Here is a 144,179-nt window from a genome sequence, read left to right on the forward strand (position 1 = left end):
TATAGTGCATTATATTTAGTCATTGACATATCTGCCATGCATGATTTACTGCTGTACTAATTAGATTTTATTTATATAGAACCTCCTGAGCACTACAATGAAAATATGTTCCAAGTCTGTTGACAAAAAGCATTGTATGGTCTAAGCATACTCAGAATGATTGCCAGAAGTGTTCTGCTGGGGCAAGGAAATCTGCATTGGAAGATGCAGACCCTCAGTGGCGTCACAAGGGGGGTGCAGGTCACACCCGGGTGTCACCCACTGAAGGGTGACACCAAAGTGCCGACTCCTCAGTGACAGGAGCCAGGTGCTGCACTATAGAATTACATGCAGCACTCAGGTCCTGACACAGTGAAGGAGCAGGCACTACACACAGACTGGCCTCGGGGGCGGAGTCCGCATCTCTGGGACCTCCAGAGTGACTAAAATGGGAGATAAGGCAACATGTCCCTATTTTTGTAAAATGGTCACCATAACCACCCCTGCCCCCAAATTGCTGCATCATGTCAATCATGCTGCAGCTTAAGAGGCAAAGCGAGAAAACACTGATCGGCACATGTGCAGTACAGATCCTGCCCATGTGCTGATCGGACACAATTGGAGTTGTACACACACCATTGGGCCCTGAATAAGACCCTTTGTGCATTCAGGAACTGATCGCTGTCTATACCACAAGACTTTACAGCAAAAATTGTTCATTATAGTTGTATACATGGATGATCTGTTGCTAGCAGGTCAGGAGAAACACATAGCTAGTGTCAAGCATCTGTTAGAACAAAAATTTGAGTTAAGTGACCTAGGACTGCATGGTAGGCTTGAGTATCTTGTCACAATTGATCAGCAGGGATATATAAAGGCAATACTTATCATGTACAGTATGCAATGACTGACTCTAAATCAGTCAATACTCCCATTGACAAAGGTACAAAAATAACAAAAGCTGTCACCAACAATCGAGATAGTGGATATTAGAAAAGTTCCTTATCAAAGCGCAACTGGAAGTTTAATGTATGCAAGTATTGGGACTTGTCCAGACATCACACCTGCTGATAAATAATACTGGACTGCAGTTAAGAAAAACCCTGGGGTACTTAAGGGGCTCAGAATCCTTGAATTTAGAGTATTCAAAGTCTGAAAATTCTATATTGAAGAGTTTCTTTGATGCTGACTGGGTATCAGATGAGGATGATTATCATTCATATGTGTACCTGTTTGTACTAGCAGGCCGTCAGCTAGGCAAGCAGAAAGAAACCAACTGTTGTCCTATCCACCACTGAGGTGGAGTACATGGCACTTACAGAAACTGCAAAGGAAGCCTTATAGTTAAAAGAGTGTGAGTTAAGTCTTCTTAGCAGAAATTAGACTACTAACATTGTGTGTGACAATAAGTATAAATTGACTTGTTCTATACCACCAAACACCCTATGTCATGGCTGCTGACACTTGAGACTCCTTGAAGGAGTCAGGCTTACTGAGCACTATAAACTGAGGTGGTTTTAGGAATGACCTGTTTATGGAATCTCAGTAACACAGAATAAAAGTAAATAGAATTTATTCACAGGCAAAATATATAGCAACGTTTCACATAAAGTCTCAACAACACAGAAGTTCAGATATGCAGTAGTCAATATAGGAGTAAACCCCCATATGTAAATAAAGTCTCTGATACTAATGTGGTGGGGAGCCCCGAGTCCAATATGAGGCTAAGACCTCAGGATGGTATAAAGGTCGTTACTAGGGTTGAGCCCTGTAGTGTGATGAAAATCCGGAACAGGGTTGAGCCCTGCAAAGTAGTGAAGATCCGGAACAGGGTTGAGCCCTGAGACGTGGTGAAAATCTGAGACAGGGTTGAGCCCTGTGATGTGAAGTAGGGTTGAGCCCTGTGATGTAGTGAAGATCCAGGACAGGGTTGAACCCTGTGATGTAGTGAAGATCCAGGACAGGGTTGAGCCCTGCGATGCGGTGAAGGTCCGGAGCAGGGTTGAGCCCTGCAGCATGATGAGGATCCAAAGCGGGGTTGAGCCCCATGATGTAGTGAAGGTCCGGAGCAGGGTTGAGCCCTGTGGCGTGACGGAGATCCGGAGCAGGGTTGAGCCCCGCGATGCATGAAGGGTCCGGCGACGATAACTGTAAGGTGCAGTTGACAACTATAGTAGAGGTGAGTTCAATGTCCACGGAAGTAGAAGACAACAGGCAGAGTAAATAATCCAGCAGGGGATGCAACCACAGTGATGGAGCAGGATAACAATACTTAGGCAATGGCAATGCTGAGCTCTGTAGTGCGGCTGGTAACCAGTATCAAAAGTTTAACCGGAACACGGGCAGAGATATAGCAAAGTCCACAGCAAACCACAGGCTCAGCAGGGATCTGGCAGGAGTCCAAGAAAGACCTGAAAGTAACGCTGCACAGACACTGAGACACAGTTAGTAACAGGCTTTATACTATGGGTCTGTGATCCATAGGAAGTTCAGAACATGTGACCCAAATGGAATCAGGTTTGAAATAATAATCAATCAGAAATCCCAGAACCTGACAACACCTTTGAGACAGATGATCATTTTAATTCTCTATCCCCTGTATGTGGGGAACGCCAGCAACCAGGATAGCTCCTCCAACGATCACAATGGAACTTTGGCAAATGTAGTTTATCTTTACGTACTGAGATAGTCACAGTCCTGACACCCTAGACATCACTTAATTTGTGAATTAGTGGAGAAAAAGTCTATCTTCACAATCTATGTAGCCAGCAAAGATAATGGCGATGATATGCTAACGAAGGGACTGATGTCACCATTGCTAAATGTGTTCCTGAAAGAGTGGCCTGCAATATATATTTGAAGTGTTAATATGTTTCACTATTTATTGTTTGTTGCATAACCCAAATATATATGGTTACAGGTGGACTTTGCTGACAATTGCACAAGTAAAGTGTAATATTTTTATGTGACCTGAGATAGCCCTGCTTGAGGGGAGTGTTAGAGAGGAGTGCGCTCCTGTGCTCTCTCTCCCCTTTTGTACAGTGATGCACCAGTGGGATGGCGTCACTACTGTGCTAGTGAGCATGCACACACTCTGTTTGTGTTACTGTGTAAACAGTAAATAGTGTACTCCTGTCCAATATACTGTGCTTATCTGTGATTGATAGAAACATTGACCAATCCCTAATATGCAGTACTTAGCTACCCACAGCCATTACCTGCATTAAACCTATTAACTCTGTGCCCACTGCTGTTACTCTGTACAATGCTGTTAACTTTTTGTATACCACTGTTACCAAAATAAACTCCCCATCCTAGTTAGGTACATCTGTGTGGACTAGCCTTTATTTTATACTCTGCTAACACCTCTTGTGACCATAAAGAAAATGGGGAGAGAAGAGATCTCTAAATCTGGCGCACACTCTATTTAGTTTCTGCATATCAGTTAAAGCATACCTTTTATTAAATTCAGGAAAAATAAATAACAACACCTATTGAATTATATTGTATGGAACACAAATTAATCTCAGATTAAACGCCCAGGATTTTTCAATTACAGACCCTTTTTCCCGCGTGGTAAATTAACTGCTAATGTTAATCTGTAAGATTTGCGTTAAGTTCCCCACATTTGTGGCACCCATGATCAGGCCATTTAACAAGGAAATCTGATCCACCCTTCTCAGGCTCGAATGGAAATCCATGTAAACTGCAGATCATGGGCTCCCACGGACTATATAATTGAATAGCTATGGCAGATCAATTAGCCCAGAGCTATTATAATTGAATAGCTCTTGCAGATCAATTAGCCCGCGGTAATTAACCATGGCTAATTGAATCCAGCCCTAACAGTTTAAAGAAATACAATTCCTTAACAAGGCACATGTACAGCTGCCATTGCCGGGGAGGGTTCCATAGGCTACAGTGGCTAACGCCAAATTCAGATGTCACTAGCTGTGGGAGCCAATATATGGAATTCATTGCATTTCGGATGTTGGTAAATTTGGCAGCATTGCATCCCCCATAGAAACCTATAGGGGATGCAGCTGCCTGCAGAAATGGAGGGATAACAGCAGGTATCGGAGATACCTGCTGCGGTCCCTCCTTCATACATCTGGGGGATGCTAAATATTAGTGGTTAACTCCTAAAAACAGGTGTTTTCAGGCATTATACCTCAAAAATACATTGATAAAAGGGCCCCTAGGTGAAAATACCCTTGTGCAATCAGCGGCATAAGGGTCTCTCTAATGACTGAGAGTGCTGGGAGAAGAATCGCAAAAGGAGGGAGAAAGATAACTTAACAGCAAACAGCCATAGATGTTGCTGTGCGGTACAGTGTGGGGTCCCTTGTGTGCACAGGGGAACCGCAGGAAGGTACAGGGGCTTATCCACAGAGGCTCAGTGTTTCCTTTCGAAGTCAGGAAGTAAATGGTCGTTCTTGTCCAATATACAGTGCCTATTCGTGATTGACCAATCCCTAATGTGCAGTACTTAGTGCTTAGCTACCTATTAACTCTGTGTATACCGCTGTTCCAAATAAACTCACTACCCTTGTTAAGGACATCTCTGTGGACTAACTTCCATTCCACATTCTGCTGACACATGTTGTGACCAAACAGGCTCTACCAATAGGTTTTAGCAATAAAAACCTTTAAAAATATAAAGCCTGTTAGTATAATGCAATATTATACTTCTGGGACTAATCATTTCTGATAAGTACATCCAATATTCATTAAAATTGGAAAAAGAGATTCTGGTAATACTCAGGGAAATAAGGGCCTGATTCAGAGCCGAATGCTCTGACCAGAGCGCTCGCTCTGAATCAGGGCCCTCCTCCATGAAAATGGAGCGTCCTCCTGGACGCTCGCATAGCTGTGGGTGACCACCCACAGCTTATGCGAGCGTCCATGATGATGGTCGCGATGGTCAAGACCATCACGACCATCGGGCTTGCGACGGAGACCCTGCGGTAGGGTCTCGCTGCCGCAAGCCCTGGAGTGATTTTGGCTCTATCAGAGCCAAAATCACTCCCACTGACATCACTACTAATGTCAGTGGGGCTGGCTTCAGACGGTAGGCATTCTCATGGGAACGCCTCCGTCTGGCAGCCACGCCCCCGGCACGCCCACCAAAGGGGGCGTGCTGTCAATCAACATCGACAGCACGCCCCCTTTGGTGCGAGACCCGGAGCGACGGAGAGCCCGTCACTATCCGGGTCTTGCGCATTCGCACGATGGAGCTCCCTCCATCGTGCGCATGCGCAGTGGGGCAACATCGGGTCTGAATTACCCCCTATGTTCAGAGGATATTGAGACTGTAAGCTTATGTCAATATTTTTCTCACATAGGCCCGTATTCAGATTGAGGCGAAAAGTCGAAGCAGGCAAAAAGCCTGCTGGACTTTTTGCCTACTTTGCCTGTTTTCCAGGCGGAAAAGTATCGCACGCGTGCACGCTAATCCCCGCATTCAATTTCAAAGGACGCGAAAACAGGACCCGGCAAAACTGGGAGCGGCGAAAAAAATGGGAATTTTGGGGAAAACATCCTATCACCATCCTAAAGATGTCCAGACATGGGGGTATCCCCATTTTTGGCTGCTGAAGGGAAGTCTGGTTTTTAAATAGACGCGGCAGGTGCAGAAATGTGGCTTTGAAGAAGCTGATGCAGAAGAGCATTCAGCAATTTTTTGGGGGAAAAATAACAATGCCCATCAAATTTGGGGTACATGAAAATGGGTGCAAGCATATTTTAAGTTCCTTAAAATGATTTTTAAAAGTTCTTAAAAAATGCACCTGCCGCTACTACCCGCAATGAAGAAAACATCTGCCGCATACTTTGGAACCCCTCTGGAATCTATTTCTGTACTTTAGGATTTGTTCCCACATTTTTTTTTTTAACCTCAAAATTCAAATAAATTTTTTGGGGTGTCCTGATTTTTATTTTTTTTTACTTTTTTTGACACATTTTTTTTAGAGAGCAGTCATAGGGGTGTAGGCTATTTTTTTTAAGCCTGCATCCCTAAACCCTAAGTCTGCACTTTTTTTCGCCAGCTAAACACTGGAGAAAAATTATCCCGTTTTTTACATTGACTTTTCGCATCGGCGACAAGTCTTTGTAATTGAATACGGGGATAATGACAATAGGCGAAAATGACATCATGGGTTTTCGCCTGGAATTGAATACGGGCCATAGGGTCAAATGTAATAGCCTGTGATTTGTGGCAAGTGCCGAGATTTGTCGAAAGAAAACACGCAGGGCCTGATTCACTATGACTCACTATTCTGCTTATATGCACGCAACGCATTTGCTAATATCAGCAATGACATGTAAATGTTTGCATTTGCATTGCGATCGCGGCTTGACATAAAGACGCCAACTTCCCCTTACTCACATCCGTATACTTTGACAACTTAGAGCAACATCGGACAGTTAGGGAAGCCCAGACCTTACTCAGGAATTGCTTACTTTTGCGCATGCTCTGACGCCTCAGGCGGCATCTGGTATTGCAGTGGATAATTTATGCACGCCCCTGCAACGCCATTGAAACGCAAAGGCATGTTTGCATTCGCCCGACCACCCCCTCATCACCACCCACAAATGGCACTTCCTGTCAATCACTCTGCCATGGGTCAGCGTGCGATCGCAGTACCGAATGCAGCATCTAGTTAACTGTTAACCTAAAGTACTTGCCAAGTCTTGCACTTTCAGTAGTCAATTAAAGGTCTTAATATCCAGGGGTATATTTACCAAAGTGTGGGTTTTTAGAAGGGAAGATGTTGCCCATAGCAACCAATCAGATTCTACTTAACATTTACCTAACACCTTCTAGAAGATAATAGAATCTACTTGGTTGCTATGGGCAACATCTCCACTTCTAAAAACGCTCACTTTAGTAAATATACAGCCACAATCTTCATCAGACATAATACACCAACATACTTGCCATTGTCAGCTCCGACACAAGCCTTAAAGTTTTGCAAATGAAAATCTTTTTTATTATTATTATCCTTTATTTATATAGTGCCATATATGTTCAATAGCGCCTAACAAAATACATAAACAAATGAGCAGAACAAGAAAACAGTGACTTACGGTACAATACAATGCAGGACAAGTACATGGTTTATAAAAATTGCTGCATCAGTGGTCACAACACTCAAATAACCAGCAGGGTGGAAAAAAAAATCAAGGGTTAGGTGCCATTGTAGGGAGTATGCAGTAGCTGATAGTATAAGTAAGGGAAGGAAATGCACATTGGGGAAAAGGGCCCTGCTCGTGAGAGCTTACATTCTAAAGGGGAGGGTCAGACATACAGGGGTGACACAGATGGGGGAGACAGTGAGCATGGGACAGATGGTTAGGATGAGAGATGGATGGCTTTGATGAAGAGGAATCAGTATCCCCACAGCGGCAGCCCGGCAAGGGTGAAAATCCTGATTGTCCAAAGGTAAGTATTTACTAACCCTATTCTACCCCCTAACCCTAACGCTCCCTTAGGGGTGCCTAACTCTAACCTCCCCCCAAGTGCCTAACCCTAATCCCCCCTCTAAGTGCCTAACCCTAATCCCCCCTTCCCCACCGCCTAAACCTAAGTCCCCTGGGGAGGTGCCTAACCCTATCCTCCCCCCTGGGGGTGCCTAACCTTAACCCCCTATCCCCTAGCCTAACCCTAACCTCCAGGGGAGGTGCCTAACCCTAATTCCCCCCTGGGAGCTCCTAACCTAACACCCCCCCGTGCAGCTGTCCGTGCCCGGCACCCGGCTTACCTTCGATTGGTTAAGCCGGGCGTCGGGTTCCCGGCGTAGGTCTAATGACAGGCGTTGGGATTTTGATGCCTGTCATTAGACCCCTGCTGGGATTAGACAGTTGGGAAGCCGGCAGTCGGGATTAAGTCCGTCTGCTTCCCGACTGCTACCTGATGAAGAAGTCGGTCCTGTGTAAAGTTTTGTAGAAAGGTGGAGAATCTGATAGGGAGAGGCATATTATGGATATTATTGGTTGATCATCATAACAGATTATTTATAAGGCACCCCAAGTTCCACAATGCTGGACAAGCAAGGAAAAAATTCAACAGAATAAAACAAAACAAATGCAACATGAACGTCCAAGTCATGTGAGAATTGTGTGTAAGAACATGGGTAAATTCTCATTTTGGGCCTGATTCTGAATCAGGCGTAAGCGGTCTTGCAGATGGATCTCATGGATATCTGCATACAGTGCTTGTGCCAAAGAAAGAAATAGCTGTCCACGCATGTGCCAGATCAGGAATGGAGGTTGTTAGTGTGGAAATGTTAGGGTTTGTGGGCGCTGACCATGAGAATGCATGGAACTGTTCCGTCTTGTGGGCGTGCCATGTGCGTATAAACCATCTTGTATGCTTGATAATAGTGTGTGGATGGAAATTGGACACTTGTCTTGACAGATCATTTTCACCCAGCATTGAGTCAGGGCAAGTTCAGATACTAAGGATGATGGTTATGACTGTGGGCAGGATAGGCTTCCACAAGCAGACACACAAGTTTATAGTATACACGGGCGGATTCTTGCATTAGCATAAGAAGGTAAGCAGGCTACCAGAGCCGAATAGCACAACATCCGAAGATGTGTCCAACTCAGAATGGTCCCTTTTGTGTAGTTACGTATTGAGCACAAGGACCCTAGAGAAGGGACATAGTTGTAACCCCTTAAAGGTCCCATTTTTCCCAAGCCATCACTGCATCAGTGTGACTAGAAAGATCCCCTGTATACCTAAAATCAGCCAGCCCAATGTTGAAAAGCCCATGGCTGGCCACTCTGATTGGGGTATGAACACCAGGTTGTCAGTCATGTAGATTGGCCCCAGTCTACTGAAAGCATTCAGCGCTTAATAGTGCAAGGTCTGGAAACTTTAAGGGACACTTTTTGTAGGTTGCTTCAAAATCTTAGGAAAAGATAAAAAGATGAGAGTGCAGGAAGATTACAATAAATTAGATTTAATTGCGCAAATACAATAAGTACACAATAAATAATAAAAATAATAATAATAACAACAATTATTTATTAATAAAAATACAAGGAATTTAAAGTACCAAATAGTGAAAAAACTAAATAAATGCCTCCTACTTCACAAGATATAATGTTGGATTAGCTGATACAGTTTCTCATTATGGAATTCCGAATAATAGTGTTTGTAAGAAGTGTAATAAAACAATTTGCAACATGCACACTGAATTTTCTAACCACCTCAGTGAGACAAATGAACAGTGTTCAGAGTGTATAAAAAGTGAGGGCGCATGCCGTCTAATCGTACTCACATATAGCAATTTCTCCAAATGACTCAGCACTGGGCCTGATTCAGAGATGGACGGTAATGCGATCACAGCTGCGATTTTGTACTGAACGCAGCTGCAAAAATATTCTAATGGTTGCAAAGATCACCCAAGCATAGGGACACCCAGTGCTGCCTTCTCATCTGCGTACGATGTTGCTTACCTGTGTAAATATCGGTAACATCGACACACATCGAGCAGCCATCTTGTACCTCGGCAGCTTTCTGACCCGCAGAGGGCTTTCATGTTGCATATGCAATCGAAGTGGATAATTTATGCACGCCCATGTAATAGTGTTTAAAGGGTCAGACTCACCTGCGTTTTTCTGACCACCCCCCCTTCACCTCCCCCAAACGCTGGCAGCCTGTCACTTACTTTGCAATGCATTCCTTTATGTATTTATGTATGTATGTATGTGTATGTAGGTCACCAAAAACATTGCTTAAAAAATGCAAATTAATATGTCAAGTTCCTGTTTGTGCTTATTACAAATATAAAACAACAAGCTGAAATCTAGAAGCTGCCCGAATGGAATAATTGAAAATCTGTTCTGCTGTGTATATGGTGACCTAGCTAAGGGTTCTTGTTTGTGGCTGACGTGTATCTGACCTCATCATGTCTCATGGGAAGAGGAAGGTTACAGAGCATCCTTGCATGAAGGAGAAAGGGTCAGGGATGAGAGCTGTGGGAGGGTTTTGCATTTTACACATGTAGTTTTATGTGTGTTGGGGGCTGGTAAGCAAAGGCTAGATTCTCCTGTCTTTCAGCAACAGACAAGGGGGAGTAGTTGGCTGCTGTGGGTTTCTGATAGCTGTTCTGGCTTGTTCATAGGATCTCCTACCACAAGGGGGTAGACAGCACTCACACAAGCATTAAAAACTCAAGCAATTCGAAGGCAGGCGGTTGTATATTGTACAGCTGATAGAGTAGTATCCCATGGCTCTGTTGCACTGACACTGCCTGCTGAGGGACCCCCTGAGAGAGCAGCCACATCTGATCCCTCCTCTTCCTCGTCGTCAGATAGAGAAAGGACTGAGACCACTTTACCTCTGAACCCCAGGTAAGGGAGGGTGAGGGGCTGGCAGAACTGCATTTGTAAAGAGCCATCACAGCTGCTCCATCTGTCTGACGTTTTCCTTTGCATTTTTTTTTTTTACACTTACCAGGCAGACTATTTCAGGAAGAAGGCAGCAACTGCAGTAAGATTGGGACGGAGAAGGTTAGTGTATTCATTTTGATAATTTTATGTCTTATGCATTTGGTTAATTATCTTGTTGTTTAATCACATCTATTTGCAGGCCTCCTTAGATACTAGAGCATTCCAGTAGTTGCATCTGCTACAGGAGCAAAGCATTAGCTCTTCTCATCTGCATCAAGGCTGGGGAGACAATTCCGTGTCTTTTCACTATTGCATACTGTAGCTTGCTGCCTGCTGATATGGGGCGTCACACACTATAATACATTGTAATCACCCATGATGTGTATGTCTGTAGCACAGCTGAAGTCTTCTGTACAGCTAGGGTGTAACTAGGGTATCCTCAGGGCACAATCTATTCTGTCATCATCGTGTTGTCTCCTAATAACAAGATGGCCAAGCTGTAGTTGTATTCTCTTCCCCCCTGCCTCTCACACTATCTTCAGTGGTTTATTTCTTTATATCACATCTCCATCTTTAGCTTGTAGAAACTGCAATGCCCGTGTAGGGGGTGATGCTGGGATTGCTGCACCTCCCCCTTGTACCCTTCCTCCTTTATTTCGCAGAGGAAAAAAATCCCAGGTTTCAAGGACATGGGGCCAAGCTTACATATTTATATGGCTTACATTTATACATACACACTAGAACAAACAAAACTGAAAAGACTGAAATATGACTCCTGTACATACCTTAGTAATATGTAAAATGTGTTTTTGTGGAACACATTTAATTGTCAAATGTGCATTGTATTTACAATAAACACATAATATCAGTAATTGCATCAACATACTCAAACTAATTCTCCCCAAAAAATATTTTTAGAATGTATTTAAATTGGAAGAGCAAACCATTCTGATCTCTTGCCTCCTATGTCAATTTGAAACGTGCACTTTCCTGTCTAAAATGAGATGTGTAATGTAGATTTTGCTCACTTATTGTTCCTCCCTGTTCTATCAGAGAAAGGGATGTACTAATCTGTTGTGAGTAGAGGTAGCTTCCTATTTGAAAAGCAGGTCAGAGGGAGCTGCAGGGGCTTCTGCTATCACTGTGCTTCCTGTGCTTTTCCTACTAATCTGCTACCCCCTCTCTCTGCAGACTGCAACAGATCAGAATGGATGTGTTTATGAAAGGCTTGTCCAAAGCAAAGGAAGGGGTGGTGGCTGCTGCTGAGAAAACCAAGCAAGGGGTAGCAGAGGCAGCAGAGAAGACCAAAGAAGGTGTTCTATATGTGGGTAGGTATCGTATACCTTTCTATGACTAGGCCTAGAGTCTTTTGGGTAGTCATTCTACCAGAGAGTGGACATGTGTACATTTGTTTTAAGTACTTGCTTAATCCTAATTTACTGTAGTCCAGAGACATTACAGTAAGTGGCCACAAATGAAGACCTTGCTTTTATCAAGGAGTGTGCAACCCTATAGTGGCTGTACAGAACCACAAGGAGCTGTCCAGTGCTGAACCTACCACAGACTATCCTTAATGTGGGCTTTTTGGGCATCCTATTGTGGCTTTACAGAACCACGAGGAGCTGTCCAGTGCTGAAACCTTCCACAGACTGTCCTTAATGTGGGCTCTTTGTTACATTAGTAAATGAGAACATTTTGTGGTTAAATGAATAAACATGATGATGAAATTATGTTATTGTAAAAAGACAAATCTATCTATTAATTTCCCATGTCACTAGTATTTCTGACACCGTTAGTGTGAACTACTTAACCAATATAGCTCAATTTTTCTGTAGTATATAATATTTTTTGTAATGCACATTTTGATGAAAAAAATGCAATTACAAATAAATCTAGTACTGACTTGCTGTAACAAACTAAACCAATGGTATTGTTATTTCTGTGAAGTATTTAATTTCATGTATTTGCTTTGTAAATGTAAGCTTTCTACCTGTTAGCTATTTGTATTCTGTGCACAGTATGGGTGTTATTTCACTTTACACTAGCAGAGCAAGCAGTATGACACCTATCTATGAATACATAGCAGAAATATAAGATTCTGTCTTTGTAATAAAGTATGCAGATACTATGTACTATGTATGCCTGTCTGAAGCCTTCATGCCATCAATTTTCAGTTCTTTTTCGAAGGTTTGAATTTGTGTATCCCAAGATAAATGGCTGCTAAAGATACACCATACAAGATAAATTAAATTAACCTTTTGGGTGATTAATTCCACTTATCATAGTAATTCTATCACCCGGCACATACATAAGAACATTGTACCACTCAGAATTGGTCATCTTACCATTTAAGTATTATATATTACTGCATAAATACAATTAATATTTATTTTTGATTATGTTAACTTGACACAGGATGTATGATCTAGTAAATCAAACAAGGTTTTGACAGGTAATTATTTCCAAATAAGTGCTGTTCCACAAAATGTGGTCACGAGGACTGGATATATCAATGAATAGCCATTGAAAGTACACACCATTCAATATTTTAAACTCCTTCCTAAAGAAAGGTGAAAATTAAACCTTTATAGGTTGACACCATTATTGTCTGGAGATAGTTTACAACCTTAATATTCTGCAATGGTGTGAATGCCTGAGTGGCACTTCTAAGTTTATATGTAAAGATTTCTTGGTGTCCTCAGCTGTCCTTTCTAGGAGAAGATTGGTAATTATTGCTAATGTTGGTATTTATTTGTGTATAGCTGACTTTATGTCCCCCTGGACCACTTGGATGAAATGCTGAGCAAATGAAATGGTTTCTATCAACAGCTATTACATGAGCCATACATTATGCAGACCAGCAGAGTTTTCTTTCTAAAGTTGTTGGCGCTCAGTGATGTCTTGCTTTACATCACATCATGGCCTTCATTACTCTCTTAATGCGATGTATAAAAATCATTCTAAAACATTGGATACCTGGTATGAATATAGCATGAATTATGGTTTTATTTGTAGTGTAGTGTTAATCATAACATGAAGAGCATATCAATATATAATTATAGTGTTTGTTTAGTTTTAGCAATGCGTGATATGAAATAAATACAAATATGCATTTGAAGTAAGTGGCCAATACCCTTAGAATCCTTGCAGAAGTTACTCAAATCAGTCTTTAGAATCCTCTATCAATAGTAAACATAATCTGGGCACTGTATACTTAATACTGATCTGACATGCTTGTAGGTATATTGCTGTAATACACTGGCTTGCTTTTATACTATATATATTGATACTCATATGTAGATGTTTTTTACCGTCATTGATCTATCTCAGACCTGGAGCACTTTCCAAATGAGTCATAACATAAATGGGTAATGCTTGTTTTTTTTGTTTTTTTTAAGCCTGTCAGCCTAAAAAAATTTATCATGTAACCTTCACAAATATATGTACATGTTCATTTACATTGACAAATTTGATATATTTGGCACTTAATATTGCTGTGTCACAGCTCTGAGTCTAAGGGTTGGATTACACCCCGAGGGTACACTCCCACATATATACACAATTCGGAGTGTCTTGATCATCTATTTCTATAAGGCCTAGCTTATATTAACAAACTATTATTATTTAGAAACATATATGTGTACCAGCAGATGACCAAAAGAATATCACATTTGAGTTGTTACTCCATAAAGGGGCACTTCCTTCAGTGTAACTAACCTGGTAGTGGTAACTCATGGCCCCCAAGCTGCTGGCTCCATGTAACTGCAATCCATGCTGATCCAGGCTCAGCCTTCTCTGCTATCTCAGAATGGCGCGGTTTTTGTGATCAGCAAGGAGCTTAACAAGCTGCCTACTGTGTGGCTGATGGTGCTATGTGACATTCGAATCCCCGATAAGTGCCCTGTTTACCCCACCAAGATCGCGAAATCAGATAGGTCCATGGACTTATCACAGACTCTATGTGGTGTCAGACGAAAATTGGAAATTTTTCGGTTGAGAAAAACGTGAGCTAATTGGATAGCCTGAATAAAACATCGGGTGAAATAGTGAAAAACTCCCATTTATCACACCCGAAAAATTTTCGGGGCTAATTGGACACCGCCCATCTGAGACTAATATATCCATTTCTTATTGACACAGATGTTTTCTGAAATAATTAATATGTATGTATTGGTTTGCAGTTTAAACTAAACCACCATCAAGATATTTGTTTTAGTTTGTTATATTAAATATCATTTGCTTTTCCAACGAATTTCATAACATGTACTGTTAAAATGGAGGTACATTAGTACAGGTACTATATTTCATCAGGGGCAGAACTATGGGAGACATAGAGGCGCCTGCTGCTGGGCACCAATACTGAAGTGGCACCTCTTCTATCTCCCACAATATATTCACCCCACTTTGGGCTGTAAATATGTACCCGGAGTATGGCCACTCAATACATGGCACCTCTTCCCAGTACCTGGGAAGCTACCATAACCATATACTAGTGTATGGCTCTGTGTCAGACCATCAGCCGCTGCCACCATCTATCAATAGCAGTGGTCGGGGAACGGGTAAATTACCCCACATGGGGTAAAAATTTAATTCTTGGGGGTAACGGACGGACGGACAGCCAGCCATGCATATGAATCATTCTATAATATAGAATGATTAATTTGCATGCCCGGCTGTGCCGCAGGGAGGCTCTAAGCTGGACGCCCGCTGAGATGTTATTACCAGTGGGTGCGCGGCTCCTTCTCTGCAGCGCCACATTAGCCGGAGGCTGGAGTTCTCTTCTGAACTCCAGCTTCCAGCTCTCTCCATGCGCACTATAGGAGAGACGTCATGACGTCTCTGCCATAGTTCCGAGGAGCATCCGGGTGGACAGGACGGCGGCGGATGCAGGAGCGGGGATTAAGGTAAGTGGTTTTTTTTGTTTGTTTTTTGTACAAGTGTCACTACAGGGGCATTATATGGGGGCACTACTACAGGGGCATTATATGGGGACACTACTACAGGGGCACTATATGGGGCACTAATACAGGGGCATAACTATGGGGGCACTACTACAGGGGCATTATATAGGGGCACTACTATAGGGGCATTATATGGGGGCATTACTACAGGGGCATAACTATGGGGGCACTACTACAGGGGCATTATATGGGGCACTACTACAGGGGCATTATATGACGGCACTACTACAGAGGCATTATATGGGAGCACTACTACAGGGGCATAACTATGGGGGCACTTCTACAGGGGCATAACTATGGGGGCACTACTACAGGGGCATTATATGGGGGCACTACTACAGGGGCATTATATGGGGGCACTACTACAGGGGTATAACTATGGGGGCACTACTACAGGGGCAATATATGGGGGCACTACTATATGATTTCCTTCCTTTCAAATAAGGGGGTAACGTCGGCGTATCTAAATATATTTTGGGGTAAAAGGTAAAAAAGTTCCCTGACCCCTGATCTGTAGCCTGTCCCTGCTTATTGGTGTCACTGCTCCTCAGCAACTTCTTATGCCAGTGAGACACGTCCGGTGCCCCCCCCCCTCACCCACAACTCCCCATCCCATTCCTCCCTGGCAGCAGTCTTAGTCACATATTAGGAGGGGGGGGGGGCACTGAATGATAACTTGCCTCCGGGTGTCTGGGATGAACTTACGCCACTGTATTTCATTGACATATTTTCTTAAAATCTTTAATAACGGGTTTTTAAAACTGGCCTAGGTGGGGAAAATAATGGTAATGGCTCCAGGCTTGAGCATCCCCTGTCCATTCTGCTTCACATCCCCCTGCAGTAGTAAGGTTGTAACAATATCAATAACATCATTATCTCCCCAGCTTTTGGTGGAAGCTGTATAAATCTGAGTCTGTGGAAGTGTTTTGCTCCCTGAGGAGTATACAAGAGCTCATGTAAATGAGATCAGTATTGAATTCTTTATTAATAACTGCTTATGTTTGACTACACAACACCTAGAATATTGCAGCCATGAAGCATTCTGTAGGTCCATGGAAAATAGAATACACGATTGGGACCATCTCAGCAACTTTTAATTGTACATAATTGATGGGTCTCATTAAGGGTAATTTAAGAACTGGAACAGTGGGAAGTTGCAGTGAGATTTTCTCTGCTTTTGTGATGTAATGTACCTATTTTTCTGCTTTTGCTCTGGTTTGTATGTTTGCGCACATTGGTTATGTTATGACAGCAGCAGTAGCAGCAAAGGAGCAAAGTGTATTTTATAATGGCAGGAGTTAGGAAGACCTGTCATTCCTTGCTGAATCCAGAGTAGCTGCTGTAATGTGACAAAGTCTTACCACTAATACAAGAGCAAGATTTCATTTAGAAGGACAATTTATTGTAACTTAAAAATGTAGTATATGACATATAGAAGTCAATTCAATTAGGTGCGAGTTGGGACCTGCAAGCTGTTTTCACAGCAATTTCGCAATTCAATTCTAAACTCACATTCATTTTTCAGAGGAAATTTGTGTTTCTTTGTGTGCAGCCCCCTGAGCAAGTGAAAAACTAGGGAAAATATTTAAAGGTGAAAATGTCAGGACAGTGCAGAACCTCTAGCATACCCCTCCCAATAAATCAGCATGCACTTTGTGGTGTTTAATTAAATAGCATAATTTGCCCAATAAAGACATCTGTTTTCTGGTGAATTTCTCTAAAAAGCTAAATGATGGTTTAAATGATGTGACACAGGTATGTGGAGGTGTAAATGATGTGGGACAGGTATGTGGAGGTGTAAATGATGTGGGACAGGTATGTGGAGGTATAAATGATGTGGGACAAGTATGTGGAGGTGTAAATGATGTGGCACAGGTATGTGGAGGTGTAAATAATGTGGGACAAGTATGTGGAGGTGTAAATGATGTGGCACAGGTATGTGGAGGTGTAAATGATGTGGCACAGGTATGTGGAGGTGTAAATGATGTGGGACAGGTATATGGAGGTGTAAATTATGTGGGACAAGTATGTGGAGGTGTGAATGATGTGGGACAGGTATGTGGAGGTGTAATTATGTGAGACAGGTATGTGGAGGTATAAATGATGAGGGACAGGTATGTGGAGGTGTAAATGATGGGGGGACAGGTATATGGAGGTGTAAATGATGGGGAGACAGGTGTGTGGAGGTGTAAATGATGGGGGGATAGGTATGTGGAGGTGTAAATGATGTGGGACAGGTTCGTGGAGGTGTAAATGATGAGAGACAGGTATGTAGAGGTGTAAATGATGGGGACAGGTATGTGGAGGTGTAAGTGATGGGGGACAGGTATGTGGAGGTGTAAATGATGTGGGACAGCTATGTGGAGGTGTAAAGAATGTGGGACAGCTATGTGGAGGTGTAAACGATGTGGGACAAGTATGTGAAGGTGTAAATGATGTGGGACAAGTATGTGAAGGTGTAAATGATGTGAGACAGGTATGTGGAGGTGTAAATGATGTGGGGCAGGTATGTGGAGGTGTAAATGATGGGGGACAGGTATGTGGAGGTGTAAATGATGGGGGACAGGTACGTGGAGGTGTAAATGATGGGGGGCAGGTATGTGGTGGTGTAAGTGATGTGGGACAAGTATGTGGAGGTGTAAATTATGTGGGACAGCTATGTGGAGGTATAAAGGATGTGGGACAGCGATGTGGAGGTGTAAACGATGTGGGACCGGTATGTGGAGGTGTAAATTATGTGGGACAAGTATGTGAAGGTGTAAATTATGTGGGACAAGTATGTGAAGGTATAAATGATGTGAGACAGGTGTGTGGAGGTGTAAATGATGTGGGACAGGTATGTGGAGGTGTAAGTTATGTGGGACAAGTATGTGAAGGTGTAAATGATGTGGGACAGGTAAGTGGAGGTGTAAATGATGTGGGACAGCCATGTGGAGGAGTAAAGGATGTGGGACAGCTATGTGGAGGTGTAAACAATGTGGGACAGGTATGGGGAGGTGTAAATGATGTGGGACAGGTATGTGGAGGTGAAAATTATGTGGGACAAGTATGTGAAGGTGTAAATTATGTGGGACAAGTATGTGAAGGTGTAAATGATGTGAGCCAGGTGTGTGGAGGTGTAAATGATGTGGGACAGGTATGTGGAGGTGTAAATTATGGGGGAAAGGTATGTGGAGGTGTAAATGATGTGGGACAGCTATGTGGAGGTGTAAATTATGTGGGACAGCTATGTGGAGTTGTAAATGATGTGGGACAGGTATGTGGAGGTGTAAACAATGTGGGACAGGTATGGGGTAGAGATGTGCGCCGACCCCCGTGTTTTGGTTTTGGTTTTGGATCTACCCTGGTTTTGGATCTGGATTGGTTTTGCCAAAACCTCACCTCCGTGTTTTGTTTTCGTGTTTTGGTTTTGGATCTGGATATTTTCTTAAAAAATCATAAATACAGTTAAAATCACATAAAATGGGCCTGTTTTTGTTCCTACAGTATAATTAACATCAATAACATTTATTTCCAGTAATTTCCAATCAATTTTGAACACCTCACAATATTATTTGCTTCATCTAATTAAGGCCAAAAGGTTGCATCCAGCTAGCTGGCTGACTAAGCTAAGTGATACAGTGGGCGGCACTAACATGTGGCAGGTCAGTTTCTAATTTCCAACGCGGATACAGTGTGTTATACAGTGTGGGTTGGATACACCAATAGTGCACTTACTGTGACAACAGTGTCGGCAGAGCGGGATTTGCTGACGGTGTCCTCAGTACATGGAATGGCAGTGCTGCGGTGCTAGCAGTGTCCTTAGTGAAGGGTACCGGTGATGTTGGCAGTACAGGGGTGCCAGTGGTGTCTTTAGTGCAGGTTTGCTGGCTGTGTCGGCAGTGCGGGGGTGCCAACGTTGTCTTAGTGCAGGTTTGCTGGCTGTGTCGGCAGTGCGGGGGTGCCAGCGGTGTCTTTAGTGCAGGTTTGCTGGCTGTGTCGGCAGTGCGGGGATGCCAGCAGTGTCTTTAGGTCAGGTTTGCTGGCTGTGTCAGCAGTGCGGGGGTGCCAGCGGTGTCTTAGTGCAGGTTTGCTGGCTGTGTCGGCAGTGCGGGGGTGCCAGCGGTGTCTTTAGTGCAGGTTTGCTGGCTGTGTCGGCAGTGTGGGGGTGCCAGCAGTGTCTTTAGTGCAGGTTTGCTGGCTGTGTCAGCAGTGCAGGGGTGTTCTCAATGCAGGGTGCCGGCGGTGTCGGCAAAGCGGGTGGTGCCAGCGGTATCCTCAGTGTAGGTTTGCTGACTGTGTCGGCAGTGCAGGGGTGCTGGTGGTGTCCTCAGTGTGGGAGTGTCGGCAGTGTGGGGGTCGCTGATGGTGTCCTCAGGATGTTGGGCAGCAGTGCAGGAGTGTAGGCAGCGGTGGTGAAGACAGCAGGGGATGCTGCCAGTGGGGGTGCCGGCAGTGTCAGGCGACGGGGGATGGCGGGCGCCAACTTCTTTTCCTCTTTTTGTGCTGCTTTCAATGGGCTTAACGTTGATTGGCTGAGAGCCGTGACAGACAGCTCTCTCAGCCAATCAGCATTAAGCCCGCTGAAAACAAAACCTCGCGACTCGAAAGAGGGGTCGCGAGGTTCTGCCTCGGGTCAGGGTTCCGGGGCAGGCAGGGAGATCCGAGCTGTGCTCGGATCGCCCCGAATCCCCCAAATTCGGGTGGTTCGGATCTCTGAGATCCGAACCTGCTCATCTCTAGTATGGGGAGGTGTAAATGATGTGGGACAGGTACGGGGAGGTGTAAATTATGTGGAACAAGTATGTGAAGGTGTAAATGATGTGGGACAGGTATGTGGAGGTGTAAATGATGTGGTACAGGTGTGTGCTGGTGTAAATTTTGTAGAACAGGTATGGGGAAGTGTAAATGATGTGGGACAAGTATGCGGAGGTGTAAATGATGTGGGACAGGTATGTGGAGGTGTAAATGATGTGGGACAGCAATGTTGAGATGTAAATGATGTGGGACAGGTATGTGGAGGTGTAAATTATGTGGGGACAGGCATGTGGAGATGTAAATGATGTGGGACAGGTATGTAGAAGTGTAAATGATGTGGGACAGGTATGTGGAGGTATAAATGCTGTGGGACAGGCATGTGGAGAAGTAAATTATGTGGGACAGGTGTGTGGAGGTGTAAAGGATGTAGGACAGGTAAGTGGAGGTGTAAATGATGAGTGACAGGTATGAGGAGGTGTAAATGATGTGGGACAGGTATGTGGAGGTGTAAATGATGTGGGACAGGTATGAGGAGGTGTAAATGATGTGGGACAGGTATGTGGAGGTGTAAATGATGTGGGACAGGTACGGGGAAGTGTAAATGATGTGGGACAGGCATGAGGAGGTGTAAATAATGTGGGACAGGTATGTGGAGGTGTAAATGATGTGGGACAGATTGTGGAGGTGTAAATTATATGGGACAGGCAGGGCCATAGAAAGCCGGCCCAGGCCCCATTTCACTAGCGACTTTACCCACGACTTACCCCTGCCTGCCTAATCGTGTGAGGTGTTGTCACGCCCCCTTAGAAAAAAACCAATTTACGGTGCTGCAGGGGCAAAACCGGGGGGAGGGCACCTCTGGGGACAGGTATGTGGTGGCGTAAATAATGTGGGACTGGTATGTGTGTTTTATTGATGGGAGAGGGGTTTTTGAACTTGCAGATGAGAGGTAAAAGTGTTTATTCTGACTTTTTACTAACTAACACTCTGTAAAAACACTGGAAATTACTTTAAACACATTTGTCTGTACCCCATAATGCTGGAAAGACTTTGCTGAAAAGCTCTTGCTTGCTATCATTTTCCACCATTAATAAAATATACAAAAATCAACCATTTGACACCTTTTAAATATCTCCAGTACTTGCTTATGGCGACTAACAACCTGCTACATGGTCCTGCTATCACAGTTGCCATTTTTTTGGTGTACAGAGTGGTTTCCCGACTTTTTCCTGCACTTCTCCCAGGTTGTGTTTTGTAGTAAAGTTGCATACCCTCGCCGCGACTAGCACAAATTGGTATTTCTAATTTAATCTCACACTTCTTGGGTGCACACATTCCTGCGATGTATGCGAGTTTCGTTAAAATAAACTCCCAAGCGCAAACTCGCACCAAATTGAATTGACCTCATAAAATAAAGACGAGCTAGCTGTCCCCTAGTTGTGGTGAGTTAAAATATAAATGATACTCCAACAAGCAGTACTTCAGAAAAGAAATATAAAAATGTATTGTTTAATTAATTGGGTAGTTAAAAAATAATAGTAGGCAGGACTTAGAAGTGACATTTTACTTTAGCAAAAATCTGCAATTCTATGGGCTGAGGGCCTGATTCAGAGCCGCTCGCTCTGAATAAGGGTGTGTTTTTTGTTTTTTTTCTCCAGCCTGCTCGGAAAGCTGTGGGTGACCACCCACAGCTTGTGCGAGCGGCCTGGAGTCTGTTGCGATTATCGCGACCATCGGGCTTGCGACGAGACCCTGTGGTAGAGTCTCGGCTCCAGCAAGCCCGAGTGGACTTCCTGCTCTAATAGAAAAGGGAGTCCACTACTGACATCACTAGTGATGTCAGTAGGGCTGCCCACAAACGCCAGGCGTTCCTAAGGGAACGCTTGCGTTTGTGCAGCCATCCCCCCTCCCCGCCTACAAAACGGGGCGAGCTGTCACTCACCATCGACAGCCGCCCCATTTTCTAGCGAGACTCGTAGCGACGGAGCTGCCGTCCCTGGACGGGTCTTGGGCATGCGCACGCTGGAGGTGGCGCATGCACAGTGGGGGACCATCGACCTTCCGAGCGCTGTGCACTTGCGAGCGGGTCTGAATCAGGCCCTGATAATTGTTCTGTACCGTACCTGCATAGGGGATGTAGTTATTATCCCAGCTGTCGGGATGCCGGCGCTCAGAATGCCGGCGCCGGAATCATGACACCAGTCAGAATCCCGGGCCGGCATCCCGACAGTAAGTAGTGGGTTAGGAGGAGGGTTAGGGTTTAGGGTTAGGCACTAGCTGGAGGGTTAGGGTTAGGTACTGGAGGGGAGGGTTAGGTACTAGCAGGCCCGGCGACAGGGGGGTACAACGAGTACTCCTGTCCCGGGCCCGAAGATTTAGTGGGGCCCGCTAAACATAGTTATAGTGTTGGCAGCGCTGATCCTGCCCTGGGATGTGACAGATGATGGCAGTTGCTGTGGAGAGTGCCGGTGGATGGCCTCTGCTGGGGTGGAGAACGGAGGTGCTGGCGGCTGTGTTGTAGTGAATTGTCCTGGCTGCAGTCGGAAGGTTGGGCGTGCGCACACACACACACACCCCTCTCTCTCTCTGTAGAGTGGGGGAAGCCCTCAGAGACATCATTATACCGGACCCCAAAACTTCTGTTGCAGGCCCTGGGCACTAGGGGGAGTAGGTTCGGTTTAGGGGGTGGAGAGGGAGGGTTAGGATACTTACTGAAAGGGTTAGGATACATACCCAACCCCTGTATAGATGAACATAGAAAAGGGGAATCTGGGTTTACTCCTTTCTATGAAGACGCCACACGTACAGTATAAGCGTATTGGGGTTCGGTATATTATGTCAACAGTGACCAAGTCGACATTCGTATAGTCAACATGAGAATGTTGACATGGTCATAATGTATACAGTGAATATCATGTGTATGTACAGAAACAGTGGGCCTGATTCAGAGGCGCTCGCAAAAAGCGAGCGCTCGCTCTGAATCAGGGCGGCCGTTTTTTTTTTTTAACCGACCTCCTGGCCGCTCGCTAATCTGTGGGTGACCACCCACAGCTTTTGCGAGCGGCCAGGTAATGGTCGAGACCATCGCGACCATCGGGTTTGCGACGACACCCTTGTGGTAGGGTCTCGTTCCTGCAAGCCCCAGTGAGCTTCCTGCTCTAAAACGCTTCCGTTTGACCAGCCACCCCCCCTCCCCGCCTACAAAACGGGGCGAGCTGTCGATCAACATCGACAGCCGCTCCGTTTGTAGCGTGCCCCGGAGTGAGTGAATTTCTCCGGGGCTCACGCACGAGCATTGTGCACGCAGCGCGTGCGCAGAGCCCCACCATCGACCCACTTGCGAGCGGGTCTGAATCAGGCCCAGTGTTTGGAATGGATGTGTAATGGTTATTGTTAGGTGAATTTGGTTCATTGCTTTTATTTTATTTTACTATTTTTAAATTGTGTGTATATTTTATACAGTGAAGTTTCTCCACTTTTAAGGCTATATTTACTAAAAGTCGATCTTAATCGATTGATTTAAAATCGATGAAATTGATCAACATTGCGCTTCTAGGGCTAAATCCCACATTTACGATACTTAAAAATCAAAAATTGTCTGTTTGTAAATGTGTGATTTAGCCCCAGAAACTCAACATCAATGTTGATCCATTTTCATTGATCTTAAATCGATCAAAATCAACCTTTAGTAAATATACTCCTAACAGTCTAGTTTTTGATTCCTAGAACACAAGGAGACGCTGAGGCCTTCCACCCACAGGCATTGAAAAGTAAATAACGCATTGCAAGTAATAACAAAAGCCTTTATTTTGACCACAGCATTTAAAGTGTATCCTCAAAGCCTCCCTGCAGCATAGTACACAAACTACAACGTGTAAACACTTCTGTATGCTGCAAGAGACATTAACATTGGCGCAAAGTGAATGCTTCTCAGAAAATGTGTGTTTACTTATGTGGTTTAGATGATGTTTTTCTGACTATGATTATTTAAGCATGCTTGGTGGACATTGAGAATGCATGTTGCACTTATGGTTTCAACAATTATGTGTGTGATCTATAAGAGAGCTGATATTGGGATTCAAACTGAAGTCTCCAGTGAGTCTCTCAGGGGTCTATTTAGTAAGCCTTGGATGGAGATAAAGTCGATGGAGATAAGGTGCCCGCCAACCAGCTCCTAACTGTCATTTTTCAAACACAGCCTGTGACATGGCAGTTAGGAGCTGATAGGCTGGTACCTTATCTCCGTTAACTTTATCTCCATCCAAGGCTTAGTAAATAGACCCCTCAGTGTTCTTAGTGATCTTGACCAATGATCCATTCTGCATCTCTACACCCTCAGCTTTTTATTATTATTATTATTATTATTATCATTATTATTATTATTATTATTATTATTATTATTATTGTCATCATATTTAATTACACAACCACTACTTATATTATAAGTATGTAACATAAATATATAACATTCCTTTACCACTACAGATAGGGTAGGACAAGTAACAGGGGCAAGGGTAAGACAACTCAGTGTTTCTAGGGAATCGCTATGTAATGCCAGCTGTTGGGATGCCTCCTGTCAAAATACCGACAGCGGCATCCTGATGGTTGGTATCCCGACAGGGGTCAGGTAAGTAAACTTACTCTCTCCCCTTCTCCCCCTATCCCTAACCCTCCCTTTTTGTAGCCTAAACCTAACCCTCCCCACCCCGCACCCTAAGCCTCCCCGTTAGTGCCTAACCCTAAGTTCCCCCCCTTCGTGCTTAAACCTAACCCTTAGTGCCTAACCCTCCTCCCAGTGATGCCTGAATCTAACCCTCCCCCATAGGGGTCCCTATCCCTAACTCCCCCTGCCAAAACGCTAACCCCGCTATGCTATCTAAACCTAACCATCCACCATAACCCCCCCCCCCCCATGGCCTAAAACTAAGGGCGGCCCAGACTTGGCTCGTTCGGGCTGTTGTCCTCCTGGATTCCAGCGTCAGGATTAGGGTAGGCGTCAGTATTTCGATGCCTATTTTAAGTCCCTTGTAAGGCTTCCCCCGTCATTATTTAGACCAGCGGCATTGCGGCCGCCGGTCTCATGACTACATCCCTTTGCTAGGAGAAACATGCAGTGATAAGTTGTGGGTAGAGTCCAAAAGTGGCTCCTGTCCTCTTACCTGAGGGCGGCTGCCGCTGCTGCTGGCTGGTCTGGACGGCTTGGTTCCCGGCACCTGCGCAATAGATCTGGCAGGCGCCAGGACCAGCGCAAGCGCATGTGTGGCGGTGGCGCCCTGCATGTGCATAACACTTGCTTTTGAGGGCTGCATAGGTTGCAGCCCCAAGAAGCTGTGTAGGGCTGCCCGAAACGCAGAGCAGTGGCTTCCCCTGGAAGCCGCTCTCTGCTGATCGGAACCGAGACTATCAGTCCCAGGGAGAAGAGACACCTCCCCCTGGGGCTGCCTGTCCTGTGCGTGACCAGGGCCGCAGAGAGCCACGGCGGGCCCAGGTACAGAGGGGGCGTGGCCTAATCGCAGGAGGCGTGGTCACGCCCCCTCGAGCAAAAAAAAAAGTTTTGCCTCCCCGGCGCTGTAAGCCCCTCAGCCCCGCGCAAAGCCAAGGGGGGCGCGATCAGTGTGATCGCTCCCCCCCCCACAGGCAAAGGAGACTGCTGTGGCTGCTGCTCAGCAGCCACGAGCAGTCTCCCACTGCAGCTCAGCACACTCTGTGTGTTGGGCAGCTGAGAGAGAGGAGGGAGGGGGAGCGGCGCCGGACCCGGGCCCCCGCCGGGCCCCTCAGGAAGCGGATCACTGAAATGGCTGATTTTACTGGAGGGGCTGCAGCCCCGCAGCCCCTAGGTAAAATCCACCACTGGTAGAGTCCCTTTAGCATGTGATGATCCTGAACCCAACATATGGGGAAGCAGTGTCAGAGACCATGAAAGCAAAATAGGAGACAAGGGAGCAGAGCACTGGTTATGTGGATAGTGTTAGGTCCTCTCTTTTTTATGATTTCTTAGGGGTGAATTCTATTTAATTGGAGGAAGTATTAGAAAGTGGCGGTAAATGGTCTTTCAATGAATTCCATATTATTTAACAGTGCCACCTATTCTAAAGACCTTTACATTTACCTCCTGCTTCCTCCGTGCTGGGGCTCAGAATGTTTCTGTAATGTGCTAAATATGCGGATTCCTCACACTTCTGTCACATTACTCGGTTTTCCAAATGTGTTTGTATGATGAAATATTTAACTGAATATGTGAAAACAAATATATCTCAAAATGCAGCTATGACATCACTTATGCCAGATATCACATTGGGCACACAAATGTAGGAGCTCCTAGGACAAACACTTGCGTTACTGATCACAGTTAGTGACAGGCGAAGATGCAAGAAAATATATTTTCTATATATAGCACTATGCATATATCAGAGCCAAGCATACACTTAGGGATCATTTTACTAAAGTGTGGGTTTTTAGAACTGGAGTTGTTGCCCATAGCAACCAATCAGATTCTGCTTATCATTTATCTAGCACCTTTTAGAAGATAGCAGCTAGAATCTGATTGGTTGCTATGGGCTACAACTCTACTTCTAAAAACCTGCACTACAGTAAATATACCCCCAAGTGTCATCACGCCTTCTATCCAATTGGGTGTATGGAATGTGGGTGTGTGGGCAGGGTGGGAGGTGACTTGACCTCCCTAAAATGATAAATCCACGCTCCTCGTGGATATATATCGGGAGAGTGGGCAGGCTTGAGTTGCAGACCATCTATAGTGGATGGATAAAACAATCAGAGCAGATTGCCTGTCGAGTGTGGCCAAGGAGATTCTGATTCACAAATTAATTTGCATAATCAGCACAAAATCAATTCCTTATCTAGGTGAACACAAGCAATTCATTTGCATGGTCGACCTTCATCACACAAGTCAAGGTTAGTCAGCAGTGTCATGCAGTTCAAGATCACATAAAAACTTATGTAAGGCATAGTGAACATTTCTGCCTGTACATGAAATTTTGTTTATTATTCCTTACTATCTTTAATTAGGAGCATGTCCAGAAGATGGCTTTTACCTCTGTACACATGTGCACATATTTACAGTTTTACCTAGAAGAATTTGCACAGTGTTGTACAAAGAGAATATATTTACCCCTTTATGTTTATTTTATTATCAGAGTTACTATAGCACTGTGGTTTCTCTTACTTTTTTGTGTTAGACTATTATAGACACCTTGGTGTAGATCATTTCAATGCACTATAATACACTTATATAGCTGTATTAATTTATTTCCCCGGACGTACTGGATTATAAACCTGTAAATCTTATTAAAGACAGTGCACAATCCATATAGAAAATACAAATGGGGTTTAAATTTTGTTTATTGGTTCTGAATGTTATAGATAATTTTGTCGACATGGTCTTAAGGTGACTAATCTCCCCTCCCATAGCCTAACCTTCCTCCTGAAGCCTAACCCTAAGCGCCCCTCCCACAGCCTAACCCTCTCCCCGCAGCCTAACCCTAATCTCCCCTCCCACAGCCTAACCCTCCCCCTTCAGCCTAACCATAATCTCCCCTCCCACAGCCTAACCTTCTCCCTGCAGCCTAACCCTAAGCACCCCTTCCACAGCCTAACCCTCTCCCCGCGGCCTAACCCTAACCTCCGACAGCCTAACCCTCCCCCTGCAGCCTAACCCTAATCTCCCCTCCCACAGCCTAACCTTCCCCCTGCAGCCTAACCATAACCTCCCACAGCCTAACCCTCCCCCTGCAGCTTTACCCTAATCTCCCCTCCCACAGCAGCCTAACACTCTCCCCACAGCCTAACGCCAATTTCCCCTCCCACAGCCTAACCTTCCCCCTGAAGCCTAACCCTAAGCACCCCTCCCACAGCCTAACCCTCTCCCCACAGTCTAACCCTAACCTCCTACAGCCTAACCTTCCCCTGCAGCCTACCCTAATCTCCCCTCCCACAGCCTAACCTTCTCCCCACAGCCTAACCCTCCCCCTTCAGCCTAACCCTAATCTCGCCTCCCACTGCCTAACCCTCCCCCTGCAGCCTAACCCTAATCAACCCTCCCACAGCCTAACCTTCCTCCTGCAGCCTAACCCTAAGAACCTCTCCCCCAGCCTTACCCTCTCCCCACAGCCTAACCCTCTCCCCGCAGCCTAACCCTAACCTCCCACAGCCTAACCCTCCCCAATGCAGCCTAACCCTAATCTTCTGCCCACAGCCTAACCCTCCCCCTTCAGCCTAACCCTAATCTCCCCTCCCACAGCCTAACCTTCTCCCCACAGCCTAACCCTCCCCCTTCAGCCTAACCCTAATCTCCCCTCCCACAGCCTAACCCTCCCCCTGCAGCCTAACCCTAATCAACCCTCCCACAGCCTAACCTTCCTCCTGCAGCCTAACCCTAAGAACCTCTCCCACAGCCTTACCCTCTCCCCACAGCCTAACCCTCTCCCCGCAGCCTAACCCTAACCTCCCACAGCCTAACCCACCACAATGCAGCCTAACCCTAATCTTCTGCCCGCAGCCTAACCCTCCCCCTTCAGCCTAACCCTAATATCCCCTCCCACAGCCTAACCCTCCCCCTACAGCCTAACCCTAACCTCCCCTCACACACCCTAAACTTCGCCCCGCAGCCTTAGCCAAACCTCCACTCCCACAGCCTTACCCTTGCCCTGCAGCCTAACCCTAACCTCCCACAGCCTAACCCTCACCCTGCAGCCTAACCCTCACCCTGCAGCCTAACCTACCCTCCCACAGCCTAACCCTCTCCCAGCAGCCAAACCCTAACCTCCCCTCCCACAGCCTAACCCTCACCCTGCAGCCTAACCCTAACCTCCCCTCCCACAGCCTAACCCTCCCCCTGCAGCCTAACCCTAACCTCCACTCCCATAGCCTAACCCTTGCCCCACAGCCTAACCCTAACCTACCCTCCCACAGCATAATTCTCTTCCTGCAGTTTAACCCTAACCACCCCTCCCACACCCTAAGCCTCGCCCCACAGCCTAACCCTAACCTATCCTTCCGCAGTCTAACCCTCTCCCCACAGCCTAACCCTAACCTACCCTGCCACAGCCTAAGCCTCCCCCTGCAGTCTAACCCTCAATCTCCCCCCCACAGTTTAATCCTCCCCATAATGTGCGGACCTTAAGTTAAAATACTGCACATTACATCTCCTCCGTGCGGTGCAGGGACTGTGCAGCCTATTGCTGTAAAACACAGCCCCTGACTGTCTGCGGCCAGAGGAAGGGAGGGGGCGGTCGCTGGAATGTTTTTATGTTGCCCACCTCCAACATAAAACCGTTCCGACGCCCCTGGGTGCAAATATATACATTTTTGTCTGTGCATACAATGCAGGTGTAATTCTTAAACTCTGTATCAAGGCCTATGTGTTCATAGACACGCAGGCAATCTTAGGGGGAAATTAAATTCTCCAATATTCTGCCAGAAGGGTGAGGTAAAACTTGCGATGTTGGCACTACTGCAAGAGCCGAGAAAAATTATTTACGAACACCCCAAAAAAGACATGTCATTACCGGGGCGAAAAAGAAAAATGTGGGGGGACAAGTTTAAAAAGTAGCGATATAGGTTTCTTGGGGAGCTGTATGGATGGGACAGGTGTTTTTAGGATCAGGTGCATGCAGCAGGTGGATTTTTCACATTTTTTTAAAAGTGCACTTTAGAGAAACAAAACTATGCTAGCGCCCATTTTCAAGTACCCCAATTTGACTGGACTGTTTCTTTTCCACAAAAAATACTGTTTTCTATCATTCTTCACCACTTTTACAAATATGCTTGTAGAAAGCTTTTAACACAACTTAAGGACACAAAGTACTTTTATTAGGGCTAATAGTACTCATCTGTAATGATTTCTATGGGAGGCCTCATTGTGTACTGAAGTTACTGATAGGGCTGCTATGTTTCAAAAATAAAAATCTGGGACAAATTTTTATGATATATCAATACAGTATTGATACGTTGATTTAAAACTATTAAAAACCTGATATGGTGGATTATAGCAATATAGTTACTAAGTATTACTGACAGGTGCCAGTCAGTGTCCACAGTACTGGTGATAGGCCCTGATTCAGACCCGCTCGTAAGGGCCGGCCGCTCGCAGGTAATGTGGGCGTGGTTTTTTTTGTCTCCTGCCACCAGCAAAGCTGTGGGAGCCCACCCATAGCTTGTGCGAGCGGCAAGGAGCCTGTCGCGATAATCGGGACCATCAGCTTTGTAACGAGACACTGTGGCAGGGTCTCGGCTGCCGCAAGGCCGAGTGGACTTCCTGCTCTAATAGAGCAGGAAGTCCACTACTGACATCAGTTGTTCCTAAGGGAACAACTGGTTCCTAAGGGAACGCCTGCGTTTGGTCAACCACCCCCCCCCTAGCCGCCTACAAAACGGGGCGAGCTGTCACTCACCATCGACAGCCGCCCCATTTTGTAGCGAGCCCCGTAGCGACTGAAATTCAGTTGCTCGGCGGGGCTCGCGCATGCGCACGCCGGACGCGGCACATGCGCAGATCACAAACATCGAGCTGCTTGCGAGCGCTGTGCGCTCGCAGCGGCTCTGAATCAGGCCCATAGTGTTCAGCATTCCATTGTTGTGTCTAGCTGTGGGAGGATACAGCCGGCGGGCAATGTGTACTGCATTGCCCCTCCAACAAGCCTGGGTAATTTGTACCACCTCTCCCCCTTCTCGGTGCCGCTGGCGCTGGGGACTACTAGACCACGCATGAGCATCCTACGCTTCTGCGGGGCTTCATCCGCCCTCAGTGGCCACATGTTCTCTCCCATAAAACCGGGGCATTTGGGTTTCCCGAAGACTGTTTTCAGGGTGCTGGGACACAGACTCCAATTCCGGATATATTGCTCATACTTGTCTCTTGAATTAGGGTCCACTCTAGGGGTGTGGTATATTCTGAATGTAGGCAGCATTGACATTCATAATGTCAACACTAACATAATGTTAATATTTTGATAATGTCGACATTGTGAATGTCGACGTTCAGAATGTTGATCATAGGATTTTACACTAAACCTAACTCACAGCCTAACCCTAACAATGTCGACATTATGTCAGTGTCAATATTGTGACTGTTGACATTGTGAATATCGGCATTATGAACATGTCGACATTCAGACCATGACTACATTATGTGGTCAAAATTCTGAATGTCGATATAATGACTACTTACCGCTCTGCAGTAAAGCAGGAAATTGTGAAGGGTTACCATCTGCACGTTGAGCAGGGTTGTGCTGCAATGATGTAAATTGCATCTGTAAGCCTGCACTGAGTAGTGATGGTACAATATGCCTTGCTACACTCATTTGATGATACAAATAGCATTGCAGCAACCATTTTGTGGGTGAGCTAATAATCATTAACAAGGATGCTATTAGGTTAAGTGAAAATGAACAACAATACTGAGGTATGAGGCAGGTGTTACTTGTTCCTAGGAAACTAGTAGGTTGCATGCTAATAAATATTGGTTCAATTACAAAATGGTTGCCTCCACTGTGAATAACCAGCAAGTGCAACTTTAAACCAAACAAACTAAGGACATTCTGTGCAGCTAGCTCCATGAGAGCCACAGGAGGACGTTAATGCCATTGCACTTGTGCACTAGCGTGTGCCGGACAGTGCAAGCCCAGAGATGTCCACTTTCACTGTCCGTAGACAGTGAAAATCTGCCAGTGGTTCCAAACACTCCAACATCATGTCAACCATTGACACTTGCACCAGCTTATGGCTGGCAGAGTCATTATCTGAACTCCAGCTAATCATGGCCTCTGCGGCTGGGGCTCTACTTTTGGGATTGTAGCTACGTTCACCGACACACCCGTGACACTCCCATAACACGCCCATGAGACGGCCTTTCTGCACACACTTCAGGCCAGTTACCACCCAGGAATGAGCATGGTTTTGCCTTGCCTTTTCTAACTCTAGCACCTCCGTACGTAATAGCAGACTCAGTGTGCACTCGGGAACTCATGCACCTTTGGGGTTTTCAGGACTTTCAGTTTTCATGCATGTGTAGTAAAAAATAATCGCTCAACTGCACAACCATTGGTATTGTGTGCACCGCTGAATCAGGCCAATGTCATCTATTTTGCTTGAACAATGATAACACTGAACTATCTAAGCTATGTAGCTTATGATGGGACGCAGTTCCAATAGGCGTTGCTGGGTGGTGACTAGGTGGTGGCTTTTGTCGAAGGGTCCTTACACTGGCACCGGCGGCCAAATTCCGTCAGACACTCTGAACAACCATAGGGTTACTCTAGTGTCCAATGGTGCGGCTGATGTCTGCTCGATGGTGCGACTGGCTGTGCACCAGAATGGATTACTGCCGCAGCCGGTGGGAATCTCAGCAGACGGCAATGGCATACATTTGCAGTAGCAGCTGCTACAAAAGTCACATCTGAAGTAGCATCCACCACTGAATTATGTCCACAGTACTGTATAGCTGGACCTTACTGCACTACAAACCACATAATGCCATGTTTGCTGAATTTAGCCATATGGCATTTGTATATTAAATACTTATCTTCTATAAATATTACATTCAGTTATGGTTATTACATTCAATATACAGGAGGTGTTGTGAAACTACAAGGCACAGAATGCTGTGGGTGCAGAATATGCATGGACTTGTAGTTTCATAACGCTTGTAGAGCAACCCATTGTCCAGGCCTAATATATAGAATAAAAGGACATCACTGACCCAATAGTAAAATTGGAATAAGGGAGCGGCAATGACACTTTGTCCAACTACAGAGCACAAGTCTGCATCAGAGCTCTCACCATTTTATGGGAGACAGTCGCTATGGGGCGCAGATGTCAGGGGGCCACCACCAATGTGGCCAATGATCTGCTCTCAAAAGAACAGAGAGGAGGCCTCTTCTATGCAAACAGGGGTTTGGCCCATGTGCAGTAATATAAACTCCCAAGGCCTCACTGCACATGCTAAGCAACCGTCTACACTCTGAAAAGACCACCATTGGACAATATTTTATATGACAGACATTTCCAGGGGAAAAAGATGTTAATCTGTATATATTGTACTAAATGGAGAAAACAGCGCCTCTATTGTATTTATATATTTCATTAAGATTCTGTAACAATGTTTTCTCTTCTTTCTCTCTTCCAGGGAGTAAAACCCGTGATGGAGTAGTGCAAGGAGTGACCTCAGGTCAGTGTCTCCCTCATTTCAAAACTCTGCTGCTGCCAAGGCCGCTAATCTGTGTGATACAGTGCCTGAGGCAGTCATGCAACCAAAGCCAGCTCTGCTCTTAATAGGATCAAAAGCTAATGGGTGACTGAGATCACCCAGGCTGAGCTAATGCAATTAAGACAAGTAGCTACTGCTCATCTTGTGTGTTTACATCTAAATTTGAGACCAGAAATATGGGTTGTTTATGAATTCATGTATGGTATGACAGGCAAACAACATTAAGTCACGCGGAACAGTTCCATGCAAGTGCTAATATGAGGCTGGATACAGAAGATACAAAATCATATTGTTTATTAAAAAAAATGGTTTCGATTTATTGGTATCTAAAACTGAATAAATCAACAAATTTCTCTTTAAATTATAAAATATTGAGTCATCAAATTTAAATCTAGAACTTACATGTTGGTTCTTGCTGGTAAATCTTCGGAACTACTTGCAAGTTTTCCTGCATGCTGGGGGATGATGACCCCTGTATTACACAGTCTAGACCAGAGGTCTTCAAACTTGGCCCTCCAGATGCTGTGGAACTACACATCCCAGCATGCACTGCACATAGTTTTAGCATGCTGTTATATCAAAAAGGTGGCAGTGCATGCTGGCATGTGTAGTTCCACAGCAGCTGGAGGGCCAAGTTTGAAGACCCCTGGTCTAGACTCTAAGGAAAGTATTTTACTTGCAGGAATCAAACATATTGCCTATAAAGATGATGTACCATCCACACGCTAGTCATATTTTGTATTAATAATATGAGCACTGCTCTTTTCCATTCATCATATCGCCGTAAATCAATATTTGTAGTCAGAATATAGTTGTGTTCAGAAACCAAGAATATCCCCAAAATCTGATGGAGTTTGACACAGTACATAAATGTGATGTTTATCCCTGGTGAAACGTAAACATTTTCTGAAATTGGCTGGTATTCCAGGCCAAGGAGGGCATCAAATGGGTGGGTGTGAGCATCACATAAGCGGCTCTGATCTACTTTGGCCAGGAACTCCCCACTGCTGCTGCTGCTCCTCCCAGCCAATCACATTAAAAATTACATTTCTTGGCTTGTACATCCTCCTAGGATTTCACTAAAAGCATTCATTCTTCTTTGCAGATTCAGCCATATGGTTAGATCGACAGCCAGAGTTGTTTGTATTTGGTGCCCTGGGAAATGACACAAAGCTACTGATAGTCTGGTGTTCAGTGTAAAGAGCAAAGCAGTGCTTTGTCATATTGCAGGGCAATGAAAATAATCATCTCTGCCTAGTGATATACTTTTGTAAAACTTAATTCATTAAATGGGTAACACAGGAGATTTTACTAAAATCTTCTGCTTACCGAAAGCGGAACGTGGTCTCCATACACTAAGTATGGAGACCTCCTTATTTCTCAATTCAGTTCAGCAAACTTAAATAGATAATTTTTGGAATTTGATTTCGAGAATGAATACCATCTTCAGATGGTGTTCTTTCTCGATGCCCTGCTCCTTCCCATGGGAAGATTTCCAGGTTGCGAAGAGGGATCCATCCGGATCCCTCCACCTCTGTTCGGATCTCTCTGTCGCTTGTTGGGTTCTTTCTGTGCATGCGTGAACCCCAATTAATTTTCATGGCTACAAAATTAGCAGTGATAGGGAACGTGGGGAGATCAGCTCTCTCCACACCAGAACAATGTTGAATTGCTCCAGTGTTTTAGTATCTACCGCTGCTACTCAAAGCAAGTTGGATACAGTGCTTAATGAATTAGCCCCATAAAATTCTAATGTAAGTAATACACAGTACGTAAGATCACCTCTACAACTTTAACTTTGTATTTAATGACAGTTATACAGGGACATGTAATGTAGAATCAAATAAATTAAATGATTCTTAGCGTTAATAATACACATAAATAATCCATAAAAACTCTGCAGTTTTTAAGGGAAGTCAATTATTAGATATATTGTTTTCCTGTTTGATTATCAGTAATTGTGCCACTGAGGTTGTATGCATTTTATTTATATCTCTAACAAAATGATAGAAGAAGGGTCACACCCGAGTGCTCCTTATTTTATGAAAATAATTCAGAAATGGTACTTATCGTATGAAAAGACAAATTTTCCTTCTCCTCTTTTCCGCCCTCCACAGATTGTGTAAATGTTTTAAATAAGACTCACAACATGTAGAAAGATAAACATGGAAATAATCTAGTACAGATGGTACCATTTAATTGTCCTGTACATCTTGAAAAAGTATTCCAATAACATGACAATATTTTTCTCTCTCTTAATCAGAGACTCCAGATAGAATATCAATTAAAATTGTAATAGCTCATCACAATAATACATAGCCCTTAGATGAAAATTGGGCTTAATCTTTCACATAAAAAAACATGTTAATACACCAACACTGGTGAAGTTGGACTCATACCAGAATCAGGAAGAGATAATGCCTGTAGTAAGATGAATAGTTGTTATATCACCCGGGGTAAGTACCAGCCGTCCTTCAGGATATATGCCACACCAATTCAGGAAAACTTCCTGTAGTCCCCCTCTGTAACCCAATGCATTTCAACCTCCAAGGTCTCCTTCAAGGTCTTTTACACAAGCGGTGTAATGGTTAGCATTACTGCTTCACAGCACTGACGTTGTGGGTTCGATTTCCACTATGGCCCTGTGTGGAGTTATTATATTCTCCCTGTGCTTGCGTGGGTTTCCTCCCACAGTCCAAAAATATATGCAGGTAGGTAATTTGGCTCCCAACAAAAATTAACTCTAGTGTGTATGCGGTATGGAATATAAAATGTTTGATCCAATTAAGGTAAGATCCAGAGCAAAAAAATCTGTGTATAATAATAATCAGTTCCACAGCACAGATTAATATCACAACTGATGAACATGTATGAGGTATATACAGACAAGTACTTCAGATAATGTCCTGCATAATCACCACGCTGGAAAGTAAATCTGGTCTCCACAATCACTCACATGGCAGCCGAAGTCAGGTTACACTGCATTAGCAGTCTCTCTGTCTCCCGTGCTCGCCAGCTGATTATACCGCACATGTGAAGTCGGAGTTGGCTGAAGACCCAGCAAGGTTTGCTAGAGACTTGCTGTATTACCTCTGTTTGGATAAAGGAGTTCAGATAGCTCCAATACATCGGTCTCACTTGGGGGTGCTCTCAATCAGGGGGTCCGCTGACGCGTTTTGCCTCTTTAACACAAGGGCTTTCTCAAAGAGTGACATTATCTGAAGTACTTGTCCGTATATACCTCATACATGTTCATCAGTTGTGATATTAATCTGTGCTGTGGAACAGATTATTATACACAGATTTTTTTGCTCTGGATCTTACCTTAATTGGACCAAACATTTGTTCACTGGAAGTATATATCAAGTTCAACTAAAAAACTGCTGCAAAGTGTATTTCTATGCTACCATACTTTTCTATGTTGCGGCTCAGATATCAATTTATTTCCAGGAGTATATTATTAGCACAAGACACATAATATTGAAGTGAAATGACAGCAAGAATTCATTAAGTGATATATATATATATATATATATATATATATATATATATATATATATATATATATATGAAATATAGTACCAGTCAAAAGTTTGGACACACCCTCTCATTCAATGGTTTTTGTTTATTTCAATTATTTTCAACATAGTAGATTAATACTGAAGGCATCAAAACTATGAAAGAACACATATGGAATTATGTTGTAAACAAAAAAGTGTTAAACAAATCAAAATATGTTTTATATTTTAGATTCCTCAAAGCAGCCCCCATTTGCTTGGATGACAGCTTTGCACACTCTTGGCATTCTCTCAATCAGCTTCATGAGGTAGTCTCCTGGAATGGTTTTCCAACAGTCTTGAAGGAGTTCCCAGAGGTGCTGAGCACTTGTTGGCTGCTTTTCCTTCACTCCAACTCATTCCAAACCAGCTCAATTGGGTTTAGGTCGGGTGATTGTGGAGGCCAGGTCATCTGACGCAGCACTCCATCACTTTCCTTCTTGGTCAAGTAGCCCTTACATAGCCTGGAGGTGTGTTTGGGGTCATTGTCTTGTTGAAAAACAAATGATGGTCCCAGTAAGTGCAAACCAGATGGAATGGCATGGCGCTGCAGAATGCTGTGGTAGTCAGGCTGGTTAAGTGTGCCTTGAATTTTGAATAAATCATCTACAGTGTCACCAACAAATCACCATCACACCTCCTCCTCCATGCTTCACAGTGGGAACCACACATGCAGAAACCATCTGCTCACCTTCTCTACGTCTCACAAAAACACAGCAGTTGGAACCAAAAATCTAAAATTTGGACTCATCAGACCAAAGTACAGATTTCCACTGGTCTAATATCCATTCCTTGTGTTTCTTGGCCCAAACAATTCTCTTCTTCTTCTTGTTCATTCTCAGTAGTGGCTTCTTCGCAAAAATACAGCCATGAAGGCCTGATTCACGCAGTCTCCTCTGAACAGTTGATGCTGAGATTTGTCTGCTACTTGAACTCTGTGAAGACTTTGTGGTCTCTAATCTGAGGTGCTGTTAAGTAGTGGTTTCTGAGGCTGCTAACTCTAATGAACTTATGTTCTGCAGCAGAGGTAACTCTTGGTCTTCCTTTACTGGGGCGGTTCTCATGAGAGCCAGTTTCAGCATAACGTTTGTATGGTTTTTGCAACTGCACTTGAGGATAAATTCAAAGTTCTTGAAATTTTCCGTATCGACTGACCTTCATGTCTTAAAGTAATGATGGACTGTCGTTGCTCTTTTCTGAGTTGATAGTGCCATAATATGGATTACAACAGTAGCCAAATAGTGGTGTCCACTGTGTACTAACCCTACCTCTGCACAACACAACTGATGGTCTCAAACACATTAAGAAGGCAAGTAATTCCACAGATTGACTCTTGACAAGGCACACCTGGTAATTCATTACCATTCCAGGAGACTACCTCATGAAGCTGATTGAGAGAATGCCAAGAGTGTGCAAAGCTGTCATCCCAGCAAAAGGGGGCTACTTTGAGGAATCTAAAATATAAAACATATTTTGATTTGTCTAACACTTTTTTGTTTACAGTATATATATATATATATATATATATATATTTATATATATACATATATATATATATATATATATATATAGTTGTAGCGTGTGATACAATATATGTTTTCATTTTTTATTGTATTTAAAATTATATTAGATTTCTAACATATGGAGCCTTGACTGTTGTGTCTTATTCTGCTATTTCACTGTCGAAAGGTTTAAATTATACAGCGCAGTCTTAATTGGTTTCATATGTTTTTTGTTGTTGTCTGTTGGGTATTCACAAGCCCCATATTAGAGACTTGCAGCTGATAAATTAATTAAAATTGAAAACATATATATTTCTCATATACATAAGCGCCAAGGTCATTAGTTTGGTTCGGCACTATAAAAAATAACTGGTAGTAAATAAAATATCTCTAAATGTTTGGAATTATAGTGTGTGCGTTCAGTAATTACTATAACACTGGTGAAATATTAAATATAATGTTATATTTTAACATTTGTTGTATGTCTAAAATGTCAGTAAGATAAAGTTAATCTAAAAAAGATGACTATGAGCACTAAAAACCTCCTTCTCCCTAAGTAGTACATCTGTGGCTGGGACTATTGCTGCACCCCACCAGCATCACTGCAATGATCTATTTGTAAATATTTGTCGGTTATTTGTGAATTCTACTTGATAAGTTAATTTTTCAGACCGATTTGGGGAACTTGGAATAATAATGCTGCTGTACCAGAAATGATGAAATACACAAATAGATCTTTTACAATTGGTACATTTTATTGAAATTACTAAATAAATTGGTAGTAGTTATTCTAGATTTCTTTGCATTAAAGGTAAGAGTTGATCTGGCTTTATAATAGCGGGGAGGGTCACTAAATAAACCAGTAGCTATTATATTGATGTGGATTACCTGCATGACCCTCCATCAACCAAGCTGTGGCAGAGAGAATGGTTAATTCCAGACCCACTAAAGTATTGTACAGTGATGCATTGTAACTGTGTAGGAACATGGTGCTGGAGAAAGTGGAACAAGGTGCCATCACCCTGTTACATAATATGTTACACATTTACGCTGCTGCAGGCCTTGTTACATTATTCAGTCTGCTAACTTTTTCAAGCCTAATGTTTCTTTTCAAATGCAGTTTGTCACCTGAAAGTTTATAAATAGTAAAAGACAAGACAGACAACTAAAGTGATAAAAGAACCTCTGTAATTGCATCCGAGACTCTGGCATTTCATACGATCTGATTTATTTGATCAGTCCTTTCATTTTATTTAATGTCACCATGTTGTCACTGTCTATAATGTTCATTATGATCTGGATTTTGTAGTCAGCCCATTAGGTCTGTGTTCCAGTGTATGTCAAACTTTCTTCCATCAGCAAGGGGGCCGAAGGTTGTGTGCATCTCATCCTGCCTCCCTGTCCAATTTTTAATGGTGATCAGTAACATTGGTTTGTTTTTCTCTTTCCCAGTGGCTGAGAAGACCAAAGAGCAGGCATCTCAGCTGGGAGGGGCTGTCATGTCTGGGGCCGGGAACATTGCTGCCGCCACTGGTCTAGTGAAGAAAGACGAGTTCCCCACAGATATAAAGGTGCTATATTTTCTCTAATGTGATGTGATCTTAATGCTAAGTGACTGAAATGAAAGAATGATTAATTTCTATAAATATAACCGAATATCACTTTCCTACTTCTGTCATGTGATGCTACATATAACTGATTTATGCATTGTGGAAATAGACCAAAATATAAAATGCGATAACGTCTGAAAAAAGAAGTTACACGTGTAAATCAATGCTATACATACGTATGTATGGTATGTAGCTTATTACACATATCTACATAATTAGGCATGCTATTGCTTCTGATGGTGTGGGTTTATGAATGCATCCTAGCAGAGCTGCTAGGAGCAGATATTGTGTATTTATGGGTAGGTCACTCCATAGCAAGTGACCACAGATCAGACTTTGACACACATAGGTTGACAACAGGAGGATACACTCATTCCTATATAGAAAGGAAATTATCAGTGTTTTTGGCTTTTCCATTGTTTTGTAGGGCAAGTACCATGGTTTGGGTCTTGCAGAGGCAGCTGTGGTATGTGATCTGGTTTGGAAATTGTGCACCAGTAGACACTGCCGAGTTATGAACCATTGCAGAATGGAAGGGGATATGGGTGATCTCCAATTCAGGGGAATGAGGGCCAGGCTGCATTGTTTAGCTGCCTCGGCAATGAACATGCAGAGGGACAGTGTGAGGCTGTTTGTGAGCTGCACACTTGTCTGAATGTAACTGCATCTTGTGTTTTTATTATTATTATCTATTTATTACCAGTTAGTTATATATCACACACATATTCCGCAGCGCTTTACAGAGAATTTTTGGCCATTCACATCAGTCTTTGCTCTAGTGGAGCTTACAGTCTATATTCCCTACCACATACACACACACACACACACACACACACACACACACACACACACACACACACACACACACACACACACACACACACACACACACACACACACACACACACACACACACACACACACACACACACACACACACACACACACTAGGGTTAATTTTGTTGGGAGCCAATTAACTTACCAGTATATTTTTGGAGTTTGGGAAGAAACCAGAGTACAGGGAGAATATACAAACTCCACACAGTTAGGGCCGTAGTGGGAACCGAACCCACAACCTCATTGCTGTGAGGTAGTAGTGCTAACCATTACACCAGCTGTATTTGTAAAACCACCATACACAACTAAGATTTGCTAAGAGTGATTCTGAGTTCTATGCATCTCATAAGCTTCTCACTGACAACTGAATGAGCATTTGTGGGTGGCAATGGGGCATTCACAATTAAGACAAGTGTCCCATGGTCATGTATTCTGAGTTGTTTGTATGGATTGCGCATGACAATTTCAGTCCCATCTTCTGCACCAAGCATTGGTGTAAGACCATTACTAGCGGCTTCTCTTACAGCCGGAGGGCTGGACGTGGTGCATTTGCATAGATGTGTCTCTATCTTTTTTTAATTAACTTTTTGCTAATTTATATTAAATATAACAAAGGGAATATAACAGATAGGAAGCAGGGGAGAATTGACATTAACTTGGGAGATTGATCTGTGGCTAGAGTCCTTGGTGGGGTCATTCAGAAGGATGGTAATGTGGGCTCCTGAGAGGGTAAAGAGGATCCACCAGGTACAGTATATCATTAACTGCCTGCAAGAGACAGGGGGCTTTTTGGCCCCTAAAGGTTTTTATTTTAAACTAGCTGGAGTACCCGGCGTTGCCCGGGATTTTAAAAATGTTTGTTTGCACATCATCCTCCAACCAACCTCTCCTTAGGCAGGCCTCACGAAAAGTGTGACAAACTTCCCCATCAACAGTCCTAAGGTCTTCGAAGAACGTAGGACCTGTAACGGTGTAAAGCAAACTTCAGAGATAGAAGCATTCAAATTTTTTAGGATGTACAGGGTAAACACGGCCAAGAGCTTCTGTTGCTCTGATACCAGGATGACCATCTACAGCAACTCCCTGTTTTCTGCGCAGAAAAACTTTTCAAAAAGCATTCCATGTGTAATATTTTGGCAGCTCACAGTACAGCAGGGTCCTTGCAAAGTCATCATTTTGACACAGTTGGAAGAAAGAAGTAAATGTTGTTGCGTAATTTGATATAGTCAGAGAGCTGAGAATGCTGGCAAAGCGTGCTAAAGCTCTCTTCGATAATAAACATTAATATCATGATAAAACATGACAACACAAAACGCTTGTTCTGAGGCCCTACCCATATGCCGTGAGGCCCCACAATGAGCGTCCAGCAAAAATTGTGTTTTTTAATTAATTAAAAATAAAAAAGTAATTAATTTCCATTTTAAATGTTTTTAGTTGCCTCCGCCGTTTTTTAATACGCTCGTATGTAAAATGTCATGATCTTCGCTTTTAAACTTTGAATTTGTATAGAAAGACAGAAGTACAAAAGGACAAATTTTCGCTTTTATATAGTAGAGAAGATAGAAAAGAATAAATAAGAGATAAGCTAAATCCTTTTCTAATGCCGTACCTGACCTGTAGAGAGCGAATGCTATGCAAAAATTGTGGTTTTTCATTAATTACAAATTAACAGCAATTAATTTCGATTTCACATTTTTTTAGTTGCCTCCGCCGTGTTTTAATACACTCGTATGTAAAATATCACGATCGTGGCTTGTAAACTGTGGATTTGTATAGAAAGACAGAAAACAAATTTTCGCTTTTATATAGTAGATGATTGTGAATCCATCATTCCTTTTGCAAGAAAGGGTTAAAGATAATGGCTTCATTGAGGTTTTTGTTTAAGTGAAAAAGCTCCCTAACCTCATCTGATATCTGGGGAAAGCTGACCTTGCAAATATTGGGCTCTATTTAAGAACAAGCCATAACACCTTTAGCACTTGCTAATCTTATCTACGTATGGGATTGCAGTTGTAGGCTGAGACCAGCCCCGAAAAACGGTCACGACACGCCTGCGTTTTTTGCCGCCGCTCCCCGTAACCTCCCACAAACGGTCCCAGAATGTCAACTACTTTGCAAAGAAATGCTCACTGCAAGCGGCATGGCGTAGATACTTTGGTGCGTGCGCAGTGCGACCGTGACACATGCACAGTCGGCCAACAATCTCTAAACTGCTTAAATATCGGCATATTCACATATCTGAACCAGGCCCTCTGTTCTGTATTTAGCGAACAGCAGTAAACTATGCTTACTGCTGTTTGTGACTGTACCGCTTACACTACCAATATATGGCGTAAGCAGCATGGCCTACATTGCTGGCAAAGGGGCACAGGGAAAGCCTTTCCAGCTTCAGCAAAGCTTTTCAGGCTTTGCTGAGTCCCCGCCAGGTGAAAGCGTAATACACATGCGCTGATGGCCATATGTGCATTATTCAGCAGCCTGATGCCAGCAGTGGTAGTCTGCCAGCGACACAGCTGAGGATACTGCTGAGGAGGGGGACACCGCAGGATCTTGCTGGAGTTATGTTAAATACCGGTAACATACTTGTTAGTATCAGTTTTATACTAAACGTAATATGCCGCAGTTAATAAGGATCATTATCAAATGGAGCCCATAGAAAGCTATATCCTGGTCTCTTTCTCAGGTGAGTGTCTGCCTGCAGTTTATATAATCATGAATAATAAGTTTGAAAGGCTCTAGCTAAACCTTCAGTGGTGTGATGTCTATTGCTAATCAGATGCATGTATGTAAAATATCCAGCCATGTAGTGCTCTTGCCAGGAGTATTGTTGGTCTGTTGCCCCATTCAAGAAAGGTGTTCATGCTAAAACATTTTCGGGGGTTTGACGGTATTTTTAGCTTTCATGTATCCCGCCCATAATGTTGTGTGGTGTTTGCTAAAGGAAAGTGTTTAGAAAAAAGATAACCACATCTGTGCTGTTTGTGCTGGGTTGCCATTAGGGGTGAGCGGGTTCGGATTTCTGAAATCCGAACCCCCCCGAGCCCCCCCGATCCGAGGCAGATCCAAGTCAGGCTCGACTTTTCCCGCCTGACTCGGATCTGAAATCGAGGCAAAACGTCATCATCCCGCCTTCCGAGTCTCGCGGGTTTTGGATCCTATATTAGGTACCCGCGTCGGCGCCATTTTCTCACTCGGCTGTGGACAGTGAAGAGGGAGGGTGGGACTTAGGGCTGGCTGGGCTGTGTAGTGTAGTGTAGTGTAGTGCAGAGTAGTGTTGTGCTGCGCTGTGCTGCTGTTGTCCACTACTTCAAAGTCCATAGGGGCTGGCTGTGTTGTGCTGTGCTGCTGTTGTTAATAGGGGCTGTGTCCACTACTTCAAAGTCCGTAGGGGCTGGCTGGACTGTGTTGTGCAGTCAGTTCTCCATAGGGGCTGTGTCCACTCCAAAGTCCTGTGCAGTGTCCCAGTCCTAAAGGGGTGCTGTAGTGTTGTCCAGGGGGTGCTCTGTCCATCAGGGGTGCTCCCCCCAAGTGCTAAAAAAATAATATTTTTTCTGTGTTTGTGAATTGTGTGCGCAGTAGCCGCACGTGCATCAACAAAGTAGTGCCAAGCGTGCGCCTGTGTCATAAGTAAAGGGCCGGCTGGCATGACCGTTAAAGGGTGCTGTAACCCCCAAGTACACTCCAGTCCAAACCAAAAAAAAAAATATTTTCTGTGTTTGTGAATTGTGTGCGCAGTAGCCGCATGTGCATCAACAAAGTAGTGCCAAGCGTGCGCCTGTGTCATAAGTAAAGGGCCGGCTGGCTTGACCGTTAAAGGGTGCTGTAACCCCCAAAGTACACTCCAAACCAAAAAAATATATATTTTCTGTGTTTGTGAATTGTGTGCGCAGTAGCCGCACGTGCATCAACAAAGTAGTGGCAAGCGTGCGCCTGTGTCATAAGTAAAGGGCCGGCTGGCTTGACCGATAAAGGGTGCTGTAACCCCAAAGTACACTCCAAACCAAAAAATATATATTTTCTGTATTTGTGAATTGTGTGCGCAGTAGCCGCACGTGCATCAACAAAGTAGTGCCAAGCGTGCGCCTGTGTCATAAGTAAAGGGCCGGCTGGCTTGACCATTAAAGGGTGCTGTAACCCCCAAAGTACACTCCAGTCCAAACCAAAAAAAAAATTATTTTCTGTGTTTGTGTATTGTGTGCGCAGTAGCCGCACGTGCATCAACAAAGTAGGGCCAAGCGTGCGCCTGTGTCATAAGTAAAGGGCCGACTGGCTTGACCGTTAAAGGGTGCTGTAACCCCCAAAGTACACTCCAGTCCAAACCAAAAAAAAAAATATTTTCTGTGTTTGTGAATTGTGTGCGCAGTAGCCGCACCGGCATCAACAAAGTAGTGCCAAGCGTGCGCCTGTGTCATAAGTAAAGGGCCGGCTGGCTTGACCGTTAAAGGGTGCTGTAACCCCCAAAGTACAGTCCAAACCAAAAAAATATATATTTTCTGTGTTTGTGAATTGTGTGCGCAGTAGCCGCACGTGCATCAACAAAGTGGTGCCAAGTGTGCGCCTGTGTCATAAGTAAAGGGCCGGCTGGCTTGACCGTTAAAGGGTGCTGTAACCCCCAAAGTACACTCCAAACCAAAAAAATATATATTTTCTGTGTTTGTGTGTGCGCAGTAGCCGCACGTGCATCAACAAAGTAGTGCCAAGCGTGCGCCTGTGTCATAAGTAAAGGGCCGGCTGGCTTGACCGTTAAAGGGTGCTGTAACCCCCAAAGTACACTCCAAACCAAAAAAATATATATTTTCTGTGTTTGTGAATTGTTTGCGCAGTAGCCGCACGTGCATCAACAAAGTAGTGCCAAGCGTGCGCCTGTGTCATAAGTAAAGGGCCGGCTGGCTTGACCGTTAAAGGGTGCTGTAACCCCCAAAGTACACTCCAGTCCAAACCAAAAAAAAATTATTTTCTGTGTTTGTGAATTGTGTGCGCAGTAGCCGCATGTGCATCAACAAAGTAGTGCCAAGCGTGCGCCTGTGTCATAAGTAAAGGGCCGGCTGGCTTGACCGTTAAAGGGTGCTGTAACCCCCAAAGTACACTCCAAACCAAAAAAATATATATTTTCTGTGTTTGTGAATTGTGTGCGCAGTAGCCGCACGTGCATCAACAAAGTAGTGCCAAGCGTGCGCCTGTGTCATAAGTATAGGGCCAGCTGGCTTGACCGTTAAAGGGTGCTGTAACCTTCAAAGTACACTCCAAACCAAAAAAAATATATTTTCTGTGTTTGTGAATTGTGTGCGCAGTAGCCGCACATGCATCAACAAAGTAGTGCCAAGCGTGCGCCTGTGTCATAAGTAAAGGGCCGGCTGGCTTGACCGTTAAAGGGTGCTGTAACCCCCAAAGTACACTCCAAACCAAAAAAAATATATTTTCTGTGTTTGTGAATTGTGTGCGCAGTAGCCGCACGTGCATCAACAAAGTAGTGCCAAGCATGCGCCTGTGTCATAAGTAAAGGGCCGGCTGGCTTGACCGTTAAAGGGTGCTGTAACCCCCAAAGTACACTCCAAACCAAAAAAATATATATTTTCTGTGTTTGTGAATTGTGTGCGCAGTAGCCGCACGTGCATCAACAAAGTAGTGCTAAGCGTGCGCCTGTGTCATAAGTAAAGGGCCGGCTGGCTTGACCATTAAAGGGTGCTGTAACCCCCAAAGTACACTCCAAACCCAAAAAAAAATATTTTCTGTGTTTGTGAATTGTGTGCGCAGTAGCCGCACGTGCATCAACAAAGTAGTACCAAGCGTGCGCCTGTGTCATAAGTAAAGGGCCGGCTGGCTTGACCGTTAAAGGGTGCTGTAACCCCCAAAGTACACTCCAGTCCAAAAAAATATATATCTTCTGTGTTTGTGAATTGTGTGCGCTGGCTGGCTTGACCGTTAAAGGGTGCTGTAACCCCCAAAGTACACTCCAGTCCAAACCAAAAAAAAAAATATTTTCTGTGTTTGTGAATTGTGTGCGCAGTAGCCGCACGTGCATCAACAAAGTAGTGCCAAGCGTGCGCCTGTGTCATAAGTAAAGGGCCGGCTGGCTTGACCGTTAAAGGGTGCTGTAACCCCCAAAGTACACTCCAGTCCAAACCAGAAAAAAAAAATATTTTCTGTGTTTGTGAATTGTGTGCGCAGTAGCCGCACGTGCATCAACAAAGTAGTACCAAGTGTGCGCCTGTGTCATAAGTAAAGGGTCGGCTGGCTTGACCGTTAAAGGGTGCTGTAACCCCCAAAGTACACTCCAAACCAATAAAATATATATTTTCTGTGTTTGTGAATTATGTGCGCAGTAGCCGCACGTGCATCAACAAAGTGGTGCCAAGTGTGCGCCTGTGTCATAAGTAAAGGGCCGGCTGGCTTGACCGTTAAAGGGTGCTGTAACCCCCAAAGTACATTCCAAACCAAAAAAATATATATTTTCTGTGTTTGTGAATTGTGTGCGCAGTAGCCGCACGTGCATCAACAAAGTAGTGCCAAGCGTGCGCCTGTGTCATAAGTAAAGGGCCGGCTGGCTTGACCGTTAAAGGGTGCTGTAACCCCCAAAGTACACTCCAGTCCAAACCAAAAAAAAAATTATTTTCTGTGTTCGTGAATTGTGTGCGCAGTAGCCGCATGTGCATCAACAAAGTAGTGCCAAGCGTGCGCCTGTGTCATAAGTAAAGGGCCGGCTGGCTTGACCATTAAAGGGTGCTGTAACCCCCAAAGTACACACCAAACCAAAAAAATATATATTTTCTGTGTTTGTGAATTGTGTGCGCCGGCTGGCTTGACCGTTAAAGGGTGCTGTAACCCCCAAAGTACACTCCAAACAAAAAAAATATATATATATTTTCTGTGTTTGTGAATTGTGTGCGCAGTAGCCGCACGTGCATCAACAAAGTAGTGCCAAGCGTGCGCCTGTGTCATAAGTAAAGGGCCAGCTGGCTTGACCGTTAAAGGGTGCTGTAACCCCCAAAGTACACTCCAAACCAAAAAAATATATATTTTCTGTGTTTGTGTGTGCGCAGTAGCCGCACGTGCATCAACAAAGTAGTGCCAAGCGTGCGCCTGTGTCATAAGTAAAGGGCCGGCTGGCTTGACCGTTAAAGGGTGCTGTAACCCCCAAAGTACACTCCAGTCCAAACCAAAAAAAAAAATATTTTCTGTGTTTGTGAATTGTGTGCGCAGTAGCCGCACGTGCATCAACAAAGTAGTGCCAAGCGTGCGCCTGTGTCATAAGTAAAGGGCCGGCTGGCTTGACCGTTAAAGGGTGCTGTTACCCCCAAAGTACACTCCAAACCAAAAAAATATATGTTTTCTGTGTTTGTGAATTGTGTGCGCAGTAGCCGCACGTGCATCAACAAAGTAGTGCCAAGCGTGCGCCTGTGTCATAAGTAAAGGGCCGGCTGGCTTGACCGTTAAAGGGTGCTGTAACCCCCAAAGTACACTCCAAACCAAAAAAATATATATTTTCTGTGTTTGTGAATTGTGTGCGCAGTAGCCGCACGTGCATCAGCAAAGTAGTGCCATGCGTGCGCCTGTGTCCCATAAGTAAAGAGCCGGCTGGCTCATTTCTTAAAGGCTGGTGTAACCCACAAAGTGCACTACTCTCCAGCAAAAATAAAAAAATATTTTCTGTGTTTAGCCGCACGTATATATCAAATCGATATAACATAAATGGAGGACCAAACTTTCTCCGATAAAAATAAAATAGAGAAAGATCAAGAACCACTTCCTCCTAGTGCTGAAGCTGCTGCCACTAGTCATGACATAGACGATAACATGCCATCAACATCGTCTGCCAAGGCCGATGCCCAATGTCATAATAGAGGGCACATACAATCCCAAATGACAAAGTTCAGGAAAATGACCTTGAAAAAAACATTTAAATCAGCTGAAGAGAAACGTAAACTTGCCAATATGCCATTTACGACACGGAGTGGCAAGGAACGGCTAAGGTCGATCCCTATTATGTTCATGACTAGTGGTTCAGCTTCACATGACGATGGAAGCCCTCCTCCCACTAAAAAAATCAAGAGTTAAGCTGGCAAAAGCACAGCGAAGAACTGTGCTTTCTAAGAAGATATCACAAATCCCCAAGGAGAGTCCAAGTGTGGTGGTGGTTGCGATGCCTGACCTTCCCAGCACTGGACGGGAAGAAGTGGCTCTTTCCACCATTTGCACGCCCCCTGCAAGTGCTGAAAGGAGCACCCACAGTCCACTTGCTGATATGCAAATTGAAGATGTCACTGTTGAAGTACAACAGGATGAGGATACTGGTGTAGCTGGCGCTGAGGAGGAAGTTGGCGAGGAGGATTCTGATGGTGATGTGGTTTGTTTAAATCAGGCTCCGGGGGAGACAGTTGTTGTCCGTGGGATGAAAAAGCCTGGGCAGAAGACCAAACATTCCACCTCTTTGGTCTGGCAATATTTCTATCCAAATCCGGACAACAACTGTCTTGCCATATGTACCTTATGTAAAGGTGGAATAAGTAGGGGTAGGGATGTTAACCACCTAGGAACATCCTCCCTTATACGGCACCTGCAGCGCGTTCATAATAAGTTACTGTCAAGTTCAGAAACTTTGGCTAAGACCGTAAGCAGTCCAGGGACACCTAAATCCCGTTGTCCTGTTGTATCCAAGCGCCTGCAAACCACACCGTCAACTCCCTCCTCGTCAATTTCCTCCTTAGTCAGGATCGGAAGTAGTCCTGCAGGCCATGTCACTGGCATGACTGACTCTCCTATCCCGGATTCCTCCTGAGGATCCTGCATTGCTACGCCTCCTGCTGCCGCTGCTGCTGTTGCTGCTGCTGGGAGTCGTTCATCATCCCAGAGAGGAAGTAGGAACACCACTACTTTTACTAAACAATTGACCCTCCAACAGTCCTTAGCGAGGAGGATGAAGTACGACAGCAGTCATCCTGAAGCAAAAAGTATAACTGAGGCCTTGACTGCTATGTTGGTGTTAGACGTGCGTCCGGTATCCACCATTAGTGCAGTGGGATTTAGACAATTGCTGGAGGTAGTGTGTCCCCGGTTCCAAATCCCGTCTAGATTCCACTTCACTAGGCAGGCGATACCGAGACTGTACAGAAACGTCAGAAAAAGTGTCCTCAGTGTCCTGAAAAATGCCGTTGTACCCAATGTCCACTTAACCACGGACATGTGGACAAGTGGTACAGGGCAGACTAAGGACTATATGACTGTGACAGCCCACTGGGTAGATGTATCACCTTACGCAGCAACAGCAGCAGCGTCACCAGTCGCAGCATCTCAGAAACGCCAGCTCGTTCCAAGGCAGGCTACGCTGTGTATCACCGGTTTCAGTAAGAGGCACACCGCCGACAACCTCTTAGAGAAACTGAGGGAAATCATCGCCCAGTGGCTTACCCCACTTAGACTCTCCTGGGGATTTGTGATATCTGACAACACCACAAATATTGTGCGGACATTGCATCTGGGCAAATTCCAGCACGTCCCATGTTTTGCTCACACAATAAACTTCGTGGTGCAGAATTTTCTGAAAAGCGACAGGGGCGTGCAGGAGATGCTTTGAGTGGCCCGAAAAATTTCTGTCCACTTTCGCCATTCAGCGACTGCGTGCCGAAGACGGGAGCGCCAGCAAACACTCTTGAACTTGCCCCGCCATCACCTGAAGCAAGAGGTTGTGACGCGGTGGAACTCAACCCTCTATATGCTTCAGAGGATGGAGGAGCAGCAAAAGGCCATTCAAGCCTATACATCCACCTATGACATAAGCAAAGGAGGGGTATGCACCTGACTCAAGCGCAGTGGAGAATGATTTCCGTGTTGTGCAAGGTTCTCCAGCCCTTCGAACTTGCCACACGTGAAGTCAGTTCAGACACTGCCAGCTTGAGTCAGGTCATTCCCCTCATCAGGCTTTTGCAGAAGCAGCTGGAGAAAGTGAAGGAGGAGCTAAGACGGAGCGATTCCGCTCGGCATGTGGGACTTGTGGATGAAGCCCTTCATTCGCTTTGCCAGGATTCCAGGGTGGTCAATCTGTTGAAATCAGACCACTACATTTTGGCCACCGTGCTCGATCCTAGGTTTAAAGCCTATGTGGTGTCTCTCTTTCCGGCCGACACAAGCCTGCAGAGGTGCAAAGACCTGCTGGTGAACACACTGTCAGCTGAAGCGGAACGTGACACGTCAACAGCTCCTTCTTCATTTTCTCCCGCAACTGGGGCTGCCAGGAAAAAACTTAGGTATCCTAAGCAACCCGCTGGCGGTGATGCAGGGCTGGACCTGGCAACAATTTCTGACATGTCTACTGTCACTGCATATGATACTGTCACCATTGACAGAATGGTGGAGGATTACATCGGTGACAGCATCCAAGTAGGCATGTCAGACAGTCCATACCTGTACTGGCAGGAAAAAGAGGCAATTTGGAGGCCCCTGTACAAACTGGCTCTATTTTACTTGAGTTGCCCCCCCTCCAGTGTGTACTCTGAAAGAGTGTTTAGTGCAGCCGGGAACCTTGTCAGCGAAAGGCGTAGGAGGTTGCTTCCACAGAATGTGGAGAAGATGATGTTCATCAAAATGAATTATCAGCTCTTCCAGGGAGACCAGCCTCCAGAACGTACAGAGGGACCTGTGGTGGTGGATTCAAGTGGGGACGAGTTAATACTTTGTGAGGATGAGGATGTACACACTGAAGAGGGTGAGGAATCGGTGGATGAGGAGGATGAGGATGACATCTTGCCTCCGTAGAGCCAGTTTGTGCAGGGACAGATTAATTGCCAGCTTGTTTTGTGGGGGCCCAAACGAACCAATCATTTCAGCCACAGTTGTGTGGCAGACCCTGGCGCTGAAATGATTGGTTTGTTAAAGTGTGCATGTCCTGTTTATACAACATAAGGGTGGGTGGGAGGGCCCAAGGACAATTCCATCTTGCACCTCTTTTTTTTCTTTGCATTATGTACAGTTTGGGGCCTAGTTTTTCAAACTGCCATCCTGTCTGCCACTGCAGTATCACGCCTAGATGGGTCACGTGTTTGTGCCGCCCACTCGTGTCGCTTAGCATAGTCATCCAGCTACCTCGGTGCAACCTTTTGGACATAAAAACACTATTGTGAGGTGTGAGGTGTTCAGAATAGACTGGAAATGAGTGGAAATTAAGGTTATTGAGGTTATTAATAGCATAGGAGCAGAAAAACCTACAAATTCTGTGATTTTAGCTGTTTTTATGTTTTTTTTTCAAAAAAATACAGATCCAAAACACAAAACCCAGAACCCAAAACACGGAAGGGTGGTTTTGGCAAAACCAATCCAGATCCAAAACACGAAGAAAGATCCAGATCCAAAACCAAAACACAAAAAGTGGCCGGTGCACACCCCTAGTTGCTATTGAAAAGTAGTGATGGTTCCAAAATCCTGGTACTGACCTAAATGTTAAGTGGATGTCCTGTCCTGTCACCTCTATCAGTTTGGGACGTGCAATCTCTCTCAGGATGTGTTAATCCCTTTTACATTGATAATTTGTTACCTAAAGAGATCCTATCTATGTGTCAAATCCCAGAGATAGTGTAAAGGGGCATAGGCCGGGAGGAGTAAACGCAGAGAAGAGATGGGGAGGAAGGAACAGTTAAAACAGTTAGTAAACAGGGGTATCAAACATGTAGTTGAAAAGCAAAAGTGCCCTGCGAGGACTGGTGAGGTGTGGGTGCCAGTGTCCAAGTAGGTTTCTTCCAGTGGGCACAATGAATGCAGTGATTCATATCCTGCACAGTATAACAAACAGAACACTGCAATAAAGTAAGAAAACAGTAAAGTAGAATCGGAGCCCATCTTTGTGGCTTGGTTGGTTGGTTGGTTGGTTGTATAAAACTCTGGGCCTGAATTAGAGTTGTATGTAAACCATATGGTTTACGTAGAACTCTAATGTGTGAAGATCTGTGCAGGATCTGTATTACACATGTGAAGATCTCCTGTGAGCTTGCAGTGCCCGAACATCATTTGGGGGCGGCGTCAGGCAGCGTCCCAGAAAATAAGGGCGTATGAGCCCCATTTTCAGGGCATGCTGAAGCCAGAAGCTTCGTCTTCACTGGCTTCAGCTGCGTGAAAACACTGGCCATCCTGAAGTTACTCGGATGACCGATGGTCACACAGAGTTATCCGATGATCGTGATCAGCAAATAGGGGATTCTTAACATGAAGAATTTCACTGATTCCCCAACGGAGTGGGCGGCATTTCCGATCGGCGATTCCGGATGGATCGTTGAATCGTCCAGTCGGATAGTGAAATCAGTAAAATGGCCGCCTGATGTATGAAACCCTTTAACTTCCTCTTTTTTGCTTTACTTCTACCTCAGAATAATACCTTCAGCCTCTAAATTGTGTGTATGACTTACCATACCATCAACAAAGATTATACAGAAAACATTTGATTGCTTGAGCTGAGAATTAATTTGTCAAACATTCTTGAGCATGTAAACAGCACAAATATCCTAGACACACTGGTATGCTTGGGCAGTATGCTGCCTACACAAAAATAATGCCCTTCCCATACCTTATACAAAGCATTATTACACTTGCCAACAATATAGAAAAAACACACATATGTATACTGTATTTTACATAGGGAGAATTGTCATTTTAAATGAATTTCTTAAATTTTATGTCCCCCAAATCGTGCTGTCTTGTGTCACCATATTATAGCAGGCACACCCATGTGTAGACAGGAATGTCAATGTAAAACTCAAAATTCCAATAAATATATTTAAATATTGTAGATAGCAACGGTCACTTGTAGCCATAGTAATGCAGCAGAGCAGAGCATGACATCATACAAAGTTTGTATATGAATTTATACTAAGCAGCAGGGGTTAAAAAAATTATTCATGTTCAGCTGATCTGTGTTTCAAATGTTGCTTGGCTGTTAGTCATTCTCTCACTTCAGCTGTAACTATAGCAACGTCTGTTGTCTTCCTAATATGTGTGAATGAAAGTAGACATTTTAATTTATCTAATGCACATGTTCAGCCATTTATATTGTCAGAAAGCAATTACAGGATGCTAAATAGAGCAGCAAAGGTTTTTGCAGAGGTTTAAAGAAATATGGATTTTGTGTTAGTTACAGGCAGGGCATTATGCACTGTTATCTTTACCCCGGCCAGCTTGCTGTGTATATTAGTGTGGCAGCTCTATGAGAGAGGGGTTGTCGTTATAATAAGTGTGTACAAGTGACATATAGCAGGAAGGAACCTACTGGATGTACTGTAGGAGTAGACTGTTTGCCTTCTGCCTGTGCTCTGTAAGAAATAAGAATCTTGGAATACACACACTCCTCAGTGCTTCAACCTTAGCTTATAAATAGCAACAGCTGAGAAAATGAGGCCACAGCTTATGCTGCCAGGAGGAGAACAAGCACTAGCGGAAGGCAGCGTGTGGTGCTGGCGAATGATTGAAGGGAATAATCTTGCCCCCCTTACCCAGTGTCCCCTTTTGATCCTGTAAATCCCTGTGTGCATGTGACCCGCAGTCAGCTCTGAGTGGCCCTCTACTCGGTGCTTGCAGATTACACACAGAACACAGGCTCATTTGCAGGTTTATACTGCTTAAGATCTACTGATTTGTTTTACCTGGTGTATTATATATTTGTTGCCTGTAGAGGCATAACGTAGTGCTGTGACTTGCAGCAGCCTGGTATTGTTGGAAAATGATTTTATATGTAAATTAAGCCCGATAATGCTGCTACCCACATACTATTACACTAATTATTATATTTATTTAATATGCATATCAGCAATACAGTGAGAGCCTAGTCTACATTTACTAACCTAATATGAATGACAGACTGGGACAAATGAAGATAAAATACATCACAGCTAGAGGAGAGTTTAATTGAAAACGTATCATTCACAGTGACATTTAAGTTATTAAAGGAAATACAGTGGTAATTGGAATGCAATGTAATATATGGGATATTTTTTTCTTTATCAATATGAAGTGGAATTTCTATATAAAGTATTACTAGCTACACAAAATAAATGTGAAAAAGATTTATATTGTACCTTTAATATATTAGCAGAAGTGGTCCAGTCACTTTTAATAGTCTGTTGTATTAAAAACTGTTCATCCCACCTCCCCACAAAGTATAAACTTTGCTGACCTCTCCACTGACTGTTACACAAGCCTCCTCTGTAGCTTTTTAATATTTCACAATGTCTGCTCTTATCTGCTTGGTTCCATAGTTTTTATCATTATCACAGACGGTGTCATGGTTAGCATTACTGCCTTACAGCACTGAGGTTGTGGGTTTGATTCCCGTCGTGGCCCTAACTGTGTGGAGTTTGTATATTCTCCCTGTGCTTGCGTGGGTTTCCTTCCACACTCCAAAAATATATTTGTAGGTTAATTGGCTCCCAGCAAAATTAACCCTAATGTGTATGTGTGTGTTCATGTGATAGGGAGAATATGTGCGCTATATAAATAATACCCCTTTTACACCAAAGCAAAAACCTGGGTTTTTGCTGGATCTACCTGGATTGCAGCTCAGTGTAAAAGGGTCCCTGATAAATAACCCGGGTCAAGTGACCCTGCAATCCAACCCAGGTAGCTACCAGGGTCGGACCCAGGATGGACCTGGGTAATGGTGCAGTGTAAACAGTGCAACCTGGGTTATCCGACCTGGGTCATGCCTAAAATTAGCTGATTGGTGGCTGTGGAGTAGGGCAGACACAGGTTCAGTTTAAACGGGGCTGACCTGGGAATAACCCAGATCGATGGTGCTGTGTAATACCCCTTTTCCACCTAAATTCCGGGTCTGACCCGGAGTTGGAACAAAGTTCCTATCCGGATCAGACCCGGAATTTTGCCGGCGCTGACTCGGCAATCCAACCCAGGTAACTAGCACGGTTTAACACGGGCGTAGCCCGTGAAACCCTGCTATGGGAACAGCGTACTCCGGGTCACGATGACCTGGAGTGCGCTGCTAGCCGGCCGATTGGTCCGGCTTTTGCGGAGTGAAAGTGGACGCTTGGAGATGACGTCATCTCCAAGCACCACTGAAGACGGACCAATCGGCCGGCTGGCAGCGCACTCCAGGTCATCGTGACCCGGAGTGCGCTGTTCCCATAGCAGGGTTTCACGGGCTACGCCCGTGTTAAACCGTGCTAGTTACCTGGGTTGGATTGCCGGGTCACTCAACCCGGCGATCCAACCCTCTGCCCTTTTACACCAGGGAGCTGCCCGGGTTAACCCTTCAAAAACCCGGGTTTTAGCTCCGGTGTAAAAGGGGTATAAATGGTGTCTGACCTGGGTTGGAACCATCTCTGAAAACCCAGGTCGGACCTGGGTTTTTGGTGTAAAAGAGGTATAACTGGTAATAAATAAATAAATTATCAGTGCTCACTTGGAACAGTCCTATGCATGGTGCATAAGATCTGACTGCAAACAGGCATAATTACACGTATGCACAAAAATCGATTAGCCTGCAATTCTATCAACACTCACTCACCAAACTTTGACTTTGCCCCATTAACGTCCATTAACTCCCTTCAAGGAGATTTGCAATTGAGTTGTGTATGACTCTGCATCATCTGTACTTGCACACACTCCAGAGCATGCTTAGTGCAAAAGCATACATGATACGTTGGACAATGCAACATGCCTCAGCTGGCTTCCGTGCAACTCTGCTTGCTCCAGGCATCTTTTTTTATGCTTAAAAATGCATCTTAGGCGCAGTGCGCTGATTAGTTTTGATATGCAACACTTGTATATCTGTGTGTAACTGTGTCTCTGAATATATGATTGCAATTCCATTGTGCTTGGTATACAGACTCAGTCGCACACAGATATACAAGTGTTAAATTAATCACTGCCATCTCCTGGTGCATCCTATTTCCATCACATTGGGACTAAGACACATTTACGGAAAAAAGACAACCGGCACCAGCAGAGTTGCACATGGCCAGGCTGCTGATTCATGCCGCTTGGCGTATTGAAGCTAGATGTATGAGGACACATCTGTACCTACCTGATTGTGACGTCTGTCTAAGTTGAGAGACATGTGACATAGTTGGTAGACATCAACGAAGGCCCAGCACCACTGGTTCCACCAGGTCCCAGGCAGAGTTCTGGGTCATTGAACAGGTGATCCATTTGCAGAGCATCTACTGTAATAGTGCTTACAGTACACCATGTGTGCTTACAGTACACAATCTGTGATCAGTGCACCAAAATATCTTACATGTCCTGGTGACAGAGGATGTGACCAAACATGGTGACATGGCATTGCCCCATTGTAATGCAGTGCACTCTTACAAGTGTACTACCGTTGCTCCACTTCCTAGTGTGCCTCAGGATAGGGTTATCTGCAGAGATGCAGTGTGGAGCCATGGCTCAATGTGCATGTGCATGCTAAGGAGCCATCATGGGACAACAAGCTCAAGTGGAAAAAAATATGACCATAAATCTTTTGCTGAATAATACATGCATGAATCATTCATTGTATTAATGTATATTTCACAAATTTTATGAAGGAGACATGTATAAAGAGATTATGAAAGATATTATAGGTAGCATAGTACATATGCAAATGGGGTCTAAAGAGAAGACAGAGAGATTGGAGGAACAGTTGAATAGAGAGAGACACACAGGGAGAGTAGAGAAACAAGGAAAGAGACTGGGTGAGAGAGGGACAAAAATAGAATGATCGGGGAAGAGAGGTGATGCTAGTAGTGACATTGGCAAATTACATTTCTAATATACTATATACATATATATATATATATATATATATATATACACACACTACAAGGACAAAAATGTATAAATAAAGCTACCAATCTCAAAATATACAATACAATAATACATGATACAATAACACTTAGTTGCTGACCCAGTTCAGAGCAAAGTTCCAGGCGTCAGCTCTAAGTCAAATATACTTTCCTGCACTCAAAATGAAAAATATATACACCGATCAGCCATTACATTAAAACCACCTGCCAAATATTGTGTAGGTCCCCCTCGTGCCACCAAAACAGCTCTGACCTGTCGAGGTATGGACTCCACAAGACCTCTGAAGGTGTCCTGTGGTATCTGGTACCAAGACGTTAGCAGTAGATCCTTTAAGTCCTGTAAGTTGACTCAGACTTGTTTTTCCAGCACATCCTACAGATGCTTGATCGGATTGAGATCTGGGAAAGTTGGAAGCCAATTCAAAACCTTGAACTCTTGTCATGTTTCTCATACCATTCCTGGTCAATGTTTGCATTTTGGCAGGGCGCATTATCCTGCTGAAAGAGGCCACTGCCATCAGAAAGAATGTTGCCATGAAGGGTTGTACTTGGTTTTCAACAATGTTTAGGTAGGTGGTAGTGCCAAAGTAACATCCACATAAATGCCAGGACCCAATTTTTCCCAACAGAGCATTGTCCAGAGCATCACATTGCCTCCACCAGCCTGCCTTTTTCCTATAGAACAGCCTGGTGCTATCTCTTCCTCAGGTAAATGACGCATACACACCCGGCCGTCCACATGATGTAAAAGAAAATGTTCTTCAGACCAGGCCACCTCCCTCCTTTGCTCCATGGTCCAGTTTTAACGCTCTTGTGAACTTTTGGCTGTGGACAGGAGTCAGCATGGGCACTCTGACCAGTCTGCGGCTATACAGCCCCATATACAGCAAGCCGCAATGCAATGTGTATTGTGACACCTTTATATCATAACCAGCATTAATTTTTTCTGCATCTTGTGATACAGTAGATGTGGGATAGGACCATACAGGGTAGTCTTCGCTCCCCATGCACATCAATGAGCCTTGAGCACCCATGACCCTGTTGCTGGGTTCAGCAGATGTTTTTCCTTGGACCACTTTTGGTAGGTGCTAACGACTGCATACTGGGAACCCCCCACAAAATATGCCACTTTGGACATGCTTTGATCCAATCGTCTATCCCAGAGGTTCCCAAACTCGGTCCTCAAGGCACCATAACAGTCCAGGTTTTAAGGATAGCCATGCTTGACTACAGGTAACTTAGGGCCTGATTCAGAGCCGGACGCAATTAGCGCTCGCTCGTCCAGAAAATAGGGGTGGCTATTCAAATGAACCGTTCGCTGTTTGCGGTCTGTTCACACCTCTAGGTCTGAACGAGCGAACAAAACTTGCGGTCGTTTTTTGGGAAACTACACCCCCTGGCCGCTCGCATCCTACGTCATGTCCGCTATTTATTTGATTAATCGAGTACATCGACCAGGGTCTGAGCTGCTCGCTATTCTTGTGGTTGGTTTTTGCTACCACAATTTTGCGAGCAGTTCTGGCTATAAAATAACCCAGTGACGTGGTCAATGACGCTGCTGTTTTAATTATGCACACCCATAAAACGCCCGTTTTGACCTTTAAGCACGCCTGCGAACGGATCTCCACTCCCCGTTTTCAAGCACCTTCCCCTGTTACCACCCACATACGCCTCTTTCTGTCACTCAAATTATCAGGCATTCGCTATTTTGCGAGCACATGAATTTCGACCGCACTGACTGGTTCGCGCATGCGTATAACGATCTGTACGCATGCGCAGTTGGGCAAACATCGCTCGGAGCGAACGAGCGGCCGCTTACGAGTGGCTCTGAATCAGGCCCTTAATTAGTACCTCAGTCAATTTGATTTAACCACCTGTGCTCAACCATGGATATCTCTAAAACCTGAACTGTTGAGGACCGCGTTTAGGAACCTCTGGTCTAGCCATCACAATTGGCCCTTGTCAAAGTCGCTCAGATCCTTACGCTTGTCCATTTTTACTGCTTCTATATTCTTCTTTCCACAGATTGAGCAATAGCGATTATTAGCCATTGTGCATGCGTAAAAGTCATACTGCGCACGTGCAGCGATTGGTTTGTGATTACACTCACACAGGGGATTTATTTACAAAGCGAGTGACAGGTAGTCAGTTTTTGGAGTAAAGTAACGGGGGTGGCTAAGAAAACGCAGGCGTGTCTGACTGCTCAAAAACTGTTTTATGGGCGTGCATAAATTAGCTATTGCGATCTCTTTCACAGCATGAGAGCTTTCAGTTGGTCAGGAGACATGCTGTGTTTGAGGAAGGTCAGACTTCACTTACAAGCTGCATGGCTGCCCTATCTGCGTCAATGTTACCGATGATTACGTTGTTGCACGTCATTGGATGGATATGAGAAGGCAGCAATGAGCATCCCTATGCTTGGATAAGCTTTGGAAGGACATTAGCATGTTTTAGCAATTGCGATGCATGAGAGAATGCAGTTGCGATTGCATTAGCGTATATATCTCTGAATCAGGCCCACTGTGTTCATTTGCTGCCTAATACAACTCACCCATTGACAGGTGCCATTATAATGAGATAATCAATGTTATTCACTTCACCTGTCAGTGGTTTTACTGTTATAACTGTTCAGTGTATAAGCATTTACAAATAAATTGTATCACATAAAAAATATATAAAAAAATGTATGAAATCTAGTTACAAAAATCTTAATAATCATAATAAAAGACAGAGGGCTGCTGGTAAATAGGACATAGTATGCCAGAAGTACTAATCCACTAATTAAATAAACATTACCAGGTTCAATCTGAGAAGTATTTTATACTTTTGTACATTGACCACGTCTACATTCATCATGTTGACACTGATGAAATGTTGACATCATTAGAATGCCGACAAAATATCCCTGGTGGCCTAGTGATGACTTACCTGGTCCGACAACTCCAGCTGTGTATTCCGAGTATAGCTGTGATGTCCTGATTACTTCTGGTGGATCCTGCCGAGCTTCCAGCAGTAAAGGTGCATACACACACAACGATTTTTTGAACGATTATCATTAACGATATTGTTTATCGTTCAATCGTTGAAAAAATCGTTCACTTTCTAAGTTAACACGATGAACGATTATCGTTCATGCACGTTCACGTTTGTAGTTTGTAGTTCAGTCAGACTGACCAACTGAATGATTTTCATTAAGGGAATATGCAAAAATCGTTTGTAGTTCAAAAAAATCGTTCATTACACTTTAAAAAATCTGACAGATAATCTGACAGAAAATCGTTCATAAAATCGTTAGTAACAAAATCGTTGTGTGTGTATGCAGCTTTATGCTGGGCATATACTATACAATTTTCTGTCAGATATCTGTCCAATCTGGCAGGTTGGAATGAAAACCTTGTAATATATAGGAGCAAATGACAGTCGATTATATGGTCTTAAACACTGGAAAATGGACAAAAAACAATTGTTCGAATTGGTTAAATTTGTGTGTGTTAACCAGTTTGTCTGAACAACAATTTTTGTCTGTTTTCCAGTGTTTGTAAGCAAATGGTCGATTGTCATTTGCTCCCATACAGTACCAGATTTTCATGCCAACCAGCCAGATTGGACAGTTATCTGACAGATAATTGTATAGTGTATGCCCAGCAAAACACTAAACCCTAGCCCCTAACCCTAACCATTCCCTCCTGTAGCCTAACTCTTACCCTCCCCCTAGTGCCTACCACTAACCCTTCCCTCATGTAGCCTGGCCCTTTGCTCCTGCAACCTAACCCTACGGTCGTTGCAGAATGTCAACATGTCAAATGTCGACATTGCATATGCCGACATTGGGAACATGTCAACATTATGCCGGTGCCGACATGGTCAGTGTCAACATAATAACTGTTGACATTATGACTACAGCCCACTGCATATACAGTATATAGTAACAATAGGGATAATTACCCCCTGGCATCTGTTGTTTTCTAGTCGCAATATGCATAATGATCCCTAGCAACCACTGTTTATTGTTGCAATAGAGTTAATGATCCTTTGCATGTACAGTAGATTATCACAATATGGATAATGATCCTTAACATCTACTGTTTATATAAATGATCCATTACATGTACAGTAATTTGTCATAATAAGGATAATGATCCCTAACAATTACAATTTATTGTCACAATAAAGGGAATAATTAATTGTGTAAACAGTATATTATCACAATACAGATAATGATATCTAACATTTGCTTCATGTTACACTAGGGCAATGATCCCTATTAACAGCCATTTATTGTCACAATAGAGATAATGATACTTTGCATGTACCGTATACTGTAACAATAGTGATAATGATCCCTAGCATATATTGTTTATTGTCACAATAGAGATGATGATCCATTGCATGTATACTGTAGCGATAGGGATAATGATGCATGACATATATTTAGTGTCACAATATAAGTAATAATCCCTATTACCAACTGTTGATTAGCACAATAGAGATAATGGGCCTGACCAGAGTTGTACGCTATGCCGATGTTTTCCGATGTTTTTTTTTTTTCTGCGCATGTACGAATATGCTCGGAAACCCTTACTGCACACGCGCGAACTGCATTTGCAATTGCGCACACAGTTGCGTACTAATTCACACATGTGAGAAGACCACTGTGAAGGACTTGCAAATCTGGGTGGAGATTGGGAGGTAACCAAACTTCAACACAAAAAGAGTTGTGGGCGTATAAAGGGAGTGTCATGGGCGTATTTGTGCATGCGGCTGAGATCTCTCTCATAGTACTGCTGACACAGACTCCCAGTGGCCCTATTTTTGGAAGTTACACAGTTCAATCTGCATGACAAAGGACTACTGAGGCAGCAGACATTTGTCCGATGTTTGGGTGGTGGAGAAGTGATGGATCTGCACAGTGTACAGATGAGTAAAGTGGGCATTTCACTTTTAAAACAGCCCATCTGACGCTCCTGCGTGCAGGAAATGCTTACACTACCATCTGCATAACTGAGTACAGGATCGCAGCTGCGGTAGCAATAGCGTACAACTCCAAATCAGGCCCAATGTTACTTTGAATATACAGTTTATCAGTGGCATTTTAACCAATGAGGGTACACATGTACAAGTTTTTGTGTGCGTCATCTCCACCTGGAAAAATGGTGCTGGCACATGTGCAGAAGGGATTGGATATGGGATGCCAGCGCTCAGGATCCCGGCAGCCAAATTCCGACAGAAGGAGATGAATATACTACCCTAACACTAACCCCTCCCTCCCCGCAGCTTAAACCTTACCCTCCCCTCATAGCCTAAACCTAACCTTCCCCCAGCACCCTAACACTAACCCTCCCTCCCCGCAGCCTAAACCTTACCCCACCCTCATAGCCTAAACCTAACTATCCCCCTGCACCCTAACACTAACCCTCCCTCCCCGCAGCCTAAACCTTACCCTCCCCTCATAGCCTAAAACTAACCATCCTCCTGCACCCTAACACTAACCCTCCCTCCCCGCAGCCTAAACCTTACCCTCCTCTCATAGCCTAAACCTAACCATCCTTCTGCACCCTAACACTAACCCTCCCTCCCCACAGCCTAAACCTTACCCTCCCCTCGTAGCCTAAACCTAACCATCCTTCTGCACCCTAACACTAACCCTCTCTCCCCACAGCCTAAACCTTACCCTCCCCTCGTAACCTAAACCTAACCATCCCCCTGCACCCTAACACTAACCCTCCCTCCCTGCAGCCTAAACCTTACCCTTCCCTCATAGCCTAAACCTAACCATCCCCCTGCACCCTAACACTAACCCTCCCTCCCCACAGCCTAAACCTTACCCTTCCCTCATAGCCTAAACCTAACCATCCCCCTGCACCCTAACACTAGCCCTCCCTCCCTGCAGCCTAAACCTTACCCTCCCCTCATAGCCTAAACCGAACCATCCCCCTGCACCCTAACACTAACCCTCCCTCCCCGCAGCCTAAACCTAACCCTCCCCGCATAGCCACATCCTAACCCTCCCCCTGCACCCTAAACCTAACCCTTCCCCTGCACCCTAAACCTAACCCTCCCCCTAGTGCCTAACCCTAACCCTCCACCTAACCTCAACACTTACAGTTGGGATGCAGGCAGTAGGAATGATGGTGCTGGGATTCTAACTGGTGTCAAGATTCCGGCACTGGCATCCCAACAGCTGTAATAATAACTACATCCTGTGTAGAAGACAGCATTGACTCTGGTACAGTGTCAATGCCCTATGTACACATGCGCTATATTTCCATTTATTTAAAAAAAATATATTATCACAATAGATATAATATTTATTGCAAATACAGTATAGTGCGCATGCACTGGCACAGGTGGGGGGTACACCCTGGGAAACTTCACACAGGATTTCTCCTCTCATAAGATGCTCCTGAATAAGCGCTGTTGTAAGCTGTTTTTTAGCACAATGAAAATGATGATCCTTTGAGTGGGATGTGGTTGGCATGCCAACATTCAGGATGCCGATTTTCACAATACCAACGGCAGCATCCCGAATAGCCCCGCTTGGCGCACCAGAAACTTTATGACTTAGGCGCGCCAAGCATCTTTCTACAGCAAAGGTGTATGAGGACACATCTGTAACTTTTTATTGTCACAATAGATATAATGATCCAATGCATAAACAACATACTGTAAAGGATAATAGCAACTACTGCTTATTGTCATAGTAGGGTTATTGAACCTTTTTATTAACTGTTTATTTTCACAATAGAAATGAACCTAATCTGCCTTCCACTTTCAGTGCTCACATAGTAAGTTGTTGGTAACAAAGCCTCTGCCTGCTCACTGTCGCACAGTCTCTCTGCCTGATCACTGTCTATTACATAATCTGGGCGAAGTGGTTGAATTAATGCAAGATTATGCAATAGACAGCAGCAAAATCGGACACTTTTGCCCGATTATATAAAATTTGCCTCCCAATTTATCAATACACCTGAACCGTGTTTTTAATAGCCCAAAGGTGCATTCTATCATGATCGGGTGGCTATATGTGCTTCGTTATATTTATGCTCAGCAGAATTTTGCGGATCTAACAATGGAGTCAGAAGCCAGGTGTAACAGCCATAGCCTAAATCAACTGTTGGGAGGGGGGAAAAACAAAAGTAGAACAATATTGTAACATGTAGTATTAGCTGCTTAATTAGCACATACTGGTAACACCCAACAACCATCCCTCTGCCATTTGGTCTGCCTCAAATTTTGCAGAGAGATGAAATGCTGAGGATGAAGGCATCATTGCATGAACCAGGATAACCAGTCACAACACTCGTGAATTTTAGTTTTGCATCACAGACCATGTGCACATTCATGGAACATGTATGAAGTCTGTTGGTGTAGACATGTGCAGTATTCCTGGTTGGTCACAGCCCAATGTGTGTGCAATCTATAGCACCCAGAGCATTAGGCATGCCTGAGAGACTATAGAAAGCTACCTTAAATTCATGCTAGTGTGACTCCTGGCTGGAAAAGCAGATGTAGGTGTTGCAGAGGGTGATCAGTGCCCGCATGACTTGGGTCAGGGGCCTGCTAAAGGTAGGCTGGGAAATACCTAGCACTCTACCTGAAACTGACAGAAAAGAGCCAGTAGCAAAAAAATGCAAAGCACACAGCAGTTTGTGCATGCCTGATACGACATGTCACTATGCAGTGTCTGGCTCAAGCTGAGTCTTGATGAGGTCATACAGCATCATGATGTTGAAATGTTAGAGGCGAAACATCTGTATGAGCTCACCAGCAGACAAAGCATTGAGGTTTATCCAACAGTGAAAGAACCTATGCCTGCATAGGTTGCAGTGTACCTGCCCATGTTGCTCTGATTGATGCTCCTGGGTTCTCTCAGTTGGGTTATTTGCATACCGCAGGTACGTGCATAGCATAGTATAGCCTTGAGCAGCCGTTATTCCTACAGCCAGGCTGCCCCACATGCTTTTGGAAACTTTTAAAGGCATCACAATTAATTTCCAGCCAATATAATGGTCTAGAAGCTCAAAATGACTGTCTCTCATTATTTTATTTATTTGGGGATTTGAAGTTCGATTTTGAGTTTGATATTCATTCGATTTGCAAATAAAATGTTACTAAATTAAGGGATCCTATATTTGACAATGCGAAAACATATGTTTTGCCTATATTCGATTTTGAGTGAAATTTGGTTTTATGTTTGATTTGACATTCAATTTTGGCTTTAGTAAATCTCCAATGTCAAAATCGAATGAAAATCAAATAAAGATCGAATGGCAAATCAAACAGAAAGCAAAATCGATCTTTAGTAAATATACCCCCTGGAAAGGAAAACATGAACTTTAAGGGGTCCTTTAAGGACTGAATTTGGCCAAACCTGCAATATGGAATTTACAATGTTGACAGTGGCAAAATGTCTACTGTTTAGTATGTCAATATTACCTATGTTGACAGAATGGCGACACGCATCTTTTAGCAGCCTAACCCTAATTGCAAGGTGGTTTTTGGCTAATACATATTTACTACTTTAAGAAATTATCTAGTCTTTAGTATTAAAATATATGCGCCGTTTTTTGTGATGATTTAATGCTTTTTTATAGTTATTTGTGTGTGGTAATACAGGATTTCCTGTTGGGGCAGCTCATATACAGTTTAATCATCTGTCTATTGCTCTGTGGTATTCAGGGGTGGAACTACATTGGGTGCATGGGGTGCCGTTGCTATGAGGCCTGGAGGCTACGGGGGCCCACATATTCTGCACCAAGCTCACATTAGCATCAGTGGATCAGTAATGTGAAAATGGTTTAAATACAGAATTGGACAATCTGCAAACTACTCACCACAATACTAGTGAATTAAATACAGTGTATTGAATAGACTAGTCATAGCGAATAGTTTGCAGACTGTCACCAGCCTCTCAAAGAGGATCACATCCACTAGATTTAATGCTCAGAGCACAAAGAAAAGAAGAAAGTGGCTGAGTTTGAGGAGCTCAGTAAGCAGAAGCCTGCCAATGTGAACTGGGGTCACTGTGTAGCATTATGTGAAATGGGGGCACTACAGTTACATAATATGAACTGGTGGCAATGAGGGCAGTAATGAACCTGGGGAATTATGATGTTTTATCATGTGAACTGGAGGCACTACAATATGGCCTAATGTGAAATCGGGGCACAATGTGGCATAAAGTGAACTGGGCCAATGTGTGGCATAATGTGAACTGGGGGCACTGTGGCATAACATAAACTGGGGGAACACTGGCTAATGTGAACTGGTTGTACTGTGGGGCATAATGTAAACTTGGTCACTGCTATGGGGCAAAAAATAGACACTGCAGAGAGAGGGGTCCCTCTAGATCAGGCATGTCAAACATGTGGCCTGAATAAACATTTTTTGTGGCCCCAGAGTGTGGGCTCACATATACATAATATTTGGCCCACACCCCTGCCACGATCGGAGCTCAGCTCCAATCAGGCAGTGTTTACTTTACAGGCTGGCAACAGTGGTCTCTGAAGCAAACAGAAGCCTCTAACCACTTCAGAGGCCAGCGTTCCCAGTGATGCAGCGCGCGGGTGACATCATGCCTGCGCCTGCCGCTCTGGATCTAATTAGATCCAGTCAGCGGTACCGCCTACGCGGGGTGGCGTGGACTGGAGCGTGGCCACGGCCGTCGTGAAGAAAGGTAAGTACTGCACAGACGGGTGAGTGGGGCCTGTTCTATACTGGGAGGGGGCACAGCATAAGAGGATTACTGGGGGCACAACATAAGGGGTATTACTGGGGACTCTGCATAAAGGGGCATTACTGGGGGCTCTGCATAAGGGGCCTTACTGGGTGCACAACATAATGGGCATTACTGTGTACTCTACATAATGGGCATTACTGTGGGCTCTGCATAAGAGGCATTACTGGGGGCACAACATAAGGGGTATTACTGGGGGCTCTGCATAAGGGGCACTACTAAGGACATTACTGGGGGCTCTGCAAAAGGGGAATTACTGGGGGCTCTGATTAAGGGGCATTACTGAGGCCACAACAGAAGGGGCATTACTGGTGGCTCTGCATAAGGGGCATTACTGGGGGCTCTACATAAGGGGAATTACTGGGGGCACAACATAAGGGGCATTACTGGGGGCTCTGCATAAGGGGCACTACTAAGGACATTACTGTGGGCTCTGCATAAGGGGCATTACTTGGGGCACTGCATAAGGGGCATTACTGAGGGCTCTGCATAAGGGGCACTACTAAGGACATTACTGGGGGCTCTGCATAAGGGGCATTACTGGGGGCACAACATAAGGGGCATTACTGGGGGCACTACATAAGATGCACTTCTAGTGGCATTAATGGTGCACTACTATGGACATTACTGGGGGCTCTGTATAAGGGGCATTACGGGGGGCACTGCATAAGGGGCACTACTAGGGACATTACTGGGGGCACAACATAAGGGACATTACTTGGGCACTGCATAATGGGCACTACTAGGGAACTGCATAAGGGGGCATTGCAAAAGGGGCTCTAATACAGGGTGGAATTGCATAAGGGGCACTACTACAGGGGGCACTGCATTGGTTTTTATTAATAAAGCTTTCAAAATTGCATATGACTTTTTTTGTTGCTGTTGCGGCCCACACACTCGTAGACCTTGAATATTCAGCCCGGTTGGTATTTTGAGTTTTACATGCCTGCTCTAGGTGCATTGAAGGACCCTTCACAGTTCTGTTTACACCCCTAGTGGTATTGGACACAGTTGCACTTCTGTTTGTCATCACTTCTTGTCTGCAGCCACCAGCACTAGTTTTAACTATTCTATTGAGCAGAAGCAGAGGAAAGAAAGGCGTGAAGAGGGGAGAAATGAAAGGCAAGGGCAGAGTAGGTGTGCTATAAGTGGAAAGTTGGAGCACATGGGAGAAAAATTATGCGGTAAGGGATTGGGTGACAATGGGAGACAGAGACAGGTAGACATATTGGTGACAGAAAGACTATCACAAAGGAGTGACTGATACAAACACAGAGGCCCTGATTCAGAGCCGGACGCTCAGACAGAGCGCTCGCTCTGAATCAGGGCCGGGCTATTTTTTTTTTAGAGCGGCCTCCTGGCCGCTCGCATAGCTATGGGTGACCACCCACAGCTATAGCGAGCGGCCAGGAAGATGGTCGCAATGGTCAAGACCATCGCGACCATTGGGCTTGCGATGAGACCCTTGTGGTAGAGTCTCGTTGCCGCAAGCCCCAGAGAGCTTTCGGCTCTAACAGAGCCGAAAGCTCTTCCACTGACATCACTTATGATGACAGTGGGGCGCCCCCAAACGGAGGCGTTCACATGGGAACACCTCTGTCTGGGCAGCCACCCCCCTGGCCCGCCCACCAAAGGGGGCATGCTGTCACTCAACATTGACAGCACGCCCCCTTTGGTACGAGACCCGGGGCAACGGTTTGCCCGTTGTTATCCGGGTCTCGCGCATGCGCACGACGGAGCCGGCTCCGTCGTGCGCATGCGCACTGGGCCACTGTAGACCCACTTGCGAACGCATAGCGCTCGCGAGCAGGTCTGAATCAGGCCCAGAGAGCGGGAGGCAGACAATACAAATCCTTTTAACTAGTGCCAACTGCTGGTTCCACTCATGCTCATGTAAGGCGGTTATATTTGTTGGGATCACAGTGGTGGGCGCCTTTGAGGGCCTTAGAAATATAATTTTTTCATGATACCTCCCATGGCACTAAGCTTACTGTCTCATACATGTATATATTTCACACGTGTTTTCATGTAGAAATGGGACTCTTTGTGTGCTAATGCATTGCTGTCATATGCCGCCAATAAGAGACACATAATAGAGTATAGTAGGGAGAACTGGTGTCAGAGATGTGCAGGGGAGAGGAATGGACACTGCTTACCATAAATTGGGTATCAGAGGTGTGCAGGGGAGAGGAATGGACACTTCCCATAAATTGGGTATCAGAGATGTGCAGGGGAGAGGAATGGACACTGCTTACCATAAATTGGGTATCAGAGGTGTGCAGGGGAGAGGAATGGACACTGCTTAACATAAATTGGGTATCAGAGGTGTGCAGTGGAGAGGAATGGACACTTCCCATAAATTGGGTATCAGAGGGTGTGCAGGGGAGAGGAATGGACACTTCCCATAAATTGGGTATCAGAGGTGTGCAGGGGAGAGGAATGGACACTGCTTACCATAAATTTGGTATCAGCGGTGTGCAGGGGAGAGGAATGGACACTGCTTACCATAAATTGGGTATCAGAGGTGTGCAGGGGAGAGGAATGGACACTGCTTACCATAAATTGGGTATCAGAGGTGTGCAGGGGAGAGGAATGGACACTTCCCATAAATTGGGTATCAGAGGTGTGCAGGGAAGAGGAATGGACACTTCCCATAAATTGGGTATCAGAGATGTGCAGGGGAGAGGAATGGACACTGCTTACCATAAATTGGGTATCAGCGGTGTGCTGGGGAGAGGAATGGACACTGCTTACCATAAATTGGGTATCAGAGGTGTGCAGGGGAGAGGAATGGACACTTCCCATAAATTGGGTATCAGAGGTGTGCAGGGGAGAGGAATGGACACTTCCCATAAATTGGGTATCAGAGGTGTGCAGGGGAGAGGAATGGACACTTCCCATACATTGGGTATCAGAAGTGTGCAGGGGAGAGGAATGGACACTTCCCATAAATTGGGTATCAGAGGTGTGCAGGGGAGAGGAATGGACACTGCTTACCATAAATTAGGTATCAGAGGTGTGCAGGGGAGATGAATGGACACTGCTTACCATAAATTGGGTATCAGAGGTGTGCAGGGGAGAGGAATGGACACTTCCCATAAATTGGGCCACAAGTCCGTGATTCTGTGCTGGAAACTCATTCACCCTTGGTATCAGGCTCAGCAGAGATGAATGAATATTTGGAGAGATGTCTTGTTCACAGTTTGTGCACCACTGTTGTAGGGCGACTGGAACCTTTATCCAGCACCTGAAAATAGGGATAATGATCATCTACTTTTTGTTGTCACAACAGAGATAATGATCAAATTCATATGTAGTATATCAATGGTGCAAGTAAAAACATTTTTTTAGTGGTACTGTATGTGCCCCAATTTTTTTTTTTGCTCTGGGAGCATTCCTCTCCATTCCATTCCAAATACACCTTACCTATACAGTATGGTGGTTTCTCTGCAACAGGGATCCTCTGAAGAAACAGATCCTCCCTGGGCAGACAGTGTCTTCAGTCGATATTCACTAATCATGTAGGAGATCACGTGGTCACAAGATGCCTGTTTGTGTAGGACTATAACCAATATCCACATCATACAACAGAGGTTCAACGAGACTAGTGCCCCCTGTGTCACCTTTTGCCCCCTATATCCCATGCAGCCTCTTGCCCCTTGTGCCTCGTCAGCCCCCTATTTTTTCAGCATCCTCTAGAGCAGGGCCGGCCAACCCGTGGCTCTTGAGCCGCATGCTGCTCTTTAGGTTTTGTGATGCGGCTCCCCCCAGCGGAACTGTGAATGCTGGCCTCTGAAGCAGTTAGAGGCTAAAGAACATTACTCCAGTTTCCTGTGTTTACAACAAATTGTAACTTATCCTGTCTTTACAGCCTCCTGCCCCCTATCTCTTCAATGTCCTGCCCCCTTCCCAATCACTCCAGCCTCCTGTCTTTCAAGCCTCATGCCCTCTGTGTCTCTCAGCCTCAACCCCCTCCCCTGTATCCCTCAGCTTACCCCTCTGTGTCCCTCAGCCTTACCCTCACCCTGTGTCTCTCAGCCTCCCCCTCTGTGTCTCTCAGCCTCTCCATCTATGACAATTAGCCTCCCCTGTGTCTCTCAGCCTCCCCCTCTGTGTCAATCAGCCTCCCTTTGTGTATCTCAGCTTCCCCCTCTGTTCCAATCAGCCTCCCTTTGTGTATCTCAGCTTCCCCCTCTGTTCCAATCAGCCTCCCTTTGTGTATCTCAGCTTCCCAATCTGTTTCAATCAACCTCCCCCTCTGTGTTAATTAGCCACCCCCTGTGTCTCTCAGCATCATCCATGCCTCTTAGTTGGGCTCAATCATCCTCTGTCTCCCCAAGCAGCCTGTGTCTTCATCTCCAGCCCCTCCAACTCCAACCATTATCCCCCAGCCCAGCCCTGACCAGCACAGCCCATACTTAGCTCCTCCTGCTGCTGCCTGCTGCTCTGTCTTTGTGGACAGCTCAGCTCATTTCTTCAGTGTCTAGTGGCGCGACGTCATGATATCACACCTCTGTGTCTGTAGACAAAACAAAATTTATGGTGCTGCCCACCCGCGGCTGCAGTTCTGCCAGCTTTCCCTCCTCTCTGTGCAGTTTGTCCCACCATCGGTAAAGTGGTAGGGGGTACAGCTACCAATTTCTTAATGGAACGCCACACCACCCCGTACCACCATACTTGCACCACTGCAGTGCATATTGTAACAATAACTAGCTTCTATAGTTTATTGTCAAATTGCAAATAAGGATCAATGGTATCTACTGTTTATTATCAGAACATCCCTAGAATATACTGTGTATGATCTCTGTAGAGATAAAGGGCCTGATTCAGACCCGCTCGCGAGCGCTGAGCGCTCGCAAGTGGGTCGATGTTGGCCCAGTGCGCATGCGCACGAGGGAGCCGGCTCCGTTGTGCGCATGCGCGAGACCCGGATTGCGATGGCCAAACCGTCGCTATGGGTCTCGCTACAACGGGGCCGTGCTGTCGATGGTGAGTGACAACACGCCCCCTTTGGTGGGCGTGCAGGGGGCATTGCTGCCCAGACGGAGGCATTCCCATGGGAACGCCTACCGTCTGTGGCCGGCCCCACTGACATCACAAGTGATGTCAGTGGGAGTGCTCTCGGCTCTGATAGAGCCGAAAGCACTCCAGGGCTTGCGGCAACGAGACCCTACCACAATGGTCTCGTCGCAAGCCCGATGGTCGCGATGGTCTTGACCATCGCGACCATCTTTTTGGCCGCTTGCTATAGCTGTGGGTGGTCACCCACAGCTATGCGAGCGGCCAGGAGGCCGCTCTAAAATTAGGAAGGACGGCCCTGATTCAGAGCGAGCAGAGTGTCCGGCTCTGAATCAGGGCCAAGGATCCATAGCATACACAATTTATTGTCACAATAGAGATAATGGTTCCTAGTATATTGTTTATGTAGCCCATGGTACCTCCACATCCCGGGGAGTATGATGGTGTTAGCAGGCATGTATGTGTGCCATGAAGTGTCACTTCCTCTCAGATGTAGTGCATGGTTGTTTCTTTACAATTACTATCAGGAGTAACATTTATTAGAAGATAATATAATTTACTGCCAGTGTGTGCAATAAATAGATTTGAATCAGTGGTTCCAAAATTGCTCAAGGAAGGCAGGGTAGGATTTAACAGTTAACCTTCCAAACAGCCGCTCAGGGCAGTACAAATGGCATATACACTAATACTAATCACAGCATAGGTAGAATTCAAAAGGAAAATACAAGGTTCACATTGATGAATCATGCAAGAATTAGCAAGTAATTATTTTTCCACGAAAAATGATAATGTTTCCCTAGCATATAGTGTATTGCACAATACTGATAGTCGCTCCCAGCATGATTCTCAAACCCATGGCTCCTGCTGTCTGACCTCCTTGTACTCATTTATGAATAAGCACAAAAGGGCTGGTGCCGACTTGAATGCATGTCCAGTCGCCAAGCGTAGATTGCTGGTTATTACACTGTACATTCATAAGAACCAAGCGTATAGTGCAGAGATATACGCATTTCCCTCACATCCCCCACTATGACTGATTAGGCAGAAGTGGGCTGTATCAGACGCTGTTATGTAGGTTTAGGTCATTGAATATGTATCAGCAGAATTTGGAGCTATGCAGAATTGTATGTACTCACTACTATGTCTGTTTTCAGATGCATCTTTTGAATAGGGGGACAGAATTACAGGGTTGGGGTCAAGTGCGCACTGATAATCATGATGACTAAGAAATCAAGGGGCTGATTCAAAGACGGACACTAATAGCACAGCGGCTGTGCTAAAATATGCAATAATTGCAGCAGCGGATCATCCTTGTGATTAGAATTTGAATAACTCTCAGGTTACTCAGGTTACTTATCCTGAAGCTGCGTCTAAGTACAGAGCAATTTTTTTTGGGCACGCCCCCAAAAAATGGGCCCAACACATCCCTGTTTTCTGCCATGCTACCCGTTGTCATGTCCAAACGCCAGTACCATGTCAAGCATGCTGTGGCTTTAGGGGGGGTTGAGTACGATATCCCGGCAGTAAGAATTCCGACTATCACAGAGCCAACTCCGGATTCCCCATGGTCAAAATCCTAACGCATGTTGGTGAGTATTCTAACCCTACCCCGACAGCCTTAACCTAACCGGCCCATTTGGCAGCCTAATCCTAACCGCCCCTCCCGCAACCTAACCCTCCCCCTAGTGCCTAACCCTAAAACCTAAGCCTAATACTTACCATCGGGATTCCGCCAATCCTGACTACATCCCCTATTGGGACATTGTGAGCGACATCGCACCCCCAATTCTGCACATGCTCAGTGCGGCTCTTGCACATATGTAGATCATCAAAAATGAGAGATTTGCATGAATATCGATTCACCGTAAATCTCTGAATCAGACCACAAGTGAATGGATAGGGGGGGGTCTTGCCACAGAGATGCTTACAACTCTGCATACAGACAAAATACTCACTTAGGGCCTAATTCTGAGTCGCATGCATCAGCGTCTGTGTGTGGTCGCCTGTCTGCGACTTTATGCAAGTGTCACTACAAACTCCTTCCCTTGTGCACATCTGTGCGGCCGAATGTGCAGGATCTGAGACACCCACTTTTAGCATTCGTGCACGCTGTAGTACCAATTGGTGCATCCTTATAGGCCACCATCCGTCATGCCATCAAAAATTGGCTTTAATCCTATGGCAGGTGCAGTGTCTCCGCCTGACCATGGCCTCCTGTGCTTGTGGCTGTATGTCAGTGAAAACATCTGGTTGCATTGACACACCACCAACACTCCCATAAAACGCCCAATCACTGGGCAATTTTTGCCTTAATTTCACCCAGAAACGCCCATCACTTGTCCACAACATTTCTAATACCGTGCATCTCGATGGCTATAGCGCCTTTGTGCGTGAAGTCTGTATAAAGCCATATGAGAATTTAGACATTTTTGCACATGCGCAGTTGCAAAAAATCATTAAACTATGTGAACATCGGCATTGCAGGCTGTGTTTGAAAAATCACAGGAGCTGACTGGTTGATACTTTGTGGTCTATGTGCTAAGCCTTGGAGAGAGATAAACTGGATGAAGATAAAGTACCAACCACTTAGCTCACAGGAGATGATTGGTTGGTACTTTATCTCCATCCATTTTATCTCTCTAAAAAGTTTCATACATCTTCCTTTAACTCCTCTGAGGTTAGTTTGACACTGCTACTTTACATGGTGAGATCACACTCCCACTGTAGAAAGCATGAATTTCACACTGACTTCAGAACCTGGAACGGCAAATTTGCAATTCCAATGGCTCCCTTAAAAAGCCTATATTTGTAGTGTCCCTGTGACATCCCTGAAGCAAAGTCTTACTCATACTGTACCACTAAACCAAGCCCCTTATGAAATATTAATGCACATTTGCTCCCTGCCTCATGCTGTGAGAGCCTAGCCTCATTTATTTTATATATATATATATATATATATATATAAATATATATACTGTGTATATTATATATATATATATATATATATATATATATATATATTACGTTTGAGGTACCTTTAGCTGCTATCTGCAAGGAAGGTATCCCGACCTAATCAAAAACTTTGGAATTATACGAAGGTATGTGTAAGCGCTCTAATGTATAATTTACTAACTTGAGTCATGTGATGCTCATGATGTTAGGTGTTCTATATTTGAGACTATAGTTGTATGAAATGATCAAAACATGTTAACTTCCCGGTGTGAACCACCTTGTGAATCTGTGGGATGGGTGTTCTTGGAAAAGGTAAGCCCAAAACAGAGAGTCCTAAAGTATAGAAACAGGCCTGCAAAAACTTGAGGCTGTAAACTCTTATTAACGTCCAATATCGAAAATCACTGATGATGTGTTTCTTTCAAGCTATATTGTTTCCTCCCTTCTCCACTTGTTATCTGCGTGTCCTTATCGCCCCTCCACCTCAAAGTTACACAAACAAAAGAACCGAAGTATCAGGTGCTGGTGGGCACTAGTATGCAGTGTGATTGGTAAGAAGTGCAAACTTACTCGGTTCCTGACGCTTTACTGCTGGTCCACCAGTCGTCCTTGCCTTTGAACGGTTAATGTGTGGGTGTGAGGGGCATATATATTTAGGTCTGTCTAGACCAGGTGCAAATACACTATGACATGGAGAATAGGGTAAAAAAAATCTATTTTATTTGTCTGTCCACATGCCAGCTCCAGCTCCTGTGGCACAGCTATATATTAAATGGATAAAACAGTATTTAAAAGGGCATATAAAGTAAACACAAGGGTAGAGTAAATTAAAGTCTATATAGTCCAGTAGTACACCTCCTCTATACAGACAGTGTAAGTGATTGGTGATCTTGCCACCTAACACTAGTACAATGCATTTAAATAAGTATAAATATGGAACCCATATTTCCAGTGTCACTTTACTAACTATGTTGCATTACACCGAATGTACTTTGTTCTCGATTTTAATGTGTGTTAAATGCATTGAGGAAGCCTACAGTTGTTTCCAGTACTAGTAAACACTCTAGTAGCAAACGTTTGTCAAACATATATCCATTATTTGCGCTTTTTACTAACATAGGAAGGAATATGAAAATGTGACACTTTCTAACCTCCGGGCATGGTTACACAGGACTGGTGCCTATGCAAATACATCCTTCAGTAACTCATTGAATGCTTATTAAAGTTTAAAACTACATTTTTACTTATTAGTGAAGATTTTTATGATTTTTATTACAATGTTTGCTCACATCTGCATGCCAAGAGAAGGTGGGTACCCGAAGTTACGTACTAACTCCAACTGAAAACGAGATTAGAAACATCCTTATATAGTAGCAGTGTATTCAGTCTTTATGTCCTAGGAAAGAAAAGCTCTGCAGCGCCTTCTAATTTAAAGACATGTCTCTGACGTTGTCCACTGAACTCCAATTTTGCTCATTTAAATATCTGCTTTTTGGCTGTGCAAAGAAAATGCTGCTTTAGTCTATTTTAATCTAATGCCTGGAAATTTGCATCATATGAATGACCGGAATCATTGTCAGTTTCCATTATACCATTTCAATACACTGCTTTTTCTGATGTTACATTATCACACAGGATGTTTATATTATATCGTTTATTTAGCTTTGGAGTCTTCTGCCTGAAATGCAGAGTTTTCAATGATTCAACATAATATTAAATTTTATCACTATTTTCCATTTCAAAAATCAATATTTGGAGATATGAAAAAAGTCCCATAAGGTAATAATATAATACCATGTCATCATCTGAGCATACATTTAAATGGCAAAATGTGTCTGTGAAAAGAGATTCGGGGGCAATAAAACAATAATAAATTGAAGAGTAATATGTTATAGGTGTGGTTTTTAAGTGGAATACAATCACAGTTTAATAAACTTTGCAATTTATAGATCCCATGTGGGACCACAATTGCTTTCAACATGCAGTTTATTAAACATTACATAATAGCTTCATCAACCTGTCATTATAGGGGTACAGCAAACAAGCACATTACTTTACACCTTCCCTGGAGAGATCCAGGCAGTATAATTTATTACTATACTTTCCCAAGTGTAAGAGATATAGGATTGATTATAAGGGGGAAAACAACAAGAAACGCCCATCAATTATACCTTGTATCCAAAAGCTAAATATAGAACACAAGAGTCCTTCAGCAGGCAAAAGCTAACTAATGCCTACAGAATGGACATGTATACTGAAGAAAGGTTTTTGGCATTTAAAGGATTTAACTCCGAAGATGGAAATTTTAGCCAACATCTCAATACTGACCAAAAGAAAAATTGTGATTAAGGTACATGTAACATAGGAGAGCAGGATGTAGTCACCATCCCGGCGGTTGGGAAGCCAGCACTCAGAATACCGGTGCTGGAATCCCGACAGCATTCGGAATTCTGGTGCCAGTATCTTGACCATCGGCATCTCAATGGTAAGTGTTAGGAGGAGGGTTAGGTTTAGGGTTCTGGGTTAGGGTTAGGCACTACGGGGAGTGTTAGGGTTAGGCTGCGGGGGGGGAGGGTTAGGCTGTTGGGGGGTTTAGTGTTAGGCTGTGGGAAAGGTGGGTTATGGTTAGGGGGAGGATTAGGCTACTTACCTTCAGGCGTCAGGATTCTGACTGTCGGGATGCCGCTGTCTGTATTCTGAACGACGTCATCCCGACTGCTGGAATCCCGTACCCAACTGAGGGTAGCTGTGTTATCGTGTTTTGCCAACAAATGTAACATAGGACCTTATTTGGAGTCAGACACCTACAGACTCAAAAAATTTGTCCACCAATACATTGCATCTTTGCGACTAATTCACGGTCTGGAGCTGTGACTCCATCCCCTTGGCTGCGGTTCCCTCCCCTTGTCATACCTGGCTCTGATGCGGCTGGATTCTGATTGGGGGGCGTGTTTTCACTGTGAGTTCTGAAATTGCTAAAATTTGTAGTACCAAATGGAAACACATTACTTTTACGGGTGGGATAAAGCAATTAAGTACCCAAGTGGATTGGAGCCTGTAAAATGCAGAATAGCAAAAGCAAAGAGGACACTTTATTTTATTTAATGACAACATTTAAACATGTTCTTTACTTATGTAAAATGGGTGTGTTTTCACCATGTGTTACCTATTGCATGCAGTCATCATTATCAATGCTACACTTACACCAGGGTAAGGGTACACACAACTCAGACCCCTCCAGCAGGTGGGGTTTCAGACTTTTTGACTGCCACTTGCACTTCACAGCTACACTCCCACACCATACCCTTACTGTACTTTTGCTGTATTTGAATGCCTACTGCCCGCGATTGCATGCCTGATGCCCATGACTCTACGCCCATTCCAGCCTCGTTTTCACTGACCTAATCGCAAGTCATATTTTTGACTAAAGAAATATGCGGATTGCGAAAGTTTGCACTTGTATAATAAAAAATACAATTTGAGATAAAATAAAAGATGCAAATCACGTTTCTGACTGACTCTGAATGAGGTCTACAGTGTTCACAAGCTAATTTACTGACATATAGTAGCCTATAGGAAATGCTGAATACCTGTCACACAGTAACTTGTACTCTGTAGAAGAGTGCTAGTGTGACAACAGGCTTACAGCAGTGCTCTAAACGCCTTCAGCTTCACTGCGCCTACTATACAAATCATATAGTCAATAAAGTTTGTTTATAAACAGCCAAAAATATGTAGGCGTTTAGCTGTTATTTTTCTACAAATGCCCTGAATTGCCTTTCTCACACGTAACCAGGAGCATGCTGCGCCACAGTCTTCTGTGTTCTTGTAGATTCGGTTGGAAACGTCATATTACAGCTTACTGCCGCTTTACTGCCACTCCATCCATTGTTTATAACTTTTCTGCTTTGCTTATAAAATACTTCCTATATTAGCCTCATTCATGTCATAAATAAGGAACATTGAGATTGTGGGCCTGATTCAGGGGTGTATGCAGTGTCGATGCCGCACGCTAACGGGCGATGTTTTTAATTTGCGCATGAATCCATGTCACACTGCACATGCGTACCAATTAGTACCGCTGGGAGCGGCAGAACTAAATTGGATGCAGAGAGAGGCAATATCGGTGGGTATTTCTGGGTGGTAACTGCGGTGGCTAGCCAGACGTGGGCATATCGTGGTCAGCGACTACATCTTAAGACGCCATTAGACTGACTTTGGCGGCCATATTCAGACAGAGAAATTGCACTTGCCATAGGGCTGGTTCAATCTACAATCTCTGATTAGCGCTGCAGCCGGTGGGATCTTTGTACGAATCCCATCAGCTGCTACTATAGCATAAAGACGCAGTTGTACAGCGGCAAAAGACGCAATCATGGCTGCAATAGCATGCATCTCTGAACAGGCCCTGTGTTTGTTACATATGTCACTTTTGTGACCTAATGCCTTTATTACACTGGTAGAAATCCTCTTACCTGTATAAAGTCTGCCTGACAACATTAGTGTAGGCCAAATGCTGGCGCCCACCAACTCCAAGAGTGTGTAAAAAGTATTTTTTGAGGTGTCAACTCTAAAATTGGCTTCTCCACAACTTGACTATCATTTAAATAATCTCCTCACGCTTAACAAACTTGTTTTGGTATGTTAGTGCATAACTGGAAACCGTCTTGGCCTGCAAGTCATGTGCCATAAATAAGTGTCTGACAAAACAGCAGCTGGTCTGAGGGTCTGCAGTTTTGCAGTTTCATAATTGATGTAAATGGGTGGTAAAGGAAACAAAAAATGTACATTGTTGACTCATTTACTATTGATCCAGAAGCGTTTGGGTCCCAGGGGAAGAGACATATGAAGGAGGAGCTGAGGTGGAAGAGGGGAGTTAAATATGAAGTGGTAGGGGAGAAGGGCACAGGGATGGTTCCAGAGGAGGGCCAGCCCACAGTTACTAGCCACTGTAGGGGTCAGAGCTAGGTGGAGGGGGGAGAAAGGGGGAGACGGGCAGAGAAGAGCTGTGGGGAGAGAGAAGTGAACTGATGGCATTGTGTGGCATAATATGAACTGTTAGCAGTTAGCACTGTGGCATAATGTGAACTGGGGGCACTGTGTGGCATAGGGCCTTAATCAGACCCACACACAATCTGCACATAATGCTGATGTTCACATACAGTAATTGAGTGATTATTTGCAACTGTGCATGCATGAAAATGTCTGAAAACCCCTACGGCACATGCGTTACAGCTAGTGTACGTACAAAGGTGATCGAGACAGACCATATAAGAAATGTTGCAGAAAAGAGATGGGTGTTCCTGGGAGGTGTTCCTGGGAGGTGACTAGTATTGCTTGTAAAAATGGGCCATTCAGTGGGTGTTTTATGGTAGTGTTGCAGGCATGTCAATGCACAGCCATGGTCAGACTGTAAATCTGTACCTGCTATAAGGATGGTGCAAGTTTAAATTTTGCGACCGATGGTGGCATCTAAGGATGCACCAATCGGTATTACAGTGTGCACGAATGATGGGAGTCTCAATACTTGCACATTCGGCCGAATGGATGTACACAAGGGAAGGAGTTTGTAGAGGCATTTCCATAAATATGTGCTGCTGCGTGCGCTTTTGCGTGTCACTCAGAATCAGGCCTATAATGTGTACTAGGACACTACTATAGCACTCTAGATGCAGGTGTCTCTCTAGATTTGTTAGAGGTCAATTAAAATTGTTGCCCACAGAGTTCTAGTTACATCTCTGAGAATGCATCCATAATATCAGTACAAACACATTCTTTTTTCTGATCTATTCTACTACATAGTACATACAATGTTTTCTGACTGCCGGAGCAGATATACACTTCTAGAATGTTGATATAATAAATTTTTTATTGTTCATGATTATGTAGATATTTAGGTATGCAATAATAACAATATCTTATGTAGACAACTCCACTTTCCTTCTGATAGATGGGGTTGATATACCATATATAATTATCTGTAGTAGCCCCAAGGCAAATGTATGGAAAGATTATCATTAACTGCTGTTTCTGCCCTTGCAGCCTGAAGAGGAAGCTCAAGAAGCTTTGGAAGAACCTGCCGCTGAACCTCTGCTGGAGCCAGAAGGGGAGAGCTATGAGGAAGCCCCCCAGGTGAGATTATAGCAAGAAACACATATGTTACATTGGGTGCTTAGAGAAAAGCCACCAGCATTTTAAAAAATCCTAATTATCCTCATATGTAGTAGGAGCGATGCAAGGTCAGATTGTAGGCAAACAAGATTGCAGTGCAAAATTTTAAATATGTTTAAAAAATTCCCAGACACCACTGTTCCTAGAGTACCCACGACATGGACCTGAAAAAACAAGGTCAGATATGTCACCTGATGTTTTTGCAGCTATAAAATCCATCTCATACTTCCTTCTGGCTGGAAAATAATGTGCACACATTATAGGAAACTTTCCCAATGTATCCTATTAATGTGGGCTCATCAATGGTCTGTCCTATCAAATCCAGGACACATGGGAACCTAAAGGTGGGTACACACCTGACAGATAGTCATTCATACACACTGAACGGCCATCATCTGCTTGTGCCCTCGGGACCCGGCGGCCAGTGGGTGTATTGGGGGCATATCTTGTCCCCCTCCTCGCGGCTGCCGCTGCTTGTGTACAGGCAGTCTGCAGACCGCCCGTACACACTTGCCGATGGACAGATATATCTGCAAACATATCTATCCATCAGCTGTGAGAGAGCGCAGCTTAGCGTCAGGGTCTGAATCGGCCCCACAGTTCTAGAGCCAGAGGAAGGTAAAAAAAAAAAAACACGAACTCCAGCCAGCAACTCATATGAAAAGACTGCGCCTCATAGAAGGCAACCAATCAGTGAGTTCCAGTGGAGCGGAGCACCTCACATCCAGCAGTCTGCAAGCATTCATTTCATGGCAAAACAAACTACATGCCTGTCTGCTTCCCCTAGTTACTAAGCACCTGGAATGGAGGAGCAGTGTATTGGTGTGTGCTTGCTGCTACTAAAATGCATGTAGTCAATACTTGAAGTTAGGACAGTGCTGTTAATATACACATGCATGCATACATATATACATACATACACACACACACACACACACACACACACACACACACACACACACACACACACACACACATAGCACCATTTTGTACCTTGTTCACAACCTTGTCCACCTCTATACCTATCTTTCCCAGTATGTTAGGAGCTCATCCCCCTCTCCATTGTGTCCTACTGTGTATGTCCCCTTATACTCCACAATGCTGTCTGGATTCCCTACTTGTCTCATGCATGCTTTCTTGTTTCCCCTAAATTATCATTGCACTCTTGCATCATGTCTGGCCTCCGTGTCCATCCCACTTATCATTCCTTTGCACCATATCTGGTCCCTTTTTCTCCCAAAATATCAGTATTACCCTTTATTTATATATTTCTTTACTCCTCTGGGTTCCCATCGTTGAAATTAAAGACTGGGAGACCCATGTGGCCTGACATTTGCGCAGATATAAAACCCAACTCATATTTAATTCTAGGTCTCAGATCATTTTAAACAGCTGTAGTTGGGTTTGCCAATAAACATTGGAATGTAACAATTTATTTAGGGGAAAAAGTGTTTTATTGTTGGAGATCTAGGTGACAGTGGAGCCTTACTGTCTGTCTGTACTCTTTCTCCCTTTCTCTGCATGGTGATCCCCAGCTTTTGCTGCAATGCTGACCTATAACTCATATCTGCCTTCCTTATAACCCCCATATCTCCCCTGCCAGGCTACTCCATTGTCTCATTTCTACCCCCTTACTCCACCCATGTCACACTTAGTACTAAAAGGCAGCATTTGGACCCCATGCCTGCCTTGTTTGTTTGCTTTTTGCTCCATCTCTGTCTCCCTCATATCCGTCTCTTTTTAGCAGACTGATGTCTTTGTGCTATTTTTTACTCCAGAGAGGAGTCGTGAGCCTCTCTGGAACCCTAGTAGTGCAAGAGAAGCATAACCACACATCCTAAATGGTGCAACCATGCTCCCCTTGCCATATGTACTGGGTCACGCTGTCTTGTCTACCTGCTGCCATTTTGTATTTTCTCCACTGATCTACGCTACCTAATGCACTGCTGCCGTCCATGTTTCCACTGGAACTGTCATATTATGGGCCTGATTTATCAATGAGTTTTATCATTCACAAGAAGTAATAAAACTTGTTGTGTATGATAAATGGTGCTCAAGCCAATCAGCTCCCAACTGTCATTTCTCAAACAAATGACAGTTAGGAGCTGATCGACTGGAGCAAAATTACCATACTCAAGCAGTTTCATCACTTGTTGCGTATGATAAAACTCATCAATACATGAGGCCCTATGTCATGTCAGATTAACAGTCATGTTTGCTTATTAGAAACAGAGGCCCTGATTCAGAGCCGGACGCTCTGACAGAGCGCTCGCTCTGAATCAGGGCCGTCCTTCTTAATTTTAGAGCAGCCTCCTGGCCGCTTGTATAGCTGTGGGTGACCACCCACAGCTATAGCGAGTGGCCAGGAAGATGGTCGCAATGGTCAAGACCATCAGGCTTGCGACGAGACCCTTGTGGTAGTGTCTCGTTGCCGCAAACCCTGGAGAGCTTTCGGCTCTATCAGAGCCGAGAGCACTCCCACTGACATCACTTGTGATGTCAGTGGGGCCGGCCCCAGACGGTAGGCGTTCCCATGGGAACGCCTCCGTCTGGGCAGCCACGCCCCCGGCACACCCACCAAAGGGGGCATGCTGTCACTCACCATCGACAGCACGCCCCCTTTGTAGAGAGACCTATACTATGGCTTGCCCGTCGCTATCCGGGTCTTGCGCATGCGCAGTGGGCCAACATCGACCTGCTTGCGAGCGGGTCTGAATTAGGCACAGAATTCTCTATGGCCTTCACAGGTAATGGGGCCGGAAAACATAGCTAGGACGCACAGAAGATGTGGGGGGAGGCAAAGGAACTCTGCTATAAATAATAAACAACTCAGTGTACATGATATTAAAGGTTTTCATGAAAAAGAAAACAAAGACAGAAAGATAAAGCAATACATCTGTCACGTTTAGCCCAGCTAAACAGACATTTCACCATAGCAACTTGCAAAACTTTTTACTTCTTAATACTAAGCACCTTCTTTCCAGAAATCAGATTTTAAAGGTACACATAATTGCTCCTTTAATTCAGAATAGTTTTATGCAGCATTAGACAGGCTAGAGTAATTTAATTATAAGTGGAACATTTCACCCGAGCTTTGGCGATTGTTTAAGTATGATTAAATGGGTTCAATAATTAATCACTTCCAGGTGCAGAAACTTATGTCTGCCAATAAACCCCATGGAAAAGCTGAAATTAATAATACAACTTCAGTTCTATTTGCAAGTATAATGTACCGTAATAGCTGTAGTCCTGCAAATAACCCTTTCCTGCTTATGGATGCATGCCCTGTTTCATGCAGACTGTAGATAAAGTAATGTGCTTCTAATGAATGTCTGACATGTACTGTAAATTCAGTAGCTGGATATAGTTCCGATATATACTTGTTTTGTAGATTAAGTATTTGTCTTCTCACACTGGGACACATGTATCACAATCCACATATTTAATGCAGATGTGATAAATATATTGCACATAAATTAGCATTATGTAATATTCTGCTCTTGCCAGGAGACGGGCTCCAAAAAGAGACCATCCCAGCGACGAGCTGGAGGCATAGTAGTAAGTTAAGCTATCACTCTGCTTCCTACTTTGCATCCTTGGTGCACACTATGCATGTGTGGTGGTCGGCCATTGCTCAAAAAAGTCCCCTATACAGTGCAGTGGTTCCTAAACTGGGTGCCTCGGGGTACTTGCAGGGGTGCCACGGGTTGGTGGTCCAGGGCCGGATGGAATTATTTATGATGGCACAACCAGTGCTGGTGGCTGCTAATCATAAAATATGTGAACAAACACAAGCACAACCTTGTCCACCACCACATATATGGACCTAAGTATGACAGGTAAGCAGATTTTTTCAATAAGAAACTTTGGCCTAGGGATGGCGTGAAAAAAATGCTGAAATTCTAGGGCGCCGTTATTCAAGAAAGTTAGGGAATCTCAGGGCTACTATAAACTACTGCCATGTTCAGGTGGCGTTAGCAGCAGCATTTTTTGCAATTTCCCTATAGTCTCCTAACAAACGTGTCTATGCATGCCTCTGCAGGTCTACATGAGCTGCACTGAGTGCAGTAAGGTATCTGTTTTGGTGCAGGATGTGCAGTGCCATGGGCCCATGGGTCCAGGGGTTCCCACGCTGCACATCCTGCACCCATGATGAGATAATCTGTGCAGCAGAACCCCTTGTAACTATCCGAGAGGTGCCATCTTTCCATAATGTATTCAGAAAGATGGCACTGACACAGCAGACAGCAAATACTCTAGCACAGAGACTTTGCTCTCTAGTGCGCATGTGCTGTCTTTCCGAATATAGACAGAAAGATGACAGCACTGGGATCACTTACAGGGGCTCTACTGCACAGCTGCTGACACAGGTATGGGGAGGACCCGCTGCACAATGGAGGGGGTCACCGCACACGGGCCCCCTTATCTGTTAAAACGGCCCTGATTGAATGAATATGCCCTTACTGTACTTGGCCTATGTCATGCCGCCCATTCTCTCCCCATGTTCCACATAGGCAGTCATAATGCGCAAGTTTACACTTGTCAGGGGTGCCGAGAGGGGGGGGGAGTGGGTAATAAATACCCAGACCTGTGCTTGCTGGAGGGGCCTGACGCTGCCCCCCCTCCCTCATATCCATACTTGACGACATTTAACTTTTCCTCCCCGGGGGAATCCCAGGGAGGAGAGGCAGATGTGAGATGTTGGGGGCGGGAGCGGATGGGTTACGTCATTAAGCTCCACACCCAATCATGGTAATTTGCCAAACGCCGCATATTTAAATAAGGGGCGAGACCAAATGACGCAAATCTCATAGAATTGCATCATTAGGTTGCGCCCCCACTCGCGTACCCGCAGATCTGCAAGAAAATTCTCCCAATTCTGCCCACTTCACTAGGAAGTGGACAGCATGCAGGAGAAGTGCCTACCTTTCTGGGGGTGCGGGGGATTACATGAAAAATCGGGAGCTTCCCGCGACTTCCGGGAGGGTAGGCATGTACGCTGTTACCTCACAGTAGCCCAGCACACACTGCTGTGTGCTGGGCTGCAGAGGAGACTGCTCACGGCTGCTGAGCAACAGCCGTAGCAGTCTCCTATGCCTGTGCGGGGGAGCGATCACACTGATTGCGCCCCCCCTGGCTTTAAGCCTGGCTGAGGGGCTCACAACACCCGCCGCCCCAGCGTGCAGCGTCACTTTGCAGCGCTTCAAAAATTAATTACTTTCCATTTTTTTATCCTAAAGGGTCATGGCCATGCCTCCTGCGATTAGGCCACGTCCCCTTCCCCCGGGCCCGGCGCGGCTCTCAGCACCCCTGACACTTGCACACAGTTTTTGAAGGACCTCAGCAGGGAGGTTGTTCCAAGCATCTTGAAAACAAACCACAGATCTTCTGTGGATGTAGGCTTGCTCAGATCCTTCTGTCTCTTCATGTAATCCCAGACAGACATGATGATGTTGAGATCAGGGCTCTGTGGGGGCCATATCATCGTTGTCTTGCTGCAGAATAAATTTGGAGCCAATTAGATAGGTGGTACTTATCCATCATGGTATTGCATGATGGATAAGTACCTGCCTGTATTTCACTTTGCATTTTGTTAATTGAAAAAAAATAAACTACTATTAACACTTCTATTTTTGAAAGCATTCTTACTTTGCATCATTTTTCCACACCTGCCTAAAATTTTAGCCCATTCATATGGGATCATTAGTATAATTTCCCTGCTTTGGGTATAAGGCACAATGATCCCCATGTCTACATGCATCTTCTGAAAAGTATCAGTGTGTTTTCATCAACACGTAGATCTTACTTGCCAACTCTGCCTGATTGTCAAGGAGTCTCCCTGAAATAGTAGCAATCTCCCTGACTCCCTGAAAAGTCTAGCAATCTCCCTTATTGCACCATATCCCCATTATGTAGCTGTTATATACTTGGGGGGGGGATAAATCAGATATATACATTCAAATTAGGGGTGTGCACCGGCCACTTTTCGTGTTTTGTGTTTTGGTTTTGGATCTGGATCTTTCTTCGTGTTTTGGATCTGGATTGGTTTTGCCAAAACCACCCTTCCGTGTTTTGGGTTCTGGGTTTTGTGTTTTGGATCTGTATTTTTTTTTAAAAAAAGCATAAAAACAGCTAAAATCACAGAATGTGTGGGTTTTTCTGCTCCTATGCTATTATTAACCTCAATAACCTTAATTTCCACTCATTTCCAGTCTATTCTGAACACCTCACACCTCACAATAGTGTTTTTATGTCCAAAAGGTTGCACCGAGGTAGCTGGATGACTATGCTAAGCGACACGAGTGGGCGGCACAAACACGTGGCCCATCTAGGAGTGACACTGCAGTGGCAGACAGGATGGCAGTTTGAAAAACTAGGCCCCAAACAGTACATACTGCAAAGAAAAAAAAGAGGTGCAAGATGGAATTGTCCTTGGGCCCTTCCACCCACCCTTATGTTGTATAAATAGGACATGCACACTTTAACAAACCAATCATTTCAGCGCCAGGGTCTGTCACATGACTGTGGCTGAAATGATTGGTTCGTTTGGGCCCCCACAAAACAAGCTGGCAATTAATCTGTCCCTGCACACACTGGCTCTACAGAGGCAAGATGTCGTCCTCATCCTCCTCATCCACCGATTCCTCACCCTCTTCAGTGTTGTGTACATCCTCATCCTCACAGAGTATTAATTCGTCCCCGCTGGAATCCACAACCACAGGTCCCTCTGTACGTTCAGGAGGCTGGTCTCCCTGGAAGAGTTGATAATTCATTTTATGAACATCATCTTCTCCACATTTTGTGGAAGCAACCTCCTACGCCTTTCGCTGACAAGGTTCCCGGCTGCACTAAACACTCTTTCGGAGTACACACTGGAGGGGGGGCAACTCAGGTAAAATAGAGCCAGTTTGTACAGGGACCTCCAAATTGCTTCTTTTTCCTGCCAGTACAGGTACGGACTGTCTGACATGCCTACTTGGATGTTGTCACCGATGTAATCATTTAACAGACAGATGCACGCTTGTCGCTGCTGCTTTAAGGATGCAGGTGCGGCTACAGCCCACACATTTCACAAAGACAGAAAAAAAAAGAAGAATATTTTTATTGTTTGTGGAGCGCACTTTGAGGGTTACACCACCCTTTAACAGACAGACGCACGCTTGTCGCTGCTGCTTTAAGGATGCAGGTGCGGCTACAGCCCACACATTTCACAAAGACAGAAAAAAAAATAAGAATTTTTTAATTGTTTGTGGAGCACACTTTGAGGGTTACACCACCCTTTAACAGACAGACGCACACTTGTCGCTGCTGCTTTGAGGATGCAAGTGCGGCTACAGCCCACACAATTCACAAAGACAGAAAAAAAAAGAATATTTTAATTGTTTGTGGAGCGCACTTTGAGGGTTACACCACCCTTTAACAGACAGACGCACGCTTGTCGCTGCTGCTTTGAGGATGCAGGTGGAATCTAGACGGGATTTGGAACCGGGGACATACTACCTCCATCAATTGTCTAAATCCCACTGCACTAATGGCGGATACCGGACCCACGTCTAACACCAACATACCAGTCAAGGCCTCAGTTATACGTTTTGCTTCAGGATGACTGCTGTCGTACTTCATCCTCATCGCTAGGGACTGTTGGAGGGTCAATTGTTTAGTAAAAGTGGTGGTGTTCCTACTTCCTCTCTGGGATGATGAACAACTCCCAGCAGCAGCAACAGCACTAGGAGGAAGTGGTTCTTGATCTTTCCTTATTTTATTTTTATCAGAGAAAGTTTGGTCCTCCATTTATGTTATTGATATATACGTGTGGCTAAAGCGCACACAAACACAGAAAATATTTTTTTATTTTTGCTGGAGAGTAGTGCACTTTGTGGGTTACACCACCCTTTAAGAAATGAGCCAGCCGGCTCTTTACTTATGGGACACAGGCGCAGGCTTGGCGCTGCTCCTTTGTTGATGCACGTGCAGCCACAGTGCACACAAGTCACAAACACAGAAAATATTATTTTTTTTGGTTTGGACTGGAGTGTACTTTGGGGGTTACAGCACCCTTTAGCGGTCAAGCCAGCCGGCCCTTTACTTATGACACAGGCGCACGCTTGGCACTACTTTGTTGATGCACGATGCACGTGCGGCTACTGCGCACACAATTCACAAACACAGAAAAAATATTTTGTTATTTGGTTTGGAGTGTACTTTGGGGGTTACAGCACCCTTTAACGGTCAAGCCAGCCGGCCCTTTACTTATAACACAGGCGCACGCTTGGCACTACATTGTTGATGCACGTGCGGCTACTGCGCACACAATTCACAAACACAGAAAATATATATTTTTTTGGTTTGGAGTGTACTTTGGGGGTTACAGCACCCTTTAACGGTCAAGCCAGCCGGCCCTTTACTTATGATACAGGCGCACGCTTGGCACTACTTTGTTGATGCACGTGCGGCTACTGCGCACACAATTCACAAACACAGAAAATATATATTTTTTTGGTTTGGAGTGTACATTGGGGGTTACAGCACCCTTTAACGGTCAAGCCAGCCGGCCCTTTACTTATGACACAGGCGCACGCTTGGCACTACTTTGTTGATGCACGTGCGGCTACTGCTCACACAATTCACAAACACAGAAAATATATATTTTTTTGGTTTGGAGTGTACTTTGGGGGTTACAGCACCCTTTAACGGTCAAGCCAGCCGGCCCTTTACTTATGACACAGGCTCACGCTTGGCACTACTTTGTTGATGCACGTGCGGCTACTGTGCACCCAATTCACAAACACAGAAAATATATATTTTTTTGGTTTGGAGTGTACTTTGGGGGTTACAGCACCCTTTAACGGTCAAGCCAGCCGGCCCTTTACTTATAACACAGGCGCACGCTTGGCACTACTTTGTTGATGCACGTGCGGTTACTGCGCACACAATTCACAAACACAGAAAATATATATTTTTTTGGTTTGGAGTGTACTTTGGGGGTTACAGCACCCTTTAATGGTCAAGCCAGCCGGCCCTTTACTTATGACACAGGCTCACGCTTGGCACTACTTTGTTGATGCACGTGCGGCTACTGTGCACCCAATTCACAAACACAGAAAATATATATTTTTTTGGTTTGGAGTGTACTTTGGGGGTTACAGCACCCTTTAACGGTCAAGCCAGCCGGCCCTTTACTTATGACACAGGCGCACGCTTGGCACTACTTTGTTGATGCACGTGCGGCTACTGCGCACACAATTCACAAACACAGAAAATATATATTTTTTTGGTTTGGAGTGTACTTTGGGGGTTACAGCACCCTTTAACGGTCAAGCCAGCCGGCCCTTTACTTATGACACAGGCGTACGCTTGGCACTACTTTGTTGATGCACGTGCGGCTACTGCGCACACAATTCACAAACACAGAAAATATATATTTTTTTGGTTTGGAGTCTACTTTGGGGGTTACAGCACCCTTTAACGGTCAAGCCAGCCGGCCCTTTACTTATGACACAGGCGCACGCTTGGCACTACTTTGTTGATGCACGTGCGGCTACTGCGCACACAATTCACAAACACAGAAAATATATTATTTTTTTAGCACTTGGGGGGAGCACCCCTGATGGACAGAGCACCTCCTGGAGAACACTACAGCACCCCTTTAGGACTGGGACACTGCACAGGACTTTGGAGTGGACACAGCCCCTATGGATAACTGACTGCACAACACCGTCCAGCCAGCCCCTATGGACTTTGAAGTAGTGGACAACAGCAGCACAGCACAGCACAACACTACTCTGCACTACACTACACTACACAGCCCAGCCAGCCCTAACTCCCACCCTCCCTCTTCACTGTCCACAGCCGAGTGAGAAAATGGCGCCGACGCGGGTACCTCATATAGGATCCAAAACCCGCGAGACCCGGAAGGCGGGATGATGACGTTTTGCCTCGATTTCAGATCCGAGTCAGGCGGGAAAAGTCGAGCCTGACTCAGATCGGACTCGGATCGGGGGGCTCGGGGGGGTTCGGATTTCAGAAATCCGAACCCTCTCACCCCTAATTCAAATGGTATAATCAGTGCCATTTCCCAGCATTGGTTATAAGGCATAATGGGGCAGATGTATGAAGCGCTGGGAAGTTATAAAGTGGAGAGTGATAAACGACCAACCAATCAGATCCCAACTATCATTTTTCAAACACAGCCTGTAACATGACAGTTAGGAGCTGAGTGGCTGGCGGTTTATCTCTCTCCACTTTATAACTTTTCAGAGCTTCATACATCTGCCCCAATGATTCCTACTGCTTTCGGGTGTGTTTATATTAGGGGTGAGCGGGTTCGGATTTCTGAAATCCGAACCCCCCCGAGCCCCCCCGATCCGAGTCCGATCCGAGTCAGGCTCGACTTTTCCCGCCTGACTCGGATTCTGAAATCGAGGCAAAACGTCATCTTCCCGCCTTCCGAGTCTCGCGGGTTTTGGATCCTATATAAGGTACCCACGTCGGCGCCATTTTCTCACTCGGCTGTGGACAGTGAAGAGGGAGGGTGGGAGTTAGGGCTGTGTAGTGTAGTGTAGTGTAGTGCTGCTGTTGTCCACTACTTCAAAGTCCATAGGGGCTGGCTGTGTTGTGCTGTGCTGCTGTTGTTAATAGGGGCTGTGTCCACTACTTCAAAGTCCATAGGGGCTGGCTGGACTGTGTTGTGCAGTCAGTTCTCCATAGGGGCTGTGTCCACTCCAAAGTCCTGTGCAGTGTCCCAGTCCTAAAGAGGTGCTGTAGTGTTGTCCAGGGGGTGCTCTGTCCATCAGGGGTGCTCCCCCCAAGTGCTAAAAATATAATATATTTTCTGTGTTTGTGAATTGTGTGCGCAGTAGCCGCACGTGCATCAACAAAGTAGTGCCAAGCGTGCGCCTGTGTCATAAGTAAAGGGCCGGCTGGCTTGACCGTTAAAGGGTGCTGTAACCCCCGAAAGTACACTCCAGTCCAAACCAAAAAAAAATTATTTTCTGTGTTTGTGAATTGTGTGCGCAGTAGCCGCACGTGCATCAACAAAGTAGTGCCAAGCGTGCGCCTGTGTCATAAGTAAAGGGCCGGCTGGCTTGACCGTTAAGGGTGCTGTAACCCCCGAAAGTACACTCCAGTCCAAACCAAAAAAAAAATTATTTTCTGTGTTTGTGAATTGTGTGCGCAGTAGCCGCACGTGCATCAACAAAGTAGTGCCAAGCGTGCGCCTGTGTCATAAGTAAAGGGCCGGCTGGCTTGACCGTTAAGGGTGCTGTAACCCCCAAAAGTACACTCCAGTCCAAACCAAAAAAAAAATTATTTTCTGTGTTTGTGAATTGTGTGCGCAGTAGCCGCACGTGCATCAACAAAGTAGTGCCAAGCGTGCGCCTGTGTCATAAGTAAAGGGCCGGCTGGCTTGACCGTTAAGGGTGCTGTAACCCCCGAAAGTACACTCCAGTCCAAACCAAAAAAAAAATTATTTTCTGTGTTTGTGAATTGTGTGCGCAGTAGCCGCACGTGCATCAACAAAGTAGTGCCAAGCGTGCGCCTGTGTCATAAGTAAAGGGCCGGCTGGCTTGACCGTTAAAGGGTGCTGTAACCCCCGAAAGTACACTCCAGTCCAAACCAAAAAAAAAATTATTTTCTGTGTTTGTGAATTGTGTGCGCAGTAGCCGCACGTGCATCAACAAAGTAGTGCCAAGCGTGCGCCTGTGTCATAAGTAAAGGGCCCGCTGGCTTGACCGTTAAAGGGTGCTGTAACCCCCAAAGTACACTCCAGTCCAAACCAAAAAAAAAAATATTTTCTGTGTTTGTGAATTGTGTGCGCAGTAGCCGCATGTGCATCAACAAAGTAGTGCCAAGCGTGCGCCTGTGTCATAAGTAAAGGGCCGGCTGGCTTGACCGTTAAAGGGTGCTGTAACCCCCAAAGTACACTCCAGTCCAAACCAAAAAAAATTTTATTTTCTGTGTTTGTGAATTGTGTGCGCAGTAGCCGCACGTGCATCAACAAAGTAGTGCCAAGCGTGCGCCTGTGTCATAAGTAAAGGGCCGGCTGGCTTGACCGTTAAAGGGTGCTGTAACCCCCGAAAGTACACTCCAGTCCAAACCAAAAAAAAAATTATTTTCTGTGTTTGTGAATTGTGTGCGCAGTAGCCGCACGTGCATCAACAAAGTAGTGCCAAGCGTGCGCCTGTGTCATAAGTAAAGGGCCGGCTGGCTTGACCGTTAAAGGGTGCTGTAACCCCCAAAGTACACTCCAGTCCAAACCGAAAAAAAATTATTTTCTGTGTTTGTGAATTGTGTGCGCAGTAGCCGCACGTGCATCAACAAAGTAGTGCCAAGTGTGCGCCTGTGTCATAAGTAAAGGGCCGGCTGGCTTGACCGTTAAAGGGTGCTGTAACCCCCGAAAGTACACTCCAGTCCAAACCAAAAAAAAATTTATTTTCTGTGTTTGTGAATTGTGTGCGCAGTAGCCGCACGTGCATCAACAAAGTAGTGCCAAGCGTGCGCCTGTGTCATAAGTAAAGGGCCGGCTGGCTTGACCGTTAAAGGGTTCTGTAACCCCCAAAGTACACTCCAAACCAAAAAAATATATATTTTCTGTGTTTGTGACTTGTGTGCACTGTGGCTGCACGTGCATCAACAAAGGAGCAGTGCCAAGCGTGCGCCTGTGTCCCATAAGTAAAGAGCCGGCTGGCTCATTTCTTAAAGGCTGGTGTAACCCACAAAGTGCACTACTCTCCAGCAAAAATAAAAAAATATTTTCTGTGTTTGTGTGCGCTTTAGCCGCACGTATATATATCAATATAACATAAATGGAGGACCAAACTTTCTCTGATAAAAATAAAATAGGGAAAGATCAAGAACCACTTCCTACTAGTGCTGTTGCTGCTGCTGGGAGTTGTTCATCATCCCAGAGAGGAAGTAGGAACATCACTACTTTTACTAAACAATTGACCCTCCAACAGTCCCTAGCGATGAGGATGAAGTACGACAGCAGTCATCCTGAAGCAAAACGTATAACTGAGGCCTTGACTGCTATGTTGGTGTTAGACGTGCGTCCGGTATCCGACATTAGTGCAGTGGGATTTAGACAATTGATGGAGGTAGTGTGTCCTCGGTTCCAAATCCCGTCTAGATTCCACCTGCATCCTCAAAGCAGCAGCGACAAGCGTGCGTCTGTCTGTTAAAGGGTGGTGACACCCTCAAAGTGTGCTACACAAACAATTAAAATATTGTTCTTTTTTTTTCTGTCTTTGTGAAATGTGTGGGCTGTAGCCGCACCTGCATCCTTAAAGCAGCAGCGACAAGCGTGCGTCTGTCTGTTAAAGGGTGGTGACACCCTCAAAGTGTGCTACACAAACAATTAAAATATTGTTCTTTTTTTTTCTGTCTTTGTGAATTGTGTGGGCTGTAGCCGCACTTGCATCCTCAAAGCAGCAGCGACAAGCGTGCGTCTGTCTGTTAAAGGGTGTTGTAACTCTCAAAGTGCTCCAAAAAATCAAAATTTTTTTTTAATGTGTTTGTGACTTGTGTGCGATGTAGCCACACTTGCATCCTCAAAGCAGCAGCGACAAGCGTGCGTCTGTCTGTTAAAGGGTGGTGACACCCTCAAAGTGTGCTACACAAACAATAAAAATATTCTTCTTCTTTTTTCTGTCTTTGTGAATTGTGTGGGCTGTAGCCGCACCTGCATCCTTAAAGCAGCAGCGACAAGCGTGCGTCTGTCTGTTAAAGGGTGGTGTAACTCACGAAGTGCTCCAAAAAATAAAAAACTATTTTTTTAATGTGTTTGTGACTTGTGTGAGATGTAGCCGCACTTGCATCCTCAAAGCAGCAGCGACAAGCGTGCGTCTGTCTGTTAAAGGGTGGTGACACCCTCAAAGTGTGCTACACAAACAATTAAAATATTGTTCTTTTTTTTTCTGTCTTTGTGAATTGTGTGGGCTGTAGCCGCACTTGCATCCTCAAAGCAGCAGCGACAAGCGTGCGTCTGTCTGTTAAAGGGTGGTGACACCCTCAAAGTGTGCTACACAAACAATAAAAATATTCTTCTTCTTTTTTCTGTCTTTGTGAATTGTGTGGGCTGTAGCCGCACCTGCATCCTTAAAGCAGCAGCGACAAGCGTGTGTCTGTCTGTTAAAGGGTGGTGTAACTCACGAAGTGCTCCAAAAAATAAAAAACTATTTTTTTAATGTGTTTGTGACTTGTGTGCGATGTAGCCGCACTTGCATCCTCAAAGCAGCAGCGACAAGCGTGCGTCTGTCTGTTAAAGGGTGGTGACACCCTCAAAGTGTGCTACACAAACAATAAAAATATTCTTCTTTTTTCTGTCTTTGTGAATTGTGTGGGCTGTAGCCGCACCTGCATCCTTAAAGCAGCAGCGACAAGCGTGCGTCTGTCTGTTAAAGGGTGGTGACACCCTCAAAGTGTGCTACACAAACAATTAAAATATTGTTCTTTTTTCTGTCTTTGTGAATTGTGTGGGCTGTAGCCGCACCTGCATCCTTAAAGCAGCTGCGACAAGCGTGCGTCTGTCTGTTAAAGGGTGGTGACACCCTCAAAGTGTGCTACACAAACAATTAAAATATTGTTCTTTTTTTTTCGGTCTTTGTGAAATGTGTGGGCTGTAGCCGCACCTGCATCCTTAAAGCAGCAGCGACAAGCGTGCGTCTGTCTGTTAAAGGGTGGTGACACCCTCAAAGTGTGCTACACAAAGAATAAAAATATTCTTCTTCTTTTTTCTGTCTTTGTGAATTGTGTGGGCTGTAGCCGCACTTGCATCCTCAAAGCAGCAGCGACAAGCGTGCGTCTGTCTGTTAGAGGGTGGTGTAACCCTCAAAGTGTGCTCCACAAACAATAAAAATATTCTTTTTTTTTTTCTGTCTTTGTGAATTGTGTGGGCTGTAGCCGCACTTGAATCCTCAAAGCAGCAGCGACAAGCGTGCGTCTGTCTGTTAAAGGATTACATCGGTGACAGCATCCAAGTAGGCATGTCAGACAGTCCGTACCTGTACTGGCAGGAAAAAGAAGCAATTTGGAGGTCCCTGTACAAACTGGCTCTATTTTACCTGAGTTGCCCCCCCTCCAGTGTGTACTCCGAAAGAGTGTTTAGTGCAGCCGGGAACCTTGTTAGCGAAAGGCGTAGGAGGTTGCTTCCACAAAATGTGGAGAAGATGATGTTCATAAAATGAATGATCAACTCTTCCAGGGAGACCAGCCTCCAGAACGTACAGAGGGACCTGTGGTTCCAGCAGGGACGAATTAATACTCTGTGAGGATGAGGATGTACATAACACTGAAGAGGGTGAGGAATCTGTGGATGAGGAGGATGAGGACGACTTCTTGCCTCCGTAGAGCCAGTTTGTGCAGGGACAGATTAATTGCCAGCTTGTTTTGTGGGGGCCCAAACGAACCAATCATTTCAGCCACAGTTGTGTGGCAGACCCTGGCGCTGAAATGATTGCTTTGTTAAAGTGTGCATGTCCTGTTTATACAACATAAGGGTGGGTGGGAGGGCCCAAGGACAATTCCATCTTGCACCTCTTTTTTTTCTTTGCATTATGTACAGTTTGGGGCCTAGTTTTTCAATGCCATCCTGTCTGCCACTGCAGTTTCACGCCTAGATGGGTCACGTGTTTGTGCCGCCCACTCGTGTCGCTTAGCATAGTCATCCAGCTACCTCGGTGCAACCTTTTGGACATAAAAACACTATTGTGAGGTGTGAGGTATTCAGAATAGACTGGAAATGAGTGGAAATTAAGGTTATTGAGGTTAATAATAATATAGGAGCAGAAAAACCTACAAATTCTGTGATTTTAGCTGTTTTTATGCTTTTTTTCAAAAAAATACAGATCCAAAACACAAAACCCAGAACCCAAAACACGGAAGGGTGGTTTTGGCAAAACCAATCCAGATCCAAAACACGAAGAAAGATCCAGATCCAAAACCAAAACACAAAACACGAAAAGTGGCCGGTGCACACCCCTAGTTTATATATTTGGCTGTAAGTCAGGTTTACGACACGCCTCTCAGATGTAGCAGTACACGTCCACTTTACCACTGAGCTCATAGGTGTTGCTTTTACAATCTCCCTGAAATGCTCTTTCAAATGTAGGCAAGTATGATTCACAGTGCAAATGTATGCATTTTACATATATCTATATAGCATGTAGAACCTATATAGATATACACAATGTAACTATTGTCATTTAGTCAGTAGCTCCTGTAGTTACTGTATTACATGTGATTCTGATGCCAGGCAACAAGGCACTCAAGCAATTGTGATCTATGAAAACAAGTGAGTCCCAATACATCAACAGTCAGAGAAGACATGTTCAGTCAAACCATCTATTAATAGAGGAACCCGCTGTGTTATTTCATTACCTGCCTCTCCCTCTGGTGGATACTGATGAAAACTCACACTGCAGAACTACATTTGCAATCAGCTTTTTTATCATTATGATTCCTCGAGTGGCCACGAGCAAATCCTTAATTACTCGTTTCAGATCCACCCAACAGACACATCGGTGCACTACAGATGAGAAATGGATATTCAAAGTGCTTCTTGCATTTGATTAATGACAACAGGCGGGGAACACTGATTACTATGGTACCACATTATGACAGAGATGTCTCAGTATAGAGACACTATGGGGCTGATTTTATTTTTATTTTAAAGCAAAATATATCCACTAATTACATTTTTAGAATTTATAGAAAAAAAAAAGATCAGAACTTTCAGGACTAAGGATTTTTTTTGGAGTTTGCCCCTGGTTAATTTATAGCTTTGTATTAGGACTTGTGCCATGTCTAGTATTTATGTAATTTTAGGTATCAAAAAAATAAGGATAGTGATGCAGTGTACTGGCCACATAAATAAAATAGAACCTTTATTAATTTCCATATAAAATTATAACATAAACATATAACCCATAAATAGATGAAATATTGAAATAGAAAACAAAAATAATTTTTAAAATAAGTGACAGGAACGGTCTGAATAGACAAAAAGGAAGGTTAAGCACAATTAGTCACTAGGTGCAATTGTAACTGGATGATGAAACAAAGTTATACAGTCATTAGGGGCAGGGCCGGCTCCAGGTGTTTGGAGCACCCTGTGCTGGCTCTCATTTTCTCTACCGAAAATGGGGGTGTGGCCTAATTACCATAGGCCATGCCTCCTACGTAACGTTATTTGGAGACGTGCCCACATGGCACCCCTCCAAACAACGTCAGGCTTGGGGGGTGCCTCACTAGCTGGGCGTTCCCCCAGCCCTCTTCCGTCACTGAATGGATGCCGTGCGCATGCACGCAGCATCCATTCAGACTCCGGCACCGTCGCACAGCTGCAGCGGTGGGGGTCCCCAACCTCCCGATTTTGCCACCCGCGGGCCACTTCGGCCCACAGGTGGAAAAGCGGGACAGTACTGTCCTGCTGAAATAGGGATGTTGGGGAGGGGTGCGCCCTCTATTGGTGGCGCCCCTGTTCGACCGCACTGGTCGAACTCCCCTAGAGCCGGCCCTGATTAGGGGGTATCTAAGGGGTTCTGAAGCAAGTCCCAACATTTTTAATTTAATATAGGGATTTTTAAAAACTATGCACCTGCTCTGTAGCTGTGCAAGAAATAAAAACTCATGCCACAGGGAAAAAAAAACCCTTGTGCCCAATTGAATACCAAAAACAATCACAAAAGGTTTTTAAAAAATTTGCAACCACTTTATATTATACTCCTTCTTCTTTTTTGTTTCTATCATTGCATGGGATGCAGTCAGGAAGCCGACGGTCTTAATGCCGACCGCCGGCTTCCCGACTGTCTAATCCCGGCAAGGTACTAATGACAGGCGTCGAAATCCTGACGCCTGTCATTAGACCTACGCTGGGAGCCCAACAGCCATGGGGGGAAGGGTTAGGTTTTAGGGCTCCCGGGGGAACTTAGGGTTAGGCACACCCCCGGAGGGCTAGGTTTAGGCTAGGGGAAGGGAGGGTTAGTGTTAGTCACCCCTGGGGGGAGGTTAGGATTAGGCACCCCCCCGGGAGATTTAGGGTTAGGCTGCAGGGAAGGGGGGGGTAGGTTTAGGCACTTAGAGGGGGGTTAGGGTTAGGCACCCCTAAAGGAGGGTTAGGATTAGGGTAGGGAGTAAGGTTAGCTATACTTACCAAAATGAATGATCGGGATCTTCACCCCTGCCGGGCTGCCGCTGTCGGGATTAGAACTGCCGGCCGGTGGTATTACATACTGATTCCCATTGTAAAATATTACAAGATGTTATGTCATATTATCCTAATATATAAGAGCCAAGACTATCGAATTCATATTTCTGGATCCATTTACTCTCTCTGGGATATATTTACTAAAGGTCGATTTTATTCAATTTAAAATCTATGACAATCTATCAAAATTGATCAACATCGATGTTGTGATTCTGGGGCTAAAGCATGAATCTGCTAAAACTTAAAAAAACAAATAAAAATGTGTCTGTTAGTAAATGTGTGATTTAGCCCCAGAAACACAACCTCGATGCTAATCGATTTTTATTGATTTTCATTGGTTTTAAATTGATCAAATTCTATTAAACCAACCTTTAGTAAATATACACCTCAGTGTTATGTATGGAATTCTTTCCTTTATATGTAAATCTTTGTAATTAATAGTACTGTGATTTCAGAAGTATTGTTTTACTGTAATTCTATTTTATTGTATACTCTATTCATGTTTCACATGATGCTTCAAATAAAAAAAGTAGTAACTATACCCCCAGTTGTTGCATGATATTGCTGCACTCGTCAAGACAGGTAGCACTAATTGTTGGAGGATACTTCGGCCTGAGTAAATGTTTTTTTTTATTTAGTTTTATCAATTGAGGGCTATTAATATGTGTGACTTCGGCAGGACAGTCCCCACGCCCCTTGCTGTGAGGTCGCGCACTCATTATTGGCATGCCATGCCCCCTTTTCAGGAGCGCACCAAATGTAGATACTTCGTAGATCACAGAAGGATTTTAGCTTTAAAAGTAGATCACCTAGTACAAAACTCTGGCCACCCCTAATATAAGGGATCTATATATCCAGTGAATATGGAGGAAATGTCTGCCCTCTTCTCTATATATGCTTTATTTTTGAGCCCAGAGGAAGAGTTAAAGCGAAAGCAGGGCACGTACCAATGGTAATACCACTACCAAGTGATGTACTAAAAGTTTGTAAGCTGCTCTTTCTCTGCATCGCCCTTTCTAACCCGTCTCTGTTTCTGAGCAAGGCTTTGTTGTATGTAATAACTGAATATTATATATGCTGTTGTTCTTCTCTAAAGACAGAACACTCTGGACTCCAAATACAAGAGTGGTTCCACTGACTATTGATTGCTCTCTTCTTACAGGATGATTACCAGGAATATGAACCAGAAGCATAACATCCCTACACTCTGGACCCAGCCACCAGCAGCATCAGCAGCACAAAGATAGCTATAATAAAGATACTAATAAAATCCCCGTCTCCTGTGCCCTGTCCTTACCCAAGAGGAGCGTGAAGTCCACCCTTTCTCTTTCCCCGAGAAGTGAGCTCTTCCTTTACTCCACCTTCAGAGAGCCTCATGTGAAGTGATTTTTATGTACGGTAATCCCTTAGCGTTGAGTCATAGTTCAAACAAAACTAGTGTTTAAAATAAAAAAAAAGCCCTTTGTAATGTATGAACCCATGAATGCATTGTACTTGTCTTTGCAGTCCTAGTGCCCCCCGGGGAATTATATCTGTTTCCCTCCCAGAAAATAATTTCCGGGGGTTTTTAGTGAATTTTGTCTACCATAATTCATTTTATTTTGTTCTGGTTTGTAAAGCTTGTTCGGTGGCAGGGGGGCCTGCAACCGTCTGCAACTGGATAAGCTGATCATATCTTACGTCTACCTACATAACTAAAGCATGTTTTAACTTTTTATAATGAGATGGTGGAAAACACCGCAAAATGTTTCTTTTTTTAATTAACTAAGTGGCTGCCATCAATTCCTGCGACTCTGCACTTCTTTGGTAGTCACAGAGTTAAGTGAAAAACACAAAAAAAAATTTAGCTGTGGATGACTGACCTTTGACATAGTTTATTCAGTGTTCTAATGTGATATTTATTTTGCTGTTGTTTTTTATACATATATACACACATTCCAAATATATAAATGGTTTAACTTATTTGTGAAAAAATCTGTGAGAATCCATTCAAAATCGTTTCAATGTCCTTGTGTTCCAAATAATTTTGCAAAAGGAATAAAAAAAAAAAAATCAATAAAATTGGTGTTTTATTATTGTTTTATTTATGTAGCATTTTCAGTACAATTACAAATATGGTACAGTATCTGATGGTCGTTAAAACCACGATAACTAGGAAAGTGAGATGTGCATATGAAAAGACCATGAGTATTTCTCATTAGGAAAGTGTGCCCTCAATGGAGAATGGAGTGGAGGTAGGTGGTACAGACTTAATGGATAGGTACAGGCCCTTTGATTTGAAATTCAGACCACTTAACATCATTAGCTCTGAAAAATATCCACTATAAATGACATTTTTTGGTACTTACATGCATAATACCACAATTATTTTTTTTTTTTCAGGGCTTGTAACATTAGGAATATCCAGCAAGAATTGTATACTTAACATATGTGGTACTCTACAAGTCTTGCTCTGTGAAATTTACCTGAAATGTCTCATTGATTGTTATGGGTACATCACATTTGAACAGCCTGCTCAATTTAATTAAATAAGCATTGGTTTAATTTGTGCAACAATTCCCAGATAAAATATGGGTCCAAATTAAGATTATTCTGTGTATACTAAAAGTTATAGCAGTCAAAATAGAGTCTGTGTGGTTACCCAATGGTTTGATCAGCATGAAACCAGAGTTATTCTTATGTAATGACTTTACCGGTCACCAGATCTGAACCCAATTATGCATTTGAGATAATGTTCCCTGCAACCGTACTTCAATCATTAGTTAAGTCAATTTCTGCTGGAAGAATAATGCCGCATCTGCCCTGCACAATATCAGACATTGGTAGAGGCAATACTATGGTGGATACCAGTTGTGCTGTCTGACCGTGGAGGCCCAACTGTCTATTACGTGACTTACGCTGGATGTACACTATAGGATGTGTGTACCCAGCGATGGTACGATGTAACGATACATCACATGTGCAGTACAACTACACAATCCGGTGTACGATGGCACAATATGTCATTGCATGCTGCATGTAACAGCACCTGATCGTTCATTGCATCGTCCCCACCTGCTGTGCAGAACAGCAGATGGGACGATATAATGAACAACCGTCATGAACAATGGACGATGTGTACGATATATCGTTCCGAACCACGTCAGAACAATATATATTGTATATTGTGTACCCAGCTTTATTAATAATGTCTCTCATTTTGTCCAATACCGATATATATGAGGGCTGATTGAAAAGTAATGAGACTGCCTCTGTTTTTCTGTCCCAAAGATAGATGTGGCAACGCTATGTTGGTTATTGTGAAGCTCATACATCGATGTGTTTGAATCTGCGGTTGGACTGCCGTAGTTTTTGTTTGGTCACAGCAAGAAGAAGATCTTCGTATGTTTCGTCATGTAGGATGAGGAAGATGTGTCTGTGAGATTACGTTGGAGATGTGTGATTAAATTTTGTGTTAAACTTGGAAAAAGTGGAAATAAAACTCATGAAATGTTATGGCAAGCATATGGCGGAGAAACAGTTAGCCGTGCTGCAGTATTTTGGTGGTGAAAGCACTTCAAATAGGGTAATATGCGAGTGACAGATGTTAACATTGCCAAAGCTGCAGAGATGTTGCAAAATGACAGAAGGTTAACTTTACACAAACTTTCGGTTCACCGGGCATCTCATTCGAATGGGTTCAGCATATTGTGACAAAGGAACTGAAAATGCATCGCGTGTGCCAGGTGGGTACCCAGAATTCTCACAGAAGAGCAGATGCGACGATGAGTTGAATCGTGCAAAAACACCATTTGAATGTTGGAGAGGATACCTGATTTCCTGACATTGATTGTGACGTGACGAATCGTGGATTTGTCATTATGATCCGGAATCCAAACAACAGTCCAGTGTATGGAAACATGCAAATTCGCCTCCACAAAAAAAAATCGGTATAATTCCTTTGGCGTGTAAAGTCATGCTTCTGATGTTCTTTGATGCGCACGGTATGATCCTACAGCACTTAGTTTCCCGTCGACAGGCAATTAATGGTGACTACTATGCAAACGTCCTGAAAACCAATTTGCGTGGAGCCATGAGGAAGAAAAGACCACATTTGCTGAAGAAACAGTGGTTTTTGCTCCAAGACAATGCCTGACCACATGTTGCTGCTGTTGCTTTGGCAGCACTGACTGAAATGAATGGGACAGCACTGGAACACCCTCCATATAGCCCAGACTTAGCGCCCTGTGATTTCTGGGCATTCCCATCCCTGAAAAAACACTGCGCGGAAAGAAGTTCTCAACAGATGATGAAGTGAAAAATGCCACAACTGCAACACTAAAAGTGATGTCACAAAACCGTCTACTGCACGTCTTTGAATGGTTGAAACGCTGAAAAAAATGTATTCAATGTGAAGGACGCTACTTTGAAAAAGAAAAATTTTCAGATCTTGTGAAGTCATCTGATTCTGTATAAAAAAATCAGTCTCATTAATTGTCAATCAGCCCTTGTAGAATGTTGAAATGTTTTGACTTTGAGAAACTGAGCGGGAATTCTGTAAGGACTGTTGACGCACAGAATGTTGTGATCAGAACAAAAGACAATGTGAATTAGCTTGTTGGACTATTATAACGGTGGACACAGGAGAGAAGATAAACGGGAATTTTAAAAAGTTGTGTTGTTTTTAGATATAGATAAAGGAAAGCGTCTTTGTGATGTGTAATTGCAGAATCTATTTGGGACTAAGGGGGCTCTTTATGAATACTTTCCTCATCGCATATGATAAATTAGTGCTGCTTATCCCAGCAAGTGTGAATGAACACTGGTAGTGTAACCTTTGCTGATCGGATGATATAATACCTAGCTCTGTGACCGGTGAAAATTTGCGATTTTGCCACCTTTTCCCCTTGACAAAAAGACCTATAAATATGCTATGAAGCAAATTTTTAGATAATGAAATGTTTGTGAAGAAGTCTGCTACAGAAGGAGGAAAAAGTAGGGTGAACATACTGAGCGAGGGGGCAGTAAAGGTGGGGGAGAGATAATAATGTAGACTTACACTGTTTTTGAGTGGGAGTTGACTGGAAAACAAATCTTTCCTTACAGTTAATGGTATAATTGCTCGCAAAAGTCTTGTTCACCTTCTGCTCAGAAATGTGAACAACTAAAGAATATATTATTCACAAAACGTTTCCTTAAAGAACCACTAAACCTAAACTACAAGTTAACTTTTGTAAAACAACATTAACAAATATACTGTGTATGTGACAGTTTCAGGAGAATACAGGAACTGAAGATATTTCAGATAAACTTGTGATTGTGGGGGGACAAACAACCTACCGAGTGTATTCTATAGGTATTACATCAATAGTTTTAATCAGCACAGGATCCTACATTGCTGTCCATATATTAGAATGGGCACTATTTAAGTCCTGGATAAATTGACATAATGTGTTAGTATTAGGGATATTAGGGATCCATCTGATGGGGTTCACCTTAACGTGGTGGACGGGAAAACATCTTTGGCCAAACATGTACTTATACTTCATGTTAATTGTAGAATTTATTAGGATTGTTTTGGCTATCATTGTTCTTAGTACTTAAGAGTGTGCACCTGCATTCTTTGGGCCTGATTCAGACCCACTCGCGAGCGGCTGTCCGCTCGCAAGTGGGTCGATGTTCTGCACTGAGCATGCGCACGACGGAGGGAGCTCCGTCGTGCGCATGCGCCAGACGCGACGAGCGAAGGACTTTCCTTCGCTCGTTGTGTCTGATCAAAGGGGGCGTGCTGTCGATGTTGATTGACAGCACGCCCCCTTTGGTGGGCGTGCCGGGGGCGTGCCTCCCTGACGGGGGCGTTCCTAAGGGAATGCCTACCGTCAGAAGCCGGCCCACTGACATCACTAGTGATGTCAGTGGGAGTGATTTTGGCTCTGATAGAGCCAAAATCACTCCGGGCCTTGCGGTTGAAAACCTCAACCGCAGGCTCCGGCTCGCAGTTTCGATGGTCGCGATGGTCAAGACCATCGCGGCCATCAAACTGCACGCTCGTATAGGCTGTGGGTGGTGACCCACAGCTATACGAGCGTCCAGGAGGACGCACCATAGTTATGGAGGACGGCCCTCATTCAGAGCGTGCGCTCTGCTCAGAGCGTACGGCTCTGAATGAGGGCCTTTGTTCCCATCAATGTTTCTTTGTCAGACATCCTCAGTGCAGCAGATATTGATAAACTAATTGGTTTTATACATTTACTTACATCAAACTAAAGGAGCCTTAGAGTCTCAAACACCAAACTACAGTTTATAGGCTACACAACCTGCAGAGGTACAAAGTTAACAACTAAACATTCAGGTATCTTACACCTGGGGTCTGGTGTACTACATACTTCACACTTAGCCTGATTTATGATGGACTGTACCATTAGTCGGCAATTTTATCTGAACTACTGAGAATGTACTATACCACAACATGGCATGACCATACCCACTGTTTTGTCAATCTGCAACACTCTACCAGTCAAAGCAGGAGAGCTTCACCAGCCCACGCAGCCAATGGGGGACAGGTAGAAGTGGAATCCCAATGGTGAAAATGTGTACAGGATCTAAAACACACGTTGGCAAAAAGGTGCTTACCAGTATTGTGCAGGATGATCGAATGCCAGCCATTCCGGTTGTAATGGTCCGCCAGTTGGTCATGGGGGACAATGATGGGGATGTGGGTCCCATCGATGGCATCAGCACACTGCAGGTACCCACACCTCAGTAAGCCTTGAATGGCGTCATCTAGACGCTGTCCTTACAGCAATGAGATGAAATGGTGGTAGAGGGTGGTAGAGGGTATGCAGCATTGCCCGCGTGACTTAGTAGACTATTGTGCAGACAGTGGATAACCCAACTTTGAACAAGCAGGAGATTGTGCGGTATTTTCCGGGGTAGCAAACCACCACAGTACAATGGGTAGTCTCCTGCTTAGCTTGATGGGTGTCCAGTAGTTGGTGGTCTGCATGGTAAGTGTGCTATCCACAGCTCTCTCTGAAAAGTTTCCACAGTCATGAAAGCTCTGTGCCTGCTGTCTCTGACCCAATTCTTGTGTCTGTTGCAGTGCTCATTCTAATGATGGTTGTAATGGGGGACAATATAAAGACTCTCCTCCTACGCATATTGGAGTTGAGTAATAGCCCTTTCAGCCAAAACCCTCCTCCTCCTAAAATAACTCTGCATTAGGTAGCACTGTGTCAGAAGCTGCATGACGCTCTCACTTGCTGTATCAAACAGGATCCAGTCAAAATCCCGACAGTCGGGATGGAACCTCTTAGAATGCCGGCACCGGAATCCCGACATCTGTCAGAATCCCGACCACTGGTATCCCGACCATAAGTACTGGGGTTAGGGGAAGGCTTAGGGTTAGGGGTAGGCACTAGGGGTATGGTTAGGGTTTGGCACAAAGGGAAGAGGGTTAGGTTTAGGGTGTGGGGAGGGGGAGGTTATGTTTAGGCACCATGTATGGAGGGTTAGGGTAGGGAGAGAGGGAGACAGTTGTGGGTCAGTATCCTAACCCTGTCGGGATGCCGGCATCGGGTTTCTGACTGCCAGGGTTCCAAGCGCTGGCATCCCATACCCAACCCTATCAAACAGCAGTAAGGCATAAACAGTCAGGAACTTAGGAGTACACACTGGTAACTCATCAGCCACGACTGCTGCAATGCAGTGAGCAGTCCCCACCCACCCTTTTATCACCTCATCTTTGTGAGCCTGAAATAGGCCATATCTTATGACATCCATAGGTTTTGCAGTACTGACCCTGGTTTGGTGTATACGGGGCCTACCCAGGAATAACCTTTGTCAGAGGTGCAGTGTAAACTGGATATGACCCGGGTCTCATCCAGGACTGATCTGTGTTAAAAATCTCGGGTCTGACCCGGGATTTTGGTGTGAAAGGGGTGAAACACAGAAATACTGTGGTTTTGGAATTGGATACATTTGAAGATACGTGTGCCTCAAAATACACATATAAATATGATTTTTATTTTGACAGAATATTTATGTGTATGATTGGAGTACAAAATGCACTAAACCCTAAATAAGACAAAGTTGTTGTTGCAAAATGATGAATAAAAACTACACAAGCATTAAATTCTCATTTGGAGCCCTCTTCTGGCAACAGGTGGAAATGCTTAATAAGAGGCTGTGCCGCTGAATATGTAACAATGAGTAACTTTTCCACCAGCTACTCTGCATTGCTGCAATCAGTATTCAGTTGTTCACAAGGCTTCTTACTGTTCTAGAAGGGGGTTGGAGGATTCCCATTCACTTAGTAGGGCTGTTGTTTATTATTTATTTGCCTCTCTCCAGTTTATATATAAATGTAACTCACTGTGCAATTTATGTGTTAAAATGAACACAAATTTATGTTTTTCTTTTTAACAGGAGACCACGGAATCTTTACACATCTATAACCACCTTTTCATTTCCAGATTTCTGGACCGGGCTTGTGACAAGAGGTGTGGCCAAAACAACAGTAGGGTTATAGCAACCATTTTAATTTTCTAATTTCAGGCCCCCAAATGTCCCTTTACATGCCATCTGCTCCATATGCACCTTATCTATCTCAGTCAGATGCATGCACCACATATACTTGCCCACCCTCCCGGGACGGCCGGGATGCTCCCAAAAACTGTGTGGTGCTCCCGTCCACCTGGAAAGGTGTCACTGTTTCCTGGGTTTGGAGCCACCCAGCCACCCACTTCCCCAGTGGCTCCTGATGACGCAATTATAGTTGAATTGCGTCATTGTGACTCTGCCCCCTGCTCCACAATGCTGGTAATCTCAGCATTGTATAGCCGGGGCAGGGCTATAATGATGTGATCATGTAGTCACGCCCCAGACCCGACCACCCCCACTCTCTGCCGCCCCTAGACCCTCCCACATCTGTAGAGCCCCGCCCCCTGTAGTGTCAACATCCAAATTGTGGACAAGTATGCCTTATAGGCCCCTTGTTTATGTCTAAGAGCCCCTCAAATCATGCCTCTTGCCCTCTGTTTGCCAGTCAGTGCCACCTATGAATCATCATTGCCAAAGTGGAGACCCAGATCAGTACAAGCCACCTTCCCCTTGCCTTCACTTACCTTTATCAGGTACTGCACCAGAGCAGAATAACTAGCAATTCCCGAAGGGCCAGGTCCACTCCTCACCAACACGGTCTACAGTCTCTGTCTTCCCCAGATTCCTAGCAAATTGTAGTCATCATGCGGTCAGAAGGAATTCTAAGGAGGCGGTCAGGATGTGGACCGTAGAAATAGGTTGGTAGAAGCAGTGCTATAAGTACTCTGTGGTATTTGCAATAGATTGATAATGATAGCCAGTATGTTTAATAACATTTATTTAATAGGCTTCTAACATGATATAACTAGAACTCAGGATAAGTTGATACCTAGAACACATCAACAGTAATAGTAATAATGTATTCAAAATTTTAAAAAAAGTTAATTTAACATATTTCTAACAAAATATGGCTAAAAACAGATCTTCTCCAGTAGTGACACTATAAAATAAATTATTATCAAGTTGCGGCTTGGGGGATATGTATGCGAGATCGCAGAACCCATTCTGCACATGCGCAGAATGGGTCCCGCACATTGAGACAGATAGGAGTTTTGTGTAGGGGAAGAGACATGCAGGAAAGATAGTGAGAGGGGCAGAGGCAGGTATAGGGTTGCCACCTTTGTTGTAGCCAACTGTAGGACAGGGGGTTTGGCCAAATCAATAATACTGCACTGCAAAGGGTGGCACCACGCTCCTGCAAAGTCACAACTCCAGGAAATCAGAAGACACACATGAAAGGGAGACAGTTGAAACAGACAGTCCGGAGAGATGGGACCACTGTGCGAGATAATCACAGACACAAGTGAGTGATTTCATAAGAAGAAAAAAGTAGGGATAAAAAGGAGAAAATATTAACTGTGGACCGAAAGAAGGACTTGTTAGTAGGGAAGATGTGGGGAAAAGATGAAGACAGAGAACAACAATTCTAAGGGCCCACACCCACTAGAAGACAGGCAAACGTCTGCACGATTATGAGATTGTAATCGTGCAGTCGTTTGTCAGTCTGTGATGTGCCTACCCTGAACGAGCAGTCCTTATCGTCAGGTTGTACAACATATTTGTCCGATGATAGATGTCTAAACGACCAGCGGGAGCGCTCATCGCTGGTCGTTTTAGAAATTTTTTTAACGATGTACAAACGATTTTCAAACGATTATTGAATGATTGAACGATAGCGTCAAGATAAGGACTCAGGAGCTCCAAGTCCAGACAGAGGCAGTGACAGATAGGCGCTCGCTGCATAGCCTCTCCGTGCTGCCGTGTGACTGAGAGTGCACTTCACAACATGCGCTCTCAAGCTGCCCGCCGCAGTTCGCAGCGGCTGAACGTCTATCTGTCATTCAGGGGTCTATTTACTAAGGGGCATATTCAATTGTGTGCGAGATTAGCAAAAAACCTGCACCTGCGAGTTTTTTGCTATTCTGTTACGTGCGTGGTTTTTAAAAAAACATGCACCGGGAGGTTTTATTTTCACGCGCCTCCTGGGCAAGCGTATTTTTTCCTAAAATCGGTGATTTTAGGATAAATCACCGGGACTTGCTCTGACACCCCTGCAGCACCCCCCCTGAGTACTAATTAAGCAATTGGAAGTATCCAATTTGCTTACATAGTCCTTAATTACTCACCTTCTTCAGCGCTGTCTTCGGCATCTTCTTCTGCATCCAGCGTCGGGAGCCAGGTCTTCTGCAGCAGGGTGAGTATGTCAGTGTGTGTGGTGTATGTAAGTGTGTATGAGTGAGTGAGTGTGTGTGCATGAGTGTGTGTGTGTGAGACCCCCGGTGCGGTGTGTGTGGCCCCCCCGGAATGGGCGCTGGGAGAACTACATCTCCCATCAGCCCTTGCTCCTCCCATCAGCCCCTGGGACTCCTAACAGCCCCCTCTCCAGTAAGAAGAGAGAGGGGAAGCCACTGGGAGCCGCGGAGACCCCCTGCCAGGTAGGTGTTTTTTTTTTCTTTCTTTTTACGCAGCACGGGGTTTTCAGAGCTGAAAACCCCATGACCACTATTTTTTTTAATTGAATACCGCGGGTAGCGGGAGCGCACATACCCGCGGTATTCCGGAATAGGGCGCGAGGTGCGCAAGCTTTGTAACTCGCTAACCTTCGCACCCAATTGTATATGCCTGTAAGTCTACCAACTGTCAATTTTCAAACACAGACTGACATGGCAGTAAGGAGCTGATTGGCTGGTACTTTATCTCCGTACACTTTATCTCCATCCAAGGCTTAAATAGACCCTTCAGTCTGGAATCAGAGGCAGAGCTCAGCTTCACAAAGTCACCGGCAGCACAACACTGCAAAAGCATAACTAAAAATGGGACAAATTGCTTCCTGTATTGCATCAAATTCAATACGGGATGCAGCATGTACCCTTCAATTCCGGGATGATCTGTATAATATAGAAAAGGGTTGCTCCTCTAGACAGGTAGGAGCTGGTCCTAGAGGATGGAAGATACAGACAGAAGATGTACAGGGAGGGCAGAGAGAGACAGGAGACAGGGGAGGGAGCTGTTGAGATAAAGGAGATACACACTATGCTTACACAGAGGGGCCATGCAGGGAGAATGAGGTTCACCGACAACGTTACAGGGGTCAGATGAGCATGTGCTGGCTGAGCTCCTCCAGTCAGGGGTTTCTCCAGTTACCATGTGCTGATTTTATCCAATTAGGTTGTGCTCCTCTGAGCTCTGTCTAGGGATGGTCATCAGCATGGCACCATCTATAGTATGAAACTATGCAACGCCGTACCATCAATGGTTTTCACCATCGAAGGTTTGCGCATGCACAGAAAAGATTTAGCTTATGGTGACATCAGAGTGGGGCAGGTTTCCTTTGCGAGTGCGCAGCGGCTGGTGCTGCCACTTCATGTGTTCATTCATTCTTTTTGAATTCGGTGACACAGTCCAACAAACTTCAAGTCCTCCTGAGCAATGTGTGAGCACACGCCCATAGAGGTGGGGCAAGGCACAAGTAGCCGCCTTGTCCACCTATAGATAGAGAGAATGGGTGCGGCAAGGCTGTAGTCTGACAACTGATCCTGTCAAGTCAGCAGCTAGCCTAGAGAGAGTAGAGAATATGGGCGGGCTATCCATCCCGGCACACTCAGTCACTGGTGAATCGGGGCTGATCTGCCTGACTAAACAGCTGAACTCGTGCTATTAAATCAGCGAGGGGAAAATATACTAAGCCTTAGAGAGTGATAAAGTTGAGATAAAGTACCAACCAATCAGCTCCTAACTGTCATTTTTCAAACACAGCCTGTAACATGACAGTTAGTGAGCGGATTGGTTGGTACTTTATTTCTCTCCACTTTATCTCTCTCCAAGGCTTTGCATATCTACCCCTAACTGTTTTGCATATTGTAATTTGGGTAAGCCAGGGCGGTGCAGAGCTGCTGGCTAGCAGCCTAGCAGCTAGCCAAGCAGCTCTTCACTGCAGTGCAGCTGCAGCAATTTATTTGCAAGCGTGAAAACAAAACCATAGGCCATCGGTGGTTGACCATCAATGGCTTCTATCAGGTGCTAGAACCCTGTCCTATATCACCTTGTAGGTAATCCAGCTCTGGGGTGGGGGCATCATAGTAAGCACTTGCTCTGGGAGCCAGGGCTCTATGCTATACCTCTGCATCCATCAGGTCAGTTTGTACTGGGCCTCACCATTTGTGATGGCAGCCCTAATGAAGATTATGAGACTGAGAGTGTTGTATGCAATCCCGATGGTTTGTGCACAACACTGATTGGGTGGCAGGATCTAGTGTCGGACTGGATGGAGCATGAAGGGCCCACTGGGGGACTGCAGTGATAGGGGCCCATGCTTTGAGGTGTGGTCAGTTACCATCCCCACAGAGGCTTGGACAGACATGCGACCATGAAACTGACCCTCTAATAGAGTAATAATGTATAATTCAAGTGCACAGTCTGGAACCTGACATTAGAGCAAGTAATGGGGTCCTCAGGCAATGGGGTGCACTGGGGATTGCACTGTACCCTGTGGGCCAGTCCAACCCTGGCAGGATCTGTACTGTGCATGTGCAGGTCTCCTTCTGCAAGATCGCTTGCTGTTCCCCCAAGCCGCAGTCTGATTAACAGGCTCTGGCCATTTGGGGGCAGGGCTAGCCTCCGCTTTAGAAAGCAGGGGGACGAATGCCCCTGTTTTCTGGGACTACCAATGCCAGGGTCTGCTTCTTCCGAAGCAGACTTACTTGCCTCGGTTACGGAGCTGCGAGGGGCAATCTAAGTATCCTCAGGGTTACTTAGATTGCCATGGTCTCGCAGAAGATCCAACACTACATCTTAGGACGCAGCACTCGGCTCTGCAATACGATCAGGAAGCGTCTATTTAGTTACACCATGTGCCGCCTGCTGCCTTAGCATATTAATTGTACGGTATTGTACAGCCGTTTCCCTGCAGCTATGTAATACCGTACAACTCTGAATCAGGCCTATTATAGCTATAAAGTACTGATTGTGATTAGTTAGAAGCCATCTAGCATAAATTGTACTGAAATTCCGTTGACATAATAAATTGAAAAGGCAGCAAAGAGAAATGTGATTGTGCTCCAGATAGAAACTGAACATGAAATCGTGTTTCTGGCAAGGTAAGATCATTTTTATCCATTTTAAAATACTTTAACTACATTTTACAACAGAAGAAACAACTACAAGAGAAAGTTCTGCTGTACATTATTTTATATAATTAGAATAGATATTGGGGCTTATGTAGTGATGGACATAGGAATGTATATTTTTGCATAAAATTTGTATTTCCATACTACATATGTGCACGAAATATACATACATCTGTCAGCAGATAATGGACCTGATTCAGACCCATTCGCTAGCAAGCGGCCGCTCGTTGCAGACGATGTTCGCTAATGTGCGCATGCGTATAATTCGCAGTACGCGTTCGGAAACTAGTACGAGCGATCGGAATGTGCTCGCTCGCCCTGCCAGGACAGCCCAGTGGAATGAGTAACAGGAGAGGCCGTTTATGGGTGGTAACAGGGACAGGGCAGTAGTAACGGGGGAGTGGAGTTGCAGACGCAGGCGTGCCAGAGTGTTTCAATGCCGTTTCAGAGGCGTGCATAATTAACAGGCAGTGTCATAGTACACATCACCTGGTAGATTTTTACACAGAACTGCTCGCAGTGCTTGCGGTAGGGTACAGTCAACCGCAAGCACTGCTGTCTGATCCAATGGTTCCCGATGTACCAATGGTTGTATATACTTCCTGGAGATGACGTGCGCTAGTGGGCGGCTAAAGACAGGCTGTTGGGCATCTATAAACACAAAGTGATCGCTCACCAAGACCTAGTGGGCATGCTTATGTCTTGCTGTGCGAGCGGATGCCTTGATGTCACTTAGCTGAATTTCCATATGCTGGGAGCGAGCAGCCGCAACTAGCGAACGGTCTGAATCAGGTCCTGTGTTCCATATTACACAGGACTGCTTACACTTGTATAGGTGGAACAGGGGAGTGAAGGGATGGGCAAGAGTTGGCTTTAGTATAGTAAGAAGTAGGGGTGGCTGGCAGACCGCAGGGAGTCAGTGCAGGCTCAGTCTGCTGGACTTCGTGAAGGCCCATGGGAGGAGGAGCTTCTGCAGCTGTGGTACTGCTACCCACTGCCCCCACAATCTCTGCTCCCCGCCCCCACTGCTGTTTTCTGTATGAGCTTCCCAATCGGAGCTGAGCTAAGAGCTCCGATCGCGGTAGGGTAGCCAGAGTGGAGCCACTGTCTGCCTGTCCAGGTCAGGTGCCCCGCATACCACCGCCAGCCCTAGACTTGGAATGCCTAGTTTGTCTATGCCTAGGGCTGGCTCTGAGCAGAATCCTGATGGTCCAAATCCCGACGAATAGGAGTGAGAATTCTAACCCTAACCCACCCCTCCCACAGCCTAGCCCTAACTGTCCCCTTTGCAGCCTAACCCTAACCGTCCCCTTCAGCAGCGTAACCCTAACCATCCTCTACCGCAGCCTAAACCTAACCTTAACCCTCCCCATAGTGCCTAACCCTAACCCTAATACTCACTGTCAGGATTCTTCTGTATTTTGACCATCAGGATCAGCAGAAACAAGAGAAGACACAGTGGTGCAGGTAGGAGAATCATTGGACACTGAAGCTTTGTGTAGTAAGAGGAGAGTTACATTAGGTAGGGGGTGAGACAGGCTCCCAGCACTCAGACCCATCTCCATGTGTGTCTCCACAGCGATTGCCCTCACCGCACATCATGTCATTGGTGTGTGCGGGGATTATTTTTGGTGTGGTAGCGTCACCAACCTCTAGGTGTGCACTACTAACCCTATTCATCAGTGAGAAGTGGGGACAGCATCTTCCTAACCTCAGACAGGGAATATGGTGTTTTTTTCGTCACATCATAGCCAAGTGGCGCCCCCACATGGACATCCAAGGCTGTAATAGTGCACATTTCAAATGCACTAGATTCCTCTTTTGCTAGTGTAACATTTTAATTCTGGTATGCATAGTCTAGTATGTGTACATGCACTGTTATTTCAGACAGGCTGTATACTGCTTATATAATTACTTCCTCAATGAATTGTGTACAGAAACTATAATGAGGCAAATCATGAACCAGTCATTTTTCTATCTCCCTTAAGCAGTTGTGTCTGAAGCTGGTATGGTGACCCTGCAAGGTTACACTTGGCCTCAGCCAATACATTCCTCTATTCCTGAGCACAGCTCCAGCTCTACATCCACCAGTTCTACATCTGTTCAAGTTGCAAGGCTGCATGCATGAGTCAGTCGGCTAGACTTGCAGATAAGCAATCAGTCATGTGTAACAAGTCAGAGACTGGATGGGAGGGGGATAGTCTCCAAAAGCTGTAAGTAAATGCCACTCTGTTCTGCTAAAATATCATTTCCTTCACAGTAGAGAAACTACATGGATCTTGCTGCAGTGTAATGCATCACATACTGGGTTTATTATAAAGGGTAATAGTGCTTTATTAACAACTTTATAAACAACTATGTTGCTTTCTGTGATGTATAAAACTCTAAGCAAATTTTATATTGCCATTGGTCTCATGTACAACATTGGACAGACAGAGATTATGTCATTGCAGGAATCATCATTTGTGAATAGCAATGAAGTACTGGTATTAACAATAAGAGGCTTAATTGACTTCAGTCAGATTGTAATGTGTGTTTTTTTATATAGATCCAGGACACTCATATAGCTCAAAGTAGAGATGAGCGGGTCCGTTTCTCTGAGAACCGGACCGACCCAAACATAGTGAATCTGAGTAAGATCCGAGTCAGGCTCAGGTTTTCCCACCTGACTCAGAATCCAAAATGAGGCAAAACGTCATCTTCCCGCTGTCGGATTCTTGTGGGTTTTGGATTGTATATAAGTCCCTTCCCGCGGTGATCAGCGCCATTGCCTCCCTGTTACATAATTTGCAGCAAGTTCATGGAATTATTTTGGGAAAATCAGAAAATCTGAAACAAACAGTACAGCGTCAGTTAGCTCCCTTCCCTCAGCTAGATCCCAGCACCTGCAATCTCCACTGCCAGCATCTTCTTCATCAATATCCTCACTAATGATCAGAGGTAGTTCTGCATCCAGTATAAGGCCTCTCTTATCCAGGATTCCTCAGAAGAATCCTTGAGCGCTAGGCCTGCTGATGCTGTTGGGGGTGGATCTTCATCCCAGAAAGGAACCAAGAAGACTACTACTAGTAGTAGTTTAAAAGATCAATTGACTGTTATACAATCATTTTATAGAGGAAAACAGTATAACACCTGTCACCCAGTTGCACAGCGGATCACTGATGCCATGATGGCTGTGCTAGTTTTAGATGGTGAAATAATAGAAATTGAGGATGATAGTGTGGAGGAAGTGCAAAAGGAGGATGAGAGGGATATTTGTATCCTATCTGATGCTAATGAAGATATTGATGATGAGGATGTTTTTTGTACAAATCATTACAAACCAGTGGCAGCAGATCTTGCTCATGATAAAAAGAAATTCATTGTCATGCCTGGGCATAAGATCAGAAAAGCCACATCTTGGGTGTTGAATTATATTGACCCAAATCTATCTGTACCATTTGTGAAGCCAAAGTTAGTAGAGGTAGGGATGTTAACCATCTAGGCACCTCCTCCCTGTTACGTCATTTGCACCGAGTTCATGCAATTTATTTAACAAAATTATAATAATTTGTACATTAATAACAAGCAGTCCAGTATCAGCTACCAGCAGTTTGGACCAGCACATGCAATCTCCACCACCAACACCCTCATCATCAACCTCCTCCTTAATGTTTGGAGGCAGGGCTGTAACTAGGGTGGTGCGGCCAGTGCCGTCGCCAGAGCGCAGGATGCCCTGTGGGCGGAACCGGCCGCCACTACAATCTCAATGTACTGGGTGCTCGCTGCGATGTATGTAATGCTAGCGATACACCCGGTTCCTTCACTCCTCTCTGGACTTCCAGCTCCTATACTGTGTATGTGTGTGAGAATGATGCTCTCACAGTACTGAGTGAGGTGCCGCTGGACAGGACTGCACCGCAGGGAGGCTTCACTGATGCTGTTGGTGCTGGCAGGTGACAGTCGCCGGGGGGTTGGGGGGGTGTGGGGGGGGAATCACCAGAGAGGGTTCTGCATTAGGGGAGGGTGTTCATTAGCTATGGATCTGCATTAAGGCTGGGGACATTAGACAAGGGTCTGCATTAGGAGTTGGGGGTAATTAGGCAAGGGCCTGCATTGGGTTGAGGGAGGTAATTAGACAGGGGTCTGCATGGAGGTGGGAGTAATTAGACAGGGATCTGCATTTGGGCTGGGGTGGTCATTAGACAGGTGTCTGTCTTAGGGATTGGGGGTCATTAGCTAATATGGGGTAAGAGTCATTAGACATGAATCAGACCCTCCAACTCTACTATTTTGGCTGGTACAGATAAGGAGGATATCTTCACAGTGTGGGGGAGAGCCTATGGGCAGCCCAGCATCTACGAAGTGACGAAAATAGGGGTGTGAGGCTACACCATTTCCCACAAGCCTACACACCTTTTTCTGGCAAGCGCTGAATATCCCTATCTAGAAAATGAGGGGGGGTGGCAATGTGCTTCCTGGCACAGGACACTAAAATGTCTAGTTACTGAACTGATTGGAGGTAGTTCTTCCAAAAACTTGTTTTGTGGAGGCCCAAACAAACCAAAAACTTCAGCAACAAAACTATCAGTGCTTGGTTTGGTAAACTGTGTATGTCCTTTGTAATATCCCACTTGAGAGTGGGTGGAAGGGCCCAAGGACAATTCCATCCTGCACTTCTTTCCTTTACATTTGGCACAATTTGGGGCATTGCCAACTGACATTTTTATAGTTTATTAAACTGCCATCCTGTCTGCCACTGCTGTGTGGATGTAAATGTCCTATATTTTTTTAAACTGCCGTGCGTTTGTGCTGCCGCTCTGTGGCTTACTTTAGCCAGCCAGCTCGCTGCAGCCTTTGGCCTGTATTGGTGAAAAATAGTGAAATCAATATTATGAGCTGTGAGGTGGTTAAAATTGACTGGAAATGCCTGAAAATGATTGTTATTAAGATGAATAATACTGTAGGAGCAAAAACAGGCCCAAATTATGTGGTTTTAGCTGTTTTTATCATTTAAAAAAAAAAATACAGATCCAAAACCAAAACCAAAACATGCAAGGGTGGTTTTGTAAAGTCTAATCCTGATCCAAAACACTAAGGAGATACAGGGCCTGATTCAGCAAGGAACGCGCGGATGCAGACGCACGCAATCGGCCGCTGCAAGAATATGCTAATGAATGCATACGCACGGCATTCGCAGTACAAAGATGCAGACGCCCAGCACTTCATAATTCCACTCTTTTTACCCTCCGCTAATGTCCGTACTGATGCGCAAGGCTGAGAAAACATCGGGAACATCAGGTAACATCGGAGCAGCACGCCTGTCTAAAGGTAAACCTGACCCTGCCACAGGAGTTGAGAGACTTCCTGCACACAGAGGGACGCCAGGCTGCATCCGGCATCTCAGTGACTAATTTATGCACGCCCCTGTAACGGGGTGCAAACGCACTGGCACACCTGCGTTCGACCAACCACTCTCCGTATCCACCCACAAACTGTACTTCCTGTCAATTCTCTCGCTCCGGGACTCACTACAAAAGGGGCAGCTGTCGATGTTGATTTTTGCAGGTGGGGAGGGTGGGTGGCTACACAAACGGAGGCGTTCCCGAAGGAATGCCTGCCATTTGTGGGAGGCACCACTGACATCACCAAATCACACCACACCACAAAAAAAAAAAAAAAGTCCCTGATTCAGAGCGAGCGCTCTGAATCAGGCCCTGTGTGCGCAGTAGCCGCACGTGCATCAACAAAGTTGAAGCGCCAAGCATACGTCTGTGTCATAAATCAGGGGCCAGCAGGCTCATCCATTAAAGGGTGGTGTAACCACCAAAGTACACTTTTTTTCTGTGTTTGTGAATTGTGTGCGCAGTAGCCGCACGTACATCAACAAAGTAGCAGCGCCAAGTGTGCACCTGTGTCATAAATCAAGGACCGGCTGGCTCGTCTGTTAAAGGGTGTTGTAACCCCCAAAGTGCGCTCCATCCCAAAAAAATATATATATATTTTTCTGTGTTTGGGTGCACCTTAGCCGCACGTATATATCAATATCACATAAATGGAGGACAAAAATTTGTCCGATAAAAATAAAATAGGGAAAGATCAAGAACCACTTCCTCCTAGTGCTGAAGCTGCTGCCACTAGTCATGACATAGACGATAAAATGCCATCAACGTCGTCTGCCAAGGCCGATGCCCAATGTCATAGTAGAGGGCATATAAAATCCCAAATGACAAAGGGCCTGATTCAGAGCCGTTCGCTATTTGCGGTCGTTCGTTCAAAAACAAGGGGTGGCTATTCAAATGATCCGTTCGCAAATTGCAGTCTGTTCACACCTCTAAGTCTGAACGAGCGAGCAAAACATACGCTCGTTTATTTGTTACAAACGCCCCCTGGCCGCTCGCACCATACGTCATGTCCGCTATTTATTAGATTAATCGAGAACATCGACCAGCGTATGAACTGCTCGCTATTCTTGTGGTTGGTTTTTGCTACCACAATCTTGCGAGCAGTTCTGACTATAAAATAACCCAGTGACGTGGTCAATGACGCTGCTGTATTAATTATGCACACCCATAAAACGCCCGTTTTGACCTTTAAGCACGCCTGCGTTCTGATCTCCACTCCCCGTTTTCAAGCACCTTCCCCTGTTACCACCCACATACGCCTCATTCTGTCACTCAAAATAGCAGGCATTCGCTATATTGCGAGCACATGAATTTCGGCCGCACTGACTGGTTCGCGCATGCGTATAACGATCCGTACGCATGTGCAGATGTGCGAACATCGCTCGGAACGAGCGTACTGCCGCTAGCGAGTGGCTCTGAATGAGGGCCAAAGTTCAGGAAAATGACCTTAAAAAATTAATTTCAATCGTCTGAGGAGAAATGTAAACTTGCCAATATGCCATTTACGACACGGAGTGGCAAGGAACGGCTAAGGTCTTTCCTATGTTCATGACTGGTGGTTCAGCTTCACATGATGATGGAAGCCCTCCTCCCACTACAAAAATCAAACGAGCTAAGCTGGCAAAAGCACAGCAAAGAACTGTGCGTTCTAAGAAGATATCACAAATCCCCATGGAGAGTCCAAGTGTGGCGGTGGTTGCGATGCCTGACCTTCCCAACACTGGACGGGAAGAGGTGGCTCTTTCCACCATTTGCACGCCCTCTGCAAGTGCTGGAAGGAGCATGTCCATGTTGAAGTACAACAGGATGAGGATATTGGTGTAGCTAGCGCTGAGGAGGAAGTTGATGAGGAGGATTCTGATGGTGATGTGATTTGTTTAAATCAGGCACCGGGGGAGACAGTTGTTGTCCGTGGGATGAAAAAGCCCATCACGGTCATGCCTGGGCAGAAAACCAAACATTCCACCTCTTTGGTCTGGAAATATTTCTATCCAAATCATGACAACTGTCTTGCCATATGTACCATATGTAAAGGTGGAATAAATAGGGGTAGAGACGTTAACTGCCTAGGAACATCCTCCCGCAGCGCGTTCATAAGTTACTGTCAAGTTCAGAAACTTTGGCTAAGACCGTAAGCAGTCCAGGGAAACCTAAATCCCTATGTCTTGTTGTATCCAAGCGCCGGCAAACCACACCGTCAACTCCCTCCTCGTCAATTTCCTCCTTAGTCAGGATCGGAAGTAGTCCTGCAGGCCATGTCACTGGCATGACTGACTCCTCTCCTATCCGGGATTCCTCCGGAGGATCCTGCATTGCTATGCCTACTGCTGCCGCTGCTGCTGTTGCTGCTGGGAGTCGTTCATCATCCCAGAGAGGAAGTAGGAACACCACTACTTCTTTAACTAAGCAATTGACCCTCCAACAGTCCTTAGCGAGGAGGATGAAGTATGACAGCAGTCATCCGGAAGCAAAGCAAATAACTGAGGCCTTGACTGCTATGTTGGTGTTAGACGTGCATCCGGTATCCGCCATTAGTGCAGTGGAATTTAGACAATTGATGGAGGTAGTGTGTCCTTGGTACCAAATCCCATCTAGATTCCACTTCACTAGACAGGCGATACCGAGAATGTACAGAGACGTCAGAAAAAGTGTCCTCAGTGTCCTAAAAAATGCGGTTGTACCCAATGTCCACTTAACCACGGACATGTGGACAAGTGGAACAGGACAGACTAAGGACTATATGACTGTGACAGCCCACTGGGTAGATGTATCACCTTATGCAGCAACAACAGCAGGGTCACCAATAGCAGCAGCTCAGAAACGCCAGCTCGTTCCAAGGCAGGCTATGCTGTGTATTACCGATTTCAGTAAGAGGCACACCGCCAACAACTTCTTAGATAAACTGAGGGAAATCATCACCCAATGGCTTACCCCACTTAGACTCTCCTGGGGATTTGTGATATCTGACAACGCCACCAATGTTGTGCGGGCATTACATCTGGGCAAATTCCAGCACGTCCCATGTTTTGCTCAATAAATTTGGTGGTGCAGAATTTTCTGAAACACAACAAGGCCATGCAGGAGACGCTTTGGGTGGCCCTAAAAATTACTGCCCACTTTCGCCATTCAGTGACTGCATGCCGAAGACTAGAGCGCGAGCAAACAGTCTTGAACCTGCCCTGCCATCACCTGAAGCAAGAGGTTGTGACGTGGTTGAACTCAACCCTCTATATGCTTCAGAGGATGGAGGAGCAGCAAAAGGCCATTCAAGCCTATACATCCACCTATGACATAGGCGAAGGAAGGGGTATGCACCTGACTCAAGCGCAGTGGAGAATGATTTCCGTGTTGTGCAAGGTTCTCCAGCCCTTCGAACTTGCCACACATGAAGTCAGTTCAGACACTGCCAGCTTCAGTCAGGTCATTCCCCTCATCAGGCTTTTGCAGAAGCAGCTGGAGAAAGTGAAGAAGGAGCTAAGACAGAGCGATTCCGCTCGGCATGTGGGACTTGTGGATGAAGCCCTCCATTCGCTTTGTCAGGATTCGAGGGTGGTCAATCTGTTGAAATCAGACCACTACATTTTGGCCACCGTGCTCGATCCTAGGTTTAAAGCCTATATGGTGTCTCTCTTTCCAGCTGACACAAGCCTGCAGAGGTGCAAAGACCTGCTGATGAAAACACTGTCAGTTGAAGCGGACCGTGACACGTCAACAGGTCTTCATTTTCTCCCGCAACTAGGGCTACCAGGAAACAACTTAGGTAACCCGCTGCTGGTGATGCAGGGCAGGCAGGACCAAGTTTGGACATCTGGTCTGGACTGAAGGACCTGCCAACAATTTCTGACATGTCTACTGTCACTGCATATGATACTGTCACCATTGACAGAATGGTGGAGGATTACATCGGTGACAGCATCCAAGTAGGCATGTCAGACAGTCCGTACCTGTACTGGCAGGAAAAAGAGGCAATTTGGAGGCCCCTGTACAAACTGGCTCTATTTTACCTGAGTTGCCCCCCCACCCTCCAGTGTGTACTCCGAAAGAGTGTTTAGTGCAGCCGGGAACCATGTCAGCAAAAGGCATAGGAGGTTGCTTCCACAAAATGTGGAGAAGATGATATTCAACAAAATGAATTATCAATTCTTTCAGGGAGACCAGCCTCCAGAATGTACAGAGGGACCTGTGGTGGTGGATTTAAGCGGGGACGAATTAATACTCTGTGAAGATGAGGATGTACACAACACTGAAGAGGGTGAGGAATCGGTGGATGAGGAGGATGAGGACGACATCTTGCCTCCGTAGAGCCAGTTTGTGCAGGGACAGATTAATTGCCAGCTTGTTTTGTGGGGGCCCAAACGAACCAATCATTTCAGCCACAGTCGTGTGGCAGACCCTGGCGCTGAAATGATTGGGTTGTTAAAGTGTGCATGTCCTGTTTATACAACATAAGTATGGGTGGGAGGGCCCAAGGACAATTCCATCTTGCACCTCTTTTTTTTCTTTGCATTATGTACTGTTTTGGGCCTAGTTTTTCAAACTGCCATCCTGTCTGCCACTGCAGTGTCACTCCTAGATGGGCCACGTGTTTGTGCTGCCCACACGTGTCGCTTAGCATAGTCATCCAGCTACCTCGGTGCAATCTTTTGGCCTAAAAACAATATTGTGAGGTGTGAGGTGTTCAGAATAGACTGGAAATGAGTGGAAATTAATGTTATTGAGGTTAATAATAGCATAGGAGCAGAAAAACCCACAATTTTTTTTATTTTAGCTGTTTTTGTGCTTTTTTCCAAAAAAATACAGATCCAAAACACAAAACCCAGAACCCAAAACACGGAAGGGTGGTGTTGGCAAAACCAATCCAGATCCAAAACACAAAGAAAGATCCAGATCCAAAACCAAAACACAAAACACGAAAAGTGGCCGGTGCACACCCCTAGTATATACCCTGCTAGACTTTTCAGATATGATTTTACATAAAACACCTTTTAACAAACATGCCTGAAACATGACAATTAATAAAACATGCAATTAGAGGATCTCCGTGCCCCCAGCAGCGGTGGCCATTGCAGGGATGCAACCAGAATTTAGGGCCTGATTCAGAGGCAGATATATGAGTGGTTGTCCAATGTTTTTTGTGCTGTGCACATGTCCGAGTCGCACTGCGCATGCATCTCGATGGTTACTGCTGGGGGGGCGCAGAACTAATTTTGTCTCTGAGGGACAATTTCGGTGGATGTTCCTGGAAAGTAACATGGGGGTGACTAGTCAGATGCGGGCGTGTCACGGCTAGTGGCGGACTTGTTTCTGAGCAACCATGGGATTGCTCTAATATCCGATGGTGCAATTTTCTATGCAAAGCGGAGGGCTAGAGCTGCAGCCTGTGGGCGTCTCTGTACGAATTCCATTGTGTGCAGCATAGCATAAAGTCGCAGTTAAGCTGCGTACAGACTAAACTATGCAATCGCGGCTGCATTAGCATCCCCCTCTGAATCATAGGGTCTCATTCAGACCCGATCGCAAACGCCCTGGTCGGTTGCTAGAGCTGTGGGTGGTAACCCACAGCCTAGCAATCAACCAGAAGGCGGCACTTAAAAAAGTAAGTGGCCGCCCTCATTCAGAGCGATCGCTTGTAGCAAGCGATCGACTCTGAATGAGGTCCATAGTGTGGTAAGTGTATCAGTAATAGGGCCAACTTCAGCAAGGAACGCAGTTGCTAATACGTGGACAATCGGTTGATTCATTTGCACTGTGCATGCATCGCAGTGCGCACGCGCGAGCCAGTTGCTATGGTCAGAACTGCATACGCAGAAGCTACACGCACTTATGACAGAGTGATTGACAGTAAATGCCATTTGTGGGTGGTGACGGGGGTGGCCGTGCAAACACAGGCGTGCCAGTGCGTTTCAACGGCTTTGCATGGGCGTGCATAATTTAGCCACTGCAAAACCAGACGCCCTCTGAGTTCTCATAGCATGCGCAGAAGTTAGCGAATTCTGAGTGAGGTCTGGGCTTCCTTAACTGTGCGTATGGGTCCGATGTTACCGATTGTTTCACTATGTCGTCCTCATGTCAAGTTGCGTATGCAATGTGAATGAACACATTTAAATAGCACCGCTGATTTTAGCAACTGCGGTGCGTGCGTATAAGCAGAATTGCTTTCCGTAGTGAATCAGGTCTATAGACAACAAGTATTTGGGGGAAAAAAGTTTTTTTGCCAATTTCCAGTAGGATTGAGGAAGCATATAGTTTGGTTTTCATATTACTTTTTAAATCCAAATAGATAATTTGATTAAGTGTGGCATGTTGGCCTACTGTCACGGCCAGGGTTTCTCAGCATGATAGTCACCGGGTATTACCTGTGAGGTCGTTATGGCGGGGGGTCTCTGGCAGCGGTGCTGGTGTTTGGTGAGGGGCATTGGCTGTGCGTGGTTCTGTGCGGGCACATTGTCACTAGGCCTGGTGAGGTCTGGCGGTGTTTTCTGTTCCGTTGGCATGGGCGCTGCCATCTTGCCTGCGGCCATGTGATTCCAGTTAGTCACAGCACGGCACTGAGTATTTAGGAAGGTCCAGAGCCTTCCTTCCTTTGCCAGTGCAACATGTTTCTCAGTGCGGCTGAGAGAGAGTTCCTATGCCTTACCTGCCTGTCTGTTTACGCTACTAGCCTGAACCTTGCCTGCTCCAACCTGCTGGATTTACCCTGCACCCTCCACATAGCTTTTCACCTGCCTGAGTACCTGAACCTGCTGTTCCCTGCACCTTGCCTCCCTTCACTCCAAGCTGGACTGAATTACCTCAGCCTGCATTTGTTACAGCTCACCATACCTGCATTCATTATAGCTCATCATACCTGCATTCTGTTACAGCTCATCATACCTGCATTCTGTTACAGCTCACCATATTTGTATACTGGACTGTTCCTGCCTGTCACTATCTGGACATTTCCCCAATAACCCCCACTACAGTCATCAAGTGCACTTTAATGCTATACCTGGACTTTTTATTTTGCCATTCCCATGTCTTCTAAGTCACTTATTAAAAACTCCACTTTTTCTTTTAAGTCTGCTTCTGTGTCTGCTACTATCACCACCCCGGGTCCACAACAAATTCAGAACTTCACACCTACATTACACTTTGGGGGGTCATCTTACTTTCTCTGTATTCAAAGGATGAAAGCAGTTAGCAGATTGCTCCAATTTTGGAAGACGTTGGGCCTGACTCAGAGTTGGACGCAGTGTTGATGCCATACGCAGTTGGCTGAAGTCTACGCACATGTGTCCGAGTTGAGATGTGTATCCATCCCGATAGTTACTGCCAGGAGACCCAAAATACATTTGGACACAAGAGCTGTGGATTTAAGTGGGCATTCCTGGGAGGTAACAGGGGGAGGGGAAGTAGGCTAGCCAGAAGTAGGCGTGTTGCAGGAGTGCCACTGACAGCGACTACAAGCCATGGTTACATGGAGAAATTGCACCTGCCAAGGAGTGGCAAAGTAACAGTGATGCTGACCTTGCTATGGCCGCAGATATTGGTGGCATTGCAGTGGGTTAATCCCAGGTGGCTTTTCATTGACCAGACTGGAAAACAGTAGTTGTAGCATGGTAGAACCCAAAGGATGGCTAAATAGGATGGATTAACTAAGGCAGATCTCAAAATCCTGTGCCAGGTGAAAGGCAATAATATCTTCTGTCCATCAACAAGAAATAAAATGAGAAAGACATTGATAAAGTGGAATGAGTGACACAGGTGAGAGGAGGAAGTTGCAGATGGCAACATGAATCAAGGTGTAACAGACCATCCCAAACTATGTGGGGACTCCTGTAGATGGCCAAAATGAGACCAATGCAGGGAGAACAACTGAAAGACTTGGGGAACTCAATCACTTTAGTAGATCCTACTTCAGTATTGCAGGGTCACTATGCCCAAATAAAGATGGCAAATGGATTTACGAGACCATTGCCCATGGTAAAAGTATATCTTGATAAAGAAGCTGACAAAGAGGGCCAAGACATGGTAATCATGGAAGACATCCCAATCAATGTGGTTCTGGTAAATGATCTTATCAAGGGATACAAAGCTTGTTTTCTCTATCACTTGTAGTCAAGCTACCAGACTGAGTCATCAGGATCTCCACCAACATCACAGATAAGCAGATACAAGATAACTGCCATCACAGATAGGCAAAGCATCCCCCATCCCAGAGGAAAAGACCATAGCTGCTAGAGCTGCAAGGCTACCATTCCTTTTGAATAAGGCCAGACTACATTTCATAGCAATGCAGAGGATATTTGTTCCAGCTCATTGGATATTGTGGGGTTGTCAAGTGATGCTCCTTCCCAAGTAGTATGCCAGCTCCGGCAGTTAATAGTGGGACCACATTGACCTCCCTATGATTGACCCCATCCTTACTTACCCTAGTGACACAAACCTAAACCTCCCTATAGAATGTCTCCATTTGGTATATAATGAGGGTTGCAGGAAAGTATTCGGGGAAGTTCAGCTCTCTGATTCATCTCTAGAGGGGATGAAACACCTTTGGCTGGGCATCAGGCAATGGACCGAACAGAAAACCGCTTGACACAGAACATTTTCTGGTCTGGAATATCAGATGACATCCATAACTTCTATAAGACTTGGGTGCTCCTGTGCTTGTGCTCCCCTCAGGTCCTTGCCAATATTTGAGGAGCTTTTGCAGCTAGTGGGTGTACACATAGTAGGTCTCCTGCCTGTGCCCAATAGATATGGAAATAAATGTATCCTTGCCATAGTGAATTATACCACATGGTATCCAGAGACTTATTTTCTATCCAGGTGGTGCAGAAAGCCCACCGGGTAATAGTTTGTTAAGTAAGAATTGGAGGGTAGATCTGATGCCTAAATCAGACCAGTGCCAAGTAGAAATATCTGACGTACTGTTCCCGGGGAAGAGAGTGAGGGGATGCATGAGTAGGCCTGAACCAGCAAAGATAAAGGCAACCAGAGACTGTTTCTGTTCCAGAAACCCTGAGACAGATATTATATATCCCATTGAATTGATTCATAGTGTTCTCCTCAGTCTCTTGCCTACAGCATAATGGGAACATTTTTGCAGATAGTGGCTGTAGTTATAGTAAGTCCCCTACCTGTGCCAATTAGATTGGGGAAGACTAGTTAGAGAGTTTCCAAGCCAATTTTCAGTTGACATTACATTTATTAAAAGGAGTCTCTGGTACCTGCTTCAGGGCTAATGACAAAAATTTGTGACCAGGATTTTGTGGTATGAACTGAATTGTCACAGTACAGACTTGGAGCAGTACTGAGCCAGAAGGGGACAGATTGGCAGGAGCACTCCTAATGCAGCAGAAAACTGGTATGTTGGGAGGTAGGAAAGGCCACAATTGGGGAGGAGTGTTATAAGTGTTAAGGATGAGCAGGATATATAGCTTAAACACAATAATGTGGTCAGACCCTAGTACAACACATCTTAGCAATTACCATTTGCTATAGTTTTAAAGATATGTTCACCAACTCAGCAACAAGTGTCACTTCAAGTTATATTGAAATGTTGCCAACTATTCCGTTGATCAGTGTAGCAAACTGGACTGACTCATTTCTGTGAAGCCGTAACCTTAAACATTGTCACTGCAGTCAGTTTGTATCACCTGCAATACCCCTTTTTCCTTCTGGCTCTGAATTATTCTGTGCAGTAAGTGGCTGCTAATAACACTGAGGTTGCCATGGTTACGGTGGCACACAATGTTATGAACATTCTGTAGCTCTGATTGTATTTAATCAAACCTTAGAGTTATCCTTGCCAATAAATAACATCTATAGAAACCATTCATGACAAATGCATCCATGCTCACTCTTTATTTTTCATTGATTTTAGTCAATATGCAGATGAAACTCTTAGCATTTAGAAGCATGTAAAGTGACATCACATTTGGGCATTATTATGTATCAAAGTCTGTCTATTGAATTTAATATACCTGAAAAATGTATGTTTATTTATTAACTAAGGGGGTCATTTAGACCCACTCGCAAGCGGTCACCCACAGCTATACGAGCATCCAGGAGGACGCTCCATTTTAATGGAGGAGGGCCCTGATTCAGAGCGAGCGCTCTGGTCAGAGCGTCCGGCTCTGAATCAGGCCCTAAATCTGTCATTTAGCGCTAAACTAGGACACAGATTATGCTTTAAAATGTACTTTGGGAACCACTGTTCAGCGTAATATAAAAAAATAATGACTGTTTTATTTTAGTGAAACCTAAAAACAAAGTATACAGTCAGGTGCATAAATATTGGGACATTGACAGAATTTTCATATTTTGGTCTCTATTCACCACCACAATGGCTTTGAAATGAAACAAACAAGATGTGCTTTAACTGCAGACTTTCAGATTTAATTTGAGGGTAATTACATCCAAATCAGGTGAACGGTGTAGGAATTACAACGGTTTCTATATGTGCCTCCCACTCTTTAAGGGGCCAAAAGTAATGGGACAAACTAAACAACCCTAAATCTAACTTTCACTTTTTAACACTTTGTTGCAAATCCTTTGCAGGCAATTACAGCCTGAAGTCTGGAACGCGTAGACATCACCAGACGCTGGGTTTCATCCCTGGTGATGCTCTGCCAGGCCTCTACTGCAAATGTCTTCAGTTCCTGCTTGTTCTTGGGGCATTTTCCCTTCAGTTTTGTCTTCATCAAGTGAAATGCATGCTCAGTCGGATTCAGGTCAGGGGATTGACTTGGCCATTGCATAACATTCCACTTTTTAGCCTTAAAAAACTCTTTGGTTGCTTTTGCAGTATGCTTCGGGTCATTGTCCATCTGCATTGTGAAGCGCCGTCCAATGAGTTCTGAAGCATTTGACTGAATATGAGCATATAATATTGCCCTAAACACTTCAGAATTCATTCTGCTGCTTTTGTCAGCAGTCACATCATCAATAAATACAAGGGAACCAGTTCCATTGGCAGCCATACATGCCCACGCCATGACACTACCACCACCATGCTTCGCTGATGAGGTGGTATGCTTTGGATCATGAGCAGTTCCTTTCCTTCTCAATACTCTTCTCTTCCCATCACTCTGGTACAAGTTGATCTTTGTCTCATCTGTCCATAGGATGTTGTTCCAGAACTGTAATGGCTTTTTTAGATGTTGTTTGGCAAACTCTAATCTGGTCTTCCTCTTTTTGTGGCTCACCAATGGTTTGCATCTTGTGGTGAACCCTCTATATTCACTCTTGTGAAGTCTTCTCTTGATTGTTGACTTTGACACATATACACCTACCTCCTGGAGAGTGTTCTTGATTTGGCCAACTGTTGGGAAGGGGTTTTTCTTCACCAGGGAAATAATTCTTCTGTCATCCACCACAGTTGTTTTCCGTGTTCTTCCGGGTCTTTTGGTGTTGCTGAGCTCTCCGGTGCGTTCTTTCTTTTTAAGAATGTTCCAAACAGTTGATTTGGCCACACCTAATGTTTTTGCTATCTCTCTGATGGGTTTGTTTTGATTTTTCAGCCTAATGATGGCTTGCTTCACTGATAGTGACAGCTCTTTGGATCTCATATTGAGAGTCGACAGCAACTGATTCCAAATGCAAATGTCACACCTAGAATCAACTCCAGACCTTTTACCTGCTTAATTGATAATGAAATAACGAGGGAATAGCCCACACCTGTTCATGAAATAGCTTTTGAGTTGATAGTCCCATTACTTTTGACCCCTTAAAAAGTGGGAGGCACATATAGAAACCGTTGTAATTCCTACACCGTTCAACTGATTTGGATGTAATTACCCTCAAATTAAATCTGAAAGTCTGCAGTTAAAGCACATCTTGTTTGTTTCATTTCAAAGCCATTGTGGTGGTGAATAGAGGCCAAAATATGAAAATTCTGTCAATGTCCCAATATTTATGCACATGACTGTATTATTTTTATTTAAACATAACTAGGTACAATACTGTATTCATTTGTTTGTTTATTAATAGAACACAATTATTTTCTAAAACGAGGATCACACTTAATGGATGCTTTATGCCAAACTCAGGGCCTGATTCAGCAAGGATCGCTATTGCCGTAGCAATAGTGCACGCAGTTCTGCTGTGAAAGTATGCTAATAATTGCGATCGCAAAGCTCTCTCACTGGCAACATGTAGACGCCCACTTCCTCTCACATCCATAATACCTTGCAATCCAGCCAAAACATCGGTAACATCGAAATACATCAGAGCCACTCGCACATTTAAGGCAGTTTTGACCCTACAACCCTACAACTAATACCCCTTTTACACCAGAGCTAAAACCTGGGTTATTGCAGGGTTAACCCAGGTAGCTCCTGTGTGTAAAAGGGGACAGGGTTGGATTCCCAGGTGGAGTGACCCTGCAATCCAACCCAGGTAACTTGCAGGGTTTAACACAGGAATAACCCGTGAAGACCTGCAGTGTCAACGGCGCGATCCAGGTCACAATAACCTGGAGCGCGCTGCATCCCGGCCGATTGCCCATCTTCAGTGGTGCTTGGAGATGACATAATCTCCAAGCAAACACTTTCATGCCGGAAGAGCCGGCTCTGGTGTGAATGGCGCCGACTCGGGAATTTCCTGGGACAGCACAGGCTAAATTCCGGGTCTGATCCGGTTTGGAACCCTGGGCTTGATTCACACCCACTCGCTAGATGCTTTCTCATGCAGCCAGCGTATACAAATCCTGCGATTGCACGCAAAGGCATTAGTACACTCACTATGTCTTAGCGTGTGATCGTGGTGTGTATTTAGACGCCTACTAGGATGACCACTAATGCACGTCATCTCCAGGAAGTGTATGCAATCATCGGTACCATCGAGTACCATCAGATGCATGCGCAGAACTAGTGGTTGACCATACCCTACCGAAAGCACTGCGAGCACTTCAGTGTAAAATTCACCCCCTTCCCATTACCACCCACAAATGGCACTTCCTGTCAATCACTCTGCGATAGGTTTGCATAGTCACTGCGATTGCAGTCCCATTCGCAGTGGTGTCTTCACGCAGACGCACTGCGATGCATACGCATGCGCAGTGTGCAGTAATCGGCCATCTGTGTACGCTTTAGCGGTGTATTGGGATAGCAAAATGGCTACTGACAGCCATTTCTATTCATGGTTCTTATGTGTGTATCAGACATGAACTGGTACAGGAATGTGGAAAGCAGACAGGCCATAAATCCACAAGGCGTTGTCTACTGCGATGTATGCTTGCGTTAAGTTTTAGAAAGTCCTTATCAGTAGTTAACCAATAAAGTAGTCTGAAATATGTTTATGCCCATATTAGTAAGAGTTAGATGGGTATGCAAGTAGGATACTATATAAACGAAGAACAAAGGAGATTCCAGTGGCCTGCCCTAAGCCTGGACCAGAGACTGCAGCTGGTGGCCAGGATATTGTTTATTCCAGCTCTCCATTCTGAGAGAAGAGGCTCCTGGATCGTGTAGCCATTTATATTCCGAAGCTAAGTAACTATTATTCTTTTATATCTTGTCATTTCTTGTAATAAATTATATCTTTTTTCAAGATACTGGTTTGTGTGGCTTAATTAACCTTCTCTATCCAAGAACCTTATTCCATTCCACCGGGAACAAGCTTTTGCAATCCTTGCTGAATCAGGCCCTCAGTCCTCAAGGCACCCTAACGGTCCAGGTGACTTTATTAATCAGTCTTTTTATTTTACTATCTGTGCTCATCCATGGATATTCTTAAAACCTGGACTGTTAGGGTGCCTTGAGGACCGAGTTTGGGAACCTCTGTTTTATTCCCTGACCTATATGTTAAGAACCCCTGTTCTAGGGAGAACTTACATTGCATAGGCTGGCAGTGCTCCTCTATCTTGTATCACTCTGGGCCCTGGGGTAAATTCAGAGTATGTATGATTGTCTTTCCAATCTAATAGGTCAGTGGTACTCAACTCCAGTCTTCAAGTACCCCCAACAGGTCATGTTTTGCGGATTTCTTTAATTGTGCACAGGTGAGATAATCAATTTTGCTCTGTCAGTAATTATCCACTAACACAGACAGAAATCCACACACTTCCAAGGTCCGGAGGGTCAAGGGGGCCCATGTTTATAGATATTGTATGAACCCATCATATTCTTTTGCAGTGATTAATCTATAGTAAGTTCTTTTATTTAATGATTCAGTTGTTTTTATTCCTTTTTACTAGGGTAAATATGCCTTTTTAACCATATACCTGTTATATCTCCCTCTCGTGTTTATTTCTGTTTGAATTATTGTTGTTCCTCTGGTCAGGGGGGACTGGTCTATATATTAATAAATAATTGAATTACAAATATGCTTCTTGGTCTTTCAACATATCAATTTCCACCAACTTTTGGAGAACAAAAGGGGTAGCGCCATTAAAACCACTTATCCACTTTTTCCTTCAAGCTAAACTTGGTCCCATAGGTGAAGGGACCATAGTGGTTTTAGGCTGTTAGAGATACATATATCTCTCACCCCTAGAAGCGCCACATCTCAAGCCCTCCCACGTACATTTTAAGAATTTCACAAAGCATGACCTGTTGGGAATACTTGAGGGTTAACTTAAAATTCCAATTCATTTCTGAGATAGTGCGTCTCAATTGCTACTGCTTCTCTGTGCATAGACACTGTGGGACACATGCACTGTGTGACTTTTTAGTGACTTAGACGCATGCACAGTTGAAAATGGTGACAATCTGTGTGAATATCAGCATTGCCTGCTACTCAGAATCAGGCACAATGAGTTCACAATAGCAGTATTATATACAACAGGTAGCAATGGGGAAACAATAAGTGACACCCTACAATATATATTATACTGTTATAAATACATTATTATTATTTATTTAGAATAGTGGCTTAGTGTTCTAAAATAATTTTCCTCACTAATTATAGAGGTCAACTTTCCACCAGTCAGCATCTGATACCTATAACATTAGTAACAAGGACATATATATATATATATATATATATATATATATATATATACATATATATATATTGTGATAGGATCACTGGTAAAGTGGTCTGTGGCAGGTACATTTGTCCCAGATTTCTGTCTTTTGTGTTTTAAACCCCCAGGAGAAAGTCTGCAGTGTAGCAGGCTTGAGTTTCGGCTTTTTGAAAAGCCGGTTTGGGACCTGGGGGTTGTGGGTGAGAGGAGAGGGAGGGCTCCACCCACGGCCACTCCAGGTTTTGGTTCTCGCAGCCTGGTTACAGGCTTGATTGGGTTCCCACCTGAGGGTGGCCAATATAAGCCTAGTGTGTTGAGGGCTGATTGTCTCAACTGGGAGAGCAGGCAGGGAGTTTGCTCAGAGACACTTGGAAACCTAACCGTGAGTGTTGTGCTGTGCTTTTGTTGCTGACGAGGGCATTAGGCCCTGCCAGGTTCTGGTAGTGAGGGAACTACCTGTGAAGTTAGTGCCCCGACAGGGCTAGGATTTATATTTATGTTTTCTTTATGTTTCTGACATTGTACAATAAAGACTGGTGCCGACCAGCTTGTACTTGCATCCAGACTGGTGTGCTGCTTCCCTGCTGCTGTGTGTGTGTGTAAGGAAGGAGTCCTCTACCCAGGAGAGGGACCCCCTAACCTAACTGTGTCACAATATGGTGGAGAATGCGGGCAACCACACACACTAAAGTTGCAGCAAGAGGAAAACTTTCCATTTAAAAATTAAAGGGACAGACACCCAATTTGTGAGTGTGGAAATACAACTGTGTCCTTGGAGTCCAATGCTCAGAGAGGCAAGGTTCAGCTTCCAACCTACAACCCAGGACAAAATGGAGGACATTATTAAGGCCTTGCTCCAAGCTACAGCAGCTCAGCAGGAATCTACCAGGGCTCAGCAGGAAGCTACCTGGGCTCAGCAGGAGACTAACAAACTTCAGCAGGAATCCGCCAGGCAACAACAGGTCGCCATTGAGGAAACCTGCCAGGCCTTAGCGGAAAACAGCCAGGCCATAAGAGAGGTGGTACAGCACCTGGTCGCCCGGCCCAGAGATGTTAATACTGGTCCTCCCACCACCACTCACTCCGTACTAGCCAGTCACTTCCTCCAAAAGATGACTTCGGGCGATGATGTGGAGGCCTATCTCGCCGCATTTGAAAGAACGGCCGAAAGGGAGAGTTGGCCCAAGGAGCAGTGGGCAAGTCTGGTGGCACCTTTTTTGTCTGGGGAGCCACAAAAAGCATATTTTGACTTATGCCTGGCTGATGCCAAGGACTATAAAAAACTAAAACAGGAGATCCTAACTCGCTTGGGAGTCACCACCTTTGTTCGTGCCCAACGGGTCCACCGCTGGGAGTTCCATAAGGACAAGCCTCCACGTTCACAGATGCATGACCTCGTCCATCTGTCCTCAAAATGGCTACAGCCCGAGACGCTGGCGGGACCACAGATCGTGGAAAGGGTCGTGATGGACCGGTACCTGCGATCATTACCTGTGACTCTGCGCAAGTGGGTGAGCCATGCAGACCCTAAGTCCACGGACCAGTTGGTCGAGCTGGTGGAGAGGTACGTGGCGGCTGAGGAGCTGATGAGTATGCCCCACCGAGCCCCGATGGCGCACCGGCAAACTCCCAGAGACACTGGTAAGACTGTTCCATGGGAGAAGGGTGCTGGGCGGTGGAATGTACCTAAGACTGAGGGTGTAGAACCTGGAGACAGGCCTGCCAGGCCGGGAAGGTTCTTGCCCCGTAAACGACTAGACATTAATATGACTCAGTGTTTCTGATGTGGTGGCTTCGGCCATATTGCCGCTAATTGTGCACTTACAACTGAACCTATGCAATGTGATACTGCTCATGTCTACCGCAGGGGGTCTTTCTTTGCACAGATAGCCTGTACGGCTGACCGGCAGGCTGAGACTGATAAGCACATGTGTGTACTCACTGTAGATGGCAACCGAGTAGAGGCACTGTTAGACTCTGGTAGCTTGGTGACACTTATAAAAGCTGAGCTGGTGAACCCCTTGAGGCATACAGGGAAAACTGTTGGTGTGACCTACATACATGGGGATACTCGATATTATGTTACGGCCGAGGTGAACATCGAGACACCATGTGGCTCTGCTATAGTTTCTGTGGGTTTGGTGCATGGTCTGGTGTACGATGCAATATTGGGGAGAGACTTTGCTCACTTCTGGAAGTTGTGGGAAAGCTGTTTTGTTCCAGAGGTGAACAACCCCGATCCATTTGAGAAGGTTGTCGATGTAGTGGAGGAGGGAGTTTCTTCTGAGTCAGAGTTATTCCCTTTTTCTACTATGGTTGGCGAACTAGAGAATGCGGAACGTGACGGTGGCCCGCCAACTTATGTGCCTCCCATTGAGGTGGGAAGTGTTGTTGGGCCAGGTGATCATCTGTCTGATTTAGAGGTCAGAAGAGAGGTCTTTGCCGTCGAGCAGTTGAATGACCCTACTTTGGTAAAAGCCAGGGAGAATGTAAAAGTAGTTGATGGTAAACCAGTAGACCCTGATAGTCCTTTGTCCTATCCCCACATGGCAATGTGTCAGGATTTGTTATATCAGGTGACTAAGAAGGGGGAAGATGTTGTGGAACAACTAATAGTTCCCAAAGCCTACAGAAGAAGTGTTGGATCTGGCCCATGGTCATATAATGGCAGGCCATCTAGGGGTAGAGAAAACCACTGAGCGAATAATGCAGAGGTTTTTCTGGCCCGGGCTTCATAAAGAGGTATCTGACTTTTGCGCATCCTGCCCTGAGTGTCAGTATCATGCTCCCAGGCCACATTTTAAGGGTCCACTAGTTCCATTGCCTATCATAGAGGTGCCGTTTGAAAGAATAGCGATGGATTTGGTTGGACCCTTAATGAAGTCTGCCAGGGGACACCAGTATATTCTGGTCATAATGGATTACACTACCAGGTACCCGGAAGCTATCCCGTTGCGCAATACGTCAACCAAGACCATTGCCAGAGAGCTAGTTCATGTCTTTAGCAGGCTGGGTTTACCTAAGGAGATACTAACTGACCAGGGTACACCGTCTATGTCCAAAGTCATGAAAGAGTTATGCTGCCTGTTCAAAATCGAACAGTTAAGAACTTCGGTTTATCACCCCCAAACCGATGGGCTGGTCAAGAGGTTTAACAAGACTTTAAAACACATGCTTAGGAAAGTGGTCGACAAGGATGGTAGGGATTGGGACTACTTATTGCCGTATTTATTGTTGGCCATAAGAGAAGTTCCCCAGTCCTCCACTGGGTTTTCACCCTTCGACTTGTTGTATGGGAGACACCCAAGGGGGTTACTAGACATTGCCAAAGAGACAAGGGAGGGGCAGTCTAGTCCTTACAAAACGGTGATTGAGTATGTTTCTCAAATGCAGGAGAGAATTGCTGCGGTAGTGCCGATAGTGAGAGAGCACCTGGAACAGGCTCAACAGGCACAGCAGAGGGTATACAACCGCAATGCTCAGTTACGCAGCTTTGCTCCTGGGGACAGAGTGTTAGTATTGGTTCCCACTGTGGAAAATAATCTTTTGGCTAAATGGCAAGGGCCCTTTGAAATCTTAGAAAGAGTGGGGCAGGTCAATTACAAAGTTTACCAGCCGGGGAAAAGAAAGCCGGAACAGATATACCATATAAATCTGTTAAAGCCCTGGAAAGATAGAACGGTACTGTCGGCCGTCCGAGACCCTCCAGTAAGTCCAGGGCCCTTAGTTCCCGAAGTGACAGTGGCAAAAACCCTGTCGGCAATTCAACAACAAGAGGTCAAGGAGTTTCTGATTAGAAATAGGGTGCTGTTCTCTGACGTACCTGGGAAAACCTCGGTCATTAAACATGACATCATCACTGACCCAGGGGTTAAAGTTAATCTAAAGCCCTATAGGTTACCAGAAGCACAAAGAGAATCGGTGTCGAAAGAAATTAAAAATATGCTAGAGTTAGGGATTATTGAAGAATCACATAGTGAATGGTCAAGTCCCATTGTGTTGATTCCAAAGCCCGACGGGAGTGTGCGTTTCTGCAATGACTTCCGAAAGTTGAACAATGTTTCAAAATTCGATGCCTACCCGATGCCAAGAGTGGATGAACTGATTGAGAGACTAGGGACGGCAAGGTATTTAACCACTCTTGACCTAACCAAAGGGTATTGGTAAGTACCGTTAACCGAGAGCGCCAAACAAAAGACAGCTTTTTCAGCGCCAGAGGGCTTGTTTCAGTACAAGATGTTGCCCTTCGGGCTACATGGGGCACCTGCTACCTTCCAAAGAATGATGGACAGGATTCTAAGGCCCCATAGACGGTATGCGGCTGCTTATCTGGATGACGTGGTCGTTCATAGTCCTGATTGGCAGTCTCACTTACCCAGGGTGCAAGCAGTGTTGGACTCCATCTATAAGGCAGGTTTGACAGCCAACCCAAAAAAGTGTTGTCTAGGCATCGAGGAAGTAAAATATCTGGGATACACCATTGGCAGAGGCCTGATAAAGCCTCAGCTCAATAAAGTTGATGCCATACAAAACTGGCCACGGCCTCTGAATAAGAAGCAGGTGAGAGCCTTCTTGGGAATTACGGGGTACTACAGGAGGTTTATACCCAACTTTGCCACCATGGCAGTCCCACTGACTGATCTGACCAAAGGCAAACAAAAAGTCATGGTAGAATGGAGTCCTGAGGCAGAGAAAGCTTTTCAGGAGTTGAAAGTAGCGTTGTGTTCCCAACCAGTCCTGATGACTCCTAATTTTGAAAGGGAATTCATAGTACAAACCGATGCATCAGAAGTAGGTATAGGAGCGGTCCTGTCCCAGAACAAGGAGGGTGAGGAACACCCTATTTTCTATCTTAGCAGAAAGTTGAATGTACATGAGAGAAACTATGCCACAGTGGAGAAGGAGGCGTTGGCCATAAAGTGGGCGTTAGAGGCTCTCAGGTACTACTTGGTTGGAAGAAAGTTCAAATTGATCACTGACCATGCCCCTCTGAAGTGGATGTCTGAAAATAAGGACAGTAATGCGAGAATTACAAGATGGTTCTTGGCGTTACAAACTTTTAAATTTTCAGTGGAACACAGGCCAGGAAGCCAGCTGGCCAATGCTGATGCGTTGTCACGCGTTCATTGTTTGGGGGCTTCAGTTATTCCGCCCCACAGGTCGAAACAATGGGGGGGGATATGTGATAGGATCACTGGTAAAGTGGTCTGTGGCAGGTACATTTGTCCCAGATTCCTGTCTTTTGTGTTTTAAAACCCAAGGAGAAAGTCTGCAGTGTAGCAGGCTTGAGTTTCGGCTTTTTGAAAAGCCGGTTTGGGACCTGGGGGTTGTGGGTGAGAGGAGAGGGTGGGCTCCACCCACGGCCACTCCAGGTTTTGGTTCTCGCAGCCTGGTTACAGGCTTGATTGGGTTCCCACCTGAGGGTGGCCAATATAAGCCTAGTGTGTTGAGGGCTGATTGTCTCACCTGGGAGAGCAGGCAGGGAGTTTGCTCAGAGACACTTGGAAACCTAACCGTGAGTGTTGTGCTGTGCTTTTGTTGCTGGCGAGGGCATTAGGCCCTGCCAGGTTCTGGTAGTGAGGGAACTACCTGTGAAGTTAGTGCCCCGACAGGGCTAGGATTTATATTTATGTTTTCTTTATGTTTCTGACATTGTACAATAAAGACTGGCGCCGACCAGCTTGTACTTGCATCCAGACTGGTGTGCTGCTTCCCTGCTGCTGTGTGTGTGTGTAAGGAAGGAGTCCTCTACCCAGGAGAGGGACCCCCTAACCTAACTGTGTCACAAAATATATATATATATATATATATATATATATATATAAATCAATGCATTTATAACAGTATAATTCATATATAAATTAGTTTTACTTTGTTAAATATCCTTCTCAGAATTCAATTGGATGCTCCCTAATTGCTGACGTCACCTATACCACTTCCGGGTCTGACCCAGGGGATTGGAGCAGGGTTCCAATCCGGATCAGACCCAGAACTTCCTCCTTTCATACTGCGGCGCCCACCCAGGATATTCCCGAGTCGGCACCGTTCACACCGGAGCCGGGACTGCAGTGACACAGCTCTTCCATCGTTGCATTGCAGTGGACGCTTGGAGATGATGTCATCTCCAAACGCCACTGAAGCCGGCCAACCAGACGGCATACGGCACATTTCGGGTCATCATGACCCGGATTGCACAGTTTATACTGCAGGGCGCCATGGGAACGACCCGTGGCCAACCCTGCAAAGTACATAAAGTTGGATCGTTGGGTACCTGGACCCACATGGATTCATTTACACCAACAAAAATCCATGGTTGATGCGCATCAACCCAGGATTTTTAGGTCGGTGTAAAAGGGGTATTAGCTTTTGCACAGAAATTTACGTACTGTAGCTGCAGTAAAAGTTTCTAGGTTTGCATAGTCTGCAGCCCCTTGAAGCGCATTATGACCAGCAATTAACATAGCATGGGTTGCCGTGCAATCGCTCTGTAATCTGGCACAAATCGTGAAAATTAATGTGGGAAACAACCAGTGATGCGTGCTCCCGCTGGTCGTTTCTGACATCAATCATCGCCCGAACATGCTGGTTAATCTGCCGAATGGTTGTGTGACATCAGGTTGACATAGAACAGGAGCTGAGATTAACTTCTGTTTCATTTTTTGAAATGCTACCTTTGCTTCCTCTGACCATCAGGACGGATTGACACCTTTCCGGATGAGAGCGGTAATAGGTGCGATGATGATGGAAAAGTTCTTTAGGAATTTACAATAGTAGTTCGCAAACCCAAGGAAGCATTGAACAGTTGAGAGATGTAGGAAACGTCCATTCCTGGATTGCTTGGAGCTTTTCTGGATCCATTTTGAGACCAAGGGCCTAATTCACTATGGATCGCTATTGCAATCGCGGCTGAGATTACACATGCAGGTCTGCTGTGAAAATATGAATGCAATCTCAAAACCGTCGCACAGCCAGCATAGAGACACCCACTATCTCACATTTCTAATACCTCGCAGTCCTGCGTATATATTGGGAACATCGAGTAACATCGGCCTCTCACGCACAATTACAACAGGTCTGACCTTACTCAGATATTGCTAACTCCATCGTAAGCAGTGAGTACACAAGCTGCATATGCCGTTGCAGTGGCTAATTTATCCGCGCCCAAGCAACGGCCTTGAAACAGACAGGCACGCAAGCTTTTCTCCAACCACTCTCCCATCACCACCCCAAACGCTGACATCCCATCCCTCGGTCTGCGATTTCTTTGTATCTGCGTAGGTGATCGCAATGCTAACTCATGCACGTGCACTGGAAGCATACGGCCAATCTGCGTACGCTGTTGCATTTGCTATCCGTGATAAATCAGGCCCCAGAACCTGAAATGATATATTCCAGGAAGGGAATAGACTTGACATCAAAAACACACTTCTCCAATTTGAGGTAGAGGTGATTGGAATGAAGACATGTCATAACCTCCTTTAACCTGCTGGCGATGTTCATCCAGATTATTCGCATATTAGCCTCACCTTGCCGAGTTAGGAGCCGGAGTTTTCCAGATGCTTGGGACAATTGTTTAGCTGATGAGAAGGAGCTGCACAGTAAAGGCAGAGATTCTTGGACTGTCGTCTTCGGCATTCTTCCTGTGATTGGCGAGAATGATTGATTTGCATCGGTTCCTCCTTGGAAGGTGAAGCTGACCGGGGCAAGACTGTCGCCCGAGGTTTAGGATGAACAATTCTCCCTCTCTCAATGGCTCGCTCTTTGAAGCGTAAATCCACCTTGGGGTACAGAGAGATCAAGTCCTCTAACTTGTCCGGAAGATCACGGGTAACAAGAACATTTTGTCTGAAAAGCCATTCCAAAAGGCTGCATAGAATGCTCCCTCATTCCAAGAGAGCTCAGATGCCAGTATTTGAAACTGCACCAGATACTGGCCTACAGATGCAGATGACACTCTCCCAGGCTCGTCGAAGATTCGGCAAAATGCTGTGATGAATCCTTTATAAGATGGCAGGATGGGATCAGATCTTTCCCATAAGGGTTAATCCCAGTCTAAGGCAGATCCAGATAATAGGGAGATGATATATGCCACACGGGTACAATCTGTAGGAAAATTTCTGGGCTGGAACTCAAACTCAATTTCGCATTGATTCAAGAAACCCCTGCAATTTTTGGGGTTCCCATCAAATTTTGCAGGAGTAGGAATTTGTAGACGGGGTGCAGCTAAGGAATCTGGAGCCGGAGGAATGGGAATAGATGTAGCGGCACCTCCTGAGCCTCTAAGTGTGGATTGGCTATTATCCAGATGTTTAGTCAGTTCTTGGAGGAACTGAACCACTTGACCCTGTGACGCTTCTTGGTGTTCTAGATGAGCAACAAGATCCTGTGTAAGTGCTGCAGCTTGAACCTGATTCTCTGCTGGATCTTTTGGGCTAGTACAAACTGTCACGTCTGAGTGTTGAGTTTGGTCAGAACAGGCATAGGAGGCTGAAGAGGAAACTTGGGAGGCGTGAATGAATCTGGGTGGCTTGAGTCAGGACTGGAATGTCTTTATTATACAGCAGGTTGGAATGAAAATTAAAGATGATGATATCAGACTGGGGCCGATGATGTGGAACTGATAATGAGCTGAACAGAACAGAATTGGAATTGATGATACAGACTAGAGGAGTAGAATCTATTTTGAACCAGTGATGCAGAATTGATGAGTAGGATTGGTTTGAGGGCCTGTTTCAGAGGTGCTCGCTATTTGCGAGCGCTTGCTCTAAATCAGGGCGGATTTAAAAAAAAATAAAAAATCTGCCTCCAGGCCGCTTGCATAGCTGTGGGTGACCACCCACAGCTTTTGCGAGCGGCCTGGCAATGGTCGCGATTATCGCGACCATCGGGCTTGCAATGAAACGCTTGTGGCAGGCTCTCAGTTGCCGCAAGCCCGAGTGAACTTCCTGCTCTAATAGAGCAGGAAGTTCACTACTGACATCACGAATGATGTCAATAGGGCCGCCCACAAATGCCAGGTGTTCATTCGGGAACGCCTCCGTTTGTCCAGCCACCCCCCTCCCCACCTACAAAACAAGGCGTGCTGTCGATCAACATCGACAGCCGCCCCGTTTTTTTGCGATCCCCGGAGCAAGTGAAGTTCTCACTCGCTCCAAGGCTCGCGCATGCACATTGCGCATGTCGTGTGTGCGCACTGACCGACCATAGACGTGGTCGTGCGCTCGCGAACGGGTCTGAATCAGGCCCTGAGACCGATGATGCTGAATTCATAAGTAGGATCGGTTTGAGGGCCTGATTCAGCAAGGATTGCAGTTGCTTATATGCACGCAATCAGCCGATTAATTTGCAATGTGTATGCATTGCAGTGCATGAACCAGATGCTGCGATCGCAGAAGATACGCAGACCCATTACAGAGTGATTGACAGGAAGTGGCTTTTGTGGGTGGTGACGGAGAGGTGGTCAGGCGAACACAGGCCTGCCAATGCGTTTCAACACCTTTTCATGGGTGTGCATAAATTAGCCACTGTGATACCAGGACTCACAGCATGCGCTGAAGTAAGCAATTCCTGAGTAAGGTCTGACATGCCTTAACTAAGCGTATGGGTCTGATGTTACTCGATGTTACCGATTGATTAGCTATTGTGATAGGAGCACTGGAGAAGTTAGGGATGGCGTGTATATGTGTCCCAGATTTCTGTAATATGTATTTTAACCCCCAGGCAAAGTCTGTTTTACAAACAGATCTGAGTGTCGGCTTTTGGTAAAAGCCGGAAAAAATGGGCCCTGGAGGTGTGGATGTGAGAGAGAAGGGAGGGCTCCATCCACAGGGCTTTTCAGGTGTTAGGCCTTTCAGCTTGAGAGCAGGCTAATTAGGGATTACACCTGGAAGTGGCTCAATATAGCTGTGGAAGAGTTTAGATGCAGTGTCTCACACACCCTGGGGAGAACAGACACAGAGGTTTGTTCAGAGACACTGTGACCTTTTGAAAGTGCTGTGTTTGTGGTGAGGCAGTAGGCCTTGCCACTTGTAGAGAGGAAATTACCTGTCTAGTCAGTGCCCAGCCGGGCTAGGAGTTATTTTATGTTTGGTTTATTTGACTATTGATGTTGCACAATAAAAACTGGTGCCGACCAGCTTGCATGAAAACCCACGACTGGAGTGCTGTTTCCTGGCTGCTGTGTGTAAGGAGGTTTCCACCTACCCCAGGAGATGGACCCCTACCCCGATCATATCACAGTTGGTGGAGAATGCAGGCAATGCACACTGGAAATTGCAGCAAGAGGAAAAGTTCTACATTTAAAATTTAAAGTGACAGACACCAATTTGTTGTTTGGATGTCAACCTGTGTTTAGTGGAATCCACGTAGGAGGCGTTGGTAGATGCTTAGAGAAGCAAGATTCCACTTCCAACCTACACCTAAAGACAACATGGAGGACATTGTTAAGGCCTTACTCCAAGCTAAGAAAA

The 144,179-nt window shown here is 45.0% G+C and overlaps 1 protein-coding gene across 2 annotated transcripts; it reads left to right on the forward strand.

The window, feature by feature from the left end:
- Positions 1 to 10,077: 10,077 nt before the first annotated feature.
- SNCB (synuclein beta) lies at positions 10,078 to 101,710 on the forward strand. Of its 2 annotated transcripts, XM_088465439.1 has the most exons (7): positions 10,078 to 10,344; positions 10,451 to 10,503; positions 11,575 to 11,711; positions 33,226 to 33,267; positions 39,818 to 39,936; positions 81,340 to 81,429; positions 100,833 to 101,710. In XM_088465439.1, the coding sequence occupies exons 3-7, from the start codon at positions 11,591 to 11,593 to the stop codon at positions 100,863 to 100,865; spliced, it is 405 nt and encodes a 134-aa protein (XP_088321565.1). In that variant the 5' UTR covers positions 10,078 to 10,344; positions 10,451 to 10,503; positions 11,575 to 11,590; the 3' UTR covers positions 100,866 to 101,710. The 2 variants fall into 2 exon arrangements, with proteins under 2 accessions (XP_088321565.1, XP_088321566.1); XM_088465440.1 differs by lacking the exon at positions 10,078 to 10,344 and having other exon boundaries at positions 10,421 to 10,503.
- Positions 101,711 to 144,179: the final 42,469 nt, after the last annotated feature.

Source organism: Taudactylus pleione, unplaced genomic scaffold (genome assembly GCF_031769625.1).
Source record: "Taudactylus pleione unplaced genomic scaffold, aTauple2 ptg001990l, whole genome shotgun sequence".
Classification (NCBI taxonomy): domain Eukaryota; kingdom Metazoa; phylum Chordata; class Amphibia; order Anura; family Myobatrachidae; genus Taudactylus; species Taudactylus pleione.

Bases quoted from the DNA above. Each gene is read 5' to 3' on its own strand.
- SNCB (XM_088465439.1), top strand. From the start codon at position 11,591: ATGGATGTGTTTATGAAAGGCTTGTCCAAAGCAAAGGAAGGGGTGGTG. The intron at 11,712-33,225 runs GTAGGTATCGTA...TCTCTCTTCCAG, and splicing joins AGAAGGTGTTCTATATGTGG to GGAGTAAAACCCGTGATGGA. The intron at 39,937-81,339 runs GTGCTATATTTT...CTGCCCTTGCAG, and splicing joins AGTTCCCCACAGATATAAAG to CCTGAAGAGGAAGCTCAAGA.